The sequence below is a fragment of the Triturus cristatus genome, chromosome 4_2 (genome assembly GCF_964204655.1).
Source record: "Triturus cristatus chromosome 4_2, aTriCri1.1, whole genome shotgun sequence".
Classification (NCBI taxonomy): Eukaryota; Metazoa; Chordata; class Amphibia; order Caudata; family Salamandridae; genus Triturus; species Triturus cristatus.
In genome coordinates this window covers 457387472-457531650 of record NC_140586.1, presented here as the reverse complement: position 1 = coordinate 457531650, position 144179 = coordinate 457387472, and positions in this window count along the sequence as shown.

The window sequence follows — 144179 nt, the reverse complement described above, 5'->3', positions numbered from 1 at the left end:
CTTCCTTCTTCGACACGAAGAAAAGAGGAGAGGAAACCGGAGACCTGGAATGGCGAATAAACCCGTTATCCAGGTACTCATCCAAATAGGATCGAAGGTGGATGTTCTCCTTTTCTGTGAGAGAATAAATTCTGCTGCATGGCAACGTGGAGCCAGGGATTAAATCTATGCGGCAGTCAAACGACCGGTGTGGTGGCAGGGTGTTGGCTCCTTTTTTATCGAACACTTCTGCCAGATCCTGATATTCCTCTGGTATGGTTGTGTGGGAAACCGACCCCATGCCATCAACGGGTAGTGATCTCGCCTGCACCGAGCGAGCCCCCAGACGATTGTCCCTCGTATAACAGGTCTCACAGCAGTATTCCGAATCCAGGTGAATTATTCTGGCCGCCCAATCGATTCGGGGATTGTGCTTCACCAACCACGGCAACCCCAATATAACCTTGAATTGCGGAGCGTCGATAACATCAAAACTGATGGACTCAGCATGTTGGTTGGCAAGAAGCATGGACATCTTTTCGGTTTGATGTCGGATTGGGCCAGAGGTCAAGTCCGTTCCATCAACAGCCTTGACTGCTTCGGGTTGTTCTTTTGCCACGGTTTGTATACCCAAGGCACTCGAATAACCGGTGTCAATGAAGCTGCCTGTCGCACCGGAATCCAGCATGGCGGTTACCAACCAGGTTCTGCCCGCCTGATTCTGTAAGGAGACTTCGATGCCTACATGATGACTGCCATCGAATACTGCGGGGATCACTGAAGTGTGATACGAAGAACCCAGAGGACGGATCCCCTTGTCTACTGGGTTGTCTCGTTTCCCATCTGATCGCCTTTTGTGATGGGCAACGCAAACGGCCGTCTGCCCCTTGATTTAGAGGGTTTCACTGGACACTCCCTGACGAAGTGTCCGCTTTTCCCACAATACAGACATTGGTTCTGCTTCCTTCTCTTTTCTCGCTCGTGAGCGGTCAACGGCCCTCGTATGCCCCCGATCTGCATGGGTTCTGACGCTTCACCCTGGGGGGAAGCTTCGTCCTTTGTTTTCTCAACGCTTTTTTCTCCAAAGGAAAAGAACCGGTTTTCACTGCCCTTCCCTTTCTCGGTCTTTCTTTCCTGGAGACGAAAATTCATCTTCACCACCAAGTCGATGAAAGGACCTATTTCCTCAGGCGGGTCGGGTAACTGTGCGATGAGGTCCTTCAGGTCATCACGTAATCCTCGATAGAAGACTGACACCTTCTTGTCCTCTGGCCAATTAGCCTCGATGACCAGCCGGCTGAAACGGGTGATGTAATGCAGGAGATCTTGGTTGCCTTGTTTTAAGCTAAGCAACTCGTTATCTGCGGCCTGCACAAAGGTGTGGCGAGCGAACATCCGCCGCATGGCTTCTGTGAACGTCGGCAAGTGGTGGAGCATGGGATCGTCGTTTTCTACAAACGAAATGGACCACTGAGCGGCGTCACCTCCCATGTATGATAAGATGTAGGCGACCTTGGAGGCATCATCAGGAAAAGCCGTATTTCTGGCCATGAAATGTAGGTGACATTGATGGAGGAATATCCCATACTTGGTACTATCGCCGTAGAAGCGTTCCGGTGGTGCCAGTTGTACCTGATGAGGTGTTACGACTTGAATGGCGGAGCTCTGAGTGGGAGCTGCGGGGGCCCCCCCAAAGGTGAAGGTAGGCGGCCTCAACAGCCCTTCTTGTATGACTCTGGAACTAGGGGTAGTGCCCCAAGGACTGGAAACCCCGGATGCCATGTGACTCTGGATGGACGTTACATCATGGCGTAGACTAAGGTTCTCGGCTTGCATGGCAGCCAACATGACTGCTATGTCCTGCAAGGTGACTTCCGGGTCGCCCATGTCGTCTGGGTGGAATAGTAAACGTGGGCTTTGAATTCTGTCAGGTACCCCACAAGACTTACCTTTGCTTGTGAAGTAATTCCGCAGAGACGACAAGAGCGCCCGTCCGTGTACCAACCTGACCCCCCTTGGATAGGAAACTCAACAGGGATGAGATGGACACAAGGATGGGAGCCGCTTAAGGACGTAGGGCGGTGGTATGGGAATGGAGCGTGCAGGGTATCCCGGGGCAGCTGGAAAACAAACAATAACAGGATTGGTAACCTAACCCCAGGCTATTCCAGACTATCCCTAAAACACACACAACTGTTCTCTTGCCGGGACTCACCAGTGCTTCTGTTTCCGGAATCCAGCGAGACTCTCCTACTAAAGGTGATTCAGCAGAAGCCCTAACTGTAACCAAATAATAGCGCTCCTGCGCGGCTCCCCCAAAGTAAACAAGTAAAGCGCTCCTGCGCGGCTCCCCCAAAGTAAACAAGTAAAGCGCTCCTGCGCGGTAGTCCCAAAATAAACAAACAAAGCGCTCCTGCGCGGTATATCAAAACAAACAAACAAAGCGCTCCTGCGCGGTGTATCAAATAGCACGTAAAGCGCTCCTGCGCCGCTCTCCGAATACACAGTCAAGAACTCCTGCGCTGCTAACAAAACAAAGAAATGTGAGTAAGGCGCTCCTGCGCTGCTCACCCACAGAAACAAGTTCAACAACGCTGCTGCGCTGCTTCTTTGCCGATCGAAATGCTACAGCTGTAGCACTTCAGCAATGGTGCCAGAACGAGAGCGCTCCTGCGCGGGAACCCCCAACACCGTAAGTACCTTCGTGTTGGTAGCGGACAGAAACACTCCTCCGTCGCTGAAGCCTCGGAACTGGAATTCAAAGCACAGAGCCGGCGGGAAACGCGGAGATAAGGCGTTTACCCCGGAAGTGCTTCCAGGACCAGCCTGTGGCAGGAGAAGAACTAGACCGGGGCTCAGCTTCCAGCCGGAAGTGAGGATCCCGGCAATGTTGTGCGTGCTTCGTGGGATGTCGGGAAACGGCAATCGCCGAGAACCCGACAATAGAGGGATTATGTGTGCCTAAATAGACCATCTGCTGGCACGATGGGGCGGCAGAGCTGAGAGCAGCTCCCCTTACAACTGAATAGTCTGTACCTTGCCTTCACACAAAGGGCCTAACAACCCTGCATTGTCACTCCAGCCAGCTTGAAGCTAGGGAGGGGAGGCAGGAAATTCTGGTCACTGCAAAGTCATTGTTTAGAAGTTTGTCCTACCTTCCAGAACCAGGGCACTAGAGTATAAAAGTAGGACTTCAGAATCAACTCTTCAGTACACTTCTGGACCTGTGAAAAATCTGCAAAGAAGGACTACTGTGCTGCTGGAAGGACAGCCATTGTGCTATACTGCTTCTGTACAAGACTGCTGGCCTGCTTAGATTGCTGCCCTGTTTGGCCTGCAGCTCTGCAAACTTCTACCTGTGGAAATGAACTGGATCTTCAACTGTCCCAGGACCTCCAAAGTGACTCACAAGGCTAGTTGGCTGGCCTCATGTTCAGAGCTACAGCGACATAAAAGGCTTCCTTCATCTTGAACCTGCTCCCGTACTCAGCCAGGGTGAGATATGACCCTCAAAGTGCTGCCACTCCTATTGTGGACCTTTGGAAGTGGTGCTAAATGTGCCCAGTTAGCCAAAATCCAAAAGTGAGGACTTTGACTATTTCCGGCTAATAACTATTCTGAGAACCAAGAGGAGACCAGGACCAACCTGCTTGGCTATCCACCCGAGATGCATCACCAGCCAGATTCACTATTTTTCTTCTTCCACTACGTTCTTCTCCCCAGCAGAAAATCCATTTCAGCTTTCTTTCACCAAAAGGGTATCCGAACTTGTGGATCTGTCTTTGACTACAGCCCTCTGCTTTACCCTACTGGAGATTTTTGACTTCCATTTTGGTAACTAGGTCCAAAGGTAGAAATCTTCACCGCAGCTTTGGCCCATGGCTAGCCGATGATGACGAGCTCTCATAAGGCACCTCCTGCAGCCCCGCCCTGCTGAACTTTTGACCTTACCAGGATATTTTTCTCAAGACTTTTTTTCTAAGTCCGAAGGTAAGCACTGACCGGGCCAAATTCACTTCTTTTATACCAACCGTGCTCCATTGCGAAGGGCTATATCTTTTTACTTTGACCCAGTCTTGTGCGACTAGATGTCTGGGGTTGGCGCTTTGATCTTTTGGGTGATAGTTTTTACCTAAAATGTTAAAAATTCATAACTCTGGTTCTACAAATTGGATTTTTATCATTTTGGTGTCAAATAGTGTAATAAAATGTACTCTATTTTTCTACTTTGGCTTGGATTTTTCTTGTGTTGTCTTTTCACTTTATGACTGTTTGCGAGCTGCATAAATACTTTACATATTGCCTCTAAGTTAAGCGTGACTGCTTTTTGTGGCACACTACCCAGGCTTCAGCACAGGTTAATTTACTGACTTTTTGTGGTATACCCTGCAAGGGATTGTGGTTGTTGCTTGACCAAGGCTCACATCCCATTTAACCAATAACCCAATTTCTAACAATATTGTATTTATGTTTGGTTTTGCATTTGATGCCAGCCATCACATACGTGAGATGCATGTTACATAGGGTCATTTTGGTAGTTTTATGAGCCACCCCCAAATGTCACTGGTAGATGCTTGTTAGGAAGATGTTGAGCCCAGATGATTAAAACACTGCCATTAGGTCAAAAGATAAAGAGGCAAATGTGTGTCCGACAAAGGGACAGAGTTGACATGGCAAGGAATAGGCAGATATATAGGAGAATGGAGGACATGGAGAGGATGGGTAGGGGCAGGTAGGCAGGGGCATGGTGGTATGAAGATAAGTAAACTTGTTACTATAAGCAATTTGACATTCTTGTGTGTCTGGATGTTCATTGTTTGACACCTAGTGTATATAGTATCGAAGGAAAAAGAGCTTTGCCCCACAATATCAGGCCCATAAAAATATTTAGCAATCATGCTTGCCAATCAATTGGACTGACAGGATATTAACTTCCATATACACTAGTGGGAACAAAAATAATCATGAACAACCAAATCTAAGTGACTGCCTATTCAGCCTGGAATGTGGCTGACTGAAAATAATCTAATTGTTTACAAATGGCAAATCATTTGGCTTGCTAAAAGGTGGTGCACACAATAACACCATAACGCATTTGCAAGATTATTTTGCACCACCGCTTTTTTAGGTCAAATCATCTATCAATAGAATGGGCAGATAAAAGTGCTCACACAAATTGCATGTGTGTGGTTTTTATTGCATGCAACACTCTTTACACATAATCATTTTGTGTGACCATTATTATTATTATTATTATTATTATTATTATTATTATTATTATTATTATTATTATTATTATTGTTGTTGTTATTATTAGTATTATTATTAGTATTAATATTAGTATTACTCCCAGTAGTAATAGTAGCAGTAGTAGTATTGTTGTTATGGTAGTTGTTGTAATGATTATCAGGAGGAAAGAATTAAGAATAGGATCTTCCTAAAGTCTAATGAAGTAAAGTGTAATTTAAAGTGATGTACCCATTACACAAATCTGAAATAGGACTGCATTTTCTCATTTAGGAAGCTTAGTTTCCTTGTTAAGTTTGACAAACGTATTCATCTTACCACGTGTTTGGTCATCTGTTCTCTATGGTTCCCTGTAAAATGTTATTTGTTGATAGCTTCATTTTTAGTATTCAACAATTGACACCCATAAACTTTTCATTTACAGATTCATTTATTTACAAATATTACCCTACAACAGTATTACTAGACTCATATCAAATCTGTTCATCCATCCACCCTTACTAATTGACAGTAAACTGTGCAGGTTACCATATCTGGAATCCTGCTTGACAACTTCAAGAACCTACCTGGAGAGATCTTTGATTGTGTGGTGTTGGGTTGCAAATGTTAAACTGGAGGTTTTGTCATTACTCCACAAGGAATTTGACTCTTGTGTTGGCTAATGCCTTGTTTGTTAATTTGCATGTTCTGTCCTGTGTACAACAGTGGGGAACGGTGGGTGATAGCATAAATGGTAATATGTGAAGGAAGGTAAAACATGTTTATGGTCTGAACATTCAATAGCTTTAGAGTTCTTGGGGCCATATTATCAAGGAACGGCGATAACATTATCGCCGCTTTAGCGGCAGGAAACTGCCGCTAAAGCAGCGATATTGGGCTCGATAATATGCCCTTGTGAATTCCCATAGAAACTCAGGTTCTGGTGTGGACCTGGGCTTCTATGGGAATTCACAAGGGCATATTATCAAGCCCATTATCGCCGCTTTAGCGGCAGTTTCCACACGCTAAAGCGGCGATAATGTTTTCGCCATTCCTTGATAATATGGCCCCGGGTATTTGGTTGCATCGCATAGTGAAGGTACTTACACAGATAATTCTGTCTGTGGATGAGCTCAGGATAATTCTGTCTGTGGATGAGCTCATAATTTTAGGTTGGAACAAAGTGTCCTATGAGCAGTACTGTTATGTTTCATACAGGCGCCCTAAAAATGTGGCTGTGGAGTCACATAGGTAAACTGTTTCTTCAGTTGATATGTAGCTTACCTGGATAAGAGACTAGCATAGCATGCTCAACAAATCTCGGTTTTCTAATGCTGCCAGAAAGAGCCTCCATGCACTCAGCATACTATTCCAAACAGAGCGAAGTGGTTTATTTGATGGCAGAGAGGCAGTGAGAGCAGGGAAACAAAATTTGTGTGTTTGCTTGGAGTCACTTGTAAGCACGCTAGTGGTCTGGAAGAGAGCAATTTGAAGGGATACAAGATTACTTACTTTTTCAAGTTGGACATAAGGGTCCATTGCTCTCTCATATGCTTCTATTATTGTGCATTTTTTCACTGCATGTGAATATAAGTTTGACATCATCTTAGAAAGATTACTGCTCGTAAATTCAGCATGCTCAGAAACGGTTTGGTGCACATTTCCTGTGCTTGATAGCTGTTTTAGAAGGGTGATTCTGTCTCACTTGTGCCAGTGATCAAATAACCTATAGCATGCATTAATGCTTTGTCTTAATTTCATCCCAATGCCATCCTCTTTCAAGCACATTTGCAGTGTACATGTGGCCCATTGTATTTCCACTGAATGCAAATTTAAGGGCTCATTACAACGCTTTTCTGAGTGACATCACAGTGGAAGTGGAACCACCCGACTAGTAGTCAATGGTCCCACTCCCGGTCTTCTAATGCGACCGCCGGTAGGGCGGTCGGAAATATGACTTTTCCAATTGCAGCTTGTGCTACGGCCTGAAAAAGGGCTGCAGCACAAGCTGCAATTGAAAAAGGCACATCCATGTACCTTGTGCCAGGCACCACGTGGTGCCTGACACACTGCACATGTGCCCCCCAGGACCCATAGCGGAGGACCAGGGAGATGGAGGCCCTGCTAGGGGCCCTCAAAGTCTCTTTCCAGCTGCCATTTGATTGCGGTTGGACCACCATGAAAAGCCAGAGGGAAGTGGGCATTGTAATCCCTCAAGGCCAGCACCTATTCTAGGGATTACTGTCCATCTGCAGCACAGACGGGCTCCTTGAGCCCATCCAAAAAGCGGCAGTCAGTACCTCCGCCCAATGCCTCTGACTGCCGGATCAGAATCCGGCAGTCAGATCCTGTAGATGTTGGTGGGCCCGTCACCGATGGCCTGCTGGAGGCGGGCCCACCGACATTGGAATAAGCCTCTTACTGTTTTATATCATTGCAAATTGCTAAAATTACTAAGGGTCGGATTACAAGTTTGGTGGTGCAGGAGTGGGACAGCTAGGCCGGCAGCCCACTCCTGCACTACGAAACCTGTGTACACACTGCCTGCCATATTACAACTTTTTTTGTTACTAGCGGGCAGTTCTTTGACGGTCCCACGGCGGTGCCTATGTAATAGGCACCACAGTGGCAACATCAAAGACAGTATCTGCACGGCATGGACTGGTGCGTTTCCTGCAGTGCAGGTACTGGGGTACATGGACACAGGGGGACACAACATGTGCCCCCCAGCATGCACCTAATGGCCCAAAGGCACCAGGGGGCCCCTTTGTTTCCTCTCCGCCACGGAGTAGAGACAACCATGAAAACCATGGTGGAGAGGAAACTCATAATAAACTTGATGGGACTGCAGCGGTCTTTTTGCAAACTCCAGACCACCGCATGCACCACCAGGAATCTCTTGTTCCATGGCAGTAGTGCCGGTGCAATGGCGTTTCGACAAATACACATAATGAGCAACCTTTCCTTTTACATGGGATGTCCAACCATTTAATTAATGAAGAGAAAAGGATGCCCTCCTTTTTGTATTATCCAAGGTGTTTTCATTTGTTCTAAGGGAGCGTGTGCGTTGCTGGAGTAAGTGCCTTGCCGAATTGACACTACAGATTCTAACACACCTTTTGAAGTGTGGGGCAGCAATCTGCCCCACTCCCAGCCGCACTGCTGTGCACTACATTTTTCGCGCCAGTTCATTAAGGTTTTTCACAAGAAGTCCGTGTTTTCCAATTTTCCAATTACAAACTTTTTCTTTCAAGCATTTAACCCGATTCACATGCAGACGTGCTTATGCCATTTCCCAAGCTTCTTATGTAACTGTAGTGCCCAACCGGGCCTCATATTGAAACACGAATAGTGCATTGTTCGTTCCAGGCAGTGTTTATTAAAAACCTGATGCATTTCAGGCCAAAGCCCTTCTTCAGGGAAAACTATAGGTGACAATAAAATGTTTACCATTAGCATATTATACATTTAAGTATAAACAGTACATCAATGTTATCTATAGCCTGTAAACTGTTACCCATGCATCCTGTGCCATAGTCAGTTGCATCCATGCTAAACCTCTATATTAAATACCTCAAAATGCGACTCCCCTCCTTTTGAAATAACAATGATTTCATCACTATTCGCTATGTGATTTCTTCCATTATTTTCAAACTCCTCTCCTCTCTCTCTTCCCTCCCTCCAAGCCAAGTCCTCTTCATCTATCTCACATCTTCAAAAGTGGTAAATTACGTTACTCAATGGATGGGAGGAACAGGATGTGAATGGGATTATAACGGACGGAAGTAATGGTGTGGCAAATGAGCTTTTGAAGATGTGAGATAGAGGAAGAGGACTTGGCTTTTAAACACCACGGCAGGTACGAATAATTTCTGGTGAGAGATCGAAAAATAGGACAAAGTGATGTCAGAGTGACTTCAAGGGCTTCCCATTTTCCAAAGTCTCAGAGTCATAAAAGACTTCTTGCAACTCTGCTGGTGCTGCTGGACTCTACCATCTGTGAGTCCTACCCTTGCCTGAGGTGCCCTGGGCCTCTGAATTGGGTTCTGCAGCTGTTTTGCTACAAAACTGATGCATCATAACCACTGTGCTGATCGGAAATGACACAGTTCCCTTCGACACCGATGCAGCCCCGATACGTAGACATCCCTGCATGGCTCAACAATGACACCGTGCCAATCCAAGATCTTAACTGCGAGGTTCAACTCTGACACAGTACCAATTTGATGTTCTGACTACGAGGCTTGACTTCGATGCATTGACCCGACTGCCTGAATCGGAATTCACTCTTCATACTCTTGATGACGATGCTTTGCTCCCTCCAGGGCACTTTGTCAGTGGGACCTGTTTGAGTTCTGTAGCTGGCCTACCCTTCATCGTGGTTTGCCTGAACTTTGGATTTACCCCAGTATAGCGCAACCTCAAGTAACCTTTTAGCGCTATTAATTTCTAAGCACTGTTTTTGGTTTATTCTTTAAAAACGAATCACTCCAGATCTGCATATTGGATTTTTGTCATTTTGGTCTTGTTTTACGCAGATAAATATTCTCTGTTTTCTTAAGCCTGTGTGGAGTCTTTTTGTGGAGTTTTCATTGTGTGTTTGTGTGTGTGTTGCAAAAATACTGTAGACATTACCTCTTTAGATGATCCTGATTTCTCTGTACCAACCTACCAGAGGGTCATCACATGATATCTTTTAGTGTGTATCTAGCTTAACATGACTAGAGTGGTGGTTCCTACCTGGCCTGGGTGCATACCTCAGCCAATAGGAATCTTAGTTCTAACATACTCCCATGAAATATTCCTGGACTTTGAGCAAGTCATAACTCAACCCATTGCAAATATTTACCCTTACACAACCATACAAGGCTGTTGCTATTATTTCAATCAAAGTATATGGAGACACCTCCAGAAATCTGCACTTGGGGGCTGATTACGATAACAGTGAACCCGCCACCGACAGGCTGCCATCGTGAGGCCATTTCCTGCCCGCCATATTATAATGGCAGGTGGGTCCATGGTGGTCGGAAACTCTGACTGCCATGCATCAGACGGGCTCCTTGAGCCCGCCGGTGTTGCAGAGACCTCCCAATTCCTAAAATGGCGGCGGTACCTGGTAGGGATTACAATGCTTCATCCCGCCAACCTTTCCATTGCTCTTCACCCCCATGGAAAGGCTGTCGGGATGAACATTGGGGGCCTGTAGCGGGCCCCCTTTTATCCCTGGCCAATTTTGGGGGGGCACCTTTGGTGACCCCCAACATTTCCATGCACCACGTGGCAGGCACCGCATGGTGCCTGCCACGTAGTGCATGGAAATGTGAAATGGGCTGTTTTTACATTGCTGCGGGTGCTGCTGCCAGTAGCACCCACCGCAATGTAAAATATGGAAAGTGTGACTGCAGTGATGGCGGTCACATTGTAATCAGCCCTGTGGGACCGCCACCTTGCAGGCTGGCAGTCCCACTCCGCGATACGATGGCGGATGGACTGAAGTCCCTTTTAAACAGCCAATTTGCCTTTGGAATTAAAATATGATAGCACTAGCCTATGTCCCTGTCACAGCGGTCAGAAAGCACTTTCTATCGACAAAATGATCACAATCTTAGTCCCCTAATGGACTATTTCAAAGACACTTGGGTTGGCAAACTGCATTGATCTGGACACAGATGCCATCCCAAATTACGAATGCCAATGTGGCATGTCTAAGACAGCACCTTGGCAGAGGAAGCTAAAACAATCAGCACATTGGAAGGATGGCACCATGCCTTCCAATCCATACGAGGCAGAACATAACCTATACCTACACATTTATAGAAGCATTGCAAAAAGAGCAAAGCTACCAAGACCTATGAATGAAACAATCTGTTGGCCAAATTGGTCCTAAACATAGCAAACAAACCAAGAGACTGTACAAGATGTTACAATTTAAAGTGAATTTCTTCATGATTAACAAAGGAGCAGGTTACTTAGAAATCATAGCCAAACGCATATTATACAATAAATCGTAACCTACCAAAGTCCTCAAAAATTATGTCACATTCTAAACCAGCACACTAAATATTTTTTTATTTAATGTACTAAACATATTATTTTATTACATCAGTCAAAACAAATACTTTAAATTAAAATGTCAATGAAGATTGATATAATAAAAATATATATATAGATTGCCACTAACCAAGAAAGTCAAAAACAAACTCAATCCATCACATAAAATAATTACAACACAGAAACAAAATAATTACACATAATAATCACATAATATTTACACAAACAATCTAATATCAAATTGCCCACTCAAAAGAAAAGAAATAAATGAAATCACTCTCTTGTAGCTGCAGGTCTTTCTCTGTATCCACATAATAAAAAAATAGACACCATTCAAAAATGAGGACTATATTCTCCAAAAAGCCCCTAAAAATCTACAAAAATAAAACAAATCCAATAGAAATCCTTCAAAGTAGTAAAGTAATAAAAAAACAATGAAAATGTGTTTGGAAAATAAACACTTCAGGAAACCTGAAAAGAAGGAAATCAAAGTAAAGGGCATTGATTTATTATAAACCAAAAATTATTTCCTTAACAAAACATAAACTTACCATGCCCATAGGACATGCTGGTAGATAACCTGGAAAGTAAATGAAAAAACGCATCCGCAAAAAAAATTACCTTTCCAAAAATACATACAAGTAACTGCTAATCATCAAAATATAACTAATACAACACAATTCAACATAGCATAGCACTACATTATAAAAACAGAGTCCGAAAGGCCTAAACAGCAAAAAAACAGCAACAATGATAAATCTAAATATACAAAAAGCCCACAAACAGCACTATAATAAATTTGTAGATCTTCCTCCTAAACCTCCCTACAATCAAAGCCCTTTAAAACTCCTTAAAAAAGACTTACCTGTTCTGACAAACAGCAGCACCTTAGCACGACCTAGCTCTGGGAAAATAGACTACAAATAACACAAATAGGTTACAAAATAGAAGGTAGCAGTAAAACAAAAGAAATGGCCGTTATGAAATGAATTGGAAATATTGTAAAAAGATTTAACACGTATAAAAAAGTGTATACAATTATTATACATGTAAAACACTGCAAAAATGTAGGAAAAATTAAAGTAAACATTAAATATTAGTATAAAATATATACAATTATATAATAATTAATATATTTAATAATTAATATCTTTTTCAAAATATTTTCTACCATTCATAAAGTTTGGATCATAAACTGTCAAATAAAATCATAATACAAAATTTGCAATCAAAAAAATATTTATAGACATTTCATTTTTTTTTCCCAAAGTGCTTTTATTTGTTTTTATGCAAAAACATTAGCATTTCTGTTACAAGGTTATCCAGTCGCAGATTATACAACAGCGTCCTAAGACATTATGACACATTTGCTTAGCTAACCCCACATGATGTTATTTACTGAAGACAAGAGAAAGGGTGATATAAAAAGGCAGGAAAGTAAGGGGTGAAAGGAGAATAAGGAGACAGGGTCTGAGAATTACATATCCTTTTAATCGCTTGTTAATCTGACATACGACTAGCATACTTGTGAAGAAATTGGAAAAACATGTTGGCCCACTTGCAGACCCGTGGGGCCATAGTAGTTGTGCCCCCACTCCTCCTCACAGATGATTTTCACCGCAAAGTAGATATCCTGATCTCTAAATTCCTCTGGCGAGGGAAGAAAGCACAGATAAGCATAAAAAAATTAAGACTAGAGAAAAACCAAGGAGGGGTAAACCTAGCAGACTTTAGAATATTCCAATTAGCTTTTCTGGCAAAACAAGGGTCATACTGGATATCACCCCCTACCGACTACACACCGGCTTGGCTCCAGGTAGAGAGTGCCATCCTGAACAATCTGAGTCCTATGGCTCTACTAACAGCAAATAGACACCACCACACCTCCAGGTCTATATTAAAAACACGAAAATTGCACTTCTAAAGATAGATAAGAAACTGGAGAATAGCATCAAGGGCTCTAAGATGGAATCACTGTGGGCCAATAGCAAGATTCAGTACAAGGGGAAATGCCTAACCTTCGATACATGGATTACAAAAGGTATCTACCTCCTGTACCAATTAGAAAATGGTGCATACCCCGTAACATTCACAGACCTCAAGTCAAGGCATAACCTAACTGACATTGAATTCTATAACTTTTTGAAAATCAGAACGGCCTTGACCAAAACCAAACTATCTACCTCACAACCGTCAATCTCCCGATATGTGTCAAACATTAATAAATTAGGGCCCCAGGTCTCACACCTTTACAAACTCCTCCGCCCAAAATCCTCCAAACTTAATTACTAGACAATTACCTATTGGGAAAAGCAAACTAAAACCACATTTAACGAACAAGAATTGGCCACACTATGGTCCTCGGCCTCACGCAATAAAATCTCCCCAGTGCGCTCACAAACAACATTTTGGCTACTCCATAAGGCCTTGTGGACCCCTGCACGCTTATCCTCATTAGGCCTCAGGGAGGACGCAATATGCTGGTACTGTAACAAGGAGAAGGGGGACCTAGCACATCTTATCTTCCAATGCCTAGCACTCAAAACATTCTGGGAGAAAATCTTTGGTTTTATAAATAAGCTAATGGACTGTATGCTAACAAAATAATTTTCCTCCCTCACCACTGCATTTATGACCGTAGAACTCAGATCAGATCACGATAAGAACCTACTAGATCTGCTACTGGCCACAGCAGTGAAAATGGTCCTAGAGAATTGGAAAGACACAAGTAAGACTTCATACAGAGGCTGGTTCAACTGGATTTCTATGGTTTTGTACGAGTGAAATGTCCAACTAACTATAACGCCCCTGAAAGCTATGGTTTTTTCAGTGAAAAAAAAAAATATATATATATATGTATATATATGAAAACAAACCCCTCCATTGCCAAAAGAGAGAGGCCACACAGGGAAATTTCACTCGGAAGCCCTTTATTTAAACAGCTGTCTAGCACTATGCATTTCGGCTGGTTTAAGCCTTCCTCAGGTGTCGCTGTAATACCAGGATGCTGCCCCATCTTTGTTTTAAGTCGTCCTGCTTCCCTCCGATTGGTGGAAGCGCCCAGTGCTCCTGGTCATGTGCTCGCCCCTCACAGTGTAATGCATTACACACTACATCTCCCAGAGTTCCTCTTGCCTGCGTGGAGGTTGCGCAGAGCCGGATTGAAAGACAATCCTCCCTTTACTGCTGGTGCTCTGCAGGGGAAACACAGGTGACTGGTTGAAAATGTCCTGGTTGCCATGTAAAATCACAAAGTGCTTCCTCGGGTCCCCTTACGCTCGAGCCTCTTAAAGTTAGTGTCCACCGAGCTGCGGATTTACATTACAATGGGAAAAAAAGCCCTTGTGGAGTCACAAGCTGCATTTAGCAGCAGCCCTTGTATCTCCTACTTGCTGAGACGGGCTGGAGAAATTCCGATAATTTGGATAAAGAAAGAGCGTTCCAAACGCAGGAGCCAGGAGTTCTCCAGCCAACTTGCAGAGCGAGGCCTCTTAACACGCTTCTGGCTAGCGTGAAAATATGCAAACAAACCCCACCATTGCTGAAAGAGAGAGGCCACACGGGGAATTTTCACTCGGAAGCCCTTTATTTAAACAGCTGTCTAGCACAATGCATTTCGGCTGGTTTAAGCCTTCCTCAGGTGCCGCTGTAATACCAGGATGCTGCCCCACCTGTGTTTTAAGTAGTCCTGCATCCCTCCGATTGGTGGAAGTGCCCAGTGCTCCTTGTCATGTGCTCGCCCCTCACGGTGTAATGCATTACACACTACATCTCCCAGAGTTCCTCTTGCCTGCATGGAGGTTGCGCGGAGCTGGATTGAAAGAAAATCCTCCCTTTACTGCTGGTGCTCTGCAGGGGAAACACACGTGACTGGTTGAAAATGTCCTGGTTGCCATGTAAAATCACAAAGTGCTTCCTCGGGTCCCCTTATGCTTGCGCCTCTTAAAGTTAGTCTCCATCGAGCTGCGGGTTTACATTACAATGAAGACAACCCCTTGTGGAGTCACAAGCTGCATTTAGCAGAAGTCCTCGTATCTCCTACTTGCTGAGGCGGGCAGGAGAAATTCCGATACCTCAGATGAAGAAAGAGCGTTCCAAATGCGGGAGCCAGCAGTTCTCCAGCCAACTTGCAGAGCGGGGCCTTTTAACACGCTTCTGGCTAGCGTGAAAATATGCAAACAAACCCCTCCATTGCCGAAAGAGAGAGGGAACACGGGGAAATTTCACTCAGAAGCCCTTTATTTAAACAGCTGTCTAGCACAATGCATTTCGGCTGGTTTAAGCCTTCCTCAGGTGCCGCTGTAATACCAGGATGCTGACCCACCTATGTTTTAAGTAGTCCTGCATCCCTCCGATTGGTGGAAGTGCCCATTGCTCCTGGTCATGTGCTCGCCCCTCACGGTGTAATGCATTACACACTACATCTCCCAGAGTTCCTCCTGCCTGGGTGGAGGTTGCGCGGAGCCGGATTGAAAGACAATCCTCCCTTTACTGCTGGTGCTCTGCAGGGGAAACACAGGTGACTGGTTGAAAATGTCCTGGTTGCCATGTAAAATCACAAAGTGCTTCCTCGGGTCCCCTTACACTTGAGCCTCTTAAAGTTAGTGTCCACCGAGCTGCGGGTTTACATTACAATGAAGAAAACTCCTTGTGGAGTCACAAGCTGCATTTAGCAGCATCCCTTGTATCTCCTACTTGCTGAGGCGGGCTGGAGAAATTCCGATACCTCGGATGAGGAAAGAGCATTCCAAACGCGGGAGCCAGCAGTTCTCCAGCCAACTTGAAGAGCAGGGCCTCTTAACACGCTTCTGGCTAGCGTGAAAATATGCAAACAAACCCCTCCATTGCCAAAAGAGAGAGACCACACGGGGAAATTTCACTCGGAAGCCCTTTATTTTAACAGCTGTCTAGCACGATGCATTTCAGCTGGTTTAAGCCTTCCTGAGGTGCCGCTGTAATACCAGGATGCTGCCCCACCTGTGTTTTAAGTAGTTCTGCATCCCTCAGATTGGTGGAAGCGCCAAGTGCATCTGGTCATGTGCTCGCCCCTCACGGTGTAATACATTACACACTACATCTCCCAGAGTTCCTCTTGCCTGGGTGGAGGTTGCGCGGAGCCGGATTGAAAGACAATCCTCCCTTTACTGCTGGTGCTCTGCAGGGGAAACACAGGTGACTGGTTGAAAATGTCCTGGTTGCCATGTAAAATCACAAAGTGCTTCCTTGGGTCCCCTTACGCTCGAGCCTCTTAAAGTTAGTGTCCACCGAGCTGCGGGTTTACATTACAATGAAGAAAACCCCTTGAGGAGTCACAAGCTGCATTTAGCAGCAGCCCTTGTATCTCCTACTTGCTGAGGCGGGCTGGAGAAATTCCGATACCTCGGATGAAGAAAGAGCGTTCCAAACGCGGGAGCCAGCAGTTCTCCAGCCAACTTGCAGAGCGGGGCCTCTTAACACGCTTCTGGCTAGAGTGAAAATATGCAAACAAACCCCTCCATTGCCGAAAGAGAGAGGCCACACGGGGAAATTTCACTCGGAAGCCCTTTATTTAAACAGCTGTCTAGCACGATGCATTTCGGCTGGTTTAAGCCTTCCTCAGGTGCCGCTGTAATACGAGGATGCTGCCCAACCTGTGTTGTAAGTAGTCCTGCATCCCTCCGATTGGTGGAAGCGCCCAGTGCTCCTGGTCATGTGCTCGCCGCTCACGGTGTAATGCATTACACACTACATCTCCCAGAGTTCCTCTTGCCTGGGTGGAGGTTGCGCGGAGCCGGATTGAAAGGCAATCCTCCCTTTACTGCTGGTGCTCTGCAGGGGAAACACAGGTGACTGGTTGAAAATGTCCTGGTTGCCATGTAAAATCACAAAGTGCTTCCTCGGGTCCCCTTACGCTCGAGCCTCTTAAAGTTAGTGTCCACTGAGCTGCGGGTTTACATTACAATGAAGAAAACCTCTTGTGGAGTCACAAGCTGCATTTAGCAGCAGCCCTTGTATCTCCTACTTGCTGAGTCAGGCTGGAGAAATTCTGATTCCTCAGATGAAGAAAGAGCGTTCCAAACACGGGAGCCAGCAGTTCTCCAGCCAACTTGCAGAGCAGGGCATCTTAACACGCTTCTGGCTAGAGTCAAAATATGCAAACAAACCCCTCCATTGCCGAAAGAGAGAGGCCACACGGGGAAATTTCACTCAGAAGCCCTTTATTTAAACAGCTGTCTAGCACGATGCATTTCGTCTGGTTTAAGCCTTCCTCAGGTGCCGCTGTAATACGAGGATGCTGCCCCACCTGTGTTTTAAGTAGTCCTGCATCCCTCCGATTGGTGGAAGCGCCCAGTGCTCCTGGTCATGTGCTCGCCCCTCACGGTGTAATGCATTACACACTACATCTCCCAGAGTTCCTCTTGCCTGGGTGGAGGTTGCGCGGAGCCGGATTGAAAGACAATCCTCCGTTTACTGCTGGTGCTCTGCAGGGGAAACACAGGTGACTGGTTGTAAATGTCCTGGTTGCCATGTAAAATCACATAGTGCTTCCTCTGGTCCCCTTACGCTCGAGCCTCTTAAAGTTAGTGTCCACCGAGCTGCGGGTTTACATTACAATGAAGAAAACCCCTTGTGGAGTCACAAGCTGCATTTAGCAGCAGCCCTTGTATCTCCTACTTGCTGAGTTGGGCTGGAGAAATTCCGATACCTCGGATGAAGAAAGAGCGTTACAAACGCGGGAGCCAGCAGTTCTCCAGCCAACTTGCAGAGCGGGGCCTCTTAACACGCTTCTGGCTAGAGTGAAAATATGCAAACAAACCCCTCCATTGCCGAAAGAGAGAGGCCAGACGAGGAAATTTCACTCGGAAGCCCTTTATTTAAACAGCTGTCTAGCACGATGCATTTCGGCTGGTTTAAGCCTTTCTCAGGTGCCGCTGTAATACGAGGATGCTGCCCCACCTGTGTTTTAAGTAGTCCTGCATCTCTCCGATTGGTGGAAGCGCCCAGTGCTCCTGGTCATGTGCTCGCCCCTCATGGTGTAATGCATTACACACTACATCTCCCAGAGTTCCTCTTGCCTGGGTGGAGGTTGAGCGGAGCCGGATTGAAAGACAATCCTCCCTTTGCTGCTGGTGCTCTGCAGGGGAAACACAGGTGACTGGTTGAAAATGTCCTGGTTGCCATGTAAAATCACAAAGTGCTTCCTCGGGTCCCCTTACGCTCGAGCCTCTTAAAGTTAGTGTCCACCGAGCTGCGGGTTTGCATTACAATGAAGAAAACCCCTTGTGGAGTCACAAGCTGCATTTAGCAGCATCCCTTGTATCTCCTACTAGCTGAGTCGGGCTGGAGAAATTCCGATACCTCGGATGAAGAAAGAGTGTTCCAAACGCGGGAGCCAGCAGTTCTCCAGCCAACTAGCAGAGCGGGGCCTCTTAACACGCTCCTGGCTAGCGTGAAAATATGCAAACAAACCCCTCCATTGCCGAAAGAGAGAGGCCACATGGGGAAATTTCACTCGGAAGCCCTTTATTTAAACAGCTGTCTAGAATGATGCATTTCGGCTGGTTTAAGCCTTCTTCAGGTGCCGCTGTAATACCAGGATGCTGCCCCACCTGTGTTTTAAGTAGTCCTGCATACCTCCGATTGGTTGAAGCACCCAGTGCTCCTGGTCATGTGCTCGCCCCTCACGGTGTAATGCATTACACACTACATCTCCCAGAGTTCCTCTTGCCTGGGTGGAGGTTGCACGGAGCCGGATTGAAAGACAATCCTCCCTTTACTGCTGGTGCTCTGCAGGGGAAACACAGGTGACTGGTTGAAAATGTCCTGGTTGCCATGTAAAATCACAAAGTGCTTCCTCGGGTCCCCTTACGCTCGAGCCTCTTAAAGTTAGTGTCCACCGAGCTGCGGGTTTACATTACAATGAAGACAACCCCTTGTGGAGTCACAAGCTGCATTTAGCAGCAGCCCTTGTATCTCCTACTTGCTGAGGCGGGCTGGAGAAATTCCGATACCTCAGATGAAGATTATATGTAGATGTATATATATATATATTCACTGAAAAAACCATAGGTTTCACACAAGTTATAGTTAGCTGTACATTTCACTCGTAAAAAACCAATGAAATTCCCCCGTTATAGTTAGTGCAGGCAACTATAACTCACGCGACCGCCATCCTCTGCTGATGCTAATACTGTATTTAGACACTTATTTGCCCATGTCTTCTTCCATTAAATTTTAGCTATACATATATTACAAATATTTTTTTTTCATAAAGACACATATGTCATCAGCAGAGGATTGCGGTCGCGTGAGTTATAGTTGCCTGCACTAACTATAACGGGGGAATTTCATTGGTTTTTTACGAGTGAAATGTACAGCTAACTATAACTTGTGTGAAACCTATGGTTTTTTCAGTGAATTTGCAAGGTTTTTTAAATGCTTATTCCTAACTATAACGTGTGTGAAACCTATGGTTTTTTCAGTGAATTTGTACGGTTTTTTAAATGCTAAGTTACTTTACGCCATTTGTGGCGTGCGCGCCCAGTTAACGCAGTTCGTTCCGTGCCCGCACGGTGCGCTTCGCGCACCGCGCGCCCACTTTACGCAGTTAGTGCCGTGCACGCACGGTGGTCACGCGGTGCGCTGCGCGCACCACGTGCCCACGTTACGCGGGATGGGCCATGTACGCACGATGCGCTTCGCGCACCGTGCGCACATGGAGGACATATTATGTGCTTCGTTGTGAAAGGTATTCATTTTTAGTTTCCTTGATTTATATATGCCATGCACAAATGGTGTCCTTCGGGCACCATTTGCACACGGGGTGGGGAAAGTGTGGATAATTTTATTTTTTTAAATAGTTTTAACCGTACGCGTACGGTAAGCGTAATCGGCGATTTTTCGAAAAAAATTAAAATTGTTTTTTTGGCCTTGGGGGTTGTTGGGGGACACCTATATCGATGCTGGGTGGTTAAGAACTAAATATACTACCCCTTTAGATGTTTTTTGACTTTGTTTATGCTGCCCCCCTCAGAGTGCGAGAGAGAAAATGGCGGCCGCCGCTTCCTGGTTTCGACCGATTCGAATGTTTACTTAGATCGAACAGCCAATCAGAATCGCGCACGCGCACGTCACCGTACGCGTACGGTAAGCGCACCGTAAGCGCACCGTAAGCTGGTTCAGATATATATATTGATTTAAAGGCTATTTTCTCAGAATCTACTGAACAGATTTACACCAAACCTACAAAAGGCACTTCCTTGACCTGTAGACTACCTCTCTGCCAAATTTCAAGGAACTCTGTTCAGCCGTTCAGGCTGTAGCTGTGTCTAAAGGTCCTATGGAAAAATGCATGGGAAAAACACGTTTTGGGACCCCCCTTTTATCTCAGCCCTTGCTTGACGAATCCCCCCGAGACTTTCAGGGTAGGAGCGGAGCACAGCGCCCCACCTATTTTGAAAATTTCGCGAGGATTCGTCGACCGGCGCCAAAGTTATTCAAAATAGAATGTTGCGGTTTTCCTATGGAAACAGGGTCCTAACTATAACTACCTACTGGCGACCGCCAGTAGGTAATATATATAATATATATTATTATATATATTTATTTAACTAAAATTAAAATGTTGAAGCCAAAAACAATGAAAATGTGTCTACAACCTAAGTATTATACATAAAAGTATTTAAAAATATTTAATTTTATTAGAGGTTGTTTTATATATTTTTTAATTAAATACTGTTTCTTTTTTCAAAATTTTGTATTTAATACCATTAATATATATCTTCATTAATATGAAATTTTAATGTATTCAAATATTAATATAACAAAATTAATTTAAAAATTAAAAATTATAAATGTGCATGGCCTGATAATTATTAACTTAAAATGTATTCCCTATAAACTCAATATCCTGTTGCTAAAAAAATTATGAAACAATTATTTATAAAACTTAATACAATTACAAATTTCAACAATTTCATAACTAAAAATAAAAAATGATATTACCATATACACAAATAAATGAAAATAATCATATAAATCAAACATTACAATAGATTACATTCTAATTAACACCTACAAATGACATTACATACAACAATATTTTCTAAATCGATATTTATTGCAACAATAATATTTTTGCCTTAGATATTCCTGTTGACGATATTTTTGATATCACAATATTCTTGAGACAAGATTTTTGTATCACAATATTTTTTTACTACAAAATGTTGTCCAAATACCACTAAACCGTGGGCTAAAGCTTTAAGAGGTTGATCATTTCAGCAATCATTTAATATTTTTGGTGCTGTCTATCTCCATTTTTTTAACGTTTACTCATGCCAGCTCTTCGTTTTTGCGAATAAAACAAATTCATGTTTTGGATTGAAGAGTTTCATCTGGGATCACTGGTAGTTTGCACCAGGTATGATCAGGATGCAGTGCTGCCTCAGGCACAGGTGCGTCCTAGGAGAAATCTAAGCCAAATGCTCAAGAAACATGTTTATAGCCTTAGAGCAGAAAGCCCTGTAGCCCAAGAAGATAGTGAAGAAGCTCAGGGAGACAGAGCTGATCAAACAAAATGCAAAACGTCACCAAAGCCCGAATCGTATATGTGTTGTCAAAATATTGCTGGCAGATTGAAATGGGGATAGTCACTTTAGAGTCAAGAACAACTAAGTCTGAAATTCAACTACTTTCTGTGTTTGGAAAAATTGAGGAAATTAGGCAATCCATAGCAAAGGTATCTGCCTCTGAAGACAAATCTGGAGAGATCCACTGTGTGGATGAATTCTGTCACTCACCTGAAAACTAATTGAGATGCAAATATCCCTATTCTCTGAAAAAACCATCAAGATTCATGGCAAAAAGGGCTTAAAGAAAAACATGGAATCATTCATAACTGCAAATAAATACTAATATTTAGGAGGCGTACCAATTCGTCTCAGAAGGGTGATAAGAACTGTGTCCAAAGTCTTTAATTTGCACAGAGTCACAATGAAAAACTAAACACAGTAGTGAAAAAATGCAGGAATGAAACATGGCATCTTAGAAAAAGCATATAGGCATTGAAATTGGAATTTTATAAATTGTCTTCAAATGATTAAATTAATATGTTTCTTGGGGATTGAATTGTTAAAGTCTAGGGGAAACTTTCAAAGGATTGCATTGCCCTTACGTCATGCAGTGAGAGAGCACGAATGCAGAACATCTTAGTAAATATGGTGCATTCATTCCCTCTCCATTTGAGGCAGTGCAGCGAGTTGTCTTACTGTGTTTCACTGCATCAAATATTGATAAATCTGGCCCTTATGCAACATCACTCTACACAAACAATACAAGTTTAAAAGAGGCCATGGAGAAAACTTGACAGAACTTGTATACACATTGACAAAATAGTATGATATTTAAATAAAATTTGGAAAGTTGTGTAAAAAAAGAGTCCAAAAAATAACAACACCTACTTCAAGAGAAGTGTTGTAAGAACCAGAAGCCATGAATTGCACTAACATGGACAGTACAGCTGTGCTTCCCATCTGTGTGTCAGACAGAACATCAGCCAATGATAGTAGAGAGAAATGTGCTCATTGTCAGAATCAGTCTCATTTATCTGGCATAGGTGTTCATCCTCAGTCAACTTTTATACAAATATCCTTGCCATTCAACGTACTCAAGGCTATTGTAATTTATTTTATCTGCACTCTCGTACTTACTTCAGAAAATACCTGTCATGAACTTGTGACCGTAGAACAACAATTTGGAAGTACTGATTTTCAGGCAGAAGATGCTGCTGAAAGCTGTTTTGGATACCTAGAATGATATGAAAAAGAAGGTTAGCATTGGGGAGGGAGTGTGAGAAAGAGTCTGGGGACTGCATGGGAACAGACAGCTGACATGAAATGGATTCAGAAGCAAAGAATTAACATTAGAAGGAACACACTCTTCCTTTTTTGGCAACGGTGAAAGCATACGCTCTGTGTGAAAATGGGGTAATGAAGTAAGCTAGAGGAGAAATGAAGGATCAAATTATAAAAATGTGTAAAAAGGAGAGAAGCGTTACCATTTTTAGGTCAAGCTTAGAGTCAGCGCACATGCGTTGCTCAACGAGGCATAGTGTAATCCCTCTGTGGACTTTGGACATGCCCACCACTTTTTCATTGGTTGCTTGGTCTGCCTTTATAAATTCAATTGCTTTTGTTGGTGAATAGTGTACATTGGTCCCACCTTGTGGCTGTTTTGTTACCACCCTAGTTACCACCCTAGTGACTACCCCTGCTACATGGATTCTTTCACTAGTGGTTATGTGTTTTGTTTTAGTGCACTACTACTTCTTTCTGCCCTCTCCTCGCAGCTCACTTGTATTTATTGTTTCCTGATCCCGTCTTGCTCATCATCAGCACCCGTCACTGCTCTCAGCTGCTCATTTTAATTCCAGCTGTCTTGGTGCCATGCCCTCGTCCGCCTTGTTCTATTACACCATGCTGCACAGCATTGGGAATGTAGTACAGCATGCCTAAACACTATTGGCAAATCTAATAGGTCCCAAAGGTGAGATCTACTGGCTTTGTCAATGCTTCTTTACTCTCCCAGCCTGCACTACAGCACAGGAGCAGGCCGGTTTTTCCCATTTTAGTTATGATTGTTTGCCGGTAAACCTCATAGCTTGATGCTAGGTCGGGGCAAAAAAGTAAAACTGAAAGTTCTCTGTGTAACACAGAAACCCCTCCCTGGCCTTAGCTCAGTTGCAAAGACTCCCCCTACCACTTCCCCCAGGTTCAGACAGGCCCTCATTTTTACTTCTCACCAGTGGGCAAAGATGTACTCCAAGCCAATGAGCGCTCACACTGTCCTCTGAGCAAAGCTAAACTGCTCAATCGAATATTTTGGCACCATTTGTGCAAGTAATTTTTACTATTTTCAGTTCTACAGCACCAAAGACCACATGTTTATAAAATAGGCCACCAACACACTGGACGTTTGTGGCAGCTGGTCTCAGTGTGCACAGAATTGTGCACGTCCATGGTATGCACTGAATACATCTAGTGCTCATCTCTCAGTAGAGAACCCATGACAATCGGCCTCAGAGCGCACACTCTGACAGTGAGAGCTCTTTGTATAGGTGTACCGTTAACATCTTATGCGAATTCACCCTCACCTTGCAAACAAAAGTGCACAACACGCAGCCTAGCCCATCTATGGTAAACTATGGTGGTGAGTATTGAGTGCAGTGAAATGGCCTTGCACCATCACAAATAGGAGAAAATAGCAGTACATTTTCTGCTACGTATATACAGTCTTTGCTGCAGTGCATATGTGTCATCCATATGTCGCCCACATGTGCACAGATTTGGAAAAACTTTTTTGTATTCCTGTATCCATTTATTAAGCATTGCCACCCTACAGCACTCATAGATATGTGCGTGCACATCAACACCATGGGGAGTTTTACGCAGCAACTGTTATTACGTGTACTGTGCCCTGCTGTGTACTTTGTCTACTCAATTGTGTATCCATGCACTACAGGATCCAAGACAACACGTACACAATGCAGAGTCAATGAAGCAGCCCTAATAACCACTAGCACTAGCTACCCCTTGTGTTCCCAATGTTATGCATACCAAAATGTACCCGCAGCCAACACCATGTGTGCGCAAGAGCAAAACTTACACTGTACATTCATGTTCTGTGTGTAACACAGAAGAATTTCTGTGGCTGCACCAGCAGTGAGTTCCACACCTGCTCTCTAAAATCAGCCACATTCACATTTGCTCTAGTGCATATTACTAAATGCAACAAGGCACCATTGAAACCAATTGTGGTTAAGTTAGGCAACAGTCACAACCTCACCATGACTCACTAAACCTCCAGTACTCACTACAGACACACTGCAATAACCTACCACTCCAGCACTCACTAACCCCCTCACTGATGCACACTCCCACTCAAATACTCACAACAACCCTCAGTGCAACACACTCACCCACCAGTACTCACTAAAACCCTCACTGCACACCCTGCCAATCCAGTGCTCACTAAACCCTCACTGCAAAACACTAACCTGCAAAACTCACAGAATCCTTCACTACAACCTCTCAACAAATCTCTGCACTGGCATACCTCAGCTCCTCTGTTCTCTCTGTCCCTCTCCCACCCTCATTGCACCCTCGTAGCCCGCACTCTGCCTGCTTTAATTGTCATACTCAAGCTAACTGCACACTCCTTCCTTAGCCCTAAACCTTCTGCCCTCATTGTCCATGTGTGAACTTTACTATGCCCCCAAGCCATCATGGTCCGTCTCTGATGCTCAGTGCATCAATCCATTAGTGAATCCTCCCCCACCCTCATCATGCCTACTTCGCCCTCATCACAAATCCCTGCCCTCCTACACCACTCACTTCTTCTGGTAACTCCGTATCGCTCACTTGGCAATTTATTGGGAAGGAACACGTTCTCAGGTAGCAGGTGGGGACTGACGACTTCATCTTACCTAGTAAGTCCCCCACTGCCCTTTTACCAGGTGAAACCGGTGCTCTGCCTACAACTGCCTGCGGCTGGTGTATGTGCTTTATATTATCACTGGTGGAACCTTACCACTGCGCAGACCGACCCAGCCGGAGGGCACAGTAGGACAGGGGGCAGCACTTGATTTCTATTATGCATCCCATGCTCCCCTCACACTATATCCATTTACTTGTGCAGCACAGTTGGATTGTGGTGCTCACATGGGAAGGTTGTGTTGTATCTGAAGGGGCCACAAGGCTTATAGCGTAACTGTGGGCACTAATTCACATGTATTTTCCACTCATATCTCCCTTCCTGTATATTAATTTCTCTCCCTTTTGGGATTCCTCTGTTGCCCTTTCTCTTCTTCTTACTCTCCTCTGTATTTTCTTTCTACTCTTCCTCCCACCAATACCCATCTCCTCTTTTTCTTTTCCTCTTTGCTTCAGTTTTTTCTCTCTGTATTCCATATCTAGTCTTCTGCCTTCACTCTTTCTCTGTCTAACCATCAGCCAGACACTCATTCTCTATTTCTTTTCATCTCTCTTGTGGTCACTCTCATTCTAACACGCACTACTTGCCCCCCTCTCTCAGTTTCACTCAGTCTTTCTCTTGCTTCCTTTATTTCTCTCTTGAGCACATACACACACATAATTTCTAGCCAAATAGCTCTGGCTAAACACTTGAAAAGGTCCCAAAGGTGAGACCTGTTGCCTATGCCAAAGCTTGTTAAAGAATTCTGGGTGGGCAAGCTGAAAATGTCTTAGAAAGTAGGGGGAAGATTTATCATTCTTTAATGCAGCGCAAAGCAGCAAGCCACCTGCGTGAGAGGGAAAGGGCAGGAATGTTCCGTATTTACCATTATACGGTGCATCGCTGGTACACTTTTGACTACCTAGCACCAACGCAGGCCTCCTTGTGTCATGTGACATTGTATGCAGGATTGTTTTTGTGTAGTAAGGGAGCAGTTCTAAACTCACTATCTGGATGACTCAGTTTGTCCTTCTGTAGAAGAGAGAGCTGGTACCAGGCCAACTTTGGTTTTTCCCAAAGTTTTCTTTGAGAGTGAGCTTGGTGTCCAGGGTGAGTCCATGCAACTTGGAATTTCAGGAGAGTTGGGGTTCAAAGCCATGTCATTGAGCCACGTTTGTGCTACATCTTGTTTGTTTTTCTTGGCAAATAACAGGAATTCTGGCAGACCGGGTTACTCCATCACAAATGTGACGGATATCCTGTCCATCGTATTACGAATCCATTATATCGTACAGCACTTGTAATACTTGTCACTTTTGTTCCAAAGTAACTCTAAATCAGACCCTAGGTCTTGGTTGGGTTCTGCTTTAGATTGTCGTTGGACCTCCTGGGCTGCATGATGTGCAAGCAGTGTTTTAGGTGTTGGGTGTCTGATGTGTCTTGAAGGAGGTCTGAGACAGTATTAAGGCATGAGCCCATAAATAAGTTGCCTTTATAAATTGAGGGTACTTTATGCTACATGTATATTTATGAAGCTAATGCTAAGAATTATATTGCATTACTAATTATTTGCATTTGTTGCATTGTTATTACTCTTGTTACTAGTGCAAATGTCATTGATAATTTTGCAACCGATTTGCTATTGTAAAGATGATTTAAAAACGAGATTTACAAATAACATGTGAATGGTCTAGGTTATGTACAATTAGAAAAGGATTTTCTGAATGAAAAGCAATAGAAGGCTTAACCTTCTGGTTTCCACGAATTCTATATCTGGTGCCGTAACACACTAAGCCATTCTTCAGACCTTTGTACTATAACCTTGAAAATGCTAATCCTATTTATTATTGACTATAACACATTTAAACGAAATTCCAGTTAGGCCATTACAATGAATGATGTTCTACAGCGGTCAGCAGAAATATGTGACACACATGATATGATAAGTGACCGAACGGCTGACATTTATCCATGACAAGTGGAAAAATGAATGAGATTTTTATTGCGTTTCATTTGATTAACTGTCCTTTCGGTTCCCCGGGCTTTGCAGTAGAGATGTTGTGTAAAGCAATACCCATGACAACAGGTCCTTTGATAGATCGAATGCGAGAGCGGGAAATGGTGTGATGAATGGCTCATGGTGTACCAGTATAAGGGTATGCACATCTGAGATATGTTTAAAATATTTCCATTCAGTTGAAGGATTTTTCTCGATATTAGCACATGGACCATTTCTCTAACACAATTAGTAAACCAACGATATGGTGCGGGTTTAAATTTTTTAAGGACTTGTTTAAGGGATCTAAAAAACCTTTTCAATGTACAAATCGACAGAGTAAACTATGGCCACCTACAAAAATGCACTACTGAGGTGCAAAAGTAGTGGAAAAGGTGTGAAAATATGTGCACCTAAATCTCAAAATATGTGGAAAAGGTGTGAAAATATGTGCGCCTAAATCTCAAAATATGTGGAAATGGTGTGAAAATATGTGCGCCTAAATCTCAAAATATGTGGAAATGGTGTGAAATTATATGCACCTAAATCTCAAAATATGTGGAAAGGTGTGAAGATATGTGTGCCTAAATCTCAAAATATGTGGAAAGGTGTGAAAATATGTGCGCCTAAATCTCATCAGAAAATATTACTTTCCAGGAAGCTAGTTAGAAAACAATGGAGTACAGAAGGTCTGCGAAGAAGCTAGGGCATGTCAGGGAAGCCACGGCGTTCCCATTTCCTATCTCAGTGCGAATCTAGACTGAATACTTATCTCTTTTCAAGGACTGTTCTGTCTAAGGTTCGTTTTGTTTTTTGAAAAGCACTTTAAATTGCCTGATGTCAAAGTCTTCTTTTTTTTATTTATAAATTGAAAGCACTTTATTGTAGAACTGATAAACGGTATTAGAAATGCAAAGGAAAACCTAAGAAAGGAGATTGAAATTCTGAGCACTGTCTCGGAAAACAAAGTTTTTGAGTTCCCCAAAAGCAAAACGCAGACAAGGTAGAAGCTTCGATAATGTTAAGAAGTGAAAATTAAAAAATTAAAAACACTGACAACATGACATGTGCAGGTACTAAATAGATGCTAATGCTACTGTCAAGGCGCTAAGAGTGCAACTTGGGAGCTGGCACATTAGATAGTTCTATAAAATTAGAAATGGAAGCCCCGTCTAAGCCGACACTGTTTCTTTTGGTGTTGCTTGTGTAAGGTACTGTGGAAAAGGCAATCATACAGCTCCTACGCTCAGTGAAAACTCAGCAGGGGATAGTCTCAAGAACGTGTGATAATTATTATAAAATTAGCTTAACGCAATTTAGCAAATCGCAGTCTGTCGCGGGAAAATAATGCTGTGTTAATGTTGTAACACGGCGGTACCATGCGATAGTCTCAAGATAACACGTCAAAATTAACGTGAGGCCGAAAAAAAACCACAAAACACGAACGTGAAAAAAGTTGCGATGTGACCAATTGCGATACAAAAATCTGCAATAACCAGCGACAGACCTGCAATTCCCACACGTCATGCGGGAAAATGCAATATAAAAGCACTGGAAAACACAAACAAAATAATTTCAACTGCTTAGCACAATGGAGGAAGCCGGAGAAAGTACAGAGGATGACCAGAACCCCACAAGCCCCCAGGAGGACCACCCTGGGACCTCGAGGTCGCGGAAGGGCAAGGAGAAGAAGACGAGGTTCAGTCTGCAGGAAAACAAGATCATCAACACGGAGGTGATAGAACACCACTAACAACTGTTCGTCACCTCCAACGAGTCATTGGCAAATAAAAATACAATATGGCAGGACATCCTGACAAGGTGAATGCAATCGGAGTGTGGAGGAGGACAATTGGAGAGGTCAAGAGGCGCTGGAATGAAGCGAAGCGCAAAACCAAGAAGAAACTCGCTAAGAACCATCAGGCAGCAATGCAGACTGGAGGTGGCAGTCCAGCGGAACACCAGGAGCTGGATGAGGTGGAGGAAATGGTGTCCACAGTCATCAGTGGAGAGACGGTGGCAGGAGTTGGGGGTCCGGACACTGCTCGACATGACCTGACACAACAGCACCAGGGTGAGTCCCGAACAGGGCCTGGGGGACGGGGGAGTTGGGCACAATGGCACACATGCACAATCAAGTAGAGCACACTGCACACCCCCAATGACTCTGGATCATGCCCCTCATCCCCTTGGCACACTGCAGCAAACAGCAAGTAGGCACCTGTCCACTATGAGCACAAAGTGGTCCTTCCCCACACAGCAACAATCTCACAACCAACCCATGCACACATGTTAAATCCTGCAAAGCTGCTTGTCTGTGAGCCACACTGACAATGCAAGTGACACTGCATGACGAATAGCATGGCTGCAGTCCAATTATCATGACATGGTGCACGCCACGACATTGAGGTGGCTGAGCGTGAAACACATCCGGAAAGGAGCAGGTCACACTCTGACACATCCACCTGGACAAACAACCCCTGATGTCAACAACACATCTGCGGATAAACCATGCCAAAGAGTACAAGATCCGAACAAGAGTCAAAATTAGCCAAGTCTGCAACATCTCACCACTGTGGAAGCACAGAAGTCAAAGGCACACCGAATGAAAGGAATAAGGGGCAGCAAAATCACAGCTGCAGGGGCGACTCTCCCACAACACAGCACACACACATAGCAATAACAGCACATCAACATTGATGACAATGGGATAAAAAGTGCAACACTCTCACCACAGAACGGAGTACACAACTGGTTCCGCTTGTGCGTAGAAACTGGCCAATCACATCTGGCATTGCAGGAAACTGTGAGATGATAATGTACGTGTACAACCTCACATCCGTGATGTAGTTCAAATGTCCACTGTCCCGCATCAAATAGTCAGCTCCTCCCAAACAGTCACAATGTACATTGTCATGCAGTCTGTATGTAAACTTGAACAATGAGTCAACATACATGTCAACACAATGGTAAACTGCATCTCCCATTCACATTGCAGAGGGACAATCAACACCTCCTGCAGAGCAGACCCAACAACTCTTCACTGATGATGAAGAGGACCTCCCCACCTTCCACACCAACGCCCTCCAACAGCTCATGGACAGCTACGGCAACCCATCTCCAGGAGCAGGGCAGCTTAGCTGCATCGAGGAGACCCCTCCCCCTGCACAGACCACAGAGAAGGAAGCACCCACCACCGCGGCTGGCACCCAGCACCTCACCGAAGAACACATCGCATTCCAAGACCTTGTGTTAGACTGCCAAAACGAGGTGGCTGAACAGGTGCAGGTGGGGTTCAACCACATGGCAGCCAAACTAGATGAAATACGTGGGTGTCTAATTCACATCAGGGACCACTTACACTCCCTAATGGACACCCACAGTTCGCTCCATGATGTCCAACAATCCATGCCCGGCACCGCTGGAGTCATGCCTCTGAGACGAGAACAACTGTCTAGTCAGAGTGGCCTCAGCGATGTCAGCCAAGTGTTGGCACAGATGCTGAGGACAATGGAGAACATGGAGCGGATGCATGCGGAAAGAATGGCTGCCATGGATGCACACCAGCGAAAGGTTGTTGGTATCTTCCATGCCCTGCAGATCCTCATCATCGCATTGCTGCCACTAAGGCAATCGCTCATGAATGCTGCTAGTACTTCCACACACACATCTCCGGATGTGTCAGTGGCACACAGTGCTGCAGACCAAACATCAGCACTCACATGTCAGACAGATGACATAGAGGATGAAGATGCGAGTGATTCCACCTTTGTATTGAGAAGGAGCCAGTAGCAATCTTCTCCGCCATATGCTCTGTTTCAACTTGGTTCTGCCCTCTGCATCATGCCCTGTAACAACACCTCTCACTGTTCCCGGAATCACTCTGCAAGACTCACCTTGGACCTCGACATGAACTGCCATATTTTGTCTGCTTAACATTGACACAGCCATCAGACTGCAGACTGTACTCTTCCTCTTCCGATGTACCTGTCAATCCCTAAATGACTCTGGCTGGCTCTCCACTGGGCTACAATGTAATGTGGGGTTTGCATGGCCATGTACTGCTCCAGCTCCGACACTCCACCGAATGTGAATAAATCATTCAATATCACACAGATGTGTCATGTCCATAATTGATCTAGTATGAAAGTAGAGATGAATGTAAGGACATTGGTTGCAAAAAAAGGTACACCCTGGGAAATTAAAGCAGTGTGCATGTGTGACCGTGACACACAGAGGCAGTGAGATGACTGGGAATGTGTGCACTCGCTGTGGCCTCATTACTCTGATACAACAATCCACGCAATGTTGGAAATAGTGCTGTGTGTGAAATGTTAAAGTAGTTGGCAGGCCTACAGTAGTGTCCCCCATCACATTTGACAAAAGAACATTTCTTCGCATACCTACTCACACTCAACTGGGTGGACACAGCCTTTAGTGATGGATCACATTGATCCACATGGCAAGAAATTGGATACCATACTCACATTGTTGAAGACACGCAAGAGCACAGGTCTATCAGGAACTATCCCAACCACAATGTCTGGCACACAGAGGTGGAGCTGGCAATAGGGACTCTAAGTGACATGCATCAATCAGTCCCTCACTTTGTACGGACAATGCTCATTGAGGCACACGATGTGACATTCTAATCAACACTCATCACAGTTGAACACTAGTGAAGTTGCGTAGACTTAATTAGCATGTGTGTGTCAGTACGGGCAAGACAAGGGCCACAACATGCAGACCAATGTATCAGATGCTAACTGGCAGCATTTGGACACGGCACAGTTCCACCTGACAGGCGTTATGCATGTGCCCGGGATGTTCTGCCCTTGCGTTGGTGGCTCACATAGAACCGGCATTCTTCTGACCTGCGTCAGTTATGTGGTTGATGTGCCACAGCTCGGATTAATGAGTCGTATATGTGTGCAAAGTCTGTACGTTTGGGTTGTTGTGTAAGTAAGTGTCAAGTGCATTCCATGCAAGAGTAGCTCAAGCAAGGACATCTGTGTGTGGGGTGTGGATTCATTGGTCTTTCATCAGCGCTGTACGTAGTGTGGGAGTCGTCATCATCTGCCATGGTTTCTCTCTCAGGGTTGCCTGCCGCATGCAAGACCAAGGTCGGAGGTGCAGATGTCCTTCCGCCTTGTGTATTGAGACAAAGGTGCTTTATTCCCCAATGTTAGTCTGAGTACTGCTTGCCTTCTGGAAATGTGATGTGGCTTTCGCGCTGCAATTGGGGCTAGGCCTTAGGCTTATGGTGCACCAATAGCGATACACACACAACAATTGGCATGTATGAGCCAAGAGCCCGAGCGATCTTGCGCTCCTTGTACAGTTCCTTAATGCATGGCTACCCTCTGTGTGCATGCGACATTGCAACATTGTCGATTGCGGGCCGTGTGGCGCTGACAATGCGACAGGGACACAGGCATCAGTTGGTTTCCTGTCCAGCCCAGAAATGAACCACACCCAGGGCCCATGGATAATTATTCACACCCCTACGCTGGCCTGGCGTACGCTGAGCCTGCCCACTCAGCTTACGTATAAAGGGGGGGACGATGACGCTACGTATCCCAGTTCTTCCCCAATGCCAGAGGTGACATGGCTGCATCTGCCTGGCATATCACGAGACTCAATTATAGAGGGTCCATGACTTGCGTTGCACAGACTTGGTGGCACTGGATACACTGCGGCCCGGCTCGGGCCTACCACCACGGGACAGTGACTTTCGGTGCACTGAGGTAGGGGCACCTTAAGTGCTGAGCGGGTGTGCAGCCTGCGATGATGCGCCATCCGGGCGGCCCGGACTGGTGAGGATTAGTGTGAGCCCTGCTGGACGACAGTGTAGGCTTGAGCTAGTGGGTAGCGTGGGCCTACCGCCACGTGGCATTGCCTCGTGGTTCACAGAGTTAGTGGCACCTAAAGAGCTGGGCGGGTGTACAGTCTGCGATGATGCCGTGTGCACTGATATGATCTCTGCCATTGCAAAATCAAGACCCAGAATCACGTGTGCGGGCTGCATGATGTGGAGGCAGCCAAGGTCGTGGGCCCTGGGCTTGGAGCTTGCACCGGCACAAGGGGGGCCCACTTGGAAAAACGCCGGTGGCGGAAGCTGAGCAGTGAGGCCTGGGTGCGCATGGGTGAGCAATCACTGCTGGGCGGCAGGAGGGGCTGGGGTGCAGCAGCCTGTGTGCGCAGGGGCAGACAAGTGATGATCGGGTGTGCAATGATATCAACTCTGTCATTCATAAATCTGGACTCTGTTTCAGACTGCAGTGTATGCCGGCACGTGGTTGGAGACACACCGGTGGCAGCAGGTGAGCAGTAAGGCCTGGGTGTGCAGTGTCGGAACTCTCTCTCCCTCTCCCTCTATTCCTTTCACTGTCTCGCTCTCTACCTCTCTCTCTCTCCCTTTCATTCTCTTTCTCTTTCTCCCTCTCTCTCTTTCTCTTTCTTTCTCTTTCTCTCTCTCTTCCTCTCTTTCCCTCTCTTCCTTTCTCTCTCTTTCTCCCTTTCCTGCTCTCTCTCTTTCTCTTTCTCTCTCTCTCTATCCTTTGATGAGAGCATGACACACCTTCTTAGCTTGAATTTTGTCTTGCAGGCTGTGACTTACAGATTGTCCAGAGAAGACCCACCATGACTCTTCCAAATAGTTGTTTTGAGTTTAATTTGAATAAAGATTTGTTTAGAAATTTAAAGATGAGTGAATGATTCTTCTTTTTCTGAGCACCCATGAAAGTTAATTGTTGTAATTGTGCAACATTAGGCAAATTATTTTGTTCATGATTTCGTAAATTTGAGGTGAATTGTCTTTGTCTGGGGGGAGTGCCCTGGGTGGGACCACGGGCTGGGGGGGGGACCTGGGGGGGTGGCGGTGTGTGTTGTGGCCCTCTTGGGTGTCCAAGCTGCATGATCAGTAGCTCCATGGCATCTGTTGTTCTTCAGGTGTGGCTCTGGGTTGGGCTCCCTTTCATAAAGCAGGTAGTCGTCTGACTTAACACCAGGTAGGAGCAGGTGTTCAATCCCAGCTGCTACCGCGCCTTATCGCATGTTTTGTGATCTTATCGCCGATCTGGCTGGTCATTGAGAATGTTGCGAAGTGGTGTTGTCGCTGCTTTTTGCACAGGAACGCCTACTCTGCATATCATTAGCCTTAGTTGCCGGTGTCATCCGTGGCAATGTTTGTTGCAGCTGCTATTGCAGGAAAACTGGTGATATGGGCTGTTAGCACCAGCTTGTGAATAGGGCGATACATGTAGAGCCACTTTGGCTGCGATAAAATGCCGCTAATTTGGCGATAAGTCCTTGAGAATATGCCCCAACATGTTTTCTGTTCTCGTCAGATATTCTATGAAAGTGCAAGTAGCTCAAACCCTCATTGCAAGTATATCAGGTCCTTAACTTAAATTTTATGTCTTTTAGAGCAAAAAACCACTCGCAGGAAAAGAAACACAGAGAAAGCCCTTTCTCTAGAAATGTGTCCCGCCATTGTTGTCATGTAGAAAAATAAACTGTAGGAACAAAAAGTCAGCAAAAAATGTAGCAACTTCCTACCATGTGCTGTATGGAAACTTTGAGAAATACATTTTACGGTAAAACAGACATCCTTTTTAAAAAATATATATAAGACCATCTCCCACAGGCTAACATTTTTCAGTAATGATCACATCCAGCATGCTTTTAGATATTTTCACGGTGAATGCTTTTTTAGGTCTGACTCTGGGAAAACTTTTAAAATGAGCCATTCTGGAATATTGCCTGACAGAGTTTATGGTAACGTCAACACACTGTACATCCCTGTGGTTTTGTGCAGGTGCTGAAGCCTAGTGTTGTACTACATGCTTCTAGTGGTGGGATTTCTTAAAGACATTGCCTTATTTAGATTATGTTTTGTGATAAAAACGCTCACATGTTGTCAAGGCTTGGCTGCAGTACATTGCATGCAGAGCGTTGTACGGTATGTTTATTGGAATAAAGGGTTTGTTCAGTTGCAGGCCTTCTCAATTTGCTCAAGTTTTACTTTTCTCTAAAAACAGCAAGCACTATATGATAGTAAATGAAGTGTCCTTATTCATTGTATAAAAACAACCCGTATATTTCCTTCAAACATAACAGTTGTAAATAGAGAAAAACACAATTTGAAAAAACTCGCATTTCTAGGAAAACACAACAGTCTTCTGCTTTCCGCGTTTCTCGAATCATGTTAGTACAACTAAGACGTTCCATGACGTCGAGTAGTTTTTAATGCGAACCTTTTCCATTTGTGTGAAGCACTGACAGCACACAGAGAAGAATCAGCGCTTTGCTCATCAAAAAACACACCCTGGGCATTTGTACAATGAACTGGGTGAGTGCAAGATAGCTCCAAAATTGCTAACCGGGCTCTGTCAGTTCAAAAACACAGGGATGCACCGTAATGACTACGATACCGGCACACCTCTCTGTTTCCCCTAGCTGACACTAAATTAAGCTGCCTAGCGCCAATGCAGGCACCCTGGCACCCTAGTTCAAGGGTGGCTGCATTGGAAGGAATGATTGTTTATGTGCAGGAATTTGTTCCCTGCAATTTGTTTTTCGAGACCATGCCCAGCGTGATTAAAAGCTGGTCTCCGGCATCGCACTATAATGGCAAGCTAATTATTAACGGGAGATTTTTTTGGACCCGTTTCCCTTTGGTTTTTTCCATGATGACGGTTTACCTGATATGCGAGCAGCCGCCATTTTGACAGCGCGTCACTCGCTGTATTTCTCCTTAAACTCTTCATGTGGCTAACATCACATGGGTGAGCTTTATCTTACTTCTCACCTGTATTTCTGGATCTTTAGGTCAACTATGTTATGGTCCAGATCTGTACTATGGACTGTTTACCTGTCATTCGGTGTACCTGTTTATCATATGCACTGGCGCAAATTAAGCTCTATCCACCTGTTTCTTTGAGCTTCTGAACCTAATCCCACTATATATATATATATATATATATATATATATATATATTACCTACTGGCGGTTGCCAGTAGGTAGTTATAGTTAGGACCTAGTTTCCATAGGAAATCCGCAACATTCTATTTGGAATAACGTTGGCGCCGATTGACGAATCTTCGCAAAACTTTCCAAACTTTTGGCCAGCTCTGGTCTGCTCCTATCCTGAAAATTTCACGGTGATTCATCAAGCGGGGGCCGAGAAAAAAGGGGGGTCCCAAAACACGTTTTCCCCATACATTTTCCCATAGGACCTGTTGACGCAGCTACAGCCCGAACTGCTGACCGGAATTACATCAAATTTGGCAAAGAGGTAGTCTTCAGTTCAGACTTGTGCCTTTTGCACAAGTCTGCTCGTGTTCCTGAGAAAATTAGAGTTAAAAGTACATATATATCTATGGCCTCGGAGGATCCGCGCACCCTCCCCGCACCCTCCCCGAACCCTCTCGAGCATGAGCTGAATGCTAATTGGCTGCCAACACTCTGAATCAGGAAGTGTTGGCAGCCATCTTGTACCTCGGTAGAACCGAGGCACAAGAAAAGGGAAAAGAAAAAGACACAAAACGCGACAAGGGGGCAGGGCAGAAACACTCTGACCCCCTAGGCCTGCTCAGGGGGTCCCACAAGGGATTTTTACAAATCGCGGGATGCGCGATCCCGCTGACGAAAAAAAAATGAAGAGCGGCCTCCCGCGCTTCGTTTTTATTTAGCCCCCGGGGGGACCAAGTCCCGGGGGCAATATCTTTATCATAATGGGGGGCCCAGAGGGGCCCCAGGGACCGCCACCCCTGGGGCTTATCAGAATTATGGGGGGGCTCTCAGTCCCCCCCAGCCCTGGGGACCGCCACCCCGGGGCTTAATTAGATATGGGTGGGGGGGCTCAAAGGCCCCCCAACCCCCTGGGACCGTCACCCCCGGGGCTCTATATCAATGTATGCGGGGGGGCCATCCCCGTGGCTTGTTTTTTTAAATAAAAAAAAAACCCCTGTGTGGGGGGGGCTCGAGCCCCCCCACATGCCCCGGGGACCGCCACCTCCTGGGCATTAATTATTTAAAATATGGGGTCCGTTACGGCCCCCAAGCCCCGGGGACCACCACCCCCAGGGCTTTAAATTATGTGGGAGGGGGTCCACGCGGCCCTCCTCCTGGAGCCAATGATGGTCCTGGCGACCGCCACCCCCCAGGGCCGGCTCCTGCAGTGTCCCGGGGTGCCCACCCCCGGGACACTGCTGTTTGCAATGGCAGGGCGGGAGCCTTGCGGCTCCCACCCTGCCATTGCAAACTGCTTTGCTTCATTGAAGCGAGAGCAGGAAAACCTGCTGTCGCTTCAATGAAGCAAAGCAGATTGCTTTTCCATATGGGGAGCAGCATGTTAGCTGCTCCCCATGTGAAAAAGCAATGCCGGCTCCCGCAGGAAGCGGGAGCCAGCTGGGACTGTGGGGGGATTGGGACCCCCCACGGTCCCCAACAAGGTGGCCAGGCCCCGGGGGATGGGGTCCCCGGGGCCAAAAGGGGACACAGGAGGGGGGCAAGGCAGCCCCCCTCCAAAAAAAACAAACAAACAAAAAAAGGCCATGCCCCGGGGATGGGGTCCCCGAGGCAAATTATGGCCTTGGGAGGGGGCCACGCGGCCACCTTCCCGATTTTTTTTTTATAAGGAAAAATAAATTGGGGGGAGGCCTGGGGGATGGGGTCCCCAGGGCCAATAAATTAGAAAAAGAAGGGGGGCTACACAGCCCCCCTTCTAAAAAATGAAAAGAAAAAAAAAGAAGGGTTCGGGCCTGAGCCCACGGCGCCTCCTTGCACCACTCTGCAAATGTGCCCCCTGGCGTGTTTGCAGAGGGGGATCTAATTCCCCTTGAATACTGGGGGTCCCTGGGGGCCAACTAGCCCACCAGGAATCTCCAGTATGCACCAGGGGGCTGCGTTGCAGAGAGGTGTAATGAGGCCATGCCCCTTTTTACACCTCTCTGCAACGCAGCTCCGTGGTGCTTACTGGAGGTACCTGGTGGGCTAGTTGGCCACCAGGGGACCTCAGGATTGAAGGGGACTTAATCTCTCAACTTAAAACATGCCACGGGGCACGTTTGCACAGTGGTGAATGTAGGGGGTGGGGCCTGAGGTGATACTGTGCAAACACGCCCTGTGGCGCGTTTTAAGTTGGGGAATTCATTCCTCTTCAATCCAGAGGTCCCCTAGGGGACAATTAGCCCACCAGGTACCTCCACTAAGCGCCACGGAGCTGCGTTGCAGAGTGTTGTAAAAAGGGGCGTGGCCTCTGAACACCTCCCTGCAACGCAGCTCCCTGACGCAGACTGGAGGTACCTGGTGGGCTAGTTGGCCGCCAGGGGACCTCAGGATTCAAGGGGACTTAATCCCACAACTTAAAACACGCTACGGGGCGCGTTTGCACAGTGGTGAAGGTAGGGGGTGGGGCCTGAGGTGATACTGTGCAAACACGCCCTGTGGCGCGTTTTAAGTTGGGGAATTCATTCCTCTTCAATCCAGAGGTTCCCTAGGGGACAACTAGCCCACCAGGTACCTCCACTAAGCGCCACAGAGCTGCGTTGCAGAGTGTTGTAAAAAGGGGCGTGGCCTCTGAACATCTCTCTGCAACGCAGCTCCCTGGCGCATACTGGAGGTACCTGGTGGGCTAATTGGCCGCCAGGGGACCTCAGGATTCAAGGGGACTTAATCCCACAACTTAAAACACCCCATGGGGCGCGTTTGCACAGTGGTGAAGGTAGGGGACGGGGCTTGAGGTGATTTGTGTGCAAACACGCCCTGTGGCACATTTTAAGTTGGGGAAATAATTCCTCTTCAATCCTGAGGGTTCCTGGGTTCCAACTAGCCCACCAGGTACCTCCTGTAAGCGCCACGGAGCTGCGTTGTAGAGTGTTGTAAAAAGGGGCGTGGCCTCTGAACACCTCTCTGCATTGCAGCTCCCTGGCGCATACTGGAGGTACCTGGTGGGCTAGTTGCCCCAAGGGGACCTCAGGATTGAAGAGGAATGAATTCCCCAACTGAAAACGCACCAGAGGGCGTGTTTGCACACATCACCTCAGGCCCCGCCCCCTTCCTTCACCATTGTACAAATATTCCTCTAAAATCAGCCGAACTACGAATTCCGATTTACTCACCTGTTATCAGGAGAGAACCCAGGGCTGCATCATTTAGCCCAGCACTGACCCTGAAAAGTAATTCTAAGCGTACTTACCATTAACTTGTATTTCCTTCCATAGGAATCCATTGTGTGGTTTTCACCAGAAAAGTTTCTTAGTGTCGATTTTTGAAACGTACAAATTTTCCTCTAAAATCAGCCGAACTACGAATTTCGATTTACTCACCTGTTATCAGGAGAGAACACAGTACTGCATCTTTCAGTCCAGCACTGACCCTTTAAAGTAATGCTAAGCATACTTACCAGTAACTTGTATTTCCTTCCATAGGAATCCATTGTGTGGTTTTCACCAGTAAAGCTTCTGTCTATTTTCACAAACTAAAAATATTCCTAAAAAATCGTCTATATGACTTAAACACATTCTTTCAACTGTTTACAGGAGGTTGGCCAGTGCTGCATCCAGGATCCACCACTGAATAAGAAAAAGGAACGATAACACTACTTACCTGCTAAGTGAATTTTCTGCCATAGGATAACACTGGTGATTCTATGGGAAAAAGTTTCTAAGTGTCAACTTTTAAAATACAATAATATTCCTTAAAAATTTTTACTGTAACCAAAGCACTTTTACTCAACTGTTTACAGGAGATGTCCGAGGACTGAATCTAGGATCCAGTCCTGTGGTTAGAAAAGTAATCCATAAATTAACTAATTGCATTTAACTAGAAATTCACTTTGAGCTCAATGTTGCTTTGTGTTTGAAATTGTGTTGCCCATTGCAACAACTGTAACTACTCTACTTAAAAGTCTGTTGCCTATTTGCCAAGTATTTAAACTAAAGTAATTCATTCTGAGAAAGTATATTTTGTATTGTAATGTATAATGTAATTATAATGTAATTAAAAAAATATATCTAAAAATAAATAGTTTAAAAAATGTAGTAAATCAGTATAAAATAAATCAGTATTACAATTAATACATTAAAAATTGTCATTTACAAAACCTTTGCAATTCACTGAAAAAAACATAGGTTTCAGGCCTGATACAGTTAGGAATTAGCATTTAAAAAACCTTTGAAATTCACTGAAAAAAACATAGGTTTCAGGGGCGTTATAGTAAGAAATTGGCATTTAAAAAACCTTAGAAATTCACTGAAAAAACCATAGGTTTCAGGGGCGTTATAGTTAGCTGGACATTTCCCTCGTACAAAACCCTAGAAATTCCCCCGTTATAGTTAGTTCAGCTAACTATAACTCGTGCCCCCGCAATGCACTGCTGATGACGTCACATATTACATCACTCATGACATGGTCAGTGACATCACTGATGACATCACTGCTGACATCTCAAATTACATCACTGATGACATCACTGATGATGTCATCCAGTGAGTCTGTGTTTCTGTAAAGTTTTAATATGTTTAATATAGATAGGGAAAGGCCTGTTGAAGAATGAGTGGGTGTACAAGTGTGTGAATGGATGATTTTCTACATGCGTAACTGACTCTATAAGTGAGTCATTAAATTTATCTTACTGCAGACTAGTGACTAAACTGTGTGAATGTCTATATGTGTCTGTGTGTTGGTGTATAAGTGGCTGCATGGTTTTGTGAATAGCTATATGAGTGTCTATATGGGTTATTGATTGGTTGTCTGAGTATCTGTATGGGTGCCTGAATGTTTGTGTGGGTAGGGTGTGTGTGACTCTGTTCATAGATGTGTGAGTGGGTGATTCTATGGTTGCATGATTTTAAGAGTGCAACTGTGATGGACTGTATGGTTGGGTGAGTGTATGTATGGGTGTGTTAGTGATTGAATGTATATCTCAGTTGAACATGTGTCAGTATCTACATATGTGAAACACAGTGTATATGTGTGTAAGAGTATATAACTGTCTATATGTGAGAGTGTGTGATTGCGGGAGTGGCTGTATGGATGAGTGTGTGCTTGTATCAGTAATTGTATAAGAGCGTCAGAATTTGTTAGTATTTGTATGAGTAAGTGAACTTGAGTGTGTTTAACTGTATAGGTGAGTAAATTGGACTGTGATTAATTATTTGCAAGAGTGACTAGGTGTGTCAGTACCTCAATGGATTATTGGCGGTGTGTGAGTGTCTATATAGGTGTATAAATGCATATGATAGTCCTGTACTGAGTGACTGTAAGTATGAGTGACTGTACAGGTGAGTGAGTGGAGGTGTATGTAGACCTAAGAGTCAATGAGTGGGTATGTAGTTATTGGTATTGGAGTATCTATGGTTTTCAAAATGGCCGTCTGAAATTTTGAGTCGGTGTATCAAAGGTTATATTAGGGTGTGAGAAGATGCACTAATTTATCACATGGATGACGTCATCAGTGATGTCATCAGTGATGTCATTTGAGATGTCATCAGTGATGTCATCAGTGATGTCCCTGACCATGTTATGAGTGATGTAATATGTGACGTCATCAGCAGTGCATTGTGCGGGCGCGAGTTATAGTTAGCTGAACTAACTATAACGGGGGAATTTCTAGGGTTTTGTACGAGGGAAATGACCAGCTAACTATAACGCCCCTGAAACCTATGGTTTTTCAGTGAATTAGTTATCAAAGATCTGAAAAAGCTATATTTTGTGACCAACCGAGCCCGCCATAGTATAGACAAGCGAAATGTCTGTTATAAACAACTCATGAAGAAACTACAATCCGACAATAACATCATTGTGAGGCAGGCTGACAAGGGCGGGAATGTAATTCTATGGCCTAGAGAGCTCTATATGGAAGAGGCAACACAGCAATTGGCGGACCTTTTGTGTTATAGAAAAAGCAATATTCATGTTGTCAGAACTTCTTGGAATGAACATTATCATAAACTGTTGGCTTGGAAGAGTGCAGGTCTTATAACCAATGATGAATATCGTTTTTAAAAAAAAGAACATCCGGTTATTCCTACCCTCTATCTAATACCGAAACTTCACAAACGTAGTGACAAACAACCCGGAAGGCCCATTATTTCTGCCATTGGTAGTGTAATGGAAAATACGTCTAAATACGTAGACTTCTTTTTGCAAGATTGGGTCAGGGGGTTGGCATCCTACGTTCAGGACGCGTCTGATTTCCTACGGAAAATTGAACAAGTAACATGGGGTCCTGGGATGTTTCTAATCACTTTAGATATATCATCATTATATACGTCTATCAGGCACCTCGATGGCTTGAAAGCTGTGGAACATTACTTGAATTTACGTCCATTGAACTATCTTTTGCATAATAGGATGTTAATGACTATGATACAGGGATGCTTGGAACAAAATTTCTTTCTGTTCAACAATCAGATTTATCAGCAAATCAGAGGAGTTGCGAGGGGGGCCTGCTTCTCCCCCAGCTATGCCTGCTTACATATGGGGCTGTGGGAGGAGCAGGTCCTCTGGGGAGAGAACAGAGACATTATGGAGGAACATGTCATTATATATCTACGATACATAGATGATTTTTTTTTGATTTGGAGAGGTGCTGAATTGGGTGCCAAAGACTTTGTAGAGTCTCTGAATAATAACTGCTTTAATCTTCAATTTACTTCAACTATCAGCACCACGTTAGTTTGTTTTTTAGATGTGGAGGTTTATATAGATGGAGAGATGTTGGCCACCAAATTATTCAGAAAGCCTACAGCAGGAAATACAATCCTGCACGCATCTAGTCACCATCCACATCACCTAATATACAGCATCCCTTATGGAGAGATGCTGCGTATTAGGCGAATCTGCAGCACAGACCAGGAATGTGAAATTGCACAGGAGGCTTGCAGGCAGAGATTTTTGGCTAGGGGCTATGCAAAGAAGGTGATTGATGGGGCCATCAGTAGAGTCAAGAACCTATCCAGAAGAGAGGCACTCACCCCCAAATCTAATATATCAGTGGGCAATCCGGCAGATTATACTGAACTACCCAGAATTATTCTAACATTTAACAAACAACATCAGGAGCTTAGGAAAATCTTTTACCGAAACTGGAACCTAATACAAGGGGATCCGGTTCTTGGCAGGGCAGTTCCAGCAAAACCCGCATTGACTTTCAGGAAAGCACCGTCAATGAGCAGCTCCTTAGTTAGGAATAGCCCCGAAGTGATAGCCCCCAACACTTGGCTGGCACAATGTAAGGGTTTCAGGAAATGTCCCACGTGCAAGGCATGTCAATTTGGCTGCAACAAAACCCAATATTGCAGCCCATTCAAGCAAAACCCTATCTTAATAAACAAAAGGCTGACTTGTAAGACCGAATTTGCGGTGTATGTGCTGGAGTGTCCCTGTGGGCTTAAATATGTTGGAAGTACTAAACTTCCAGCCCACAAGAGGATACTCCAGCACATAAGAGCAATCAACTGCAAAGATCAGACATACCCAGTCGCTAGGCATTTTGAGCAACAACATGATAGCAATCCCATTTATCTTCAGTATTATGTAATTGATACTATATTACCACTGAAACATGGGGGTAATCGAGAGGCCAAGTTACGCTTACTTGAAACCCGGTACATCTTAGAGCTAGATACGAAACAACCTTCGGGATTGAATGCAAGCGAAGATTTCCATACATGCCTTTGAAAAAATATATACCATGGGATTCCGTTATAAAATGTGGGCTCACATTTTCTAAGTATGTTTACAGCAGCATTCTAATATATATATGATTAACCATGTAAATAATTATTATTTTTTGGCATTTGAAATTGAAGATGCTAGCTGATCCTCTTTTGTAACATTTTAATTATCAAAAAAATATTTTTTGGACATTATTTTGCACATATTTATGATTGACTAAAGGGCTTTTAATATTGCGATATTAGATGACAGACACGAGTTCAAGAAGGCCCACTTGGGCTAGATTGGTTAGCATACAAGCAGCACTAACGAATTCACGCATCAACAGCTGGTTGAGATCAACGAATGAATAGACACATTTACAAAACATGAGTTAGCAATTTTAGCTGTATTTAGAACCAATTGGTGAGATTTTAATTGCTATGTTGTCGTTTTCATTTACAAACTATGGAATCATTTCCAACCATTTAACCAACCATGTCTGTTGTTGCTTGCTTTTAACATATTGTGATTTTATAACAAATGTTTTTAGTATTTAACAACATATATATTTATATATTTATATTTGTATATTTATTCACAATTTAATTTATTTTTTGATTGTGTCTCAATGCGTGATATTTGTATATACAATTGAATAATATTTGCTGCTTGTAGTAACTTCAGTTACTATGCATTTGCACTTTAACATTGTGTCGTCATATCCTTGTGTTTATCCCTTTAAAAGTCATGATTTCATTACGCAATACGTCATGTGATCAAGACCCGAGTTAGGGTTGAAACGCGTAATGGCAGATTTGCTTGGCACAAAATAAATTGGAATTTGCACTGACTTTTGGTGGTCCGCTTTCGTCCTTTGGTCCGTGGGAGACCGGTGGTGGTGGCGAATCTTGTTCATATATATATACACACATAAGAACGGCCTCTGAAGAAGATTGTTTTTGAAACGCGTCAGGCTGCATTCCGTGTGCTATGGAGTCCATATGGCATTGCTGATCCCAGAGTGCGTCCCTGCTAGCTGGGCAACCTTGGAGCTTTCATTTATACGCGGCAGGCCCTGCCGCGAGGGATGCACCACCGCGAGTATGGCAGCGGGTCGGTGAGCTGGGAATCATGCTCAGTTTGCAACGAGGGGACAGCGCCGAAATGAATGACTCTAACGCACATGGAGCCCATCCAGGGTATGAATTAGTGACTATGTATTGATGGCACCTATTCAGGTCTAATTAGCGCCACACTACTGATACCACAATGCTGTGGGAGACTGCTGTAACTGCTCAATGAGTGGGAGCCTATCAGGAGGCAGCATATTTGAATAAAGGTGTGGCGCTTGATGCCATTACACACATAAGAACGGCCTCTGAAGAAGATTGTTTTTGAAACGCGTCAGGCTGCATTGCGTGTGCTATGGAGTCCATATGGCATTGCTGATCCCAGAGTGCGTCCCTGCTAGCTGGGCAACCTTGGAGCTTTCATTTATACGCGGCAGGCCCTGCCGCGAGGGATGCACCACCGCGAGTATGGCAGCGGGTCGGTGAGCTGGGAATCATGCTCAGTTTGCAACGAGGGGACAGCGCCGAAATGAATGACTCTAACGCACATGGAGCCCATCCAGAGTATGAATTAGTGACTATGTATTGATGGCACCTATTCAGGTCTAATTAGCGCCACACTACTGATACCACAATGCTGTGGGAGACTGCTGTAGCTGCTCAATGAGTGGGAGCCTATCAGGAGGCAGCATATTTGAATAAAGGTGTGGCGCTTGATGCCATTACACACATAAGAACGGCCTCTGAAGAAGATTGTTTTTGAAACGCGTCAGGCTGCATTCCGTGTGCTATGGAGTCCATATGGCATTGCTGATCCCAGAGTGTGTCCCTGCTAGCTGGGCAACCTTGGAGCTTTCATATATATATATATATACATACATATTTAAATAAGCCTGCATATACCTATGGTGCTTTAGTGGCATAATATAATCATTGGATCAATTATACCTGTTCCGTCACGCACCTTGATTTGAGGGGTACTTTCTATGATTACACATGCAGTGAGGTAATATTTCAAGAATTCTTCCTCATACTTGTTTCCTTGCATGTGCTACAAGTCAGCTGGGTCTCTCTGTATCTCCTCATCGTATACCGTCTCATGTGGTGCATGAATACCGCACACTTTAATTGCTTCATCACTAATTTTATGGGCATGCTCTATACTAACAAAACGCTTCCTCAACGTCATACATGTATCATCAAAATGTTTAGCGACTCTCTTAGCCTTGCCAAAACATCCCCCTCTGGAACTAAATCTAAAAGGGCCAAAAATGATCCTCCATCTCCAATTCAATCATCTTCTAGCCACGTCTTGGATACAATGTTGGATGAACTACGTGCACTTAAACCATTCATGAACAATACCAATGAAAACCTGCAACTGATAGAGGACCAATGGATCAATATGGAAGGCAAAATAACTGAAATGGAGCAACGTGGCCATCTTCAAGACATGCTGATTAAAATACTTCTGTTGGAACAAGAAATTCAAAAGCTTAAGCTGCACACTGAGGACCATGAAAATCGCAGCAGACGGAATAATCTGCGCCTTTATGGTCTACCTGAGAATATTGAAGGCCCTGATCTTCTCTCCTTTTTAAAGAAATGTTTGCCTGACCTTCTTAATCTTCAATCATCTGCTCCTCTAAACATCTAGCGAGCACATCGTCTTGGTCGTCCTGAGCTTCAATCTACCAGATCTTGTGGTATCACAATATTCTTTTTTAGAATTCACAGAGCTGATGCGTGTATTAAAAAGTGCCAGAGAGAAGCATCATTTTGTTTGGTCTGGTCATAACATCTTTATATCGCAGGATCTTTCTAATGAAACCAACGCCAGACGTAAGGGATTTCCGGTGCTCCGACCTCAACTGAGACCCCTGAACATCCGATATAGTATATTACATCCTTGTCTCTGCAAGACTACCTACGAAGGTGTTTCCCGCTCGTTTGAGGATCCGTTCAAATTAAAACTGTTCTTGCAAACCATCACCAAGTCTTCAATGGACACAAATGCACAATGTTCTTAAATTGTTAACTTATTGTCAATTACATATGACTTCTTGTTTTTGTTCTAATCTATAGTTTTGTCCTTTAAGTACGGGTTATGTGGCCAATTTCTCTCTATTTTATTAATGTCTTCTCCCTCTCCATTGTTGCTCTTGTTACTGAGTGCTGACATGCCTGATCTCCTTCTCGTCCTTTTCCTATTTCAGATCTGGCTCTATGCCCTTGATCTGTCTTGTCTTCCTTTTTCTATTTTTCTTATTCCTCTCTTACCCCCTCTTTTTTTATCCCATATTCTCCATTCCCTCTCTCCCTCTCTACTTTCTCCTCCCTCTCTTTATAATCTTATGAGGGTCTTTTTGTTTCACCTCTACTTGTTTTTGGTAATCCATTTATGTTACCCTATTTTTGACAGAATGTGTCTTTTTGTTTCCATTGTTGTCCTTGCAGTGTGTCTCCATTGTTCCTGTATCCTTGTTTTTAAGCTGCAACCTGTTTAATGTTGTGTCATGAAACATTTGTGGTCTAGGTCATCCTGTTAAGTGTCAAAAGGTGCTCTCTCATTTATAGAAACTTAATTGTCAAATTGCTTTTCTACAAGAAACTCATTGCAATGACATTGAATCACTTAAGCTTAAACGTCAATGGGCGGGCCAAGTTGTTTTCTCTCCTGCTGTTAATCGTAAGGGTGGTGTTGCCCTCCTATTTAACAAATCTTTAAAGATTCAAATTTTATCAACTGAATGCAACACTAGTGGACGATGGGTAATACTTAACGCCACAGTCTTTAAAAAACAGGCCACCTTCTTTAATATTTACGGACCAGTTAAATCTGATCCACATTTTTGGCATAGTGTTAAACTAAAACTATCTTCTATTACTAATCCCAATATCATTGTTGCTGGTGATATTCATAATTGTCTAGACATTTTCTGAAAGAAAATCAAATTGTAAATTCAAACCAGATAAATCCCATAAAGCTTTTCAGTCTGCTATTGCCTCTCGTCCACTCTATGATGTATGGAAGACTAGTAACCCTGATAAATAAGAGTTTACATTCTACTCTAAAATCCATCACACCATGTTCCGTACTGATTATATTTTGGTCTCAAATCCTCTACTCCCCTCGATCCAATATTCTGAGATTGGTTCTATTTTTATCTCTGACCATGCCCCTGTTTCGGCATCTTTTGATTTGTCCCTTTCCATTTCTAAACATGCCTGATGGAGATTCAACAATTCCCTACTATCCGATCAAACTTTCATTTCAGAAGCTGCCTCCTTTATACCTGATTTTTCAATTTAACAAACCCAATGATACCTCTGTCCACAACAACTGGGATGCCTATAAAGCCTGTTTCAGAGCCTTCACCATTACTTATACTGTCAGAAAAATAAATACTGAGCTCCCAATACCTCTCTGCCCTCAAGCATAATAAAATTCTTGAACACTCTTACTTTACATCCAAATCTCCCAATCACCTCCGGGACCTTATTAAAGGAAAATCCTCAAGCTACGAATGATGCTTTCAATATCTTACTAAAAATAAAATCTAAATACCACAGGGGTCAAAACAAAGCTGGTAAAATGCAGGCCAATCATTTAAAAGTCATAACAGGAATGAAAACTATTGGCCCTATTCGTAATACACTCACCAACAAATTACTAAATTCTGATTCAGACATTGGCAATGCCTTCCCGACCTATTACAACTCATTATATATGGACAATACCCATCCTTCCATAAGCAATTCCCAGTCATTCTTTGATGACCTTCCCTCTCCCCTTTCCATACCAGCTGTTATGCCTACTCTTGAAAAGTATATATCGCTTCAAGAAAGTTTGACTGCCATTAAATTTCTAAAGAGAGCCAAAGCCCCAGGTCCTAACATGTTTCTCTATTGAGCTCATTTCCTCTTTTTCATCTATTTTTGCTCCTTATTTGCTTGAGCTTTTCACCTCCTTTCTATCAAAATCTAAACCTGAAGGATTCTTCTTAGATGCTCTTAATGTTATCATTCCCAAACCTGATAAAGACCACACCGTGTGTCAAAACTATCATCCAATCTCATTAAATAATTATGCAAACATTCTTGCTTCTAGATTAGATGATGTTATACCCCTACTTGTTAAACGTGATCAATCCAGCTTTATTAAAGGTAGACTTACTTCTGATAATCCTAGGATGCTCTCTAACATTCTTGCACTGGGGGAAGATATCCTAATCCCCTGGCTGCATTGTCCCTTGATGCTGAAAAGCATTTGACCGTATAAATTGGCAATTCATGTTCCGAACTCTCCATTGGTTTGGTTTCGGTCCCAAATTCATTTAGTTTATCAAGCTACTATATTCTGAACCGCGTGCCTGTGTCTCCATTGATGTTCTTCTATGCCCTTATTTTAGTCTCCACAGAGGCACCAGACAAGGCTGCCCCCTCTCCTCTCTTTTATTTCTTTTGTGTCTTGAACCTTTTCTTGAACACATTCGCCATAACCCCCTAATAACAGGATTTCAACACAAATCTTACGAAACTAAACTATACAGTTATGCAGATGATATTTTGAGGTACCTTTCAAATCCTTTAACTTCTCTACCTCCCTTCTTAAAAGAGATTGACTTGTATTCTAAAATATCTGGATATAAATTAAATTTCTCTAAATCAGAGGTTCTACCTTTAAATTCCTCGTTTTACCAATTCATGTTCTCTGACACCAACTTTAAATAGTGTCCATCTAAAATCAAATATCTAGGTGTCTGTTTCTCTCCTACTATTCCCCAAACTATTTCCCATAACTTTACTGCAGTAAAGCTTAAGATTCATAAATACCTCACTTCTTGGTCTCCTCTCTATTTATCCTGGTGAGGTAAATTGGATACTATCAAAATGATGATTGTCCCTCTTATTCTCTTCTTGCTTTTCATGTTATCGTTTAAAATTCCTAATTACTATTTTAACCAAATTAATTCTCTTTGCACTAAAATTCTCTAGAATGACAAAGCTGCCCGTATTGCTTTATCTAAATTAATTACACCAAAAACTGAAGGGGGTGTGAGATTCCCTAATTTTAAATGGTATCATTCTGATTTTCAAATTGGACAATTCTATGCACTAAATAAACAACATCAATACTCACCAATACCTAGCTGGATTACTTTTCAACACTCTTTACTACATGAATTCTCTTTTCATGATATTTGTTCTATGTCCAACTGCACCTTTATTTCCAAGTATCCCATCTTAAAATATTCTCAACACTTGATAAATTCATTGTTCACAGATGGCTCTAATTTTCATCAATCGTTTCTTGCCTCCTCCATCTGGTACAATAAATTCATCAAGTTTCACAATAAATCATTCTATTTCAAATATTGGGAAGAAAAGGATATTTTATATGTTCACCAACTAGTATCCCATAATTCTATCATACAATGTACTATGTTATAAGAGTGCTATACCCTACCCTCATCCTGCTTATCCCAGTACTTATAATTATCCCAGGCACTCCAAATCATTCCTGTTATCCAAAGATTTTCCTGATGACTCTACTCCCTTTACTCCCTCGACTCCCTTGTACAATATCTCCTTTGATTCTATCCCCAAAGCCTCTTTTATATATAAACTTTTATCCGCTCATAAATGTGACAGACCAAAACCCTCAACCAATATGGCCTAGGAACAAGACCTCTTGATATCCCTATCGACTTGCAGATGGAATAAATTATGGCACACAATCTCCTCCACTTCTAGAGCTGCTAAAATCACTCAAGCCCTATTTTTCTTATATAATAGAGTGGTCCATAGACCCATCTTTATCCAGAAAATGAATGCCTCTTTCTCTCCCCTTTGCTGGTCTTGTCTCTCCTCTGATGGCACACTACTCCATTTAATATACTACTGCCCTAATGTCTTTAGATTTTCGAATTCCATTTGGTCTAAATCTTCTAAAATATTTCAATATTGTATTCTATTATCAATTCAAAATGTTTTTCAGGGCTCCATGTCTGATGATTTTAATGACACATCCTCCAATTTGAAATAGTTTGATCTTTTTATTGTTCTTACATGTAAAGTTATTTTAACTTGTTAGAAAGATCATTCTAAAGTTTGTATGTTAACATGGTGGAATCTTATTTTTGATGAACATAGAATCTCTACTGTTTCAGGGTCCACATTATCTCAGAAAATTAAGTCTGACTTATTTTGGTTACCTTTTACTTCCTACCTGTCCACATCCCCGTCACTATACTAATTACTCTCCTATTACCCCTAGCCTTTTCCCCTTTTTTGTCCTACCCTTTTCTTTTTACCTCTTTCCTCTTTCAATCTCCACCCTAGAACCAAAAAACGTTTATAAATATACTACTTCTTGATAAATACCATGATTTATTTTGAACTCATATTAATGCTTAAGGTTATTTCTTCTTATTGTCTTTTTCCACCTTGATAATATCATCCATGTTATTGTACAGCTTTAAATATTATGTTCATGTTTTGCTATTTCTCTACCTTATGCTAATTATAATTTTGGCATTTTCTTATTATATCAATGCAAATTATTTCACATAGTAAGACCATTCTAAACTTTTGAGGTCAGTCTTTCTAATTTGGAGAGGAATTGCCAAACCTGCAGCTTGATTAGCATACAAACATAAGATAAACCTAACCCTTAAATCTCCTCACCCCGGACACGCAGGGCATTTTCCTTCAGAGGAGTGTTAACATTACACGAAATCCAAAAACATCAGCGCTACTCGCAATCAGCCTGATCTCAAGATGGCCACCCATGGCTTAGCCATAGAACTCCACTGGATGTCTAAATGGACCTGTCGAGACCCCGCCAAGTCAGGAGAAGGAGCTTCTCAAGTGGTCCCCACATCGACTCTCCTCCGACTCACCGGCCACAGCAACAAGGAATCACAAGTCAGCGTAGACAACACTCAGCTGCCTGACCCCAAAATTGCCTTCCTCGACCAAGTCTTGGAACACCGACAACCGTCATAACTCCGTGGTCATCCTAAAGAGGGCCCGAATTAAGAGTCACATGCGGTTTCTTGCCCCGATACGATTCTCCTGGCAAAAAGGACTCGTAGGCTAGCAGATAACGAACCCGGTTGCCTGACCCCAAAATGGTGGCTCTGTGACCTTAGCCACCCCTGATGACTGAGATTTCAGCCTCTCTAGCTGATCAATGGTGGATAGCGTGAAGAGCAGCTCTGTCCCATGCTACCTCACCAAGCAATAATTCTGCTACCTAACTACCCTTTCAGGTGCCCTAATACCCGAGCATCGCCGGGAGCCTGAAACCATATGGATGAAAGGAAGCTAAAAGGCCGCACAGCAGTTCACCATTCCTTACCTCCTTGACCCAACGAAGGAGGTTTTTGAACACTAATGGCAGTCCACCAAGTGTAATTGCCTGACCTCTTCAAAGGGATCTACATCGCACAACACCCATTCTTTAAGCGATTCAAGGCCCTAAAACCCAGACAGTACCCCAGATCAGGGCTACAACCAAGCACTGATGCAGACCCCTAGCCCAGGGCAACAGCCAAGCTTAGACCCACGGACCCAGAAGGCCCACACCCGCCTCCCGTTCTCACCACAAGATCCTGTACCCCTGGGAGAGCGGCACTTGACCACTTTGAATCTCTCATCCTGCTGATCCTCGCTCTCCCCCTCACAGAAACATTACTAACCTACCCCCTAGGGAATCACCCTCCCTCCTTACCAAGATAAAATGCCACCGGCCACGCCAATTTTCGCTAGCCCCTCCATACCGAACTACCTGAAACCCCATCGCCCGAACTCCTTTGCAATGAATTTCCCCCCACCTCTTACTTAAAGCAAAAAGAAACTTCAAACATAGACTGATTAGACAGCAACCTGAAACAGTATTCACAGATAATTACCACTGCTCCTCAAAAGGCCAGTTAAAAATGGATCTCATTTTCCATACAGAAAGACCTGATAACTGGAACGCCATGCTCAGAGCAAAGCTCCTCATCTCCAAAACTACCAACACACCCCACAGCTGCAAACTGACCACCTCACTCAATAAGCGCCAGATGCGGAACGGGAACACCTCTGTAACCATCTACGCGAATGGCACAGTCCTGATACAAGCCAACAATGATAATCTAGAGGCTTTCGACTCCCTCTTCCCCTCTCTAAGACAGGCCCTCTCACACACTCTCTGACCCTGCTCAACCCTTTCCCTACCCCCGTTAGCCTGTCTCGCCAGAAGAGTCGACTGACCATTCCCACGCCCTTTGCGAGAACCACCTCCCCCCTCCTCGAGACACCTCCCGCACCTCCGCCCCAACGAATAAGAAGCCTAATCCCTCTGCCGAGTGCACCCTCACCCTCCCCTCCCTGTCCACCACCTTCATCTGGTCAGGAATGACCCATACATGCAATCACAGACCCCCTACGACAACACACCACCCGTCGAAACCGCGACACAAGCCTCTTCACCCCTTGTCCATGATCCCCAACAGAGACAACACGGATATCCCTATCGCCAAAAGGCATCACAACAATGACAATCCCTCCACCTCTCGGGTCGACCCTGCCAAAGACACCCTCACCCCCACCTCAGAAATCATGATGCATTGTCTCGCCCTTCTAGAAAGCCAGCTAGAAACCATAATCCGGGGCCTGAACGGAATAATAACCAACCTTGACATGGTCCGAATGCCTAATCAATCTCCTCCCGGGACTCCCACTCTGCCCAGCTCCACCCATCCTGCCAAGGTACCGCACTCTGGTGGGATCCCAGCATCACTCATGGCCCGGTCACTGAAACCCATAAGAACTGATACTGAGAACCGATTAGAGAGACCCATAAGAACGAAAGCTGTAAGGTCCTCATTGGAAGCGGCTGACCTAGCTTTGACCTACGACTCTCCCCCCACAGCCTCCCCAAATTCCACGATCCAAGTGATCACAGGAGTCAGAAGAGATTACTCCTCTCCGAAATCCCCAAGACACCCAGCCCTCCTCACTACCCTACTTAGGGCCCACCTGCAAATAAACAGAATAAAGAAGGGCCCCCCACCAACTGCATGCTCATGAACTGCAGATCAGCCTCCAAACATGCAACAGAACTAGCAGAAGCCATCCTCTCCCATGACATAGACATCACAGAGACATGGCTAAACAAATCTTCCTACCCAAGCTTGGATATACTTGTGCCCCCAGGTTTCACAATTATCAACAAAGACAGAAAAGATCAAAGAGAAGGGGGTATAGCAATCATACACAAGAACAACATCTCCATTGTAGAAACCGACACCTGCAAGTACAGCACCTTTGAATGTCTTACCAAAAACATCAAGACAAGTGAAAATTGATCAATACTCTGCCATCCTCTTTATCATCCCCCAGGCAGCACCATCTCATTTGGGGAACACTTCTCTGACCTGATTGCTCACTGCGCACTTGGAGATTCAAACAACTTAATTCTTGGTGACCTTAACCTACGTTGGAATGAAGTAAACAACTCGCTAATTCAAACCCTGACAAATCTCCTACATGACAACAATCTCACACAACACTGCTCAGAAGAAATGCATCACAGAGGAGCTATACTGGACGCTATTATTGCCCAAAGCGACACAGTTACGATTGACCACATCCTCTCCGTGGACTGGTCTGACCACCACATCATCTTATTCCACATCAACCAAATGGTCCCATTCCAACCCCCCAAATGGACTAGAAATACAACTCAGATCCCCCTAGATGACCTAGAAGAAAAGATAAACTCGCTCCTCCACTGCGCTCCTGAACATCTCTCCACAACTGAACGCATCTCTCACTATAACTCAAATATGACATCCATCCTGGATCAACTAGCCCCTCTGAAATAAAAAAAAACAGGAACATTCCATCTAGATCATGGTTTAACACTGACATCAATGACGAAAGGAGACAACTAAGAGCCACAGAAAGACTTTGGAGGAACAACCCTTCCATCGCCCGCCGCGAAGAACTCCAAGCAGCGCGCAGGAAATGCAAAAAACACATCAAGAGCAAAAAAACATAGTTTTTCTGCTCCGCGCTGGACAGACCCAAGGAGCTCTTTAACATCATCAGGCAACAAACCTCCAAGCCCACTGCTTCCTCAGCTCAGGCATCCAAAGAACTATGTGACACCTTCGCAAGTTTTTTCAATGACAAAATCACCAAGATTGAGCTCTCACTAGAAACCAACCACACCCCCCCCACCAAGAGCCCGTCCCTTGGAACTAAAGACATCACATCAATGACCCCTTCTACACCCTGGACATCCTTCAATCTCATTCAGGAAGCAGAGATAGACAAACTGATCTCCACCGCCAAGCCCTCATCCCATGTCCTCGATCGGCTACCCCCTCAACTGACCAGAGAGCTGAAACTCGTCTGAGCTCCGCTCTCGTGCAAGATCATAAACAGCTCCCTGAGATCTGGAGTCATACCAGACTGCCTCAAAGTCGGACAAGTCACGCCACTGCTGAAAAAACCAGGCCTAAACACAAAAGATCTGAACAACTTTAGACCTGTCTCTAACTTACCTCTTCTATTCAAAATCCTGGAAAGATGCGTACTCCAACAACTGACTCAACACTTAGACAGCATCAACCGTCTTGATCCCCACCAATGCAATCAGGCTTCAGAAAAGACTGCAGAAAAGACTGCAGCACCGAAATCGCGATCCTCAACGCCATTGATGATATATACAAGTCACTTGACTCGGACCAATGCTGCCTACTCATTCTCCTAGACCTATCGGCAGCCTTTGACGCGGTCGACCAAAAACATTTCATTCAGGCTCTTCAAGAAAGGGCAGGTCTAGATGATGTGGTCCTACACTGGTTCTCCTCCTTCCTCCATAAACGAACCCAAAGAATAAAAATCAAAAACTTTGCATCCAACCTATACACCGTAAGTAGGGGTGTCCCAGAAGGGTCAGTGCTCTTCCCACAACTTTTCAACATCTACATTGAACACCTCACTACCCTACTCAAAAAATCCAACATCCCTTTCTCCTTTATGCAGACAACATGCAGATCTATCTGGAAACCTCCTCTATCGATGACATCCAGAGACTCAACAACACGCTAAGAGAGGTCCAACATTGGCTCTCTAGTAACCACCTAAAACTCAATCAAGAGAAAACGGAAATACTCCTCATCTCCAACAAAGAAGAGAACCCCCAAATTGTGGAATGTCGCAAAGCTATTGATGTGCTCAACGGTAACCTCACCCTGGAGGACTCTGTAAAATTTCTAGGTATCACTCTAGACCCGAAACTTGACATGACCAAACACATTAAGAACTCCGCAAAAAGTGCCTTCCTCAACTTGAAGTTACTTCACAAAATAAAACCCATCCTCCCGCCCAAAGACCTTCAACAAGCCATTCAAGCATTAGTGGTGTCCAGACTAGACTACGGGAATGCAGTCCTCTCTGTTACAGCAAAATCTCACCTTGCCCCCTCAAAACAACTCTCAATGCAGCAGCCAGAATAGTCACCAGAGTTAAGAAATTCAACCACATCACACCTGCACTCAGAGAACTAAAATGTCTGCCAATTGAAATGTGGGCTAGCTTCAGAACAGCCTGCCTCACGCACAAACCCCTTCACACAGGCAAACCGGAATACCCGGCTTCCAAACTCCAAAAAGCTGGTCAGTGCAGAAACCTCAGGAGCTACAACACTCTACTACTCAACCCGCTGAAAACACGCAAACAAGAAACCGCGGCCAGGTCCTTTGCTGGTAATGCGCCCAAAATCTGGAACTCTATTCCCCCCCACATCAGAACTATCGCCTCTTTTGCAAAATTCAAAAGCCTGCTCAAAGACCTTTTCCTCGAGCGTTCCCTAGCGAACCGATAGGATCCGCCAAAGTGCTTTAGCCGGCACACCTCATGATTCTGACTCTTTTTCCTATGACCTCGACCTCCTACACCTCCTGGACCCCACCTCGTTCCCTCCTCCCGGAAAGAGGAGCCTATCGGCTACTTGTTGTGTGTGAACTATCCTCGTCGGGTATCTTTACGTTATATTTGCTTCTCTTTATGTTTGAACTCTACGCGTCACAAATCATTCTGTTCTACTACGGTCACTTCTTTGTTTGATTGCATCATTGATACATGTTGTAAAGCGCTCTGATACCCTCGGGTCCAGCTAGCGCTATATAAAACTCCTAAAATAAATAAATAAAATAAATAAATAACCCGAAAAATCCTAAATAAGTCTGAGAAGCTGAAAATATTTGCATTCCCATTCTCCATTACTCAAACATTTGGAGAAATACCTTATATTCAGAGACTGTCATTTTCTCTGAGTATTTTTGATATCCTTCGGAGAAAAGTGGCAACTGATATGACTGCACAATACACCTCTAAGTAACAGACTCCAAGCTTAAGGAACTGGTCAATTCATGTTGGAATTCCATATATTACCAAAATGCACACAGGGTAAGGAATTCTCCTAAAGAATGGCATGTTTAAATTAATCGAAAATCGGAGCTGGAAAGTTATTTTTACACATTTTTGTCACATTAAAAAAGGTAAAGATTCACCAATTATTTAATCTGCTTGTTTGTATTGTCTGGTAAATATTACAAATCTACATTAAATTCCATTTTAACCAACCAATAAGGTCCAGGGTCAGATTACAGAACCAATAACGCCCAGGGTCAGATTAGAAAAACTCCCCTTGTGGTGTTTTTTTTACATTCTTTGCTAAGTTTGCTACAAAATTGCTGCTTAGCACCTTATTAAATATGTCCAAGAGTGTGCTATTTTGCTACAATTTCATTACAAATAAACGTGCTGTTTTCATGCCAGTAAAAATAAAAATGTTATATACATAGACAGCAGCACCTTTCCAATGGTGTCATTGCCATTAATCATATCTCACTTTGCAGGGATGTGCTTGCAATATCAGTTCTGATATTTCTCAAAGAAATATGTTTCTGTAAAGATGACTGATATCAACAGGGACATATGGAAGGTGGCTCTTTCTTTTTGCAGATGCGTAAATGTCAAGAGGCTATTATTTCTAACACCCAGCTATATTTTTGCATTATGTATTGATTACAAATGTATCATTTTTCTATTTTTACCATATAGTTATTTTAGTCCAGTAAGTTAAATGAATGAAGTTGACTTTTAAAGTGAACTAATACCCTAGGATTGTCTCTGTATAATGGTGGGCAAACTCTCAATTATCAACACATAACCAGATATTTAACAGGTTGAACTAATTTAAAATAGGAATGAACTTTGTCTATGATGCAAAATGGATCAATTTGTGAGATGAACATCTCATGTGAAATATTATCAAAAACTTTCTATGAATGTGGTTTAATTCGGGTCATCATTTTACATTTAGAGAACTCTCAATTAAGTCCTAAAAGGTTGAGAGGTATAGAGTTTGAACCTCCCTGACATGTGATGACCTTCCAGTAGCCAATTAAAATGTAGATAACATTGCAACTAAGACAATTCACAAAAGAAATTATGCACTCAACATAACTAAAAGCTGCACTTCAACTTTCACTGATTGGTGCACCACTCCTATTACAAATAGATGAGTGACAACATTTCAGGATACATCTGAATTATCATGTCATTAGAAGTCCATTCTAAAGGAGATAAAATGAACCAACATTATTGCCCGTTGGCTCAGTGTTATTACCTTTTCACTGTTATCATCGTCATCTTTATTATGTAGTAAACTGTAAAATAGTCATCCTCACGTGGGGCAGCAGTTACAAAAGTTTTTTTCACTCTAACAAAGACAATGCAAAACCCCATGCTTTGTGACCAAAAAAAGCTTAGTTGCTATTCAATAAATGTACTTTGTGCATCTGAAAATAATTCCTGACTTGCAATTAGGAGGTACCTCATTCGGACCCCCCTCTACCATTTATGGTGTGGAATTCAACATGTCAAGTATGATTACAGTTGCAAACCAATGATAGGTGATCAGCATCAACTTGGTTTGGAAAATGAATCACAACAGAGAAGTTGTCCATATGGAAGAGCTTCCAATTAGAGATTAGAGGAGGGCTGGCTTCAGTGGGAACTGGCTCTGGCTGGCTGTTGTATCTGATGTCATAATTTGTTTGTGAAAGCTGCAAATGTCACATAACAGGACACAGACTCCTTAAAAAAATGGACATCAAGGAAATGTATATGCAAAGATGTAGATATGTTGTCTCTTGCAGGTCCCATCCATACATTTACAGTCATTCACTAGTTGCAAAATACCCTGTGAATTAATAATAATTTAGGAAGTCAGCATAACCTCAAACAAATATACATTTTGTATGCAATTCATTGGTATCTAAATCACATGGTAAAATGCTTGGCAGGCCAATACGACTCTATTTGGTTTATGACCTCCCATTGTATATCAGTCCATGATTCTTTGTCTTAGGATCAATTTATCGGGCTTCCCTGCAGACATCCTCTTTTAATGCTGCACAATGAGAGTACAATTTTAAAAAGATTAGGTAAATCTTTGTATTTGTCTGTGTGCTCTGATTAAGATTGGGTGAAATAAGAACATACAGTGCCAAAATGGTATAGCATAACTCAATGCTGCTAATTTCCCCATTCCCAAAATAGTACAAATAATGATCCAGAATATATGGGCAGATTATAGTGTTAAGTGTGAAGATGTAGAGAACAGGGAATAAACCTTTCCCATGGTGTCAACTAGAAAACCACGATTAGTCTGTCATGTCCAATATCTATAACATCAAAGACTTTGAAAATTTCAAACAATCAAAACACATTTCATATTCTGTTTGAAAAATGTGGATCCAAATGTTTAAATTGGATATCTAACCCATACTTTGTTTGGCAGTTTTCTTGCTGGCTAATAACTTGTCCATAGAGTAAAAGGAGATTTGAGACATGCAAATAAATGTTTTTTATTTATGGGTGTTATGTTGATGGCTGATCATAATAAAATAAATATTTCAATCAGCCTAGGACATGTGAGCCAAGACTTAAATGTACCCTTGGGATAAGTCTTATTCAGAGCAGTCTCCAAGTGCTCAGTGTAAAATGTAAAATGAGGAATGCATAAGCAGTCTATCTTCAGAATTCTAAAGAAAAAGCATGATGATATAATTTGAATTGATAATAGCACACCGGACGCTATATATTTGATCTTCACGTTCATGGCACTCACAACCAGGTTCAAAGTGGTCACGTCCTAACATCTGGCACCGGAGCAGCAGCTATTGTTTGCTGCTTCAGTGCCCTCCAGCACAGCCCACTGGTTTTGAGAGGGAGATTCTCCCGCTCTTGCCCAGAGTAGTGTGATTGCCCTGAAAATAACTCAATCTTGCCAGTGATGCAGGTACATTATTTGAAGGACTCGCACTCCGTAAATAGGCTTCTGGTTTCCCTTTGAATGCAGAGAAAAGGCCTGGGCAGAAAGGGAGGTATTAGTGGAAACTGACAAACTTAGCTTTTTAACAATACCTCTCTTACCCTGTAAGGTGCCAGGCAACCACAATGGGATTTGATCACTTGGCATTTCCATTACGCAGTTGCGGCTCACCTAGGGAGTGCTGTGGGACGATGGGGCGGGGAAGGGGCACGGTGGGAGGGTAGTGGACTGGACATAAGACAGACAGGAGTAAGGTAAGTAATTAAATAAATAAAACTATTTACCTTGCGCTTGCTGCATTGCCACTCAGCGATGCAGCGAGTGCAAGGGAATCAGTTGTATTTATTTAATTACTTACCGTACTCCTGCCCCTCTCCGCCCGACCGCCCCACTGCACTGCCATTACGCACCAGGGATTAGTTCATAGGGGGAGTGTCCCCTTCAGAAAGGACGTGTTCTCCTCTCTAATCCCCTATTATTTTCAGTCTTTCTGCCCGCCTGGGTACAGATTAGGTGTTTAGCCTCAATCTGCCCATGCAGGGCACAGAAAGCTCACTAGGAGCACTGACATTCTTACAAAAGGAGTGTTGGGCAGCCCACCATGCATAGGACCACGAATCCACAAAAAAAGGGAGCAAAACAGTCTTCCTGCTCCCTCCTTGATAGGCAGATAGGAGGTGTGTCTGGATGATGTTTCATCTGGTAATCTGAAAGTTTTAAATGCAGGGCAGATCAGTAAATCACTTTGCTGTGCTGACCTGCATCAAAAGTAAAAGAGCAGGAATGCATTGTATTTATAATATTCACCGCATTTTGACATTTTCCACCTGGTGTTGTTTCGGTTGCATTGTTGGCAGTATTGTTTTTGTGCGGGAAGGGGCACCTTCCTACAAAAAAGCAATCAGTTGAGGAATTTTCTTTCTTTTATGTGTGCTGAAGAATGCAGCACACAAATAGGGAGGAAAAAACAAGGAGCAATAATAATATTGAATTGCTTTACTCCATATCCATGAGGGAATGAAAAGTCATGATGATATGGGTCTGCACTCTGCACCACTGGTGCATCAAAACGGATAACGCACCAGTGGTGCAATGGGCTTGTAAATAAGTTGCTAAGGAGTTTACACCAGGGCAAAATGAAGAGGGTGGGGATGTCCCTCCACAATATTGGACCATACCCCCACCCCCAAAAGGGACAACACAATCTTTCTGTGCCCCCTTCCCCTTGAGACAAATGGAGAGTTAGCCTAAATGGGCAGCAAAAAGCCAACTAGGTACCAGGGATTTCAAAATAGCACAAAATCAAACAAAAGCATGGGGGTGGCTCACCATGGAATCAGGCCATGCTTACACCCAGGAATAAACTTCCACTGGCAAGCAGATAGCATCTCTGTACTGATTAGGGAAGCTGAAACAAATGTGTCCCTATGGGGTAGAAAGCCCAATAGACATAAGGGTTTTTACATTAGGCAAAATAATGGAGTTTGGGCGTCCCACAATGGTACTGGGCCATGCCCCATCCCAAAAGGGGCAACTGAGTCTTTTACTCCCCTGTGAGGCCAAGGGAGAGTTTAACCCAATTTTCTCTGTGTGAGGGCTAGGAAGCTACAGGATGCCATGAATCATTTAAATAAAAAATAGGGTGGGTTCTTGTCCATTTTGACATGAGGACACACTCCTGCGTATAGCCCCTCTACAGTATTTTTGCTCCCCTGGAGATTAAACCAACCCATCCCCATGGCAAGCAAGAGCAAATTTCCATTATTTTGGACATTTATTTTACATATGATTTAGCTGAGTGGGAGTAACCCAGTTTCGTCCTACTTGCCATGCTAAATTGCTGCACTATTCAAGCTCAGGGTCAGTAGACTCCTAAGGAATCCTAGCAAACTCAGATGTTTCTGGAAGGTAGACACTGTAGGTAATCCAGGGTGGTATGCCTTGCATCAGTAAAACTAAGAAGTAGTTGAGGGAAGCACTCCTGTTTTCTTTACTTTTCTAATCAATCGCATCTACATTTCACTTTCACTTTTTCTAGTTTAACCAATTGTCTCTTTATAATGTTATATTGCTTTTACAAAACATTCGAAAAGACACTGTAAGTCTGTCATCCCTGTTAATTTGTTTAGGTGATATTCTGTATCTGTTGGAAAAAATATATAAGATTTTCAGTTGACTGGAGCAGAATAATGGGGGGTGTTAATGTTGTCCTACAGCTACAGTAGTTATGACATGGCATCTACATTTCATTACGTTTGGATGTTTACTTGGATTAGAAAAACAACTCCTATCCAATTTATCGTTAGGGCCTACTGAGGTTAGAGTTTTGAATTCTTTTTTTATCCAAAAGGTCTCTCTCTGTGATAATATTTTGTTGGGATCTTCGGCTACCTTAACTTGGACTACTTCTAAGAGTAAGAATCGAAGTTGTGGATTGTTGTGACGCTGTTCAATCCAATGGGCTGCCAGACATGAATTTCTGTTCACACTACGTATGGTACTTTTGGGCTTGGTAATTCTTATTTTAACTTTCCTCTCGGTTTTCCCTATATATAACAAGCCAGAAAGGCATTTTTTAGGCCTGGGCGTAGTTCGCGAAGTAGCACTTCGCGAAGCTACGCAAAGTGAAGTTCGCACTTGCGAACTGCGTAGTACCTTGTTCGCACTGTGCCAGATGTCGTTTTCAATGATTGCACAGTGCGGACAAGCAACCGGCACTGTGCAATCATTGAAAATGACATCTTGCACAGTGCGAGCTGTAGTTTTCTGCTGCTCGAGTAGATTTTTACTCGAACTTCCTCTTTCTCAACGCGAACTGGTAGTTTCTCATCGCGAGCGGTCGCGAGCATACGCGACCACTCGCAATGAGAAACCTGACCTCCTCGCGTTGGGAATCTCGCCGGGAGGTTTATTTTCCATGCTCGCGATCGGCAACTTGCAGTTGCTGATTGCGAACAAGGAAAAAGTCTCGCCGGGATGTCATTTTGCTTGCTCGCGGTCGCCAACTTGACGTTGAGGACCGCGAGCAAGCAAAAAATGACCGCAGCACTACGCAACACTACGCTACGCGTGTTCGCACTGTGCTACGTGCAGTTCGCGTAGTGCGAAGTAGCGCGAACTTCGCAAACTACGCGAGCGTAGCGTAGTGCTTTGCCCAGGCTTACATTTGATGCAATATATCACATTAGAAGTATTACAATCCGCTGAATGATTGAGTGTCACTACTTCTCCCGTTGAAGGATGGGTGATTTTTTTGCTCACTATCGCAATGTTACAATGTGTACAGTTTTGACATTTGCGCATTGTGTCCTTTCTTTTTGGTTCAGATTCTTTATTGAGCTTCAATAATTCCTTGAGATTTCATGATCTTTTATATGCAAATATCGGTCAATTCAAAAAGATGTTGTGAAAATCAGATTCATTTTGCAACAGTTCACATCTTTGTAAGATTATTTTTTTGATGCTTCTCGATTTAGTAGAAAATTTTTAAACAAACACCGCTTGATCCTTTTCTGTTTTCTGTTTCTTTATCATAACTCGTTTCGTTTTTTTTAATGAAATCTTGCTTCAGCCTTTTCAAGACATGAAGATGGTTAACCCCTTAATGCATATTTCTCTTTTATGTGATCAAACTTGTGGTTGATATGAAATTCTCTGTGCTCTCAACATTTGTGAGTATGGTAAATTCTCTCGTAGTTGTGGAGGGAGAAAACTCGTAAAATGTAAAGCATTATTGCAATCCATTGTTTTGATGCGCATACTGGTGGCCAAATGTCCTTGATATTTGTCAATACGCACATCCAAATATACTGTCAGTATTACTGATGGTATGGGTGAATTTGATTCTTTCATTTATTGAGTTCAGTTCCAGTATATTCTCTCTCAAACTCTCCTCTGAACTTTTCCAAATCAAAAATAGATCGTCAATGAACCGACAATAAAAGATTAGATGCTCCTTCCATTCGTTCCTTTCAAAAATGTTTTTTTCTTCGAATTTTGTCATAAAAATATTAGCATAGACTGGGCCCCGCCCAAAACCCATTGAGGTGTCGCTAATCTATAAATACAAATCATTTAGCCACTTGAAGTAACTAAGCCTTAGACAGAATTGCAAGATCTCCATTAGAAATACTTTGTTTGCTCTTGTATGGTCTCAACTGCTGCTATCCCTTCATCCCAAGGAATTGAAGTATATAATGAAGTGACATCAATTGTACATAAAATCCAGCTGTCTTCATAGGGAATCATCAAATTCCCTAGTCATGTCAAAAATTCTGTTGTTTCTTGTCTGTAAGATTTTCATGTTTGAACAAATGGCTGAAGAAAATGATCCAAATATTTGCCTAATGGTTCAAAAAGTGATCCACAGCCTGACACAATGTGCCTGAATGGTGGGTCCTCCAGATTCTTATGAATTTTAGGCAACATGTATAATGTCGGTTGTCTAGGAAAAGTCACTAGCAAAAATTGCTTGGTTTTATCATTAATCCATTCCCTCTCACTTGCCATGTTCAAGATTTGTTCCAAAGTATGTTTAATCTCCATGGTAGGATTGCCATTCAATTTCATATCTGTACGGTCATCACTGATGTGCTTGTTTACATTATTCTCATAGTATATAGTGTCCATCACTAATAATGCTCCCCTTTTGGCAGCATGTTGAAATGTCAAGTTTCTATTGTTGACCAAATGCTGTAGTGTATTCTTCTCTGATCTTGTTAAATTTGGTTCTTTACCCGATTTGAAATTTAGTCGTTTCAAATATTTTTTTATGAGAATCTCAAACGTATGCAACATTTTATGCGAGGTTGGTGGCAAAAAGGGGCTTTTGTTCCTAAACTCTAGATATTCACTCTCTTCAATGTTAGTTTGTTCGTGAATAATGTTCTCAAAGAAATGATGCAGTCTTCGTGATCTCATAAATTTGAACAATGATACCTCCGTTTCAAATAAATTTGTTCTGTATGTTGGCACAAAAGATGTCCTCTTGTTGAGCAGCTCTAGTTGTTTGCTGGTCAGCTGTTGTGATGAAATGCTAACTACTAGGTTCTTTTAGTCCTTACATTTTTTTTCTTTTTCTTTTTCCTTGTCCTCTCCTCGTTTTTGATTTTGATTTTTTATCATTGTTAAATACGGAGGGTGTTTGCTGTCTTGACCTTTGCATAGTATCCACTATGTCTGTACCTGACTCTGTTGATGATGTCTTGTCCTTGAGGTTACTTTCAATTACGATGGGTGTTCTTGAAGGTTCTATATCCCTGTCCGATACCACACTTTCCTCAGATGATGCATTGGGTCTTTTAGCTTGTCTGCTTTGGGCAAATACCTCCACCCATGTATATACCTCATTTAATTTGTAGTCAATGGTATCTATTTTAAACTTCCTTAACTTATGTTCTTGTAAGTCTTTTCCATATTTGTCCAGCTGAATGTTAATATCATCTAGTGCTTTCTTCATTGCCTCAGATTCCATGCGTCCCGACAATTCTGCTTTGGTCGATTGAATTTCTTCCACTAACTCACTGATGGACCGTGATAACTCCTCAATTAATAGTAATATTAAATCTAATGAGCATTTATTTAATACTGCATGCGACTTCTCCATGAAATGCTTGTTAAATTGAAATTGGAACAGCATTGCTTTAAAAGCCAATCTTAGGCCACTTTGTATTCTCTTATTTCTATGATATTGGGTAAGAGTTGAGGCGTGTAATCGTTGGTTTAATTCTCTCCTTGGTATGAATTCCAGGTGCTTTAATTGTTTAGTTATGGATCCTCCTTGGAAATCAAAACGTTTTGTTTCCGGAATCAGAGCGTAGATCTGTGTAGCTTGTTCTGCACTGTAACCCCTTGTTTCCGCTCTGTTGTCCATAAGATTAGCTATACTTTCAAAAGACATTCTTAAATCAGTGGTTGCTGCCCTCCGAGTGGCAGTACATAACATTTAAAAAAAATAAGTAGTTGAGTGAAGCACTCCTGTTTTTTTGCTTTTCTTATCAATCGTATCTATGTTTCTCTTTTGCTTTTTCCTGATTAACCAAATGATAGCGTGCTGACATTGGTCTAGGGAACTGCCTATGTCCCTGTTAGAACCACATGGGAATAAGGGTTCAGGATCTCTAAGACCTGAAACTACCAACGTGCACTGCTTTTAAAGTCTGTGGTAACGCCACCATTTTTGGGTAATTTGTATTTCAACTTAAATTGTTTGTAACGCCTTCACCTACAATACATACTCATAACTTTTTTCATATGTTTATAGTATTGATTTCTCAACACAATCAATGGTCATAAACAATTTGTGTTGTATTATATCAACATCATTGTATACACAAAATCATACCTTTTTCAAAACATCATAATGTTTAAATGAAATACAAAATTTATACATTTGAATATAAAATCTTGCAAAGAATCTTGTTGCTTGCCCCATGCATAACGTCCCTTCATCAGGGGCACTAAAAAAAACAAAAACAATATATGTCTTAAATGCAAAGTAAAACAGTTTTCTGCCAATGTAAGTGAACAGTGAATCAATGTGGACAATAACTCTTACATGCAATCAACCGAAATTTCCATGTGCTGCACCACTGTGAGCCACCCAAACAATTAAGAAATAAAGAATCTAAACCAAAAAGAAAGGACAGGATGCGCGAATTTGAAAACTGTACACATTGTAACAATGTGATAGTTAGCAAAAACATCACCGATCCTTCAACAGGAGAAGTAGTGACACTCAATCATTCAGTTGATTGTAATACTTCTAATATGATATATTGCATCAAGTGCCCTTGCGGCTTGTTATAGGGAAAACCAAGGGGAAAGTTAAAATAGGAATTACCGAGCACAAAAGTACCATACGTTCTGCAAACAGAAATTCAAGTCTGGCAGGTCATTGGATTGAACAGCGTCACAACATTCCACAACTTCGGTTCTTAGTATTAGAAGTAGTCCAAGTTAATGCAGGCGAAGGTCCCATCAAAATATAATTACAGAGAGAGACCTTTTGGAAAAAAATTCAAAACTCTAACCCCATTAGGCCTTAAAGATAAATTGGATACAAGTTGTTTTTTGCAATTCAAGTAAACATCCAAACGTGATGAAATGTAGATGATATGTCATAACTACTGTAGCTGTATGACAACATTAACACCACCCACCATTCTGCTCCAGTCAACTGAAAATCTCATATATTTTTTCAAACAGATACAGAGTATTACAGGTATGGGGAAGTTGATTTAACCTTTAGATATACCTGTAAGGTTATGTTTATTTCGTCAGTTTAATGGTCATTTGTTTTCCTCACAGAAGTGGGAAGAACTTTATGGAAACAAATTGGCAAGTTGTGGAGGTAACTCATGATGATTCCATTGTGACTGTTACACTGAGTTAATAGCATTAGTCTTTAGCTGGTATTATCATTTTTTGCAGAGAGTGAGATCGGGTAGTCAAAGAAATCTGTTCGCTGTTCGTTTTTCATTTCGTTCAAGTTGTTTATGATGAAGTAAGTGGTTTTTGAAATCCTAATGGAACATGGAGGTTACACGAATATTTGAAATCACCAGTGGGTTGATTGGGCAATGGTTAGGCAATTCTTTGGGTGGCTCACAGTGGTGGAGCACACTGGAATTTCAGTTGATTGCATGTAAGAGTTATGGTCCACATTGGTACACCGTTCATTAACATTAGCAGAAAACAGTGTTTTACTTTGCATTTAAGACATACATTGTTTTGTTTTTTCAGTGGCCCTCGATGAAGGGACATTACGTCGCAAAATGCCTAGGGCAAGCAACAAGAGAATTTATATTCAAATGTGTGAATTATGTATATATTATGAGAACGCATGATGTTTTGAAAAAGTTATAATTTCGTATATACAAATATGTTGATGTAATGCAAAACAAATTGTTTATGAACATTGATTGTGTTGAGAAATCAATATTATAAACATATGAAAATATTTATGAGTATGTATTGTTGGTGAAGGCGGTACAAACAATTTAAGTTGAAATAGAAATAAGCAAAAAATGGTGGTGTTACCACAGACTTTAAAAGCAGTGCACGGTGGTAGTTTTAGGTCTTAGAGATCCTGAACCCTTTTTGACATGCCTTGCATCGGTCCCATAATGTTGTCTTACCAATAATACCATGCATAGCATGCAAACCTTAAACTTTGCCTAACATCATCACGTTTTCTCTAATTTCTGAGATCTAAACTTCAAAGGCTGCAGGGATCCACATAACTCCTGCCACCCAGAGTACCTACACTTCTGATAAAAACACTACCACACACATGTAACACAAAAGCCCCAGAACTTGACATGGAGGCATAAACATAACATGCAGACATTGTCAAGAAGCATTTGCAATGTAATCGGTCTCTCATTTTGGACCTTATAAGGATTTAGCCATGTCCTTTGTTCCTTGTTACAGGCTCCCTACTGCTCCACACCTGGGCTGCCTACTGCTTTTATTCTAGAGTCCAAATCACAACATCTGCAGTTGATCACACTGAGACACCTAAAAATACAGTTTTTATCTACACACACTCACACACATACATATGTAAATATAGAGTAATGGTCTATTAATTACACCAAGATCTAGGACACGTGAGAAACCCAGCTCCAGTACACCACATGTGGATGAAATCAGTGAGTCTCAGCACCCTGTATAAAAGAAAAACGTTCATAAAAGAAGCAGATGCTATTCAGGTTTGTCTGCCAATAATTACAGAATTATAATAGCATGCCTTGTGCTTTTTGCAGCCCATAAGCACAGTTATCGTCCACAACGCCAGCACTGAAACCCTTGTTGCCAGCAGACTCTACCCTTTAATAACGCCCCTTACCTGACCGTGCTCGCTGCTCTGGCCCCTTGGAGTGTCCTCTCGCAGGAAGTACAGCTTGGTGCTGGACTGGAGCTGCCCGCTGGTCTTCTCCTCCCACAGCAGCTGTAGTTCCGCTATGTAGACCGGGTGCCCCATGGGCTGGCACCTCACAGGAAAGAAGTCGCCAAGGCACAGGATCCTTTTTCTGCCCTCCAAGCAGCACTGGAAAGCCTTGTAGAAGGTGTACAATCCGCGCGACCTGGAATGAGAGCCAACACACTTTAAGGGGGGGAGAAATAAAGCAGGATCACATTCTAAGAGGAGCTGGTTTTAATGCATCGAAGTTGAAGAGATACAGACAATGCTCCTCGCCCTTAGTTGTTAGGCGCTCACTGCTAAACTGCCCCAGGTTCCCTGCTGTACCCACTACCCACAGCAGTTGCAGTTCCGCTATGTAGACCGGGTGCCCCATGGGCTGGCACCACACAGGGAAGAAGTTGCCAAGTCACGGGGTCCTTTCTCTGCCCTCCAAGCAGCACTGGAAAGCCTTGTAGAAGGTGTACAATCCGTGCCGGATGTAGTGTAGTTCCTATTTCCCTTATACGCTCTGCGCATTGGAATAACATACACTATAGTTCTGTGCATAGGACTGAGGTCAGTATGCTCCTATCGAGTATATTAAACTTAATTACTTGTGTGTGCCAGCTAACTCAGAGGTCACTAGAAACTTCCTTTCAGAATCGGAATGTGTCTCAGAATCGTGGAAACAATAGATAACAGTTTCACTCAGTCAATCGTGCATGCTTAGTTTCTTCAGAGTTACACAGAAAATAGGAAGATGGGCATTTTCAATAAAAAAGGTTTTATTGAACAGTCTTAGTTCTCGTGTAAGAGATGTGAGCTGTCACGATCATTAGACAGTAAGCAAGATATAATATGCACAGGGTCAGCAGTAAGAAGAAGTAAAACTGCAACAGCATTGTCTTTTAGCTATGACCTATATATATATACATGCACATAAATACACAGGCTAAAAGTGGATACTCATCTTGTGCTTCTAAATAATTCTACCCCAGTGTACTTAACTTGAATGTAGTGCGCGGTAGGAAGTAGGTGCTGATTTAAGCTAGAGTTGGTCTGAGCTTAAGTTAGTATTTTATATGAGATGCCAAGAATTTCCTTAGGTTCTAGTCAGCTCCATGCCTTAGAATGAGAGAGGTGGGAATCTCTGTCCAGATTGCGAACTCTAACACCTCACAAGGGGAGTTGGAGCACTGGAAGCTGGAATCTCTGCGTGCAGGGAAGACAGTGTCTGTTCAGTGCGTCAGGCGGGGACTCAAACTCCTTCAGGACTTGCCGTGGCAAGCCGTATAGCCGAGCTGTGCCGTGCCTCGAATTGCTAGGGCAAGTGAAGGTATATTTATACCTGGAAGGTGTCTAGAAATGCTAGCATTGACGTAAAGTCGGGCAAAGGAAGACGTCATGAATAGTAAGGAATAGTAGTTCATGCATAACAGATGAGTTCTTGGAGGAATCAATAATCCAAGCAGGGAAAATCCCAACGGCTTAAGGGTCTGGTTTCTAAGAAATCGTTGTGACGTGGGATGGACGGATGTAGGTGACCATTCCTGTATTTGGATCTGTATGGCCAATGCCTAAATAAGGACTGGAATATTATGCCTAAGTGAGGACAAGTCGAATTGTGCCTATATAAGGACATGATTCAATAGACCTATATACGGGGTTTTAAAGCGACACACAACAGCCACTTCACTTTCGATGGAACGACATTACTAAATGCTAAACATAATAAATATGTAAAACTAGAATATCACATGATTTACTAAAAACATATCTAAAAGCATAAAACCGTCTCTGAAAAACAGTGGCTATGCATTAAAATGCAATAGTGCTGTACATAATTAAAGCCAGTCTCATTCTAAGCAAACAAATTACATTGATCGCAAATTGAATGAGCACAAGTATATACATATATACATACAATGAAATGGTTCAATGGTACAGAAAGGAAAAGGAAACCATTTCATGTCATGATTACATTGGTGTTTAAAAAAAATATAAGATGACAACGTGTCCCTGGATGTGTTCGAGGAAATCTATTCTCTATGAAAGTTCTACTATAAGCAGAGTCCATGAGCCAAAAAAAAAATATAAAGCGAAAAAATGAAAAAGTTCCAAGCTTTGTCTTTTGTTTCTAGAAAATGAAGGCCAAATTCAGTGATTGTCTGGTACAATGTGGGCCAAATTAAAAGTTAGTGGAAGGTGTCGGAGAGAACATGTAATCCTCCAATCCTGTAGACAGGAAGTTGTCCACCGATAATGGTGACAAGTCAAATACCTCATTTAGAAGATTAACTGCACATAGAAGTGGAACATCGTCAGTAGCAGTATTCGATGTTACCTGTGCACCTGTTGATCCGTCTCGTACCTCAGCAGTAGCATGTCGCATCTGTGAGATCTCAATGAATGCCGTCATAAGGATTGGTAGCCGCTGGGGACAACACAGAGCATGGGCTGTTATTGGGTCCAGCAGAGTATCGATATCCGTAGGCATGACTGATGGAAGTGTCAGACATATGCCTAGCATGCATTCTTCACCACAAAGTAGGCAGCGCAGAACAGGTAAGATGCAATCCTGCCAGATTGGTCTGAATGACAGAAACAATGTGGCGTTCAGTTCTCGTAGACGAAGTAAACCCAGTAGTTGTACTATGCACTCACGACACCTCCTCTCTAGGAGCACTTTCTCCAAATTGTTGGGAGTGAGGCTGGTGGATAGGCTTGCCATAACGTAGCAGGAGGAATAAAAAGAGGATTCCTGCAATGAGTGCTAAAAGAAGCGGCAGACGACCAAACACCGAGTGCATAAAGTTTGGAATGATTCTGAGGACTGCTTGAAAAGGTGTTAACAGTCCCGAACATATGGTCTTTAAGTAAAGATAAGTGTTGTTTCACATCCTCTAGTGTAGATGTCTGCAGCCAATCGAGGCATCATTTTCCTACACCGTATGTTGTTACTTCCCCTGGATGCTGTCTTTAAACATAGCGTGGGTCTGGCCTATTGATTGTGAAACCCTGTGTTCTGTTCAGGAATCTTTCTTGACAGTTGTTTGTGTCAATGGGCCAGAGCAACCATTTTCCCCATTCAAAATCTGTTCTGTTATTTTGTAGAATTTTATGTACGTCGACCTCCCCCTGTGTAGTGCTACCACTGGCAGGTTTAGGTATTGACGGAGTGTTCATGTCTTTGATCTTCGCTAATCAGAGGCAAGACGTTTGTTGGACAGTGTCATTCAAAAGCATTATCTGCTGTGGGATGATGCAGGCTCTAAACAAATCTTCTATCCCCTGCACTTGCCAATCTTTTGTACCCCAGGCAGATTTTGTGTCAATAGTTTGTTTCCAAAAATCGAAACCCTGTCTAGACATTTGGTCAATAAAGGATGCAGAATAAATTTGTTTTGTAGTTGTTAACATATTTTTCTTTCCTGTTTTGTTGACATTTTTATAAAAAAACGTTCTGGGATGGATGTATTGTACCCTGAAGAATATGGAAAATTATTTTCAATTTCTAGGAGTTGTAGATTTATGCAAGATATGATTACCATAGTGGTTGTAACAAAAAAGCTGTTCATAGTCTGTTGAACCCTCTAAATATTCATGGTTAGAAAATGCAGCAGACCTTTCTAGATCAGACATCATGTTTTTAACAGTTTCAAAGTCCCAATCATCAGAATAGGTACTAGAGGTAATAAAGTCACTTATTGATATTTTGAATAAGTGTGAAACCTTCACAAGTTCAGACGGACCGAATATATCATAATCCGTTTTGTCCCAAACTATACCATCTTGTTTAGGAACGGCTGTGATGTTCACTGCTGACAAGTCTCTTGCTTCACGATGGGATGATTTGTGTGGTTTCAAAAGTAAGTTCACAGTTCAGAACAGGCATTTTGCACTTTGCAACCCTCCTTACATTCCAGACCCTACCATCCTGAGTAATTACACTGTTCTTACATACCTTCACCACCTTAATGGAATGGTAAAATTTGGAATACCCCTTAACCAAAAACCCAGGCATCCTGATCCTGACCCATTCCCCTACCACAAAGTCAGGAATCTTGACATTCATTTTATCGTCATACTTTCTTTTCATTACATCTTGTTTATCTTTAACATGTCTAGCAACATCATTTATATCAGTTGTATCATCAGTTTAATTGAACTTTTTAATCCACCATGGACAAATTTCAGATGAAGGTTCTCTCCCTTTCAATAACTTGAAAGGACTTACACCAGTCACTGAATGCGGAGTGATCCGGTAAATCCACAGCTTCTTCCTAACCACATCTAACCAAGGTTCACTGGACCTTTGTGCCACTTGAACACTATCTTTGAGAACTCTGTTAAACCGTTCTACTTGACCATTTTCCCTTTGTTCATATAGGGAAGTAGTCACATGTTTAATATTGCACATATCTAAGAACTCTTGCATTTCATGAGATGTGAGCTGTACCCGATTATCAGTTACAATTATCTCAGGATACCCTTCACGAGCAAAGACTTCCCTAAAGAAAGTAACAATCACTTGGGTTGACGTATGAGCCACAAACTTGACCTCTGGCCATTTGGAATGATAGTCGACCATGACTAAAGCAAAACGAGCATTAGGGCGCAGACTGCTGAATGGTCCAGAAATGTCAAAGGCCACTTTTTGCCAAGGAAATACTGGCCACACCACCGGCTTAAGAGGAGCAGATGAAGTGTGTAACATCCTATCGCTATTAATGCATTCTGGACATTCCCTAACTGTTCTATCCACCATTTTGTCAAGGCCCAGCCACCAAAAGTTAGCCTTAATCAAACGCTTCATAGAAGACATACCCAAGTGAGTTTGATGTGTAAGTAACAAAATTCTCTTTTACATGGACATAGGAGGAAGGATCTTACCCCCTTTGAAAAGTAAACCATCACTTTCCTCAATATCCGCAGATACCCGACAAAAAGGAGCAAGATCAGCAGATACCCCCTTTTCTTTAGGCCACCCATTTTTCACACAACTCAATATTTTCTGATACAACGGGTCATTACCCATCTCCAATGTCCAATCACTTTGAGACAATTTTAAAAAATCCTGAGATACAAAGACTTTTAACGTGGCAACTATGTCTAAATCCTGTTCGATCGAAGAAACACAGCCATCACTACAAGGTAACCTAGACAAAAAATCAGCAGTGACATTGTTTCTGCCCGGAACATATGCCACTTCAAAATCATACTCCTGTAAACGAGATGTAAGACGAGCTATACGGGCAGTGGAGTTCCAACCACCTCCTGGAGATAAAATACCAACAAGAGGTTTATGATCGGTTCTCAGTGTGAACCTGCTTCCCCATATATAGTTGCGAAAATGCTCAATTGCCCAGATGCATGCCAATAGTTCCCTTTCAATTACCGCATATCTTCTTTCCGTCTCAGACAGAGTCTTTGAAGCAAACGCTACACACCACTCATCTTTACCAGCACATTGGCTAAGAACTCCTCCCAGTCCATAAAGACTGGCATCCACAGTGATAATGCATTTTTTGTTGACACAAAATGACCTTAAAGTAGGAGCATTAACAATCTCCTCTTTAATACACTTGAAAGCTGCATCCTGTTTGTCTGTCCAAACAAACTCAGAAGACTTCCTCATTAACTCTCTGAGAGGTTCCATTTTGGTTGCAAAATTCCGTATAAACTTGCTATAATATTCACATAACCCTGCAAACGATAGTAATTTATCCTTATTATCAGGAGCTGGTGAATTGAGGATAGCATCTACTAAAGCCTTCTTAGTTACTACACCCTCCCCAGAAAGTGTGTGCCCTAGATATTCCACGGATATACAGAAAAACTTACATTTACTAGCTTTGAGTGTTAACCCGTACTCACATAACCTAGAGCAGACTTCTTTAAGATGATGATAATGCTCATCATCATTTTTTGAAAAAATCAAGATGTCATCTTGAAAACATTTCACAAATGTAGACAGGTCTCTGAAAATGAGATACATAGCTCTCTGGAACACAGAAGCGGCCGAGGCCAAGCCAAAAGGCATCCTCTTGAACTGAAAAAGGCCATGTGGTGTTATGAATGCAGTGTAATGTCTAGAATCTTCTGTAAGTTCAATTTGATGATAGGCTGACCGAAGGTCAAGTGTGGAAAATACACATGCCCCATCCAACATACATAGCATTTCATTGATATTTGGAAGAGGATGACAATCCACAACTAGATTAGTATTGAGAGCTCTTAAGTCTACACATAACCTAATACTTGTGTCTGGTTTAAGGGCTAAAACAATGGGAGACACCCATTCTGAAGACTCCACTTCTTCAATAATGTCATCCTTAATCATGGTATCCAACATATCTCTTAAGTCATTTCTGATATTGATGGGAACACCCCTTAACTTTTGCTTTACAGGAATAGAGCCCAACTTGAGTTTGATCCTGTGAGTGAAACCTTTGAGTTTCCCTAAACTATCTGAAAAAACTTGAGGATACAACTGTGAAAAATCTACTGTAGACAAAGATAAAGCAAGTACAGAAACTGGTTCCTTGTCTCTAGGATTTAACAGAATGCCTAGCCTGGCTTGGTCACGCCAGCCTAGCACATTGACACCCTTGAAGGTAACATACAACATAGTGGTGGAATTACCTTTGAACCGAATAGGTACTTCTTTGTAACCTATAAAATCAATTTTAGAGCCGTCAAAATTGAAAGCCAAAACATGCGGCTTGCATAGAGACCCAATATCAACCAGGTCACCCAAGCACTGGGAGCAATACTCTTTAGTAATAATTGTCCAAGGAGAACCAGAGTCTGCCATGAGTTAAAAGTTTTTCCCCAAAATGTCAACAACACATTTGGGCGAACCAATTTTATCCACTTCCAACAAATCAAAGGAACTCTGAATTGAAACTACCACACCAGACTCTACCTCCCCAAAGAAACAATCATTTGGCACATCCTCACTTGCAACATAAGAAACCTTTCCTCTTCCAACATTGGAAGAAGCTGGATTAAATTTCTTGTAATCAGATTTAGGTTTGAATAAATTTTTGCACAATTTTGAGAAATGTCCAGGACGTCCACATTTATTACACTCCTTCCCTATAGCAGGACAATGCGGAAACGAAGCTATGTGCTCCGGATTACCATATCTATAGCAATGAAATTGTTTGGACTTACTCTCATTCTTGTAAGAAGAATATCCCTTTGAACTAACTACACTAACCTCATTGGAAGTGACAGATTTAGTATCTTTGTCAAGTGCTTTAATCCATCTATCAGATTGTTCAAGAGCTTTAGCAGTACTAATTGCCGTCTCCAAGCTAGGGTCACCTAAAATCCACAGTTGTTCCTGAACTTTTTTACTTTTAACATGCACAATTATCTGATCCCTGATCATCTCATCAGTCATAAGCCCAAAATTACAATGCAAAGATAACGCACACAGAGCAGTGAGAAACTCATCAAAACTCTCACTATCCTCTTGAGCCCTTGTATAGAATTTGAACCTATTAAGTGCTACACTAGTAGTAGGTTTAAATCTTCCCTCTATACGTAAAATAGCCTCATCATAAACATTGTGATCCCCACCAGATCTAACTGGCGGAAGAGTCCTAAACACTAACTGTCCTTCAAAACCCAACAAATGAAGAAAAATGTTTTTTTTTTCTTTCAGCCGACATGCGTTCTCCATCGATGGCCTTTAAAAAAGTAAAGAATTCCTCCTTCCATCTTGTCCAGGGTATTGGAGGTTCACCCTTGTCTTGTAAAAATTTAGAAGGCGGATCAAATTGCATGTTTGACTAAGAATAAAAACTTTCCAATCCGTATAGTGGTCCAAACTTTGAAGTTATGCAGACACCAAAATGAACCACAACATGTATCCTTGTGAACAGTTATTTCACACCCTAAAATCCATACTATACAGCAAGTCACAAAATTGGGGCTTTTTTTTTTTTTTTTTTAACTAGAACACTTCAATAAAAGTATGTTGTGCACGCCCAGATATTTCCAAAATTGAATAAATATAGACGTTGCAAGGGTTTTTTTAGTTACCCCTAATATCAACTCTGCCTCTCAACGTAGACTGCTGCAATTGAAATTCATAGAACTGAAAAAAAAATGTCATAGTCATTTTCCAGTTGAATAAACTGTTCCACAGTTAGTATCACACAAAAGTACCTCATACGAGTAGTTCCTCTTCACGAAACGTTCAATTAAAACGAGGAAAAACGAGCAAAATAACACTTCCCGATGATCTTGCTTCTCTTTTACACCGTGTTACACCAAGATGGCTGCCAGCGTGATGACATCATGCGTATCCAATCACAGGCTTTCTCACTTCCTCTTTTGCATCGCACGCATCCAATCGTAGAGTTCCACTTTAAGCGCGTATGCCTCGGCTTACAGAGCGTCACTCTCGGTATCCCAGCTACCAAAGACAACTTACTCGTGCTCCTCGCGCAGCATCGACGTATCCAGGCAACTCATCCGAGGCTCGTGCAGACCAGGAAAATGAATAAAAATCAAAAACTTGCGAATCCAACCACCGTCAGCCTCAAGATTTTCGGGAACAGCACGACACGGCATCAGCGATGAAATGAGGATGTTCACCGCGTCTACAAACACCGCAGACAACGTGGATCTGGAGGAAGGTTTCAGCGCACCTGTGTCTCATCAATGTAGTGGCAGCAGACACCTTCCACAACTCGTCGCCAATTGTAGAAATTGAAAACTCCAGAAGACAAGGTAATTTTGAATGTAGTAGCTTTATAATCAGGAACAGAGACACAGCACTGCAAGCTACCAGAGAAACACAGCAACTGTCAACTCCTGGAACATGGAACACAAACTGTACCATGCAGGTACTATGTTCCATATTCCAGTGAGCCAAGATTACACAGCGATGCATACAAGCTTATAAACAACAGAATGTAACAGTTTTGTAGTCCATCTCTCAACTGAACTACTTGTTCCCAAAGTGTCTTATACTTAATTTGCCACCTTTTGCATCTTTGAAACCATTTTGAAGCCAATTCTGTAAATATTCATTATATGATTGTACCCAGTAAAAGGAATCGCACACTATAAGTGTGGGGAATTCGCGATCCGTGTTTTCAAGTGCCAATTTGAATGCTTGTAGTTCAGCTCGCTGAGCAGTACAGTCTCCTAGAAACTGTGTTTATGTAACCATTGGTCAGAATTTACCATCGCGCATACGACCTTTAACGATCGCACATGCTGCACTGTAAGCCCTTGTGCAACATTCCGTCCATCATCTTGTGTGTTTTGCTGTTCCCCCTATGTGGGAAGGGTATGCCCAGACGTGGGTCCCGTGCTCACTACGCCACTGGAGTCAAGCTATCCTGGCTGATGACGGCTGATAGCCAGAAACCGGTCCTAGGATGCTTGATTCCGGTCCAGGGAAGACATGGCTTGGCAGTTCAGGCTGGACTGTTCCCATGAGGCACAGGGTCAAGACTGATTTGCATATGGCCATGTCTGAACTGGGGTGGCGTGGTGAGCAAAATAACAATGGATTAAACCCAGATCTGTGACTGGGGTGAATGTTTTGCCATTGTGCAACATTCCGTCCATCATCTTGTGTGTTTTGCTGTTCACCCTATATGGGAAGGGTATGCCCAGACGTGGGTCCCGTGCTCACTACGCCACTGGAGTCAGGCTATCCTGGCTGATGACGGCTGATAGCCAGAAACCGGTCCTAGGATGCTTGATTCCGGTCCAGGGAAGACATGGCTTGGCAGTTCGGGCTGGACTGTTCCCATGAGGCACAGGGTCAAGACTGATTTGCATATGGCCATGTCTGAACTGGGGTGGCGTGGTGAGCAAAATAACAATAGATTAAGCCCAGATCTGTGACTGGGGGTGAATGTTTTGCCATTGTGCAACATTCCGTCCATCATCTTGTGTGTTTTGCCGTTCACCCTATGTGGGAAGGGTATGCCCAGACGTGGGTCCCGTGCTCACTACGCCACTGGAGTCAAGCTATCCTGGCTGATGACGGCTGATAGCCAGAAACCGGTCCTAGGATGCTTGATTCCGGTCCAGGGAAGACATGGCTTGGCAGTTCGGGCTGGACTGTTCCCATGAGGCACAGGGTCAAGACTGATTTGCATATGGCCATGTCTGAACTGGGGTGGCGTGGTGACCAAAATAACGATGGATTAAACCCAGATCTGTGACTGGGGGTGAATGTTTTGCCATTGTGCAACATTCCGTCCATCATCTTGTGTGTTTTGCTGTTCACCCTATGTGGGAAGGGTATGCCCAGACGTGGGTCCCGTGCTCACTACGCCACTGGAGTCAAGCTATCCTGGCTGATGACGGCTGATAGCCAGAAACCGGTCCTAGGATGCTTGATTCCGGTCCAGGGAAGACATGGCTTGGCAGTTCGGGCTGGACTGTTCCCATGAGGCACAGGGTCAAGACTGATTTGCATATCGCCATGTCTGAACTGGGGTGGCGTGGTGAGCAAAATAACAATGGATTAAACCCAGATCTGTGACTGGGGGTGAATGTTTTGCCATTGTGCAACATTCCGTCCATCATCTTGTGTGTTTTGCTGTTCACCCTATGTGGGAAGGGTATGCCCAGACGTGGGTCCCGTGCTCACTACGCCACTGGAGTCAAGCTATCCTGGCTGATGATGGCTGATAGCCAGAAACCGGTCCTAGGATGCTTGATTCCGGTCCAGGGAAGACATGGCTTGGCAGTTCGGGCTGGACTGTTCCCATGAGGCACAGGGTCAAGACTGATTTGCATATGGCCATGTCTGAACTGGGGTGGCGTGGTGAGCAAAATAACGATGGATTAAACCCAGATCTGTGACTGGGGGTGAATGTTTTGCCATTGTGCAACATTCCGTCCATCATCTTGTGTGTTTTGCTGTTCACCCTATGTGGGAAGGGTATGCCCAGACGTGGGTCCCGTGCTCACTACGCCACTGGAGTCAAGCTATCCTGGCTGATGACGGCTGATAGCCAGAAACCGGTCCTAGGATGCTTGATTCTGGTCCAGGGAAGACATGGCTTGGCAGTTCGGGCTGGACTGTTCCCATGAGGCACAGGGTCAAGACTGTTTTGCATATGGCCATGTCTGAACTGGGGTGGCGTGGTGAGCAAAATAACGATGGATTAAACCCAAATCTGTGACTGGGGTTAATGTTTTGCCATTGTGCAACATTCTGTCCATCATCTTGTGTGTTTTGCTGTTCACCCTATGTGGGAAGGGTATGCCCAGACGTGGGTCCCGTGCTCACTACGCCACTGGAGTCAAGCTATCCTGGCTGATGACGGCTGATAGCCAGAAACCGGTCCTAGGATGCTTGATACCGGTCCAGGGAAGACATGGCTTGGCAGTTTGGGCTGGACTGTTCCCATGAGGCACAGGGTCAAGACTGATTTGCATATGGCCATGTCTGAACTGGGGTGGCGTGGTGAGCAAAATAACGATGGATTAAACCCAGATCTGTGACTGGGGGTGAATGTTTTGCCATTGTGCAACATTCCGTCCATCATCTTGTGTGTTTTGCTGCTTACTCTCGGTAGCGGGTTGTGCTGATCCGTCTGTATAAATTATAAATTCGTACTGGTCAAAAGGGAGAATCTCAATAGGCAGAGGACATTCATTTTCATATTGCAGGAATGCATGAGTTTTCAAATAAGGATCAAAAAAATATTCAACATCTGTTGCAGCAAGAGAATTAACCCACTGTATCCATCTTGTATGTAAAGCTTTTGCATTCGTAATGCTCGCATTTGTAACCGCCTCTAAGGCTGGTACTGGAGTCACGACAATAATGCGGTTCCCCTGAGCTAGAGCTCTTTCTTTTGCTACAGCGGTGTGAACTGCTGTCACAATTTTTTCTGTTGAAGTGAAGCGCATTTCCGCTTGTGTGTACAAATGAGATTTGTATGCAATTGGTACTTTTTCACCTTCATTAAACGTTAAGTAGGTGAATCCGCATTGACCCGGTAGTATTCGGATCACTAAGTTACATGTATTTACACGTGTTTGTAAGTGGTTTGTTGCTAACATGTCAGCTTGTATTGAACGCAGGATATTTGTGTCTTCCTGTGTCCAATTTTTGATTTTGAAATTATGTTTAATTGGTTCGTAGAGAGGTTTAACCCTTTCTGCGTAATTTAGTAATGTAAGTTCTTCCAAAATTCAGGAAACCTGGAATTGACTGTAAGTTTTTCAGCGTTTGTGGGGGTTGGAGCAGCGCACATTTCTCTAAAAAGTTTGCTGCCAGGCTTTTGCCTTCACTTTAAATGTCATATCCTAGAAAAAGGACATTGAGATGGGCAATTCTCGATTTTTTTAAATTGAATTTGTAGCACTCAGAGGCAAATGTCAGTATTATGGTATTTTCCCTGTTCAAGTGCCTATCCAGGTCATCGTCTGTTAAGTATATGTCATCGACATATGACAATGCATCATCATCATAAATTTGTAGTTACTCTGATACTCTTGCTGAGAATATCCCTGGGCTGTTCTTGAACCCTTGTGGGAGTCGACAAAAGTGATCTGGGTCCCCATTATTGAGAAAGCTGTCCAATGTAGTTTTATATTTTTTACACACAATGTTATACATTAATGCTGTACTGTGTGCATTTTGCACTGCAAATGTTTTAGAACAAGTGTTCAGGTGTCTGTAATCCAAACCTAGACAATATGTGTTGTCTAGTTTTGCAACAGGAAACAAAGGATGGTTCATTGATGAGGTGCATGTTTCAATCACCCCTTGACATTCAAGTTGATCTAAGAGCTCCCTGACCTGTTTTTTAGCTTCTTGCTTAATAGGGTACTGCCTTTGTGCAGCTGGTTGAGTTCTTAATTGGATGTTATGGTGAGGTGAGTCCTCATCCCATCTGACATGATTTTTATATAATGCAGGAGCTTGGGCAGCTGCCCATTTCCTGGCATAAGTATATTTTAGATGTACTGGAACATGGTTTGAGAAGGCTGACATAATGATGTCTTCGCCATGAGGGCACTCCCTAACAAATTGTGGTGGCCAGTCTTTTTCTGCTAGAAGTATGTCATAACCCCTTGAAAGCTTCTCCCAAAAGAGTGCTTTCACTTTTCTTGGTATGTCTCCTTCCATCCGAAGTGTTATTTTGTATAACTTTTGTGGAGAACTAACCCTGGTGTCTACAGTTTCAACTGTTATGTATTCATTCAAGTCCACTATCTCCAGAAGTTCCTTCAGGTTCTGCCGAGCTATTGTTACTTCTGCTGCACTGCCCAGCATTGCCTGAGGTTATTCTCCGTTCTTGAGTTGTCTCCTCAGGATTTCCAGCATGTCTGATCTTCAGACCTGCTACCTTTTTCTTGGAGAACTGAGGTTTTGGTTTATTTTTCTGAACGTGTTGATCGTCTCTGGACTTCACCCATTCTTCTTTTTGTTCTGAACGTCCTCTTCTTTCGGATGTCTGTGAAGATGTCTGAAAGGTACGAGAGGAACGTGTATCAGTATCTTGATACCTGTCAGGTTTTCTCAAATTGTCCCTATTCCTGAGGTTATACCTCCTTTCAGAGGGCTCCTTTTGAGGAGACCTACCTCGTGATTGAGAACGTTTCTCCTTTGAATGTTGTTTTTTGTTTTCCCACTTCTTTTTAGAAGATGTAGGATTGTCTTTAATTGAGTTCTTTTCAGGATCGTCAGCCAGTTGTGGTTTAAGTGCCTACTGGCACAATGCTTTTTGGGGGATAAAGTCTCCAAATGCGGATTCAGGTGCACTATTAGTGGGGCGATGAGGTCCTCTTGTGTCCTGAGGATGTCAGGACACAAGAGGACCTCATCGCCCCACCAGCAGTGCGCTAAGAGGCGCGTGCAGAGTGGTGTAAAAAGGGGAGTAGCCTCGGACCACCTCTCAGCAATCCAGCTGTGTGGTGCTTACTGGAGGTACCTGGTGGGCTAATTGGCCCCAAGGGACCCTCTGTATTCAAGGGGACTTAATTCCCCAACTTAGAACGCGCTAGGGGGCGCATTTGCTGAGTGGTGCGGGGAAGGGGTGGGTCCTCCGGCGAGATGCCTGCTTTTTAAAAAAAATGAATTCTTTGAATGAGGGCTGTGTGGCCCTCCTTCTTTCAACATGTTGTGTGCCCTGGACCCCATCCCCCAGGGCCTGCACATAAAAAAAATGGAAAGGGGGCCATGTGGCCTCCCTCCCCTGGAGCATGACCACAAATACAATTTTCAAATATCATTTTTTTATCAAATAGCCCTGGGGAGGTGGCGGTCCCTGGGGCTGCGGGGAGGGCGTGTGCCCCTCACATATGATGCAAAAGAACAATTGATGGAAAGAATGCAGAACAATGTCACACAGTTACCCCAGTACAGAGATCTAGACCTAAATCCATAGTTTTTGCTCACCACGCTATTCCAGTTTGGAACCAGTCATATGCAAATCAGTCTTGACCCTGTGCCCAATGGGAACAGTCAAGCCCGAACTGCCAGGCCAGGTCTTCACTAGACTGGAAACAAGCATCCTAGGACAGGGTTTGGGCTTTCAGCCCTCATTAGCCTGGAAAGCTTGACTCCAGTGGCATGGAGAGCACGGGACTCACGTCTAGGCATACCAATTCCACTCGGGGTGACAAAGGCAAAAGAACAATTGATGGACAGAATGCAGAAAAATGTCATACATTCACTGCAGTACATAAATCTGGGCATAAATCCATCGTTTTTTGCTCACCATGCCATTCCAGTTTGGACCCTGCCATATGAAAATCAGTCTTGCCCTGCACCCAATGGGAAAACTCCAGCCTGAACTGCCAGGCCAGGACCTTCCTGGACTGGAAACAAGCATCCTAGGAACGGTTTTGGGCTTTCAGCCCTCATCAGCCAGGATAGCTTGACTCCAGTGGCATGGAGAGCACGGGACCCACATCTGGGCATACTCGTCCCACTCGGGGTGACAAATTCAAATGAACAATTGATGGACAGAATGCAGAACAATGTCATACATTCGCCCCAGTACAGAAATCTGGGCCTAAATCCGTCTTTTTTTGCTCACCATGCCATTCCAGATGGAGCCAGCCATATGCAAATCAGTCTTGACCCTGCTCCCAATGGGAACACTCCAGCCTGAACTGCCAGCCAAGGTCCTCCCTGGACTGGTAACAAGCATCCTAGGACTGGGTTCGGCCTTTCATCCCTTATCAGTAAGGATAGCTTGACTCCAGTGGCATTGAGAGCAAGGGACCCACGTCTGTGCATATGCGTCCCACTCGGGGTGACAAATGCAAAAGAACAATTGATAGACAGAATGCAGAACAATGTCATACATTCACCCAACTACAGAGATCTAGGCCTAAATCCATTGTATTTTTGCTCACAATGCCATTCCAGTTTGGACCCAGCCATATGCTAATCAGTCTTGCTCCTGAGCCCAATGGGAACAGTCCAGCCCGAACAGCTAGGCCAAGTCCTCCCTAAAACTGGAAAAAAAACATCCTAGGACCGGTTTGGGGCTTTCAGCCCTCATCAGCCAGGATAGCTTGACTCCAGTGGCACGGAGAGCATGGGACCGACGTCTGGGCATACCCGTTCGACTTGAGGTGACAAATGCAAAAGATCAATTGATGGACAGAATGCAGAACAATGTCATACATTCACCCCAGTACATAGATCTGGGCCTAACTCCATCGTTTTTTTGCTCACCATGTCATTCCAGTTTGGACCCAGCCATTTGCAAATCAGTCTTGACCATGCACCCAATGGGAACAGTCCAGCCCGAACTGCCAGGCCAGCTCCTCCCTGGAATGGAAAAAAAACACTAGGACCGGTTTCGGCCTTTCATCCCTGATCAGTCAGGATAGCTTGACTCCACTGGCATGGAGAGCACGGGACCCACGTCTGGGCATTCCCGTCCCACTTGAGATAACAAACGCAAACTAACATTGATGGACAGAATGCAGAACAATGTCATACAGTCACCCCAGTACAGAGACCTGGGCCTAAATCCATCGTTTTTTTGCTCACCATGCCATTCCAGTTTGGACTCAGCCATATGCAAATCAGTCTTCATCCTGCGCCCAATAGGAACAGTCCAGCCCAAACTGCCAGGCCAGGTTCTCCCTGGACGGGAAACAAGCATCCTAGGACCGGTTTCGGGCTTTCAGACCTCATCAGCCAGGATAGCTTGACTCCATTGGCATGGAGAGCACAGGACCCACGTCTGGGCATACCCATCCCATTCGGGGTGAAAAATGCAAAAGATCAATTGATGAACAGAATGAGGAACAGTGTCATACATTCACCCTAGTACAGAGATCTTGCCCTACATCATTCTTATTTTTGCTCAACAATCCATTCCAGTTTGGAGGCAGCCATATGCAAATCAGTCTTAACCCTGCACCCAATGGAAACAGTCCAGCCCGAGCTGCCAGGGCAGGTCCTCCATGGACTTTAAAAAATCATCCTAAGACCGGTTTTGGGCTTTCAGCCCTCATTAGCCAGGATAGCTTAAATCCAGTGGCATGGAGAGCACGGGACTCACGTCTGGGCATACTCGTACCACTTGGGGTGACAAATTCAAAATAACCATTGATGGACAGAATGCAGAACAATATTATACATTCCCCCCAGTACAGAGATCTGGGCCTAATTCCATTGTTTTTTTGCTCACCATGCCCTTCCAGTTTGGACCCCGTCATATGCAAATCAGTCTTGACCCTGCGCCCATTGGGAACAGTCAAGCCCGTACTGCCAGGCAAGGTCTTCACTGGACTGGAAGCAAGCATTCTAGGACTGGTTTTGGGCTTTCAGCCCTCATCAGCCAGGAAAGCTTGACTCCAGTGGCATGGAGAGCACAGGACCCACGTCTGGGAATACCCGTCCCACCCGGGGTGACAAATGCAAAAGAACAATTGATGAACAGAATGCAGAACAATGTCATATATTCACCCTAGTAGAGAGATCTGGGCCTAAATCCATCTTTTTTTGCTCACCATGCCATTCCAGTTGGGAGCCAGCCATATGCAAATCAGTCTTGACCCTGCGCCCAATGGGAACAGTCCAATCCGACCTGCCAGGCCAGGTCCTCCCTGGTCTGGAAACAAGGATCTTAGGACCGGTTTTGGGCTTTCAGCCATCATCAGCCAGGATAACTTGACTCCGGTGGCACGGAGAGCATGGTACTGGCGTCTGGGCATACCCGTTCTACTTGGGGTGACAAATGTAAAAGAACAATTCATTGACAGAATGCAGAACAATGTCATACATTCATCCCAGTACATAGATCTGGGCCTAAATCCATCGTTTCTTGCTCTCCATGTCATTCCAGTTTGGACCCAGCCATTTGCAAATCAGTCTTGACCCTGCACCCAATGGGAACAGTCCAGCCCAAACTGCCAGGCCAGCTCCTCCCTGGAATGGAAAAAATCATACTAGGACCGGTTTCGGGCTTTCAGCCCACCTCAGTCAGGATAGCTTGACTCCACTGGCATGAAGAGCACGGGACCCACGTTTGGGCATTCCCGTCCCACTTGAGATGAAAAATGCAAAATAACATTGATGGAAAGAATGCAGAACAATGTCATACAGTCAGCCCACTGCAGAGACCTGGGCCTAAATCCATCATTTTTTTGCTCACCATAAGATTCCAGTTTGGACTCAGCCATATGCAAATCAGTTTTCACCCTGCGACCAATGGGAACAGTCCAGCCCGAACTGCCAGGCCAGGTTCTTCCTGGATTAGAAACAAGCATCCTAGCACCAGTTTTGGGCTTTCAGCCCTCATCATCCAGGATAACTTGACTCCAGAGGTATAGAGAGCACGGAAACCATGTCTGGGCATACCCGTCCCACTCGGGGTGACAAATGCAAAAGAACAATTGATCAACAGAATACAGAACAATATCATAGATTCACCCAAGTACAGAGATCTGGGCCTAAATCCATCGTTTTTTTGCTCGCCATGCCATTCCAGTTTGCACACAGCCATATACAAATCATTCTTGACCCTGCGCCCAATAGGAAAAGTCCAGCACAAACTGCCAGGCCAGGTTCTCCCTGGACTGGAATCAAGCATCCTAGGACCGGTTCCGGGCTTTCAGACTTCATCAGCCAGGATAGCTTGACTCCAGTGGCATGGAGAGCAAAGGACCCACGTCTGGGCATACCCATCCCACCCGGGTTGGAAGATGCAAAAGAACAATTAATGAACAGAATGCAGAACAATGTCATACATTCTCCCTAGTAGAGAGATCTGGGCCTAAATTCACCTGTGTTTTGCTCACCATGTCAATCCAGTTTGGGCCCAGCCATATGCAAATCAGTCTTGACCCTGAGCCAAATGGGAACAGTTCAGCCCGAACTGCCAGGCCAGGTTCTCCCTGGACTAGAAACAAGCATCCTAGGACCGGTTTCGGATTTTCAGCACTCATCATCCAGGATAGCTTGACTCCAGTGGCATGGAGAGCACAGGACCCACATCTGGGCATACCCATCCCACTCTGGGTGAAAAATGCAAAAGATCAATTGATGGACAGAATGAGGAACAATGTCATACATTCACCCTAGTACAGAGAACTTGGCCTACATCATTCTTTTTTTTGCTCAACAAGCCATTCCAGTTTGGAGGCAGCCATATGCAAATCAGTCTTAACCCTGCACCCAATGGAAACAGTCCAGCCCGAGCTGCCAGGGCAGGTCCTCCCTGGACTTTAAAAAATCATCCTAGGACCGGTTTTGTGCTTTCAGCCCTCATCAGCCAGGATAGATTAAATCCAGTGGCATGGAGAGCACGGGACTCATGTCTGGGCATACACGTACCACTTGGGGTGACAAAAGCAAAAGAACAATTGATGGACAGAATGCAGAACAATGTAATACATTCACCCCAGTACAGAGATCTGGGCCTAATTCCATTGTTTTATTGCTCACCATGCCCTTCCAGTTTGGACCCAGCCATATGCAAATCAGTCTTGACCCTGAGCCCAATGGGAACAGTCCAGTCCGACCTAGCAGGCCATGTCCTGCCTGGACTGGAAACAAGCATTCTAGGAACGGTTATAGACTTTCAGCCCTCATCAGCCAGGATAGCCTGACTTCAGTGGCATGGAGAGCACAGGACCAAGTCTGGGCATACCCATCCCACTCGGGGTGAAAAATGCAAAAGGTCAATTGATGGACAGAATGCAGAACAATGTCATAAATTCACCCTAGTAAGAGATCTGGGCCTAAATCCGTCTTTTTTTGCTCACCATGCCATTCCAGTTTGGAGCCAGCCATATGCAAATCAGTCTTAACACTGCGCCCAATGGGAACAGTCCAGCCCGAGCTACCAGGCCAGGTCCTTCCTGGACTAGAAACAAGCATCCTAGGACCGGTTTTGGGCTTTCAGCCCTCATCAGCCAGGATAGCTTGACTCCAGTGGCATGGAGAGCACGGGACCCACATCTGGGCATACTCGTCCCACTCGGGGTGACAAATTCAAAAGAACAATTGATGGACAAAATGCAGAACAATGTCATACATTCACCCCAGTAAATCAATCTGGGCCTAAATCCATAGTTTTTTTGCCCACCACACCATTCCAGTTTGGACCCAGCCATATGCAAATCAGTCTTGACCCTGCGCCCAATGGGAACAGTCCAGCCTGAACTGCCAGGCCAGGTCCTCCCTGCACTGGAAACAAGCATCCTGTGACCGGGTTCGGGCTTTCAGCCCTCATCAGCCAGGATAGCTTGATTCCAGTGGCATGGAGAGCACGGGACCCACGTCTGTACATATGCATCCCACTCAGGGTGACAAATGCAAAAGAACAATTGATGGACAAAATGCAGAACAATGTCATACATTCACCCCGGTACAGAGATCTGGGCCTAATTCCATATTTGTTTTGCACACCATGCCATTCCAGTTTTGACCCAGCCATATGCAAATCAGTCTTGACCCTGAGCCAATGGGAACAGTCCAGTCCGACCTAGCAGGCCAGGTCCTGCCTGGACTGGAAACAAGCATTCTAGGACCGGTTATAGACTTACAGCCATCATCAGCCAGGATAGCCTGACTTCAGTGGCATGGAGAGCACAGGACCAAGTCTGGGCATACCCATCCCACTCAGGGTGAAAAATGCAAAAGGTCAATTGATGGACAGAATGCAGAACAATGTCATAAATTCACCCTAGTAAGAGATCTGGGCGTAAATCCGTCTTTTTTTGCTCACCATGCCATTCCAGTTTGGAGCCAGCCATGTGCAAATCAGTCTTAACCCTGCGCCCAATGGGAACAGTCCAGCCCGAGGTGCCAGGCCAGTTCCTTCCTGGACTAGAAACAAGCAACCTAGGACCGGTTTTGGGCTTTCAACCCTCATCAGCCAGGATAGCTTGATTCCAGTGGCATGGAGAGCACGGGACCCACGTCTGGGCATACTCGTCCCACTCGTGGTGAAAAATGCAAAAGAACAATTGATGGACAGAATGCAGAACAATGTCATACATTCAGCCCAGTACAGAAATCTGGGCCTAAATCCATAGTTTTATTTCTCGCAATTCCAGTTTGGGCCCAGCTACATGCAAATCAGTCTTTCGCCCAATGGTAACAGTCCAGTCCGAACTGCTAGGCCAGGTACTCCCTGGACTGGTAACAAGCATCCTAGGACTGGTTTCGGACTTTCATCCCTTATCAGTAAGGATAGCTTGACTCCAGTGTCATTAAGAGCACGGGACCCACGTCTGTGCATATGCGTCCCACTCGGGGTGACAAATGCAAAAAGAACAATTGATAGACAGAATGCAGAACAATGTCATACATTCACCCAAGTATAGAGATCTAGGCCTAAATCCATTGTTTTTTTGCTCACCATGCCATTCCAGTTTGGACCCAGCCATATGCTAATCAGTCTTGATTCAGAGCCCAATGGGAACAGTCCAGCACGAACTGCCAGGCCAGGTCCTCCTTGTACTGGAAAAAAAACATCCTAGGACCGGTTTCGGACTTCCAGCCCTTATCAGTCACTATAGCTTGACTCCAGTGGCATGGAGAGCACAGGTCCTCCCGGGTCTGGAAACAAGCATCTTGGGACCGGTTTTGGGCTTTCAGCGCTCATCAGCCAGGATAGCTTGACTCCGGTGGCACAGAGAGCATGGGACCGACGTCTGGGCATACCCGTTCCACTTGGGGTGACAAATGCAAAAGAACAATTGACGGACAGAATGCAGAACAATGTCATACATTCACCCCAGTACATAGATCTGGGCCTAAATCCATCGTTTTTTTGCTCACCATGTCATTCCAGTTTGGACCCAGCCATTTGCAAATCAGTCTTGACCCTGCACCCAATGGGAACAGTCCAGCCCGAACTGCCAGGCCAGCTCCTCCCTGGAATGGAAAAAAGCATACTAGGACCGGTTTCGGGCTTTCAGCCCACCTCAGTCAGGGCAGCTTGACTCCACTGGCATGGAGAGCACGGGACCCACGTTTGGGCATTCCCGTCCCACTTGAGATGACAAATGCAAAATTACATTGATGGACAGAATGCAGAACAGTGTCATACAGTCACCCCAGTACAGAGACCAGGGCCTAAATCCATCGTTTTTTTGCTCACTGTGCCATTCCAGTTTGGACTCAGCCATATGCAAATCAGTCTTCACCCTGCGACCAATGGGAACAGTCCAGCCCGAACTGCCAGGCCAGGTCCTTCCTGGACTAGAAACAAGCATCCTAGGACCGGTTCCGGGCTTTCAGACCTCATCAGCCAGGATAGATTGACTCCAGTGGCATGGAGAGCAAAGGACCCACGTCTGGGCATACCCATCCCATCCGGGTTGGAAAATGCAAAAGAAGAATTGATGAACAGAATGCAGAACAATGTCATACATTCACCCTAGTAGAGAGATCTGGGCCTAAATTCATCTTTGTTTGCTCACCATGTCATTCCAGTTTGGACCCAGCCACATGCAAATCAGTCTTGACCCTGAGCCCAATGGGAACAGTTCAGCCCGAACTGCCAGGCCAGGTTCTCCCTGGACTGGAAACAAGCATCCTAGGACCGGTTTCGGACTTTCAGCCCTCATCATCCAGGATAGCTTGACTCCAGTGGCATGGAGAGCACAGGACCCACGTCTGGGCATACCCATCCCACTCTGGGCAAAAAATGCAAAAGATCAATTGATGGACAGAATGAGGAACAATGTCATACATTCACCCTAGTACAGAGAACTTGGCCTACATCATTCTTTTTTTTTGCTCAACAAGCCATTCCAGTTTGGAGCCAGCCATATGCAAATCAGTCTTAACCCTGCACCCAATGGAAACAGTCCAGCCCGAGATGACAGGGCAGGTCCTCCCTGGACTTTAAAAAATCATCCTAGGACCGGTTTTGGTCTCTCAGCCCTCATCAGCCAGGATAGCCTAAATCCAGTGGCATGGAGAGCACGGGACTCACGTCTGGGCATACGCGTACCACTTGGGGTGACAAAAGCAAAAGAACAATTGATGGACAGAATGCAGAACAATGTAATACATTCACCCCAGTACAGAGATCTGGGCCTAATTCCATTGTTTTTTTGCTCACCATGCCCTTCCAGTTTGGACCCAGCCATATGCAAATCAGTCTTGACCCTGCGCCCATTGGGAACAGTCAAGCCCGAACTGCCAGGCAAGGTCTTCACTGGACTGGAAACAAGCATCCTAGGACTGGTTTTGGACTTTCAGCCCTCATCAGCCAGGAAAGCTTGACTCCAGTGGCATGGAGAGCACGGGACTCATGTCTAGGCATAAAAATCCCACTTTGGGTGACAAATGCAAAAGAGCAATTGATGGAAAAAATGCAGAACAATGTCATACATTCACCCCGGTACAGAGATCTGGGCCTAATTCCATATTTTTTTTGCACACCATGCCATTCCAGTTTGGACCCACCCATATGCAAATCAGTCTTGACCCTGAGCCCAATGGGAAAAGTCCAGTCCGACCTAGCAGGCCAGGTCCTGCCTGGACTGGAAACAAGCATTCTAGGACCGGGTATAGACTTTCAGCCCTCATCAGCCAGGATAGCGTGACTTCAGTGGCATGGAGAGCACAGGACTCACGTCTAGGCATAAAAATCCCACTTTGGGTGACAAATGCAAAAGAGCAATTGATGGACAGAATGCAGAACAATGTCATACATTCACCCTAGTAAGAGGTCTGGGCCTAAATCCGTCTTTTGTTTGCTCACCATGCAATTCCAGTTTGGAGCCAGCCATATGCAAATCAGTCTTAACCCTGCGCCCAATGGGAACAGTCCAGCCCGAGCTGCCAGGCCAGGTCCTTCCTGGACTAGAAACAAGCATCCTAGGACGAGTTTTGGGTTTTCAGCCCTCATCAGCCAGGATAGCTTGACTCCAGTGGCATGGAGAGCACGGGACCCACATCTGGGCATACTCGTCCCACTCGGGGTGACAAATTCAAAAGAACAATTGATGGAAAAAATGCAGAACAATATCATACATTCACCCCAGTAAATCAATCTGGGCCTAACTCCATAGCTTTTTTGCCCACCATACCATTCCAGTTTGGACCCAGCCATATACAAATCAGTCTTGACCCTGCGCCCAATGGGAACAGTCCAGAATGAACTGCCAGGCCAGGTCCTCCCTGGACTGGAAACAAGCATCCTATCACCGTGTTCGGGCTTTCAGCCCTCATCAGCCAGGATAGCTTGACTCCAGTGGCATGGAGAGCACGGAACCCATGTCTGTGCATATGCATCCCACTCGGGGTGACAAATGCTAAAGAACAATTTAGGGAGAAAATGCAGAACAATGTCATACATTCACCCCAGTAAATCAATCTGGGCCTAAATCCATATTTTTTTCGCCCACCATACCATTCCAGTTTGGAGCCAGCCATACGCAAATCAGTCTGACCCTGCGCCCAATGGGAACAGTTCAGCCTGAACTGCCAGGCCAGGTACTCCCTGGGCTGGAAACAAGCATCCTAGGACCGGGTTCGGGCTTTCAGCCCTCATCAGCCAGGATAGCTTGATTCCAGTGGCATGGAGAGCACGGAACCCATGTCTGTGCATATGCATCCCACTCGGCGCGACAAATGCAAAAGAACAATTTAGGGACAAAATGCAGAACAATGTCATACATTCACCCCAGTAAATCAATCTGGGCCTAAATCCATAGTTTTTTCGCCCACCATACCATTCCAGTTTGGACCCAGCCATACGCAAATCAGTCTTGACCCTGCGCCGAATGGGAACAGTCCAGCCTGAACTGCCAGGCCAGGTACTCCCTGGACTGGAAACAAGCATCCTAGGACCGGGTTCAGGCTTTCAGCCCTCATCAGCCAGGATAGCTTGATTCCAGTGGCATGGAGAGCACAGGACGGGACCCACGTCTGGGCATACTCGTCCCACTCAGTGTGAAAAATGCAAAAGAACAATTGATGGACAGAATGAGGAACAATTTCATACATTCAGCCCAGTACAGAAATCTAGGCCTAAATCCATAGTTTAATTTCTCGCAATTCCAGTTTGGGCCCAGCCACATGCAAATCAGTCTTGACCCTGCGCCCAATGGGAACAGTCCAGTCCGAACTGCTAGGCCAGGTACTCCCTGGACTGGTAACAAGCATCCTAGGACTGATTTCGGACTTTCATCCCTTATCAGTAAGGGTAGCTTGACTCCAGTGGCATTGAGAGCACGGGACCCACGTCTGTGCATATGCGTCCCACTCGGGGTGACAAATGCAAAAGAACAATTGATAGACAGAATGCAGAACAATGTCATATATTCACCCCAGTACAGAGATCTAGGCCTAAATCCATTGTTTTTTTGCTCACCATGCCATTCCAGTTTGGACCCAGCCATATGCTAATCAGTCTTGATTCAGAGCTCAATGGGAACAGTCCAGCCCGAACTGCCAGGCCAGGTCCTCCTTGTACTGGAAAAAAAACATCCTAGGACCGGTTTCGGACTTCCAGCCCTTATCAGCCACTATAGCTTGACTCCAGTGGCATGGAGAGCACAGGTCCTCCCTGGTCTGGAAACAACCATGTTAGGACCGGTTTTGGGCTTTCAGCCCTCATCAGCCAGGATAGCTTGACTCCGGAGGCACAGAGAGCATGGGACCGACGTCTGGGCATACACGTACCACTTGGGGTGATAAATGCAAAAGAACAATTGATGGACAGAATGCAGAACAATGTAATACATTCACCCCAGTACAGAGATCTGGGCCTAATTCCATTGTTTTTTTGCTCACCATGCCCTTCCAGTTTGGACCCAGCCATATGCAAATCAGTCTAGACCCTGCACCCATTGGGAACAGTTAAGCACGAACTGCCAGACCAGGTCTTCACGGGACTGGAAAAAAGCATTCTAGGACTGGTTTTGGGCTTTCAGCCCTCATCAGCCAGGAAAGCTTGACTCCAGTGGCATGGAGAGCATGGGACTCACGTCTAGGCGTACCAATCCCACTCGGGGTGAAAAATGCAAAAGATCAATGTATGGACAGAATGCAGAACGATAACATACATTCACCCTAGTACAGAGATCTGGGCCTAAATCCGTCTTTTTTTGCTCACCATGCCATTCCAGATGGAGCCAGCCATATGCAAATCAGTCTTGACCCTGCACCCAATGGGAACAGTCCAGCCCGAACTGCCAGGCCAGGTCCTCCCTGGACTGGAAACAAGCATCACAGAACCGGTTTCGGGCTTCCAGCCCTCATCAGCCAGGATAGCTTGACTCCAGTGGCATAGAGAGCACAGGACCCACGTCTGGGCATACCCGTCCCACCCGGGGTGACAAATGCAAAAGAACAATTGATGAACAGAATGCAGAACAATGTCATACATTCACCCTAGTAGAGAGATCTGGGTCTAAATCCATCTTTTTTCGCTCATCATGCCATTCCAGTTTGGAGCCAGCAATATGCAAATCAGTCTTGACCCTGCGCCCAATGGGAACAGTCCAGCCCGAACTGCCAGGCCAGGTCCTCCCTGGTCTGGAAACAAGCATCTTAGGACCGCTTTTGGGCTTTCAGCCCTCATCAGCTAGGATAGCTTGACTCCAGTGGCACGGAGAGCATGGGACCGACATCTGGGCATACCCGTTCCACTTGGGGTGACAAATTCAAAAGAACAATTGATGGACAGAATGCAGAACAATGTCATACATTCACCCCAGTACATAGATCTGTTCCTAAATCCATTGTTTTTTTTCTCACCATGTCATTTGAGTTTGGACCCAGCCATATGCAAATCAGTCTTCACCCTGCGCTCAATGGGAATAGTCCAGACCGAACTGCCAGGCCAGGTCCTTCCTGGACTAGAAACAAGCATCCTAGGATCGGTTTCGGGCTTTCAGCCCTCATCATCCAGGATAATTTGACTCCAGAGGTATGGAGAGCAAGGGACCCATGTCTGGGCATACCCGTCCCACTCGGGGTGAGAAATGCAAAAGAACAATTGATCAACAGAATGCAGCACAATATCATAGATTCACCCTATTATAGAGATCTGGGCCTAAGTCCATTGTTTTTTTGCTCGCTAATCCAGTTTGGACCCAGTCATATGCAAATCACTCTTGACCCTGCGCCCAATGGGAACAGTCCAGCCCAAACTGCCATGCCAGGTTCTCCCTTGATGGGAAACAAGCATCCTAGGACCGGTTTTGGGCTTTCAGCCCTCATCAGCCAGGAAAGCTTGACTCCAGTAGCATGCAGAGCACAGGACCCACGTCTGGGCATATGCGTACCAATTGGGGTGACAAATGCAAAAGAACAATTGATGGACAGAATGCAGAACAATGTAATACATTCTCCCGAGTACAGAGATCTGGGACTAATTCCATTGTTTTTATTTCTCACCATGCCCTTTCAGTTTGGACCAAGCCATATGCAGATCAGTCTTGACCCTTCGCCCAATGGGAACAGTCAAGCGTGAACTGCCAGGCCAGTTCCTCACTGGACTGGAAACAAGCACCCTAGGACTGGTTTTGGGCTTTCAGCCCTCATCAGTCATGAAAGCCTGACTCCAGTGGCATGGAGAGCACGGGACTCACGTCTAGGCATACCCATCCCACTCTGGGTGACAAATGCAAAAAAACTTTTGATGGACAGAATGCAAAACAATGTCATACATTCACCCAAGTACAGAGATCTGGACCTAATTCCATTGTTTTTTTGCTCACCATGCCATTCCAGTTTGGACCCAGCCATATGCACATCAGTCTTGACCCTGAGCCCAATGGGAACAGTTCAGCCCGAACTGCCACGCCAGGTTCTCCCTGGACTGGAAAAAAGCATCCTAGGACCGGTTTTGGACTTTCACCCCTCATCAGCCAGGATAGCCTGACTCCAGTGGCATGGAGAGTACAGGACCCACGTCTGGGCATACCCATCCCACTCGGGGTGAAAAATACAAATGATCAATTGATGGACAGAATGAGGAACAATGTCATACATTCACCCTAGTACAGAGATCTTGGCCTACATCTGTCTTTTTTTTGCTCACCAAGCCATTCCCGTTTGGAGCCAGCCATATGCAAATCAGTCTTAACCCTGCGCCCATTGGGAACAGTCAAGCACGAACTGCCAGACCAGGTCCTCCCTTGACTGGAAACAATCATCCTCGGATCGGTTTTGGGCTTTCAGCCCTCATCAGCCAGGATAGCTTGACTCCAGTGGCATGGAGAGCACAGGGCCCACATCTGGGCATACCCATCCCACTCGGGGTGAAAAATGCAAAAGATCAATTGATGGACAGAATGCAGAACAATGTCATATATTCACCCTAGTACAGAGATCTGGGCCTAAATCCGTCTTTTTTTGCTCACCATGCCATTCCATATGGAGCCAGCCATATGCAAGTCAGTCTTTACCCTGCACCCAATGGGAACAGTCAAGCCCGAACTGCCAGGCCGGGTCCACCCTCGACTGGAAACAATCATCCTCGGACCGGTTTTGGGCTTTCAGCCCTCATCAGCCAGGATAGCTTGACTCCAGTGGCCTGGAGAGTTTGGGGCCCACGTCTGGGCATATCTGTCCCACTGGGGTGACAAATGCAAAAGAACAATCGATGGACAGAATGCAGAACAATGTCATACATTCACCCTAGTAGAGAGATCTGGGCCTAAATCCATCTCTTTTTCCTCACCATGCCATTCCAGTTTGGAGCCAGCCATTTGCAAATCAGTCTTGACGCTACGCCCAATGGGAACAGTCCAGCCCGAACTGCCAGGCCAGGTCCTCCCATGACTGGAAACAGGCATCCTACGACTGGTTTTGGGCTTTCAGCCCTCATTAGCCAGGAAAGCTTGACTCCAGTGGCATGGAGAGCACAGGACCCATGTCTAGGCATACCCATCCCACTCAGGGTGACAAATGCAAAAGATCAATTGACGGACAGAATGCAGAACAATATCATACATTCAACCCAGTACAGAGATCTGGGCCTAAATCCATTGTTTTTTTGCTCACCATGCCATTCCAGTTTGGACCCAGCCATATGCAAATCAGTCTTGACCCTGCTCGCAATGGGAACAGTCCAATCCGAACTACCAGGTCAGGTCCTACCTGGACTGGAAACAAGCATCCTAGGTTTCAGTCTTCACCTTGCACCCAATGGGAACAGTCCAGCCCAAACTGCCAGGCCAGGTCCTCCCTGGACTAGAAGCAAGCATCCTAGGACCAGTTTCGGGCTTTCAGCCCTCATCAGCTTGGATAGCTTGACTCCAGAGGTATGTAGAGCACGGGACCCGCGACTGGGCATACCCTTTCCACTCGGGGTGACAACTGCATAAGAACAATTGATCAACTGAATGCAGAACAATGTCATAGATTCACCCCAGTACAGAGATCTTGGCCTAAATCCATCGTTCTTTTGCTCACCAACCCTTTCGAGTTTGGTCCCAGCCATATGCAAATCAGTCTTGGCCCTGTGACCAATGGGAACAGTCCAGCCCGAATTGCCAGGCCAGGTCCTCACTGGACTGGAAACAAGCATCCTAGAACTGGTTTCGGGCTTTCAGCCGTCATCAGCAAGGAAAGCTTGACTCCAGTGGCATGGAGAGCACGGGAACCACGTCTGGGCCTACCCATCGCAGTAAGGGTGACAAATGCAAAAGAACAATTGATGGACAGAATGCAGAACAATGTTATACATTCACCCAAGTACAGAGATCTGGGCCTAAATCCATCGTTTTTTGCTCACCATGCCATTCCAGTTTGTATCCAGCCATATGTTAATGTTATTGTTAATGTTAATGACATTTGTAAAGCGTGCTGTTATCCTAGGGTGTCCTGGCGCTGAAATCAGATGTCCTACAGAGGCCTAAGCGCGGGGCAATGTAGGTTTTTAAATAGACTGGAAAAGCCAAGTCTTCAGGGCCTTCCTGAAATCCAGATGATTTGTTATACATCTCAGATGAAACGGTAAATCATTCCATGCCTTAGCGGCTCCCACCACAAAACGTCTACCTCCCCAGTTAGATTTTTTAACCAGGGGCACTGATACCTGTTTTGCTTCAGAAGAGCGCAGGGTTCACCTAAGAATATATCACTGGAAATTCAATCTAAGACGACGGGGTCCTATCCTTGGAGGGATTTGTGGACCACACACAGGCCCTTGAAACATAAGCGTTTTTTCACGGGCAGCCAGTGGACCTTTTTAATCTCAGCTGAGATTGAGGCATGTTTGGGTGTGCTGGTGAGCAATCTGGCTGCCGCGTTCTGCAGAAACTGAAGTCTTTTCATAAGCCCTTCCTGGATATTAAAGTATATGCTTTTGCAATAATCCAGTTTTGACATAACTAAAGCAGTAATGACTTTTTTTTGGCTTTCTTTAGGAAGGAGCGGCATAATTTTTTTGCAGGATCTCAGTGTATAAGTTGTTGCCGATACCACTGCATTGACCTGATCCTTAAGACTGAGTTTATTGTCAATGTAGACTCTTAAGTTCTTTACTTTCCTTGTTGGTGTTGGGAGGGGGCCCATTGTATCCGGCCACCATACCGGTGACCAAAAAGTTGGATTGTTACCAAACAAAACCACCTCCGTCTTACTAGAATTAAGCTTGAGGCAGTTTTGGGTCATCCAGCCACCTACAGCGATCATGCAATCCTGGAAGCGAGTTGCCGTTTCTTGCATCCTATCAGGTAGCAGTGACTCTACAATTTGGGTGTCATCTGCGTAAGAGGTTAAATTAAAACCAAAGGATTCGATCAGGGGCGCCAGTTGGGAAGCATATACATTAAAAAGAGTTGGACTAAAGGAAGATCCCTGTGTAACTCTGCATGGTAACGTGAAAGGTTTTGCTGTGAACTCCCCAAGGGACACAGTCTGAACTCTGTCGGAAAGGCAGGATCTGAGCAGCTTCCAAGCTGCCTCCTTCACTCCGATCTCCAGCAGCCTCTCCATCAGTACTGCGTTATGGACAGTATCGAAGGCTGCTAAGAGGTCAAGGATGATATGTAAATCAATCTTGACCATGTGCCCAATGCGAACAGTCCAGCCCGAACTGCCAGGCCAGGCCCTCCCTTGACTGGAAACAAACATCCTAGGAACGGTTTTGGGCTTTCAGCCCTCATCAGCAAGGAAAGTTTGACTCGAGTTGCATGGAGAGCACGGGACCCACGCCTGGGCAAACCCGTCCCACTTGGGGTGACAAATGCAAAAGAACAATTGATGGGCAGAATACAGAATAATGTCATACATTCACCCCAGTACAGAGATCTGGGTCTAACTGCATTGTTTGTTTGCTCACCATGCGATTCCAGTGTGGACCCAGCCAAATGCAAATCAGTCTTGTCCCTGCGCCCAATGGGAACAGTCCAGCCCGATCTGCCAGGCCAGGTCCTCCCTGGATTGGAAACAAGCATTCTTCTCACTGTGCCACTGGATTCAAGCTAGCCTGGCTGATGAAGAGTAATACCCAGAAACCGGTCCGAGGATGCTTGTATCCGGTCCAGGGAGGACCTGTCTTGGCAGTTTGGTTTGGACTGTTCCTATGAGGCATATGGTCAAAACTGATTTGCATATGGCTGGGTCTAAACTGGGGTGGCATGGTGAGCAAAAGAATGATGGATTTAACCCAGATCTCTTGACTGGGGGTAAATGTATGATTTATCCAGCATTCCGTCCATCATTTTTTTCCGTAGCACTTTTCACCCTAAGTGGGATGGGTATGCCCAGACGTGGGTCCCTTGCTCATTTTGCCACTGGATTCAAGCTAGCCTGGCTAATGAAGGGTAATACCCAGAAACCGGTCTCAGGATGCTTATGTCTTGTCCAGGGAGGACCTGGCTTGTCAGTTTGGTGTGGACTGTTCCATTAGGCACAGGGTCAAGTCTGATTTGCATATGGCTGGGTCTAAACTGGGGTGGCATGGTGAGCAAAAGAACGATGGATGTAACCCAGATCTCTTGACTGGGGGTGAATGTATGATTTATTCAGCATTCCGTCCATCATTTGTTGGCATAGCACTTTTTATCCCCCGCATATGAAAAACAAAGGCCCGGGGAGGTAGCAGTCTTCGGGGCTGTGGGCCCCCCACAGGCCCCCACACCATAATTAACAATTGCCCCGGGACCTGGCCCACCAGGGGGCTTGAAAAAATAGAAGTGCGGGAGACCGCGCTTCGTTTTTTTATATAATTGCGGCCGGATTCGCGCACCCAGTGGGAATTCGGCCGAAATTATTTAAAAAAATGCTTTTTTGGGCCCTGGGGGGGTAAAGGTGTTTCTACCCTGTCCCCTTTTCTTTAGTTTCACATTTATTTTACTGTTTTCTTGTGAGTCACAAGATGGCTGCCAACACTTCCTGGTTTGGAGTGTTGGCAGCCAATCAGAGTGAAGCTCATGCTCGGAAGGAGTCACAACTCCTCCTCAGTGCTCAGATCTCGATATTTTAGTTTTTAAAATTTCTCAGGAACTACTGAATGGATTTACACCATTTAAAAAAAGGTCGCTTTCTGTACCAAGACCTACCTTTTTGCCAAATTTGGTGTAATTCCGTTCAGCAGTTCGGGCTGTAGTCTGTTCTATTTTTTCCTATGGAAATTAACATGGGGAAAACAGATTTTAGGAACCCCTTTTTTCTCTGCCCCCGCTTGACAAATCACCCCGAAACTTACAAGACAGGAGCTGACCGGAGAGCCCCATTAGTTTTCAAAATGACGCGAAGATTCGTCAAACAGCGCCAAAGATATTGGCAAATCAAAAAACGCTTTTCATATGAAAACTAGGTCCTAACTATAACTACCTACTGGCGACCGCCAGTAGGTAATATATATTACCTACTGGCGGTCGCCAGTAGGTAGTTATAGTTAGGACCTATTTTCCATAGGAAATTCTCTACATTCTATTTCCAATAACTTTGGCGCCGGTTGATGAATCTTCGTGAAATTTTTAAAACTCGTGGGGCGCTCCGGTCCACTCCTATCTGGAAAGTTTTGTTGTGATTCAGCAAGCGGGGGCCTGAGAAAGAAGGGGGGTCCCAAAACGTGTTTTCCCCATGCAATTTCCCTTAGGAAACTTTAGACACGGCTACAGCCCGAACTGCTAAACGGAATTACACCAAATTTGGCAATCAGGTAGTTCTTGGTTCAGAAAGAACCCTTTTTGTTAAATGGTGTATATCCGTTCAGTGGTTGCTGAGAAAATCAAAAGTAAAAACACACATATATCTATGGCCGCGTAGGATCGGCGCACCCTCCCGATCACAAGCTTTATGCTAATTGTCTGTCAACACTCCAAACCAGGAAGTGTTGGCAGCCATCTAGTGCCTCGGTAGAACCGAGGCACAAGGAATCAGTCAAACAAGTGCGCAAAACGCAAAAAGGGGGCAGGGTAGAAACACCCTGACCACCTAGGCCTGCTTAGGGGTTCCCACAAGGACCCCCGGGGCCCCAAAAAAAACAAAGCGTGGGCTCCCGCGCTTTGTTAATAATTAGCCACCGGGTGGGCTAAATCCTGGGGGCAATATTTTAATTGTAATGGGGGGCCCAAAGGGGGGCACGTTTTACGTTGGGAAAATGATTCCCCTTCAATCCTGAGGGTCTCTGGGGGCTAACTAGCCCACCAGGTGCTTCCCGAAGCACCACTGTGCTGCATTGTAGAGAGGTGGTCTAGGCCGTGCCTCTTTCTACATCTCTCTGCAACACAGCTCTGGGGCACTTACTGGAGGTACCTAGTGGGCTAGTTGGACCCTAGGGACCCTCAGGATTCAAGTGGACTTAATCTCCCAACTTAAAATGGCCACAGGGCGTGTTTACACAGAGGGGAAGGGAGGGGACAGGGCCTGAGCTGACATGTGCAAACATGCCCTGTGGCGCGTTTTAAGGTGGGGAAATAATTCCCCTTCAATCCTGAGGGCCCCTGGGGGCCAACTAGCCCACCAGGTGCTTCCAGTAAGCACCACTGCACTGCGTTTCAGAGAGGTGGACTAGGCCGTGCCCCTGTTTTCACCTCTCTGCAACGCAGCTCTGTGGCACTTACTGGAGGTACCTGGTGGGCTAGTTGGACCCTAGCGACCCTCAGGATACAAGGGGACTTAATCTCTCAACTTAAAACGGCCACAGTGCATGTTTGCACAGTGGTGAAGGGAGGGGACGGGGCCTGAGGTGACATGTGCAAACACGCCCTGTGGCGCGTTTTAAGAGGTAGTTTTAATCCCCCTGCCCTATTAGATACAAGGGGTTTACAGAGGAGGTCATGCTAATCACAGGGGGACCCCAATGCATAGTGTTCCCTTGGTGTTTTCACTGTATTCTAAGTATCTTTTAACATGGCACTGGCTCTAGGAGTGGTTGGTCAGACTCAGTTACCACCAGTATCTGTCTAAAAATGTTGGGGTGCAGGATGATTTTGCAACAAGGCTTCTTTCTGCTCTTCTGTTTGTTCTTTCTGCACGTTTTCCTTCTTCCTGTACTTTTCTTCATCTTTGAGAACTTCTGTTGCTTCTTTCTGCATTTCTTTTTTTTCTTTCTGTGCGTTCGTTCTTCTTTCTTCACATGTCCTATCTCTGTAGGCATAGTTAGAAATTAGCATTAAGAAAACTTTGAAATTCACTGAGAAAACCATAGGTTTCAGGCACGTTATAGTTAGGAATTAGCATTTAAAAAACTTTAGAAATTCACAGTAAAAAACATAGGTTTCAGGGGCGTTATAGTTAGCTGGACATTTCACTTGTACAAAACCATTGAAATTCCACAGTAATAGTTAGTTCAGCTAACTATAACTCACGCGCCTGCAATACACTGCTGATGGCGTCACATATTACATCACTCATGACATGGTCAGTGACATCACTCATGACATCACTGATGACATCTCAAATGACATCACTGATGACATCACTGATAACATCATCCTTGTGATAGATTGCAGACCTCCTCTCACCCTAATATAACCTTTGATATACACACTCAAAAATAGACACTAACATTTTCAAAACAATGGACATACCAATACCACTTATAACACACCTATTTAGTAATTCCAAGATCTACACACACAACCACTTATTCACCAGCAGTCCTATACAGTCACTCATACATGTACTCACTCATCATATGTACTCATACACCTATACATCCTGTTACACACTGACACTCATCCATAGAGTTACTCACACACAGTCACTCATGCTAATAAAGAATCAAACATCTATTTACTTGCATATACAGTTATACCCACACCACCACACTTACTTCTACAGAAACTTACACATACTTACTCTTTTGAACAATCACTTATAGAAACACATATTTATCTGTACAAGAACTCTTCCAATCTCTCACTCTCCCATATACTCACTTATATATACCAATACTCACATATACGAGTTTAAAATATATGTAGTTACTCATAGACACTATTGAGACAGTCATTCACTCACTAACACACCCATACACACACTCATCCACCCATACAGTCCTGCACACATACTGTCTTCAACACATACAAATAGTGACTCACTCATTCATGCATGTATGCACTAAGTAATACCCCCCACTCAACCATACAGATACTCAGACACTCGAAAAACCAAGTAATAACCCAAATAGACACTCATGTAGCTACTCACCAACCCATGCATCCACTTATACACAAAGTGAGAGACTGATACAGATATTTATATATTTAAACATTACTCACTAACTCATGTATTCACTAAGATACACTTAATCAGTCAGTTATACAATCAATTTTTCTTTTAAAAAATCATCCATTTAGACACTTATATTCCCATTTATTCTTCCATCGACCTTGAGTTATACATATATAAAACATATTTATTTTTCAGAAAAACACGCATTCACTTGATGATGTAATCAGTGATGTCATCAGTGATGTCATTTGAGATGTCATCAGTGATGTCATCAGTGATGTCACTGACCATGTCATGAGTGATGTAATATGACACGTCATCAGCAGTGCATTGCGGGCACGCGTGTCATAGTTAGCTGAACTAACTATAACAGGGGAATTTCAATGGTTTTGTATGAGTGAAATGTCCAGCTAACTATAACGCCCCTGAAACCTATGTTTTTTTCAGTGAATATAGATATAGATAGATATATTTGTACATAGATATATTGAAGTAATGAATCCTGTGATGTAATAGTACTCCCTATATAGTGGCATACAACTCATAAATGCACTGTTTACGTTTCTGGAGGAAACGGCTTCTGGCTCACTTCTTTATTACCAGCATGACTGAATCTACTTGTATATAATGGTGACACAATGTGAGATAGTTAAGAATTACTGAATTTGAGGCACTTGAGGGGCGGTGGATGATCCACAGTTGAAAGATAATTTGAGGGAGCTGCATTACTATGTCCACCCTAATCTCAATGTCCCTATGCACCACATGATAAAGTCAATAGTGGTGCCACAGTCTCACACAGCATCTAATGTCAGCCATGATTTGCCCAGATTTTAAAACACAAATCACTCCTGCTGATTATCACCAGAAGATTCTGCATGACAAATAAAACAGTGTCTACGTTTCTTATATAAATGAGTAGCTAATAGGGTTGGAGTTCAACCTGGTCTAATTTTAACACATTTGGAGAGTTCTATTGCTTCTCTTGCATTTACTGGACTAATCACTTATTTTGATTGTGTAGTCTTCCATAAATGCTCATTTACATTTGCGGGTGGACAAGAAGGAATCCCCCCAGACATTTGTCCTCCCAAACTCAATGCTACACTCTACAAAGAATAATATGATGTCTAGCCCTTTTTTCTATTGTGCAGCCTTTCATACAGTGCAACAGGATAATCAGATACAACGTCTTTCATCTTAGCACAAAGAATCTCATTCAAAGCCTATTGGTTGTTGATCTGTCCCCCTCCCACTTCCTATGATGGTATGCTACCTTATCTACTTCCTTCTCACTTGTGCATTTGTACAATAGACACCTCATAGGTACATGTTGTGGCTTTCCATTTGAGATCAGGGCTGATGGTTCTTTGAATCAGAGTAGGAGTTACTCAAAAGCTGAAGTTCAGATGCTATCAGCATCCCTCAAAATGTGTGCAGTAGAGCTGCAGTGTTTCCAAAATAAAAAACAGTTTACAGTATTCACCATGCATCTCATTAATTTCATAAATGATGGATGGGCCCATACAAGTTGTGAGAACAGAAATTAATTGAAGACTATATGCTCTATTACAAGACGTTCGGCAAACTTGCATAGGCAATTTCACGCCCACAATTACCAATAATACAGGCATCAGTAGTTTCAGGATGTACCTTCGTACTGGCCAATCAGGATTACTGAGCTTTATTCCTGTGGTAATTCCCTATCATTGCTATGATGTTACCATTTTTATCAGGTGAAATGCCCTTCAAGGAGATCTGAACTAATCTCAGTTTAGGAAGACATTGTTAAGATGTAACTTTTAGTGAATTGTGCTGCCTGTTGGTATTATATTCAAGTTTGGTGTTTAAAGCAGCATAATGAAATATGAAGAAGCAAGCAAAATAACAATACGTTTTCATTTTTCCATTTTTATTCTCAGAGTTATTTTTAATACATATTAAATGTCAAATATTAAAGCGAGCATTTCTGAGCTGTCAATTATTCCGACAGTTACAGAACAAAATGTACTAAGAAGTTGCATACATTTTCAGTGAACAAGAAACACAATTGCCATATTATCTCAGAAGGGATTATTTTCGAACTGACTCTAGTTGTTGTCACTGCGTCAACTTTAAACATAAATTTTCAGCAGCGGCCCATCCATATGGGCTGAGGGGCCCACCACCCTTTACCAGGCAAGAAGAGTGTCAGGCTGACCTTTGTTCAGTCTGACAGCTAGACCCTCTTCTGGTTCAGCTCAGGCAGCCAGGAGCTAGGCATGAGCTAAATGTGTGGGCTCCTGGCTGCCTGAGCTGAACTTTGTCAGGCAGAGAATTTCACAGCCCTGTGGGCATGACCTCTTCAGCCTAGCAAAAGTGCCTTGAGGCCGTTCCCCTCGTGACACAGTGGAGTGACACCAATTGCTATGGAACTGGCTGCTTCTGTTTTAAGCCCTGAAGTGCACAGGGATGAATGTCAATCAGTGACACTTTGTCACAGAGTGGGGTGGGGTCAACAGTCTCACTGACTCCATCCCACTTTGTGACGAGATTAGGACTACTGCCTTCCTTAAGGTCTGCCAATGAAAGAAGGCAGCAGTCCCAACCCCCTAGGACCTCTGAGGCTTGGGACTGCTGCCTTTCCTCATTGGCTAACATAAGGTCAACCAATGAGGAAAGGCAGCAGTCCCAATCATCCTGGGACCTCCGAGGCTTCCCTGTCAGAGAGCTGCTGTTGACGTAAGTTTTATGTGTTTTTCTGTTTGTTTGGTGCATACCTGCATGTGTGTGTGCATGTGTGTATGTATGAATGTATGTGTATTTGTTAGTGAGTTAGCTGTATGTTTAAACTATGATCCTGATAAAAATTACTGATGTAAAACTTGTAACTCTATTTTGCACTCATGCTTACTTTGCACTATTGATTTTTAATAAGACAATTTAGAGTTGATGCGCTAGGGAATTTAGGAGACAGGCTCTCCCATGCCATGTTCAGTGCCAGTTCCCCCCCGATAAGCACATGAGTAGATGCCATCTTGGTCTCTGGTCCAGCAATTTTGGTGCCCGGAACTCTACATAATGAGGCCTGGTGCACGGCGGTGCCAAGGCAAACAGAGTGAGGCACGGGATTTGAAACGTTTATCCTGTTAAAACGTACTGATGTTAAACTTGCAATTCTATTTTGCAATTATGCTTATTTTGCATTATCGATTTGCACTAAGGCACTTTAGAGTTGGTTTGCAGGGGATTTTAGGAGACATACTCACCCTGGCTGTTTCAGTGCCAGTACCTCCCAATAATCACACGAGCAGATGCAATCTTGGTTGGCAGTCCAGCTCTTTTGGTGCCCGGAACTCTACTTAATGTGACTCAGTGCACAGCTGTGCCACCGGCACGCCAAAGGCATGCTCCTCTGCGCCCGTTCATGACCATCTGGGGCAGATAAACCCAGCCCATTGCAAAGTAGATCATTTATATCATAACACCAAGACCCTAAAAAACGAAAGTCAATCTAGAAAAGGAGGGACATGGGCAAATAAAGGTCCAGCACACAAACCCCCAGACGTGAAGGTACACACAGAGGTATGCAGTTTCTTTGGCACATTCCAGCGATAGCTGAGCCCGGGGTAAGTTGCACGCTACATGCGGTGACATCCGTCCGTGGAACAACACTTTGAAGCATGACAACTGACCGTGGAGTTGTAGCCCACTCTATGGGTGGTCAGCTCCTATAATGGTTGTCTCACAGTATACTATATACCGTTAAAAGCTGGGGTAAGGTACGGCTTTAGGAAACATCTGTACTGTTGCCCGACCTACCCTTCAGTAGTTTAGTTTGCACGTTTCACCGTCCTGATGAATTGCCAAGATCATCTTTTTGACACATGAATGGCAAGAAACATGTTGACTTCCTCCTGTATTTAGAGCCAGCGTGGACTATTACATCCACCCTTGGCCTATACCTGCTTTTACTATAACCGAGGCATTCACACATTAAATTATCCCTTCGTATTCCCTCTAGTTATTTTTAGACTCATGACACACCACTCTTCTCACCCACAGCATTTTCACATAGCACCTCACACTTCACATTGGCAGCGTAAAAAGAACTCTGGCAAAGAGCCCCCATGCTGGGCACGTTGTGCATTTCAGCATCAATGATGAAGCATGACACCCCTTGGGGTGTGTGAGAGCTCTTGCTCCTGACTGATCAGATCCACAAACTTGATTCATCAGGGACTTCTGACCTTTTTCCCCCTCAACCCTCCTTTTTCATAGGAACTGCATACCTCTGTGTGTAAATAAAAAACTTAAACCAGCTTCCCAAGAAAGATTGCGCTCACTCCATGAAGGTGAATGCTATGCCTAGTAAGTGCCCATCTTGTAATTATTCATTCACTTTGGCGGCTGATAGAGCCAATGCAGATGCCAATGCTATAGAGAAGTTACAAGCAATAGTAGCCACTAAACATCCTACTACTGGCTGTCAACTTTTTCTACTCAACATTATGTAGATACCTAAACACAGTTTTGAGTTGTTTGCTTTGCTGGAACAAAAGTCACCTGAACTTGATTGAAGGAGGACAGCTGGCCAGGCATCATGACAGCGCTCCTCTCCCCTGGTTGCGCAATATTGAGAGTCGACCGAGAAGGGAAAATAGGTGGAGTGGCTATTATATTTAGAGAGAACCTTGAGCTTAAGTCATCTACACTTCACATTGCCGACTCTGAAAATCTGCTCTTTTCTTTCAAACTTTAACACACGTTTATGTTCTCTGACCTACTCTAATATCGCCCACCAGGACCCACCACAAAATTTGCACAAACAATGCCAGAAATTGTAGCTTTGCATAGCCTTCAGGTAGTCTGCTTCATGCTATTTTGAGACCTGAATATTCATATGGATGCCACTACTGAGAGGAGGTGAGACCATCACATTTTCTTTGATAGCCATCTACAACTTATCCTTGGAGAACAGGTATGTTCCAGACTCGTGGAAACACATGATTTTCCACCCACTGTTAAAGAAACCATCTTTGGATCCTAACAGGGCGGAACATGATAGACTTATCTCACTACTTCCCGGGGTCAGTAAATTTAGGAAAAATTGATAAATTGTATTTTATCCTTTTTTTGGAGTCCAATAATCTACTGCAGCAGACACAGACCGGTTTCCGCACTGGTTGAAGTACAGAGACAGCCTAAGTGCTGACCACTGAGGACCTAAAGAAGACATTGGACCAAAGTGGGTCAGCTGTGCTCATTCTTTGGAACTTAGCACAGCTTTTGACACGGTCTCTCTCTCTCAATTCTGTGTCATAGGTTAGAAAGTATCGGAATCACAGGGGCAGTATTAAAGTGGCTAACCTTGTTCCTTACCCATAGGAGCTTTCATGTCATTTGATGATCTTTCTTGACAGACATTCCCCAGCTAGTGTGCAGCTAGCCACAGGGCTCCTCATTGAACCCTACACTGTTTAATGTGTATGTCAAGCCTATATCATATATCAATTGTGTCTTAGGTTTCATTATGGTTTCTTACGCGAATGACACCCAGATCGTTGTCTCATTTTCACCCAATACTCAGTCATTTTTTGACATATTAAATACCCGTCAGGACCAGGTAAACAATTGGATGGCTAATAGCTGCCACAAGTTAAAGGGGGACAAAACAGAGGTAATGGTGACTGGAAATAATCCAGCACTTTGGGATCAATTACTCTGGCTCCTGTACCTCCTAATTCTGAAGTAAAGAGCCTTGGCGTCATCCTAGATAAAGACCTGACAATGGTTTTCCAGGCAAAGAAGTGTGCAGTCATCTGCTTTGGCCTTTTGAGGTCCCTTTGGAAGACACTCAAATGGCTCCCCATGGAATGTCGGAGAACAGTGATCCAAGGCTTGATACTCTGCCGTCTTGATTATGGCAATTCACTCTATCTGGGCAGCCCCTCATATGTTATCAGAAAGTTGCCGGTTGCCCAGAATGTCGCAGCCAGAAACCTGATGGGCCTGTCCAAAATGCAATCAGCACGTTCAGCCCTGGCACAGCTTTATCAGTTTCCAATAAACAGGAGAATAGAATTCAAGGCTCTATCTATTGCCCTAAGGATAAGGCATTTCCCTGTCCCACATATCCTTCAGCATCTCATCACTCCATACAGTGCCCCAGAGATCTGAGATCAAATGACTGACCATTCCTAGAACCAGGAGACCAAGAAGTGGCAGTCGTTCTTTCAGCTACCTGGTCTCTAAACTCTGGATTTCCCTTCCTATCCATCTCAGATCAGACAAAAACCTACTTAGCTTTAGGAAACATCTGAAAACGTATCCGTTTATTCGGGAAGTGTAAGCCCTCATGCATCTTCACCTTGTTCTGTCAGCGCCAGGAAGCCCACTGTAGGGAGCTGTGCCCTCTATAAGACCTCTTTAATAATAATGATCATAATAATGTGTGTGTGTGCTCACTCCTCCACCCCCCCCCCCCCCTGCCGGGGTAAAAGTACCGGCTGCTACTGTACATTTTGCTGCCGAACTAAGGTAAATATTGCCAATTAACAATGAAATGATTTTCATTTATAATTTGTCTCACTACATTTCTTTTGACACCCTTTCTGGTTAAACTTCGTTATAAAAACGTACCACTTGCCTTTTTTGATAGATTTCTTTCAACTCTGCTTTACAAATCTACGGTGAAACTTACTGCCCCACAACATGTTGAAATGCAGTGCTGTGAATTTCGTTGACACTATAGTTTCATTGAATCCACTTTCACATTTTTCACAAATAAAAGTCTATGTGACTTTTTGGATACAACTTGATGGGTACGGAGCATTGTGACTCCCAGGAGGTATTGTATTTGTATTTGGTTAGTTCTATCATTGAACAAAGGTCGTGGGTGTGGTAGTGCATACAATATCAGTGGTGTCTTTTTGAGTGTTTCTGACACAATATGAAGTTATACACTTTGACTCCTATGCAGCTTATGTATTTGCATCCATGAAGACCATAACTGCAATAACGTGGAAAAAAGAGTGAACATGTACATTCAAAAGCGCATATTGTAGGCTTGACAAAATATTTACAAATCCCAGGTTAAAGAAGAAAATAGACAGTCTCAGGAATTACAAATAGCATATCAAAAGCAGTAACATGGTACAGAAGTGTCACTACATCAGTTATACCTTGCTTGGAGGCAGGACTAAGAGATGTCCAATATCTGAGCAACAAAGGGTTCTTTTCGTTTTCGTTGTTTTCCTACATCCACATACCATCAAGAAATTGTAATAATTAGTTATGAACGATTTCTTTAATTTGAATAGTGCTAAACTGGTATTATTGTCAAGAATCTTTCACAGGGTAAATAGTTCTAACTGAAAGGAAAACCACTATCGAACAACCATATGATGCATGCATGTCACCTTGCACGAGCAAATATTACGAGCGTCAAGAGGAAGTATAGGGGGATATGGGAAGTGGAGGAGAGAGGAGTTAGCCAAGGCTTAACGCCTCTCTCCTCCACTCCTGAAATGCAAGGCTGCACCATATTTACAAGAATGTGACGCAGCCTTGCGTTTCATCCTGCGATGGCGCTAAGTTTAGCAACTAAGCGCAATTTAGTGCTAAGTTTAGCAATTTAGCGCCAATGCAGGCACCCTTGCACCAGATTGTAAGGGTGTCTCGTGCAGGGGAGGATTGCTTATGTGAAGGAAGGTGTCCCTTCCTGCACATAAACAATCCGAGAAATGCCATTCTTTCACTTTCATGCGTGCTGCTTCATGCAGTCTACATGAAAGTGACAAAATGGCATTTATTTTTGAAGTTTGATTATGAACAGGAAGGGACACCTTCCTGTACATAAACAAACAATTACATTATGCTTTTTCCATGTGTGCTGCACAACGGAGCACACATGGAAAAGCAAAAACGAGGAGAAATAATGCATTTCTCCTCGTTTCGCCATCTTAAGACAAATTTTTACCTGGTCTTAATTTTGGCGCTGCCTCCTATGTACGCCACCCTTGTACATAGGGGGCAGCGTCAAAATTAATGGGTGTTGCGGTGGAACGCCCACCGCAACACCCACTGCCGACCCCTTTCACGCAAACCATAGCGTGAATGGGGGCCTTATGTAAAAGGCAGCGTTAAGCCACGTGCATAAGGGGCAGCCCCTATAGCCACCACAGCGTCACTATAGGTGACGTTGTGGTGGCGATAGGTGCTTGTACATATGCCCCATAGTTTGGTGCTTGTCAATTTCTGGGTCCTTTCTAGGATATTGACTAATCAACCACTCTCCTCCCTAATAATTGACTTTTGAGTCACTCAAATCGAGTGTTGTCTCAGATTGACCAAAGGTGGTGTATCAGATGAAACAGTGTATATCATCACTGGAATATACCTTTGTGTCAGTGAAAGGCTGTAACATCTAAAGGGCCTCTAAATATGGATGTCTGAGAAATGTGTTTCTGTTATCTTGCATCCTTTCAGTTCACAACCAGCACAGGAAACCCAATCAAGGAGATCCCCCCTACCTACGATTCAAACCAAATAATGAATTTCATCATCATCAAGGCCCGGCGATAATTATCGCTAAGCGCACTTAGCGCTAGGATAATTATCGCCGGGAAACGTGGAATTTTATCGCTGAGATAGCATGCTATTAGCAACGCTTGTCTCAAAAGCGATAAAATTTCAAGCGCTAACTGCCAAATGTGAGATTATCGCTGGAAATCCAGCGATAATCTCACAAATCCAACGTTAATCTCACAAAGTTTGGCGATAGCTTGATGATAGGGCACGGCATACTTAGCCATGATATCCACCCTACATTGGATATCATGGTAAATCAGTCTTGAAGCAGGAGTAAGGAAAGTAGCGATAACAGAGGTTATCGCTACTTTGCTTGTCGCTCTGCAGTTTAGCGTGGCCATTGATAATTGGAGAAATGTCACTTAGCGACATTTCTCCAGTTATGTCAGGGCAGGAACGCCCACTTTGCATCTCATTAGAGATGCAAAGCTGGGCGTTCAGAATACAGGCGCTAATGCAAGGTTTCACGCGATAGCATGACCTTGCTGATTAGGCGATAAAATTATCGCTGCTTTTCGTCCGAAAACGGACGCAAAGGCGGCGATAATTTGTTATCGCCTCGTTGATGATATGCACCATTCAGAGTTAGCTTTTGTTATGTGAGGGTCAGGAGACTACTAAAGGCAGGAGAGGAGAGCAGGTGCAGGGTCTTATGGCCCGCTAAGTCTAAGAATAAAGATGCAGCAGTGGCATAGAACTGCAATAAAAAGCACGAAGAAACAAACAGGAAGAAATAACTACAATTTGAGTTCCAGGATGTCCAGAGGGAACACTCTTGCAGCTGGCAATGCCTCCTGGAGTTAAACAAAACTAGCCTCACCCAAATTGGCCCAGCGACTGGAGTTATTCTTAAATTTGGCAGCCACTCTTGTGCTGCACTGTAAAAAACCGCAGTGAGTAACCACTTGCTTGGAGTTACCCACTGGGCCATTCGATCTTTAGCAGAATCATGGAAGAAAAACCTGGGGAGCTGGTGTGCATTGCTTTTCCCAGGTGGACCAGCACCGTGGCTGAGCTGTTTCATAACGGGTTCCCTTAGTTAAACATTGGGGAGCTTAATGTCTGCGCTTCCTCACTAAGCAGGGACCCAGAATTTGTGCCAATTCCCCTGTAAGCTCGCAGGTCTGACTTCAATCCCCTCTATTGGTGGGAGCCCACTTAAAGGGCCCACTCTGGGAGCACCATGGTGCAAAGTGGCACACTCTCTATGCTCCTGTTCAGGGTGAGCACAATGCAAGGACAAGATGAGGTGTAGGCTTTGATGCTTCGCACCAGAAACCAATATTGGGAAGAGCAGAGGAGCCAGCATAGACCACTTACTTGATCGGGACAACCACCTTGTGGGGCTGCCACAAGCAGGCCCCTCAGTAGTGATCCTATGTGAAGGAGGAAGTTGTCAATCCACGTTGTGGTATCAGTGGACCAGGAAGAGCCTGTGATATAGCCCAATGTCTCCTTGAGCTGACCTTTTGTTGTGCTCTGGGAGTGATCATTGATTGCTAGGCAACGTGATTGAATAGCAAATATATGGCTTTTGTGTACCAGTTTGTACTGTTTCCTATAAAAAGCTTGTCAAAGCCCAGAGATATACCTTTATAATAGTAGAAGTGAAAAAATATATGTGCACAATTATTGTAACTTCCTGAAATGTATAATAATGATAAATATCCAAATTCTAATACTGAATGTATTAGGAGGAATCTGTGTAAAAGCTAGTTGACCCGACTCTTTATTATTACATACCATATGATCGCTATGCGACACTTGAAGTTGCGTTCCTGAGGGATAAAAAAGGTAGATTTCCCGTATATAAGGAGTATCTGACCTATATTATGTTAGCATGATGCATCTATACATACACTCCCTGTTTGATATATATGCTTTTGCTTGGAGGAAACTTGTTTATTTCCTCCCTGTATATCTATTGCTAAAAGAGTATGCTGAGAAACCATACAGATGCCATCTTCTGAGCATATGCTCGAGCACGGGCCGTGATCACGTGTTGATCACGTGCAGTTGTCAGGCCCCAGTTTCTCTGAGTTACTGGTAGCAGCTGAAGGTAGGCTGTTTGCTCAACTGTTTTAAGACTCAAGGTTGCATCTGGCTTTGGGGGTGATAAGTGCATTCCTGGAGGCACCGTGTCTACACTCCCAGGCATCAAGACGAAAGGGAGTCACCCCTCCTGACTTCATCAGTAATAGATAGTAAGGCCTTTGTACTGGTCTGATGTGTGCCATATATGGTCTTTTCCTGGAGCTCGAGGGCCAACTGGTGTTTTTCCTTTTACAGTGATTGTATGTGTTAAACCGAAAAGTATATAACCTCATGTTTGAATACGAGCCAACAGTCTTCTCGGCGCACCTGATGGGTTAGGTTCGGAGAGGCTCCTCTATAGAGTATTTTGTTTAATAAATGATTGAATCTTCTTCACTGCCAACTGACTGATTATTTGGTAATGGTATTGGGACTATTGGTAGGTATAGTCCTTTAGTTTATTTTTACAGTACATCAGTTGGCGACTCTGGTGGGACTCCGTGACTGGGTCGTCCTCCCCGTAAATGGGTGGTAAGAACAAGGGGTAATTCTGGTCGAGCGGGTGGACAGAAAAAGGATCCTTTGAAATGTAGCCATCTTTGGTATGAACTTACTCCGCTCTCACGATCAGGAGCAGTATGTGTTGGTCTTCAGGAGTTGACAGTGGAGAACACGCAATTGTACCTGTGTGCACCAGGTGAGTGGAATTGTTTGGATGTTCTTGGCATGCACTGTTGGGCAGTGCTTTTAAAGCAGTTAACTGTGTAAGTATTTGGTGGTCAGTGTACCACGGAGTATCTTGGGGGTCTGACGGGGCAGCATTGTGGTGGCTGCACGTATAGATGCTCTACGGACCTTTTGTGAATAATAGAGACGCCGATCGGATGCCCGGTGTGGCACGTGTAGTGCGCGCCCAGCCAGACTGCTCTCTGAAAAGCCTGTGGCTGTACCTGGGTAGCCTTGGGAACACATCTGAAGCGGTGCTAATGAAGCAGGCTTAGTCAGAATAGTCCCAAGAGTGAACCAGGAAGGCTGCGGGATGGTCTGTAGGTCGCTCTGTTGTTATACCGGTCTGACGGTCTCTTGGTAGTCTTTGGACTGCTTGGTTTTGGTATCTCTCAGTCTTGGAATCTGAATTTGATTGATTCTCCATGAACAGGAGTCGACGGGCTCTGTTCTTTGTTTGAAAAGACATCATTTTTGAATATCTTTGTATGGATATATATATATTATTGTCTTGTGTATGTTTGAATGAGTGTGAGGTTGTATGTTTTGTGAATGTTTGAACATGGCCATGTTTGGAAGTTTATTTTTATGATCGAATGAGGAACACGTGACGGCAATAACCATGCTGTGTTTTAGCAAACTGAGTTGTTTTGGATGTTGTTGCTGCCCTAATGATATGCGTTTGGCTGAATGTCAACCTGCCCCACCTGAGGGCTGCCCAAGTTATGATATGTGTGTAAAGCATGCTATTACACCTCTCTTGTTTAATACACTATGGCATAAATATACTAAAGATAATATGGAACTACAATGGCCCTTAACTGGGTCTTTCCTGCAGGATCGATTATTTTCTAAACGTCGTGGACAGTCAATGTTTGACTCCCTAAGCCAGTGGCAAAAGGAAGCAAAGCGTAGACGTATGTGGGAGGAGAAAGTATGTAGGATGAAAGGACATCAGACGATTACGCAGAAACCTATAGCTTATGATAAAACACAAACTGAACAAGGGACTGATTGTGCAGACAGACAATTTAGATTGCAAGTGGATAAGACCTATATGGCTAGGACTGAAGCGGAAGATGAGATAGAGGATTTATTGGATACTCGTCCACCTCCACCTTATGCTCCGCAGCGTATATATCCTGTTGTTCCCCCGACTCTAGTACAGGCCCCTTCAGCTTCTGCCCCTGTTGTTTCCTCTTCCCTTGCCTCTCCGGGAACCTCCTCTGTTTTGCCTCCCTCATTGTCTGAGACGGCTTCTTTATGGCCCGTTACACTGCCGTCTTCCGTTATATCCACAGCTGTTTTGTATCCCCCTACCCCTGTGTGGGCTTCCCTTTCTGCGAGCACAACCCCATCTCCAGCTGTTTCGACTCCATTTCATGCTCTGGGGGATTATGATGCATGGAAAAACAGATGATTGAGAATCAGTCATCCCAGTGGATGCGACAGCCTATTTACACTATAACTGATATATGGTACACGCTTAGAGACTATGAACCCGTTATGCAGCAACATGCCTTGAAACACATGGCTGCACGTATTATTATTCTCTGAGAACAGTGTTTTCCAGGAGGGATGGCCCCCCAAGTGATGTATGACGTCCGGGACAGGGCTCATAAGTCTGAACTTAGCCCAGATGAAGTGTATAGAAATGTGGAGGTTTTATTACATTATCGAGAACGGATGCATCAAAAGTGTCCCTCGTGGGACACTCAGCATCCTATGCGAGAAGTTCATCCTATCTTTCGTCCTGAAATACTGGAACTAAAGAATGACCAGGGAGTGGTGACTAGACCTCGTGTAGAGGCCCGAGTGCAGGAGCAATGGGTTTACACCCCCTGGAAGAGGAGTGCAGTCCTCTCACTAAAATCACAATTACCCGACCCCCGTAAGAATCCCATGGCTTATTATAAAGAACTCAAAGAAGCGGCCTCTTCGGCCGTTATGACCTTAGCTGACATAGAGCTATTTTTTGCATTGTTAGTTCCCGTTGACGCATGGCGTCGGTGCACGATCAGGACCATGCTCAAGAATTAGGCGGAACATGGGAGCAGATAAAAGATTGGGACAAGGATCGTAAGCCTGGAGATAAGCCGAAACTTGAATTATTGGCATTACCTGGCCGTATTATCACTTACATGCATTCCTTAATTCCGTCTCGTAAGGTGGATTGGGACAAATTGACCGCATGTAAACAGAAGAAAGATGAAAGTGTTTCTGATTTTTTCACTAGATTTGAGGGCGTATTCATTGATTTTAGTGGACAGGATTTATCATTGGAAGGCGGTATACGATTATTTGTTAATCGTTTTGTGACCCATTTGTTACCAGAAGTCTCTGCACGGCTACAAGCCGCTGAAAGTACCTGGACCACTTCCACACCCTCGGTAATATTGAGTATGGCCCAATATTACGAACATAGAGAAAATGAGAGTAAGGATAAGACGGAAAAGAGAACGAAGGATCTTAAAACACGGGTGTTGTTGCTACAAGTTGTTCAAGGACGAGGCAGAGAGAGAGGCGGTAGAGGGTTCGTCCCGAGAGGGGCGGGAACTGGACGAGGAAGAGGGCCGGCTGTCGTTTTGGGAATAAATCAGTGTGCTTATTGTAAGGAGGAAGGGCATTGGCGATTTCAGTGTCCGTTGTTGCCGGCCCAGAACGGGGCTATGAGAAGTAGAGGAAGAGGTCAGGGAAGTGTGGATCGCAGTGATATGCCACGAGAAGAGGCGACGCAAGTTGAACAAGAAAATAATTATTTTGATAATCCAAGAGGTAGGCCGTATTATAATGAGCAGTGTGCAATGCACGCGACCGAAGGGTATGCTTATACATAGGATAGCCATGGACAGAGTAATGGCCAGGTGTCAGTACCCGTTGATCAGCAAGGACCTTATGTAGAGGCGCATTTGATGGGGACATCTGAAATGTTTTTAGTTGATACGGGTGCAATGAATAGTTCTATTTCTCGTTCACTGGTCCCAGGGGCTGCTCTGTCAGGGCACAATAATGTTTCGGTAGGATTCTCGGGAATTCCGGTGGTGAGCCCCATCTCCAAACCTATTCCTTTTACAATTGGTCCTGTTACAATAGACTCCCTGTTTCTTTTGACTTCCCATTGTGGCGAAAATTTGTTGGGCTTGGATTTGTTGAAGAAATTACATGCTAAGATTCATTGTTCATCTGATGGTGTTTACTTGACTATTAATTCCTTTGGGAAGCATACTTTGCAGTGTTTCACTAAAAATGAACCCCTTCCTCCTGAGTTTGCTGCAATTCCGGCAACATTGTGGGCCACTGGTGACACAGATGTAGGATTATTAAAGATTCCGCCCATTTCTATTACTTTGAAGCAAAATGCTCGGCTTCCTCATATACCTCAGTACAAAATTTCTCAGGCTGGCGAGAAGGCTTTGCTCTCCATCATCAAGATTTGGTACAAAGAGGTGTGGTGGAAGAGACAGCTGCTAATGTGTGCACCAGCCCCATTTTGCCTATCTTAAAGAAAGCCCCTGTTGGAAGCGATCCTAACTATGCTGATACTTATCATTTTGTGATTGATTTGCGTGAAATTAATAAAATAGTGGTGCCCCAATACCCTGTGGTTTCAGACATTCCTACTATTCTCACTATGATTCCTCCTACTGCTACATATTTCTCTGTGATTGATTTAAAAATGCTTTCCTTAGCATTCCGATTCATCCTGATAGCTGCCATATTTTTGGCTTCTCCTTATCTGGTCACAGCTTCCGGTTCTGCCGCGCTCCCCAGGGGTACACAGAGAGCCCTAGTATTTATCGTCAAGCTTTGAAAACATTGTTGGATGATTTGGTCTTGCCCCCTGGTAATGTGCTTTTGCAATACGAAGATGATTTGTTAGTGGCCTCTGATACCGAGGAAGGTTGTAAGAAGGCCACTGTAAAATTATTGTCTCATTTGGCTGCTAATGGCAATAAAGTATCCCTTTCTAAATTTCAATATTGTCAACAGGAGGTGACCTATCTCGGTCATCTACTGTCGAAGGAGGGGAGGAGACTAACCCCTGAGCGTGTGACTACCATTTTTAATTTGTCTGTACCTCGTACTCAGCGTGATGTTCGTGCATTTCTCAGCAAAACTTCTTACTGTCGCCAATGGATCCCTAATTTTTCCCTTCTTACTAAACCTCTTTTGTACTTAACCACTAAAGATGTGCATGAACCTTTACCCTGGACTGATGCTTGTCAAGATGCTTTTGACTCTTTGAAATCTGCGCTTTGTTCTGCACCTGTTCTTGGTACTCCTGACTACAGAAACCTTTTTTGCTTTCCGTAGACGAGGTGGACGGTTGCTTGCTTTCTGTGTTAACACAAGGATTTGGTGGTAAGCAGAGACCTTGGGCCTATTTCTCGGCGGTATTGGATAACGTCGCCAGAGCACTCCCTAGCTGTTTAGGAGCTATTGTTGCGGTGGCTATTCGACAGTCGGAAGGGCTCATTCTGAACAGTGACCTCACAGTGATGGTACCGCACACTGTGGATACATTATTGAACAAAACAAAGACCCAGCACCTTACGAGTGCGCGTCTTACCGGATACAAATTGACTTTGTTTGCTCCACACATTACGATTAAACGATGTGCCACTCTGAACCCTGCCACGTTACTACCCCTCCCTTCAAATGAAAAGAACAATGATGTTCATGATTGTATATTTCAGACTGAGGAAGAAACTAAGGGACGAGTAGACCTGACTGACACTCCTCTATCTGACCCTCAAGGGGAGTTGTACGTCGATGGCTCTTGTTTCAAGTTACCAGATGGCACGACAACTGCTGCATATGCGATAACTACTCTTCACACTATAGTTGAGGCTTCTCCAGTACCCTATCAGTCAGCACAGGCGGCTGAATTAGTGGCATTGCTTCGGGCCTGTGAGTTAAGTGAAGGTCTGAGAGTAAATAGTTACACCAACAGCCAGTACGCCTTTGGCATGGCTCATAGTTTTGGCCGACTTTTGGCAGAGAGAGGTTTTCTTACTTCTCATGGTCAGCGAATACAGCATGACCCCTTGATTTTGCGATTACTGACAGCATTGACATTACCAGAAATAGTGGATATAGTCAAATGTAGTGCACACAAGGCAGTGGTTGATGCAGTGGGGGAGGGTAATGCCTTTGCCGATCAAGTGGCTAAGGAAACTGCAAAATCCAAATTAACCTCAATGTTTGTGACTAGCTCTGCTAGGTGGGTAGCTGACACAGAGATGTTTGATAATACCATGGAGAGTGTCCGAGAATAACAGAAAGAAGCTACCCCTATTGAATTGGCTCACTGGAAAGAGCGAATCGGGAGATTAGATGCAGATGGTTGTTGGATTGATCTGACAGAAAAGCAGCTGTGGCTGTTGCCTAATGCATTAGTGAATGCGGTGATGACAATGGCACATGGTTCAGCTCATATTGGGGTGAAAGGTATTTGTGCATCATAGATCCTGTATGGTACAATCCCAATATTTCTAGGACCGCTGCGCATTTGGTACAATATTGCATGGTTTGTTTACGACATAATCCAGGGGGCAGGGAGCCTGTTCTGAGTGGAAACTGTGCACCACCATCTATGCCTTTTGAGGTGTTTCAAATGGATTATATCCAGCTGGAGCGCATTAACAATTTGAAGTATGCCCTGGTCGTGGTATGCGCTTTTCGTAAATGGGTGGAAGCCTACCCGACAAAAGAAAACACTGCTTTGGCAACGGCAAAGGCGTTGGTAAAGGAGTATCTCCCTCGCTACGGATTGCCTCGTGTGATCTGGAGTGATAACGGAAGACATTTTAATGCAGAACTCATCACACATATGTGTAATGGACTACAGATAAACAGAAATTCCATGCGGCTCGACACCCCCAGTCCGCTGGGTTGGTCGAGAAGTATAACGGGATATTAAAGCTCAAATTAGCTAAAATTCAAGAAAGTACTGGATTAAGGTGGCCAGATGCTCTGCCACTGGCATTAATGTCAACACGAGTTACCCCACATTCTCGTTCTGGTTTGTCTCCGTATGAGGTCATTTTTGGGTGCCCTGCTAATGTTTGGGGCGTCCCGAGACCCAGAACGTTCCGTGATATAGAGTATCCTATGCTGACAGACTATTTGTATGCTTTGACTAAAGATCTTCGTTCCATTCATCAACAGGTCTCAGCAGTTTTGCAGCCCCTGCCGGAGGGTCCTGGACATCGTTTGGAACCAGGACAGTGGGTTCTGGTCCGTAACTATCAGCGAAAATCCAGTTTGGATCCTCGTTGGTCTGAACCATTTCAAGTCTTGTTGGCCACGTGGACGGCGGTAAAAGTGAACAGCAAGCGACACTGGATTCATCTGTCACATCTGAAAAAACTACCCCTCCCGCTTCCATATGATCAGCGAATCCAAGACGGGGTTCTGACTCAGGAAGGTGAGCGAGTTCCTCGATTCATCCCATTTTCTGATGCCCAGGTAATTGGAGAAGGGCAAGGAGAAGGTGCACCGGGCTCGGAAGGGGCTCTGTCATCAGCACAATTGATCGCCCCAGATTCTGTTGTTCCTACAGCTAACCCAGAGGCTCGCAGTACCCCTGTTTCACCGGATTCGTCATCCTCTGTTTTTTTCTCTGATCAAGAAGTGCCTGGCCATACTCGATACAACCTGCGGCCCAGAAAACAACACGGTACACCAGGTGAACATGGTAGGAGACAGGGAGAGACTTGAGTGATAGGGTACAGACCTGTGCTATGAATGTCTGTTAGATACGCCTCTGGTGTACTGAGCGAGACACTGGACTGAACGCGCTGAGAGTCTTGAACATTTGTTTGCTCTGTTCAGAAGGAAAGACTGAATTTCATGTTCAAAGGGGCCCAGGTTGTGTTTTCTTCAAGGGTTGTGTGAGAACATAACTCCAACGTGAGAAGTTTGTTTTGGTATTATCTGTGATGAACGATAGGAGCCTGCCTGTGAGGCTCTAAACGGACACAGGAGAGAAATACCCTCTGGCAAGTTGGACTGCATTGCCCTAGTTTATTGTCGGACTTTTAGTTAGCATGTATCCCTTTGCTCGTTTTGTTCCTGAAGAGGAACATCCTTTTGTACCACGCTATTTTCCTAGACATATGCCTGTTTTTTCTAGTTGGACCAATCGTGTTAAAATTGCATTTATAGCTACTATAGCAATATTGTTAATTATATTACTGAGAGTACTCATATATTTAGAATTTCGCCACCCTATGCATACTGTTTTAGGAACAACTACCCCACCTCCGGAACATGTGTCATACTTTAGCCCCTCACAAGGAAAGGCATCGGCAGACCTATGTGAATAACGCATTTGAAAATGCTTCATCAAACACACAGTGCCACCAATACTACTAATTGTTGGGTTTGTGGCCTTTTACCATCTGTTATGCACAAGCACGACTTAAGATTGAACTGTTTTAGTTAGCTACATCATGCTAAAAGGGCCGTTCTGAGGGATAAAAAGGGTAGATTTCCCGTATGTAAGGAGTATCGGACCTATATTATGTTAGCATGATGCATCTATACATACACTCCCTGTTTGATATATATGCTTTTGCTTGGAGGAAACTTGTTTATTTCCTCCCTGTATATCTATTGCTAAAAGAGTAGGCCGAGAAACCATACAGACGCCATCTTCTGAGCATATGCTCGAGCACGGGCCGTGATCACGTGTTGATCACGTGCAGTTGTCAGGCCCCAGTTCATCTGAGTTACTGGTAGCAGCTGAAGGTAGGCTGTTTACTCGACTGTTTTAAGACTCAAGGTCTCATCTGGCTTTGGGGGTGATAAGTGCATTCCTGGAGGCGCCGTGTCTACACTCCCAGGCACCAAGACGAAAGGGAGTCACCCCTCCTGACCTCATCAGTAATAGATAGTCAGCCTTTGTACTGGTCTGATGTGTGCCATATAGGGTCTTTTCCTGGAGCTCGAGGGCCAACTGGTGTTTTTCCTTTTACAGTGATTGCATGTGTTAAACCGAAAAGTAAATAACCTCATGTTTGAATACGAGCCAACAGTCTTCTCGGCGCACCTGATGGGTGAGGTTCGGAGAGGCTCTTCTATAGAGTATTTTGTTTAATAAATGATTGAATCTTCTTCACTGCCAACTGACTGATTATTTGGTAATGGTATTGGGACTATTGGTAGGTATAGTCCGTTAGTTTATTTTTACGGTACATCAGTTGGCGACTCTGGTGGGACTCGATGACTGGGTCGTCCTCCCCGTAAATGGGTGGTAAGGACAAGGGGTAATTCTGGTCGAGCGGGTGGACGGAAAAAGGATCCTTTGAAATTTAGACATCTTTGGTATGAACTTACTCCGCTCTCACGATCAGAGTATCCCCAGCTGCTAGTGACCCTTCGCCGGCGTCCTATGGGCGTAACCCAGGAGTTTTAAAGGGTACAATACGCATGATTAATGTCAAAAAATGTCTGCAGTTTCTTTGTACTCATTGAGGATCTTGTAAGATGGAATGCAAGAGTTTGTATTGCCCTTTCTCATTAGGGCTTTGAATATGTATTTTTTCTTTGTATTTATTAATTGATAGGCGAGCTTTTTAACGAATATTCTTTACATAGGGTGAATCAAATGAATGGTACACAGGATTATAATTATATGTGTGGATGACATAAAGTTGTTTAGAGCTGTGAATGAAGATTGAGCGATGACATAAAGATACAATTATAATTCAAGTATTAATAATTTAATAAATGAACAAATGAACATTCACTAATATCTGCAGTAATTATTATAACTTATGTATTTGTGAAGTGCACTTTCACCACATGAAGCACCTTGTCGCTGAATATCCGGTGTTTGTTGTTACCCAACTCACTGGTACTCATTATATAAACCTCAGATCAATGAAAGACTGAGTGGACTACCAGGATTCAAATCTGTGGCATGAGGTCAAACACAGGTGTCTATAATAGATTAGTCCACTGAATCACCAGATCCAGTGCATCAATATTTGATATTAATATATGTTTGTTTTTCTTTCTAGCACATTATTAAGTTCTGCCTAAACACCCCCTTTTAGCTAGACTACTGACTCTATCATGGCTCCTTTCGCATGAAGTTAAACTTTCTCTCAGGTAGGAAAATTAGTAATAATCTCTGAATAAAAAGTGGAATAGTCTGACTGACATAAAACATTGCCTCATTCAACAGGAGTATGAAAACATTATCGACATCCTACCATTAAAGAACTGTCAAACAAAACACCATAAATGCATTTTATAAATATCTTTTCAGTCATCCATGGCCCTGCATTGCTAAAAAGAGCTCTGTAAAATATGGGGTAGATGCCAGCAAAATTATGATATGTATTTACATACTGGAAAAGCATAGATGAATAAGATAGCACACTGTATCTCTAAAGATATGCAAAGAAGAGTAGAATAATCAGTTAGAAAAAGCATAAAAGTGAATTACTATTATGAAAATATTATTTAAGTAGGTATAGTTGCACATACATTATCTTCACTTTTCTCTCTGGAAGAAATCATAGAGACTACAGACCTGATCTAGAGGTTGGCAGATGTATCATAATTTCTCCATCATGGTGGATCTAATCTGTTCATCAGCATGGTGATTATCCACCTTCCAAATTTAGAGTTTGTCTTGATGGACCGGCGTTCATCATGATGGAGTGAGATCTGTTAGATGAACTTCAACCCTCTGTTGTTGCTCTCCCTGTCCTCCAATATTGGACAGCATTTCATCAACGTTGGAATAGCGGACATCCGTCAAACATATATGTTGTTGCCTTCAGATAGGGACAGAGGGACCCACATGACAGATCACAGCAATGGCGGACATATCCATTAACCTTTACAAAGATGTCCGCCAACATACACCCACTCAAAATAAACCCACAAACACCTGAAGCTCCCACACCAAAATAGACACTCATCAAACCACACAAACCATTTACCACTCAGAATACAAAGCACCAGAAGCAGAGCTACCTAATAGGCATTGCTTAAAATGTCTGAAAGACACACCAGATTCTCAGAAAACTAGTTAATTGTGAGGGTGGATAAGATAACTAGTGTTGAGCCCACTTCTTTAATGTGCAGGTCTAGACAATAACAATGAGCCAGAGAAAGAAAATGTTGGTAATAATTGTGGATAAGATGAATGCTCTCTCCAGCACCGGATACTCACAGAAGGATATCCACAAACAGTGGAACGACTTGTGCATGAAAGTCTGTTCCCTCCCTTCCAGGGCACATCAGGTAGCCCTGACAACTATTGGTGGCTCTCCCAGGACCCTCATCCTCATGCCCTGGGAGCAGAAGGTGTTGTCAATACTCCACTCTGAAGACATTATGGGAATTCCATGTTGGGTGCAGACTGTTAGGTACATACACTAGGTGTCCCACAAATACAAATCAACCCTCTTCACACTTTAATTCTTGTGGTGAATCTTTACACTAATGACAAACTATTTTCAAAAGGGTGCCTCCTGATGTCTGTCACAACTCACTGAATTCCCTAAATAATCACAATCTACCATTTTCTCACTCTGGCACACCATTCGCCTTATCATAGCTCAAACTGGAACATAATTGAACAGGTGTGACCTTATATTTGGACCACAAATCACCAACCTCATGTAACAACAATGTCTATAGTTACTCATAACTCTGTAAGGCCGTCCTGTCTTATCAAACATACGACATAAAACTCTCTTGATCTGTTACAATATCATATAAAAATTTCCAGTAGTACAAAAATGTTTTAGTTCTGCTTTTTGAATTAACATCACTACATTATGGGAGCATAATTTCATTATTTTAGTTGAACTATTGAGCTAACACACATGATTGCAATGACTTATCACAGCCAAGGAATACAAATGTAGTGGCACAGTGAAGTTGTTCCATTTTGTCAACTAAGTAACACACTACTGTGACACACATTATCCTCACATATGATATGAGTAGGCCTGCCCTTGAAAAGTGCAACAACTACTAGTTTTTACTAAAAATTAACACAGATCTATTGGCTCATCCACAATTAAGTGTGGATAAAGTGTCCTGTATCTGCCCACCAGAGTGGTTCATCTGTCTCACTCCACTGTAACACAACATACCTCCATTAACAACAGATTTTAATTGGTTGAGGCATGGTTGCCAGCTGATTTCCGGAGATTGTAAGTCTGTATATAAAATACTGTCATAGATAATATGTAAGAACTGAGAAAAAGGCCTGCTTCTGCACTGTGTATTTTGATAAAAGACCATTTCTACAAAAGGGGGTTGATGAATTATAGTTATCAGCAAGCCTAAATGCTTTTGACTCACATGTTCATATTGTCTATTAGAAAACGGTGTATGTTTTAGTAGTTTCTGCCTATTATAGGATAGTACAAATTTATTGTTTTTTTAAAGTCAATAAGGAATCTTGAGAAGCTCTTTTTAATGCACTCTTTTATGTATGTTGCAATCTGAGTTTGATGTATACCCACTATAACTTCCCTAAAAAGTCTACGATTTTTCAACATTACTAATTCTGAAAGCTGAGAGTTTGAGGGATTCTAAATTGCATAGGGCTGCGATAGACATTGGAACAATAGTTACAAGCAACATTGACATACACCAGATCACATCTGCTCTGTGAACCTCCAAGTCCCTTCACTTCTCTCTATCTAAATATTTCACACAGAATATTTTTAGATGTATAACTTTATATTTATATCTTGAACCTCAATTCCATTAGTAGATCACAACATTCATTGATGAGCAGTCTGACATTATAAACATCAATAAAGGGTAAATGTTCAATATATTGCAATAGCAATTTATTTAGTACCAACTATCAATTAAAAAAAATATTTGTTTTGTATATTTTTCTTTAAAGTGGAGAAGCAAGATCGCAGTCTTTCACCTCAATGCAAAGATCGTAAGCCTTCAGTAGGAGCAGCAACATTTTTTATGACAATTGTCTTGAAGATCAGCCGGGTCCATCAACTTTGTGTGGTCAGTGGCCTAGGCCTCTCCTCTTCCTTGGGGACACAAGATTAACAACAACCAGCAGAGTCCTCTCCTCATTACCTACATCATTGCCCCATAAGCCCCCTGTGGCCCCATACCCATGACAACTGTGGCGACCTCTGTCCTGGTTCCTGTGACAAACACAGCCATAACCATACTGTACAACCTGGACACACTACACCTGTGGATAACCAATCCAGGCCAATAGGTAAGGGTTGTGGCCAGACCTGCTATGGGGAGGGAGGGACCATAGTCAGTACCCTAATGGGTGCATTGGCGTAGCTGGAGTATTAGCTAGGCCATATGAATGACCTCCTTAGGGCCTACAACTATTCCCTAACTCTACATGGGTGGTGCATGCTGGCTACAGAACATTGACTGCAGCAGTGTCTGATTTACCTGCCACTTTGGGTGGAATCTAAAGTTTTTTGCAGGCACTGGTAATATGGACATCTGCTATGCAAACCACTGGCATATTGATGGAGTGAAAAGGATTCCTATATGGTGCGCTTACACCCGGTCATCAAATGGCACAAATGCAACCTAAGTTCCACCTATGTCAGTGATGAGTCTGGAAGCAGCGGTAAGAGTGGCCTTTAGGGGGACCAGCTTGGCTCGAGACAGGCCACATAGTGTAGCCTTTCTGTAATCCAGCCTTTGAATGACTAGAGCTTGGACTGCAGATTTAAGGTCATCCTGGAGGAGGAAGCTCTATGATCCAACGGAGCCATTTTAGCCATATGTGAGTATATCCCCTCCTGCATCCTCTCCTTATCTGGTAGACGTAAGGCAAGCTCTTGCTGTCCGTCCTCTGTGTGCCAGGATTCAGAGCAACTGAAAGAAAAGAAAGAAAGAATGCTAGAGGAAAGATGGCTCCTTCCAAGAACACTGACAAAGGACATCTCTTTTCAGGAAGAGTGGGTTGGGGCCACGAAACAGAAAAAGGAAGCTGATTTAAAGTTCAAGGCTCAGAGGATTTCCGGATTCCTTCCTGGAATGCTGCAAGCTGACGGCGATGGAGAAGAGAGTAAACAGAAGTGTTGTGAGGAAGAGGAGGACAATGGCCTGAGGACCAGAGAGGGCGAGGAGGCAGAGAAGTCCGGAGTCAAAGGGGAAAAGGAGGATCCCACAGAAACCTGATCTAAGGAGTAATGGACACCACCAGAGAAAGTGCAATAGCCTGCCACAACTCTGGAAAGTTGTGGCCAGTTTGGTGAGTGCATAGGTCCCACTGTGTTTATGAAGGGGGAGGAGGAGGAAAGCTAGGGCTTAGTTAAAGAGACAAGTTTTTGTCTTTTTTTTGTAACTCCCAAACCTTATCCCTCTCACTAATGGATGGTTTGCTTTTTGGTATTCAGTGGTAGTGATTAAAGTATGAGAAAATTCTCTTTAGAACTCTTTGGTCGAGAGGAGGGGGAGAAGAAAAACACATGCTGACACATGGCTGCATTGGTGACAGTATCATTTAATTCATGTGAGAGACACAGTACTTACAGCATTTTTTGTTCTGCTTTATTTTGAGGCTGCTGGCGATGACAAATATATCCAGGGTTTAGAAGAAAAGGAACCAGAGATTATCACTATGCCTGTCAATTGTTACCAACCAAACCCTGGGACCCTCATGTCAACTTTTATTTGTGTATGTTTAGTTTGAGGTTTAATCAATAAACAGTCACAATTTGAAAATTAACAAAGCCTCCAAAGTCATATTTCTACCCGGCCCTCCCACAAGTGGTGTCAGAAGTGGGATTGGAGGAAGTGGAGGCTATGAGGAATAAGATGGTGGAAGAACACCAACGGTTGGAGAAAGTAATGGATACATTCTTAACCACTGCAACAGAGGACCAGAAGACATTCCATAAAGCCATGTTAAGTCAAGGTGAAAAACTTGATAAAGTGACACAGTTGCAGGATGCAGCCATCAGAAGACTGACAAACATGTAAGAAAACAAAGGGGTCACACTGCCCTCCCCTCTGTAATGTTACAAAAAATATGTAGAAGCTGAAGACCCAGGCTTTCTTTTTTTAACAGTTTTGAGCACCTAGTGCAAGCAGCAGCCTGGCCCGCTGAGAGATGGAGTCAGTATTTAGGGCCCTTACACACAGGAAAATTACACACACTATAATGCAGCTAATCCTAGAGAGACTACCCCTTATACGGACACTAAAAAGACAATCCTAGAGAAGTAAGGGGTACATAGGGAAACTTACCAAATTAGATTGAGACTTATTAGATGTACATGGAACCCCTAGGGCAATATATATTTGGTGAGAGATATGACAGGTGGCTTAACCCATTGACTGCAACCAAGGTGAAGATATTGAAAAAGATTGACCTAGAACAATTTCTTGCTTGCTTACATCCCCCTATACAAAGATGGGTTCGGCAACACAGTAATGTAACCCTAGAGATGGCAGTAGAGATTGCAAGTCCCTACAGCCGTGCTCAAGAGTCCTCTAAAGGACAGGAGGACAGCTGGTGGAGTGGAAAGAATACCGCAGTAATGAGGTCTTTAAGACCAATAGGCTAAAAAAAAATCAGATTGTCCCCATAGGATTAGGAGGGCCACGGAAACCAGAGCGTTTCCCCATAGTGCCTGGGCCCAGTCAGAGATCTATTCAACCTGAGCCCCAGTGTTATAACTATGGGGGAATCGGACATTTTGCCTTGCTATGTCTCTATAAGGAAGAGCCAATGGAAATAGGAATAGCAAGATCATCATACTACAGCACTTCAGGAACCAAACCCTCCTACCGTTGTCTAACAAAGACCAATGGGGACCCTATCCCAGCACTTTTAGACTTCAGCTGTCACCTGGGCGCTATCAGACTGCAAATTATCCATGGTGGACCCCAGGAACCACATGGGGTAGTACACATGCATTGTGTTTACGGGGACAAGAAGAAGTATGCTGTTGCTGAGATTACCCTACAACATGGAAATTACCCGGTTGTTCCTCTACATGTATGAATGATTCCCCAATCTCTGAACCTCTCATTATATTTCCTGATTATCCAAACCTAGAAAATCTGGTCTTGGACACCGGGTAGGAAGGAGATTCTTGGTGGGAAAATGCCCCATTTGAACAAATGGGAGATGAAGAATGGCCTATTCCAAAGGGATGGAAAAGTAGGAAACAGAAAAAGCTGAAAAATATATGATATCAAGGGGGATGCTAGGGTATCGAGAAGAGTATGTCTGGGAATCTGATAGAAGTTTCCAGGCAACCCAGAAGGAGGAACCCCAATTTTGAGAGGCCTGGAATGTGGCAAGAAGCAGAAGATCTCCACGCGGTAGGTCCCCAATTTTTCACACAATAAGGGTTACTGTATCGGAAAGGGGAGAAACTCAATCCACAAAATTACTTATGCTCTCTCCCTTTAGAGATAAGGTTCTTTTTTTGTCTCAAAGCCATCTATTGGATGGTCACTTTGGACCAGAAAAGACAGAGTAGGCAGTCCTGGATGTGTTTATTGGCCAGGTATCTTTAGCTACATAGAGAAATACTGTTGGGAATGCCCTATTTGCCAGAAACAAATCCAGTTTACAACTAGTAAATCTCCCTTACTTCCCCTGCCCATCATTTATTGGATATTATTGGCCCATTATTACCCTCTCAAACTGGGTGCAGATACATATGGATATTGGTGGACTACGTCACGCGATATGCCAAAGCTGTTCCCTTATGCCATCCTACCACTACTCTTATTGCAAAAGCCATGATCGAGTTTTTTTCACGGGTGGAATTTCCCCAAGAAATATTAACGGACCCCCTTTACCGCTAAATGGGCATTAAAGAAATGTATACAGCCGCCTACCATCCACAAATGGATGGTTCGGTGGAGCAGTATAAGGCCACACTGAAAACTACCTTGAAGAAACTATTAGATTTAGAAGCACATAAGTGGGAACAAATGTTACCACTAGCTCTATTTGCCATCATGTGTCAAAAACAGAGCAGTACAGGGTTCTCACCCTTCGAACCAGTCTTTGGCCTAAAAGCACATACTTTATTAGATGTGGCCAAAGAATCTTAGGAACAGGAAATAAATTACTCCAAGCCCTTGCTGGAGTATGTAATAGAGTTAAAGACCCACTTTAATAAGAACTGAGAGATAACTAGACAGAGTATGGAAAATGCACAACAGGCACAACATGATCAATATGATAAGATGGCTAACCTCAGAGAATTTGAAGTAGTAGATCTAGTATTGTTGATGTTGCCCTCCTCTGACAATAAAATGTTTTGCCTATGGCAAGGATCCTCTAGAAAAAAAACTCATCCCAGTCACCTATAAAATAGAGATGAACAAACAAAAGAGAGAATCACAGATTTATTATGTAAATACATTTAAGAAATGGGAAGCTCACTGCCCAGTTTTCCATGGCTCCACTCCTGCAGAACCCAATCTACTTATCACATGTATTGACCCTGGTTTAGAAGGGAAGAGGCAACAGGTACTGCTTGAACAATTAAAACATTATGAATGGGTATTTTCTACCACCTAGTGTTGGACCACATGATTTATCATTCCATTAATACCGAACCCAGAAGAAAAGTATGCTAAAGCCCTGTAGGATACCTGAGGCCCTAAGGCAAGTCATTTAGGAGGAAGTGCAATTCATGCTGAAAAAGGGAATTATTGAGCCATCTGTAAGTGAATGGAATTCCCATATTTTCCTAGCCCCTGTCCCGACGTCTGAATATGTTTCTGCATTGACTTTAGGGTGGTGAAATAAATGTCTACATTTGATACCTACGCCATCCTGAGAGTCGATCCAATGATCAAAAAACTAGGAGATGCCCAGTATATTCGTACCTTAGATCTATGTAAGGGCTCTTGGCAGGTACCTCTTAATCAAAAGATAAAGATAATATGCCTTCTCTACTCCAGGAGGGTTGTACCAATTCACTGTCCTCCCTTTCAGATTGCATGGCCATCTTCCAACATATGATTAATATTCTGTTGAAGTCACACCAGGCCTATGCTGTTGCTTATATAAATGACATTGTTATCTATAGTCCTACATAGGAGACCCATGTACAGCAATTCGGACACGTACTTCATACTTAGGGCTCTGTGGACCTTGAGGGGAACCCCAAAAAGTCATTTGGCTGCTAGAAGAGTTAAATAATTAGGTTATCTGTTAAGAGAAGGATTGACACAGCCCTAGGCAGCAAAGCTTACAGCTATTCACAAGTACCCTTTCCAAAAATGGAAAGAAACCTTAGTGCTTTCCCTGGGCTAGTAGACTATTATAGAAGATATATACCTCATTTTTCACAAATAGAAGCTACCTTAACTCATCTTTTGAAGAAAAGAAAAAAAGCCGAATTATGGTTAGTTCACCCCTCACAGACTATTCTAGATGCCTTTTGTGGGTTAAAGGATGCTCTCACATCTGAACCCATCATTCAGAGCCCTGATTTTTCACAACCATTCATCCTACAAACTGATGCCTCCTAAGTGGGCTTGGGTGCAATTCTATCCCAGACAGATGAAGAGGGAATTGAAAACCTCATTTTGTATATCAGCCGAAAGCTATTTCCCAGGGGAAAGAATTATGCAACGGTGGAAAAAGAAGCTTTAGCCATTAGATGAGCTATAGAAGCCCTTTGTTATGCTCTTGAAGGATTAGAATTCACCTTGTGCACTGACTACACCCCTCTTGAGTGGATGACTTGTAATTAGGCCTGGGCGGTCAACTTCGCTCCGTTCGCGGAGTTTGCGGAGAGCAGAAAACTCTGTTTCAAGATGTGCAGCAGAGTTTTTTCCCCGCTCACGATCACAAATGGAAAGTTTGCGAGTGCGAGCTGCAGCTCAGGTAGAATTTCAACCCGAGCGGCAGGAATACCAGCACAAACTGCAGTTCCCACTGCACTCCGCCACTCGCGGAACTTCTAAGTGTTTTTTGTAACTTTGCAGAGTTTCGCGTAGCAGAACTCTGCGACCTACGCCCAGGCCTACTTATAATAGGAGCAATAATCCACGCATTTTACAATGGTTTCTGGCACCACAACCCTGCTGTTTCTAAACCTGGCTGCTTATTTTAACAAGCTATTCAATGCCGTTCTTCAAGGGGCTGAGGTTCCCTGCAGTTGAAAGGCTGCTAAAATTGTCCCTATTTATAAGAAAGGTACACAGAACTTTTCTTCCAATTGCAGGCTGATCAGTCTTATTGATGTGGCCTGAAAGTTTTTAACCAGACAGGATTTAGGGACCCTTGAAGAATGGATAGAGGTACAGCAGACTCTGTGTCCCCTACAGGCGGGCTTTCACAAAGGGGTTTGCACAATTGATCAGGTTTTTAGATTTTTACTGATATACTGAAAGACTGTCCTTCTCCAAAAGCACAGATTTACTTGGCTTTTGTAGACCTTCAGTCGGCATTTGACCGTGTTCCATGTGGGAAGCTTTGGGAGGTGCGAAAAAACAATGGGGTCTCTCATGATCTTCTGAAGATTTTGTTTCACCTCCATGAAAATACATATGCCAAAAGTTAGTTAGGGAAAGGGTTGGGTACACACAGATCAGATACCCATTAACAATGGAGTCCGTCAGGGATGTGTCCTTGCCCCGAACCTATTCTATCTGTGCTTAAATGATTTGCCTTTTGTAGCGATCGTGGACTGGTGATCAATCAGACAATGACTACATTTTTGGCCATCAGCCCATATAAGTCTATTAGAAGTTCTAATTTTTATGGGGGACAGACTACTAGATAAGGTCCGCAAGTGTACTTACCTGGGGGTTAGTCTCACTAAATCAGTGTCCTGGGCCGTGCAGGTCGAGAGAAGTAGAGCCTTACCCAGCATGCAGCAGCCTTCTTAAAAATGCATCCGGCATCTCAAGATGGTCAAATATCTCCCGCTCTGAAAGTGTATAGAGCCAAGGCAGAGGCAGTGCATTGTATGGGGCTGAAGTGTGGGGCAATGTTGATCTGACCACATAGGGCAGTGGCTTGGAATACCTTTATAAGAGCACTCACACATCTGCCAAAAAATTCCCCATGGATACCCCTCAGACGTGACCTGGGCCTCAAGCCAATTTGCCACAAAGCCCAACTAAGACATTGCTTTTTATGGCGAAGGCTTAACTAACTGCAGCTTTGCAGAGCTACTAACGTTTCTTTCCAGGATGTAGGCAAGCAATATCAACTGGCTCTCTTTTGTCAAAAATATGCTGCATAAAAAAATCCTTGGTAAATTTTGGTCTTCTTGCCCTGTTTCAAACCACTTATCAAAGACATCCCTCAAAAAGAGCTTCTGAGAATATACATGGGCTGAAGAACTCAGACACATCTCTCCAGGATCCTTGCAGACAAATTTCTAGATTTCAAGATTGATATTGCCTTTGAGCCTCTCCTAGATTATATAACCCCGATAGTTACTAAGAGCATCCACCTTAAATTTTGATATGGCACTCTCCCGATAGAGACACTCCAAGCAAAATGGAACCCAGGTCGTGCTGTGACTACTACATGTCCATCATGTCAGAAGGCAGAGGAATCTCCAGTGCACTTTATATTCTTTTGCCCATCATATGTGCGCCCTAGAAAATCCTGGATTATCCCCTTATGTAAACAACTCGGATGTCGGCAGCATCAGGATGCTCTATGGCTGCTGTGCACTGAATCCAGTCAGGCTATTGTCTGTGCAGTTTTAAAATACTTATACTAAAGCCGGTGCATTAGAATTAAAACATTAGTTTGAACTTCTGGCTAGAATAGAGGCCAATGTTATCTAACAGTGCAACAAGTTAATATGACTGGATTTTTAAGGCTATTGTCCCTTTTTAAATATGTCTCTCTGTTTAACTTTTTATAAATATAGCACTGTGAGGAAGAGGAGGAGGATGGCCGAGGAACCGAGTAGATGGTAAGAAGTCTGGATTCTAAAGGGAAAATTAGGACACCACAGAAACTTGGGTGCATATTATCAAGAAACGACGTTAAAATTATCGGCGCTTTAGCGGCAGAAAACTGCCGATAAAGCAGCGATAATGGGCTTGATAATATGCTGCAGAGAATTCCCATAGAAGCCTATGTTCTGGCCAACATGGGCTTCTATTGGAACTCTCTGCAGCATATTATCAAGCCCATTATCGCCACTTTAGCGGCAGTTTTCCTTGATAATATGCCCCTTGGTCCGAGGAGTGGCGGGTTCTGCCAGATGAAGCGCAGAAGCCTGCTACAAATCCGGAGAGTTGTGGCTAGTGTGGTGAGTGTCTGGGGCCCACTGTGTTTATGAAGGGGGAGGAGGAGAGAAGCCGAGGGCTTAGTTAAAGAGACAAGTTTTTTTTCTTTTTTTTGTGTAACTCCTAACCTTATCTCTCTCACTGATGGGTGGTTTGCTTTTTAGGTCTCGGCTAGCGTAGGCTGCGCCGACATGAGCAGTCTCGCTGGCGAGATTTTATGTTTTTGGGTAGCTTTCACTAGCGGGGTTTAAGCCCCGCCCCTCTTTTCCATTGGCTGGCGTAACCGTTTATGCTGAATAGTGGCCAGCCATTGGAAAAGAGCTTCCAGTAACGTACATTTTTCTCTTTTAGAGCCGTCCCAGTTGGACTGGCTCGTCTGACTTCCTGCTGGCGTAAAAGGTTTCTTATCTTCTTTATGGGGCCAAACACATGGCCCATAAAGACAAGAAACCTTTTAGCAGGCGAGGCCGTCCAAGTGGGACGGCAGAAAAAGGCGTGGAGACAGTACAAGCAATTTCCGGGCGTGTAAGATCCGCAGAGCCGTGTTTTTGTGTCTCGCAGTTTTATATAGGTCGAATTCAACCTGGAGGTATCAGGGTGCTTTACAGGAGCACCAGCTGTTCCAGACGGGCACATCCATGTTTTGTTAGGCGCGGGGAGATGAAGTGATTTGCCCAGAATCACAAGTGGTTGAGCCGAGAGACCTCGGACCTGGTTACCCAGCTTTGAGGTCATATGCTGTAACCGTTAGGCCACATCTTAATGAGTCCAGCCTGCAGGGACAGGGGCCCCTGTACTTACACTCCAGAGTGTCACTCTTAAGTTTGTCAGTCCTGTGTGTCTCTCCTGAGGTTATCACTCCTGTATGTATCACTACTGGGTGTGTCATTACTGAGGTTGCCACTCCTGAGTGAGTCACTGGGGCGTGGAGGAGAGCAAACAACCCCGTACTGGTCACCATGTTCTATTTGTATGCCGATGCTTGTTTAAACCCGAGGGGCGCTTGGTGGGTGCTATACTCCAACCTTGACATGTGAGAGCTTGTGTCTCACTCTTCGCCAACCAGCAGGAAGTGCGTGAATCTTCTGGGAGAGAGAGGCACTTATCGAGGGGAGAGAGTGCATCCCCCACGAGCACGAGAGTACCTCTGAGGCACGTGACAGTGAGTGCATGTGTGAGGGCGTGTAAAGATCCGCAGAGCTGTGTTTTTCGTCTTGCAGTTTTATATAGCTCGAACTCGACCCGGAGGTATCATGGCGCTTTACACGAGCAACAGCTGTTCCAGATAGGCACATCCATGTTTTGTTAGGCATGGGGAGATGAAGTGATTTGCCCAGAATCACAAGAGGTTGAGCCGCAGAGACTCGAACCTGGTTACCCAGCTTCGAGGTTGTACGCTCTAACCGTTAGGCCACATCTTAATGAGTCCAGCCTGCAGGGACAGGGGCCCATGTAATTACACTCCAGAGTGTGTCACTCTTAAGTTTGTCAGTCCTGTGTGTCTCTCCTGAGGTTATCACTCATGGATGTATCACTACCGGGTGTGTCATTACTGGTGTGTCATTACTGATGGTGTCACTCCTGAGTGTGTCACTGGGGCGTGGGGTAGAACAAACAACCTCGCACTGGTCACCATGTTCTATTTGTATGACGATTCTTGTTTAAACCCGAGATGCGCTTGGTGGGCGCTATACCCCGACTTTGTCACGTGAGAGCTTGTGTCTCACTCTTCACCAACCAGCAGGAAGTGCGTGAATCTTCTCAGAGCGAGGACTACATATGGAGGGGGGAGAGTGCATCCCCCACGAGTACGAGAGCATCTCTGAGGCCCGTGACAGTGAGTGCACGTGCGAGGGCATGTGAGATCCGCAGAGCCGTGTTTTTTGTCTTGTAGGTTTATATAGCTCGAACTCAACCCGGAGGTATCAGGGTGCTTTACACGAGCACCAGCTGTACCAGACGGGCACATCCATGTTTTGTTAGGCGTGGGGAGATGAAGTGATTTGCCCAGAGACTCGAACCTGGTTACCAAGCTTCGAGGTCGTACGCTCTAGCCGTTAGGCCACATCTTATTGATGCGGCCGCGAGACGCGATATGTGGTGGGGGAGGGGGAGAAGCGGAATTTGTGTGCGCGCGCGGCCAATGCTTGGAAAAACATGCATTGAAAATGCAATAGGTCTCGCCTTTGATTAAGTTAAAGCCATTTGCTTTGCTAATGGTATTGTGTAGCAAAGCAAATGGCTTTAACTTAATAAAAGGCGAGACCTATTGCATTTTTAATGCTTGTTAGTATTCAGTGGTAGTGACTAAAGGAAGAGGAAATTCTCTTTAGGACTCCTTGGTCCAGAGAAGAGGGAAGAAGAAAAACACACGCTGACACACAGGTGCATTAGTGACAGTATCATTTAATACATGTAAGAGACACAGCACTTATTGCTTTTTTTGTACTCCTTTGTTATGAAGGTTGCTGGCAGCGACAGCCGTCTCTAGGGCCTATAAGAAAAGGAAAGGGAGATCGTCACTTCTCCTGTCAAGTATTACCAACTAAACTCTGGGACCCTCATACCAACCTTCATTTGTGTGTGTTTAGTTTGAGGTTGATTCAGTAAACAGTCAACATTTGAAAATTAACAAAGCCTCCAAAGCCATATTTCTGCCCTTCCCTCCCACACCATTTACATGAATTACACCTACATTTATACATAATTTGTTATTATTAATATTATGAGGACCCGGATGCTCTGACTCTAATGCATTAGATGTCACCTCTGAAATAATACAAATGTTGCATACAATCTGCTTGACACACAAGATACTGTAAAACATGATTGCTGTTCATTCTGTGTATAAAATTAGAGTTTTGTCACTTTCTTCAACTTTTGGTTGCCCTTGAAATATTCAAAATGCAGCGTCCTGGCAATCTCCCAGCATTCACAAGTAAAAGACAATACCTGACAAAAGACTAACACATAAATAGTTTTATATTATACAGATCTGTCTGGGACATAGTACTCATATTCTAGTGTTTTACATTTTTAGAAAGTAGTATGCCAGAATGTGTGATGTGACACAGTCAATAGCCTTTAATGATTAAAAAACAGACACAGCACAAAAAAACCTAGCCCATGGTACCTAACCAGCCAGGTACGTTGACTAAAATGTAATCTGTTCGACATTGGTCAGGGCATGAGTTCTCCCTTTGGCATGGAAAGATGTATCATTGAGCAGGGCAACAACAATCTGAGGGACACATTGAGACACATCCATAGTGTCACAAAGCACATCGGGGCAGATTTACTACTTCTGGCGCATCTCTGCTAATCAGCAGGGATGCGCCAGAAGAGTTGCGACGCATCTGCCCACCCGTGCGCCACCACTGATGCGCCGCATTTACAATGCGGCGCACCATGGTGCACGGATGGGCAGATGCGTGTTGCATCCCCCCCGCAGAAAGGCGGCGCTTTGCTGGAGTTGCGTCGCAAGCGCGTCACAGCTCCAGCAAGGCTCGGGGTGCCCCTATCCCTAACATGCTGCGTCAATCCTTACGCCTGCTTCAAGCAGGTGCAGGGTTTTGACGCAGCATGGCCGTAAAAGTGACTGAGTGAAATCCGGAACGCCCCCCCCGTATAGGAATGCCCACATGTGGCGCAGGGCTTTACAACGTGACGCATCTCCCTAGATGCGTCACGTTGTAAATAGCCCGCAGCATGGCGCTGGCTTTGTGCTGCCGCTGCGTCACAAAAGTGACGCAACGGCAGCGCAAATCTGGGGTAAGGGGCTTGTAAATTTGCCCCATCATGTTTTGCATTCTAGTGTAGCAATGTCATTAGCGATTTAGGATATTGCATTTTCTGAGCAAATGTCAGCCCTGGATGTGGAAGTAAGCTTTCTGTCAGGCAAGCCAACAGGGACCTACTATTGAAAATTTCACAGTGCACTAGACTATAAAGATAACACTGATACTGTCATTTGTGTGGACATGGTACTCCGTGATGTTGTGAATAGGACACGCTTTATATAAGCTTAAAAGGACCTGAGTTTCAGTTTGCCAGAATAGTAATTCCTTGACAATGGCACAGTTATCCCGTACAGATAATTGCTTGCCAGGGTGAAATTTTAAATCTGGTGGCATAATTGACATAATTATGGTAATTTTGTTATACAAAATGTAATCAAAACTACTGAGATTATGTCATTACACCAGATCAAGTAATTTTAGGGAGAAATTTTAATACAAGATGTACTGTTTGTGTAACTTTTGAATGAGAGCGGCATTTCAGGTAGCATTTTACAGTGATGGCCATATTAAAATGCAAAATTTGGGATCAATCTTGCACCACGACAATAGACCTGATTTAGGTTTGGTCAGACAGATCTCCTATTCGCCTTATTACAAATGACATAGCATATGAACTTGTAATAAGGCAAGTGTTATGACCATCCCATCTGCTCATATCTACATAACAATGTTATACGAATTGTAATGTTTACCATAACATGGTTTTTAATTGCACTTTATTTTGTTTCATTATCTCCCTCTATGTAGATCAGCCATATTAAAAACACAAAGATCTGGTAGGCCATTGTAAGAAGAGGGCACCAAGAGGGGGGCTTAAGGCATTGCTTGTCCTCTGCCTTCATTAAAAAGAACAAATGGGTAAGATGTGTCACTTGAAAAAAATATGTATATCTCTTCCAATCCCTATTTACAATTTGTGGGTAGGAATAGCATGTCACAAACTTGACTGATGTACTGCTGTCCCTATTAAAATTGCCATGACATATATTAGATTTGTACTTCAGGGAATTGTATATCCATCATATTAGTCACTGAGTAACCAGAGAAAGCAAGTAAATTATGCCCTATGTGTTTCCACAATAATTTCAGTCTCTATCCAAACAGTGCTTTACTACATTTTCTTCTACCTTTTTGTATTGTAACATGTATTTGCATGAATATGTGTACAAATATGTGTTTGTTTAGATTAGATAACAAGCATAAATTCCAAAAATAAGTGGCCTAATTAGAGTTTGGCAAATATATGCTCATGATTGATATCCTGTCTGTCTCTCTTTTTCGAATGCCACAGGATATAATGTACTTGTAAGAAGTCGGATGGGATATCTGACACATATGTAATGGACTAACTCATCCACCAAGCTTTACCTAATATTATTTGATAATGTTTTGAGGATGTGATTCTCAATTGCAAACATGAATGATATCCATTGCCGCCTTACAAGTCATATAGGCAATAATGATTGTAACATTGCAGATGGGATATCTGTCACATACTCATGGAGTATCACCTCTACCAAACTTGAAACCAGGACCTTCTTCAAGTAGTTCATGTGATTCACTCCTGTGTTGCATGTGAAATGTAATCCTTCAATCTCTATCAACCATGATGTCTTCACAGAACTCTGCTAATTCAAATTCTCTGTGAGATGGATAGTATCACTTAGCCAATCCTTGAAGATGAAGTTTGCAATGAGTATCCAGATTCTGGGCAAGTATATGAACAAATTATTATCACAAAGGCAACCAAGGCCTTCAAACACACACAGGTTTTGTTTGTGGTTATGTCCATAGAAAATGAAAGTGAGATAGCCTAAACATACAAATGTGAATGCTGGGCTTGAGCTATGAATCTACATCATGCACAAAACTTTGTTATCAATAAGATTTCAAAAGATTTAGATAACAATATGTGCCTGTTTTGAGGTTGGCAAATGAGCTACTCCTTCACAGACATGAGAGAACACACATACACCATATAACAAGTGTACTAAAGTGTTTCTAACTTTGAATACATTGCCCAAAATGTTTATCCCAACTTTGACAGTGTCCGGTCCATTAAATTGAATAGTTATGATATAGTGGTTTAAACTAGTAAATAATTGTACATGCTTAACAAATGTTAGCTTTGCTTGTAGTTAGTATATTTACAGATATGCCAGATTTACAGTTTTGCAGATGGGTACTTAGAAAAAAAAGTGATGAATATCCCACTCACCTTATTACAAGCGCTATATATTCTACTAAAGTTGTAATAAGGTAGCAGGTTGTACTTGATATTTGTGATGGAGCAAAGAGTCTCACAAATTCTAAATCTGGTAAAATTGTAATATCACATTAGCTGCCATTTTTGGGAGGATTAACCTTCAAAGGGTAAATTGTGGAACTCTCTGGTGGAATGGCCAGATGGTGGCAAGATTTCTGCCTGAGCAAATACTCCTGTAATATGTAAGAAGCTATACTAGCCCTATCTAATAATTGTGCTTGCTTATCCTGCGCAATGTATTTATCTGAATAAGTGAATGCAACCAGGAGCACCAGACAAACATAAACTGAGAATCAGTGGTCAGCCACAGAAAAACAAAAATGATGTTTGGCCCCACCCTCAGTTGTAACTCTGTTGGTCTAAATGTTCGCAACTCTGAGGAGTTGGTGTGGTTTATCGTGGGGGGGACAACTAACAGAGACTCATCAAATTAACATTTAAGGGAGCAAAAATGTAAAATTTTGCTGGAGATGAGCATAAGGAGTCTGTAGTGCAAGAGAGCACATCGATATCAATGGAAGAAATAGAAACATTCCTCCTTGACTTGAGTTCTAACTTGAAGATTGTTGATCACAATATTGACTCAATGACACCGACCCTTGGTCATATGAAGAAAATAATTGACTGACAAATGGCCTGACTCAAACTTGATGAAGCAGAACAATGAATATCTGATCAAGAGGATGGGTTTTTGTTAGAAATGGCCCTTTTTGCAGGGTTACCCCAAACTTTTGGCCTTCCTCCTCCTCTTTATCTGACCTTGTTTTCATTTACTTTAGGACTTTTCACTGCTATTCAGTGCTAAAGTGCTTGTGCTCTCTACGTAAAATGTGGTAACATTGTTTTATCCACTATTGGCACATTTAATTTAGTTATAACTCTCAAGTAATGTGCAATACATGTGCCCAGGTCCAGTAAATTAAATTGTGCTGGTAGACCTGCAGCACTGTTTGTGCTGCTCACTTAAGGAACACATTAAACATGTCTCAGTATTGCCACTGCAGAGCATGTGTGTACAGTTTTAAACTTCAATGTCGACCTGGCTAGTTAACCTACTTGCCAGGCCCAAACCTTCCTTTTTATTACATTTAGGTCACCCCTAAGATGTGCCCTGCACAGCCCATGAGCTAGGTGCGGTATATTTAAAAAATAGGACATGCACTTTAAGGTTTTACATGTCCTGGTAACATTGGGATTGCCTTTTTTCATTTTATAAGCGCAATTTCCAATTGGAAACAGATGAGACTCCCAAATTTGGTGTCCCTGGAATCCCCATTTAAAAGCACAATTTATGGTGAAGTTGGTTTTTAAATTGCAAATCTGAAAAAGCCATTTTTAGAAAATTGGTATTTTCCTACTATAATCAGTTGGGGGCACATGCATCAGGCAAAATACCCGTTGCAAATGGACCGATTCGCAGAACCGGCCCTCTTGCGACCGATATTTTGCCTTTGGGATGCATCAAGCCAAAATCCAATCTCAAAATAGGGAATCACTGAATTCGCTATTACCGATTTTGCGAATGCATTTAGGGAATTCCAATTAGCGACTCCTTAAATGCAATGCAAGAAGCAGTTTGGGATTGCGACTTTGCATTAAGGAATCACAATTTACCACCAACTTGAAGTTGGTGGTAAGTTGCAAATCCTTAGGAAAATTATAAAAGTTGCATTTTTCTAAGTGCCATGTGAGGCACACACATGCCCTTAGGGCATGT